The 144179-nt window shown below is 38.0% G+C and overlaps 3 protein-coding genes and 1 long non-coding RNA gene across 9 annotated transcripts in view; 2 read left to right on the top strand and 2 right to left on the bottom strand.

The window, feature by feature from the left end:
- Positions 1–37837: 37837 nt before the first annotated feature.
- On the bottom strand, positions 37838–89827 carry SEC22C (SEC22 homolog C, vesicle trafficking protein). Its single transcript, XM_074283190.1, has 7 exons — positions 89236–89827; positions 67193–67402; positions 60644–60807; positions 57938–58117; positions 55840–55958; positions 49081–49146; positions 37838–43355 (listed from the first exon to the last, which is right to left on the bottom strand). Exons 2-7 carry the CDS (start codon positions 67372–67374, stop codon positions 43155–43157), a joined length of 912 nt encoding a protein of 303 aa, XP_074139291.1. The 5' UTR covers positions 67375–67402; positions 89236–89827; the 3' UTR covers positions 37838–43154.
- A 69-nt stretch (positions 89828–89896) lies between these two features.
- On the top strand, positions 89897–93432 carry SS18L2 (SS18 like 2). Its single transcript, XM_074283192.1, has 3 exons — positions 89897–90049; positions 92239–92315; positions 92927–93432. Exons 1-3 carry the CDS (start codon positions 89927–89929, stop codon positions 93012–93014), a joined length of 288 nt encoding a protein of 95 aa, XP_074139293.1. The 5' UTR covers positions 89897–89926; the 3' UTR covers positions 93015–93432.
- A 37032-nt stretch (positions 93433–130464) lies between these two features.
- Positions 130465–135061, bottom strand: LOC141551487 (uncharacterized). Its single transcript, XR_012484879.1, has 2 exons — positions 133710–135061; positions 130465–131045 (listed from the first exon to the last, which is right to left on the bottom strand). It is a non-coding gene; the product is annotated as an uncharacterized LOC141551487 (long non-coding RNA).
- A 6091-nt stretch (positions 135062–141152) lies between these two features.
- Positions 141153–144179, top strand: part of NKTR (natural killer cell triggering receptor) — a 58608-nt gene continuing 55581 nt past the window's right edge. For 4 of the 6 annotated variants that reach the window (XM_074283186.1, XM_074283185.1, XM_074283184.1 and 1 more), the window contains exons 1-2: positions 141153–141357; positions 141610–141699. In XM_074283186.1, the coding sequence (XP_074139287.1) occupies positions 141642–141699 (58 nt within the window). In that variant the 5' untranslated portion in view covers positions 141153–141357; positions 141610–141641. The remainder of the gene's footprint in view (positions 141358–141609; positions 141700–144179) is intronic. The other 2 variants (XM_074283187.1, XM_074283188.1) reach the window with 1 other exon arrangement.

The raw sequence follows: 144179 nt of genomic DNA, 5'->3' as shown, positions 1-144179 counted from the left end.
GTGCTTTCTCTAACTCCCTCAGTAATTCCTCAATCCCTGCTGACTCCTGCCTGGGTCATGGTCAGTAAGTCAGGGTTTGTAACTACCTGGAGGGGGGGGGGGAAGAAAAGCCTACATGGGATGAAGGGCAGGGAGGGAGGTGATTACAGGACTTGACACTCTGGCCCAGGTAAGGTTCTGGACCATGACATCAATTGAACCAGATCAAGCAAAGTGAAGACACTTGAAACCACAAAGAATCTATCTTCCAGAAGACATCAGAATAACTTGGGGATATGTTTGCTTATGTTACCAATGTTGTCAACCATTTTCTCTTTTTTTCTGAGGCAATTGGGGTTAAGTGACTTGCCTAGGGTCACACAGCTAGGAAGTGTTAAGAGTCCGAGGTCAAATTTGAACTCAAGTCCTCCTGACTGGTGGCTGGTGCTCTATCAACTGTGCCATCAAGCTGCCCCATGCCAACCATTTTCTCAAGGCAAAATTTGTAATGGCAATAGCTTTTAGAAGAGGTCAAGTCTTTAGCTGGCCACATTTAACCAATGATTGGACAAAATTCCTTCTCCTAGCTCAATCTGTAAATTGAGGGAGCTTGACTAATGATATTTAAGAAATCTCCTTGCTTTAAATTCCAAAGAATTTCCTAAACATACACTCTTCAAAGGCAAGTATCCTTTTGGATTAAGGCAAAGTTCCAAGTTTCAGAGCTCCCTCCCAGGTGCTACACTGAAGAATAATATTAGCATTTCAAAAATCTCCCTTCTTCCTTGGAGAAAGAGTGAACTTCAATCCAATTCACATGCATGTCATAGCATCACCTCTCTGATGTCATAGTCCTCTTCAAGAACAAAGGCCAAAACAACAACAAAAATGACACATCAAAAGAGTAATTTAATAAAGTATTTTAGGTACTAACTTTAAATAAAGCCAGAATTTGGTGCCAAGATTCACTGCTTATAAATAAGGAACTGATATTGAGAATCCAGGCTAAACCTAAGGAATTCAAGCCAGGGACCAATTAATAAGAATTTTTAAGCATCTACTATGTACTATTTTCCTATTCTATGTGCTGCAGATACAGATAATAAAACAGTTCCTGCCCTCTAGGAGCTAGCTTGCATCTACTGGGAGAAACAAACATCAGCAAATTTAGGAATGTTCAAAAAAGGTGATGGAAGAGAGAAGAATCACTAGCAGCTCAGGGAGGGTACAGGAAAGGTTTCATGTAGAATACAGACTCAGGACTGGATATTTGGGAAATGGGCATGCAGAAAGAAAGGAGAATAAGGTGGGAAATAAAGAACCTTAGCTAAAAGTACAATCTGAGCCCAGTCTCCAAACAGGAGACATCAGGGATCAGTAGGAGTACAGGATGTGAGTGATTAGGCAGGGTCAAATAGTAAGTCCTAGGGTGCCAGACATTCAGAGATTAGGGATGAGGCAAAAAAAAATCTGGATCTAAAGCCTTGCTCTTATGGAGATCACAGTCTGAAAATATTACACAAGCACAAATAGGCAAAACATAATATTACATGTTAGAGAAATGCAGCAGGACTCTCCAATGAGGAAATTCATTACCATTCAAGGGATTGGGGAAGGCTTCCTGGAAAGAAAGGTGGTATTTAAATTTAATTGTAAAGGGTATGGAAAACAAAACTCAGAAAAGGTGAAGAAGAGCAGGTATGATACTCCAGGCATAAAAATAAATGTGCAAAGTCCTATAAGTATGAAAATATAGGGTGTGTATCAGAGGGTGTACATCCAAGTCTGGCTAGAGCACACAGTTCTGGGCAGAGGGAGGGAAAGTAATAGGAAATAAAGCCGGAAAGGCAGGCTGGCCCGACGCAGAAGAGTCTCTTAGATGGGCAATGGGAAATTACTGGAGACTTCTGAAGAAAGAAGTGATATGGGCAAATATGTTTATAAGGGAGAGTAACCTGTGAGAAACAAAGTTACTTAACAATTCAGCACCATGGCTAGAGCAGCTATAATACCAGAAGGGACCTGGGTTCAGTGAAGCTGGGGACAAGGGGGAATGGGAATATACAAATTTCAGATCAAGAGAAGAACTAATTCCATAATAGAGCTATCCAACAAGAAAAGCATTAACTCTGGGGATTATGTGCTTCACCACACTGGAGATATTTTAGCTCTAGCAGAATGACCACATGACAACATATGGCAGATGCTGTAGAGGAAATCCCAGAATACTCAAAAAGCAATAATGGAAGTTTGTGATCTGGAGAAAATGGCAATTCTGACTGTGGGCAAGGTAACCTGAGCCAAGTTTCTTTCAACTTCGAGCTTCTAAGTCTGTGGGATATCACAGTGCATACAGGACTGGACTTAGAGTCAGGAAAATCTGGGTTCAAATCCAAGATAAAATGAATTAATATCTGTAAAGTGTTTTAGCAAAACTTAAAAAGCCTCTATTTAAAAACTAGCTACTTTTATTTTTCCTTCTTGGACCCTGATGTTCATCTTTTTCATCTGGATCACTAGACTAAAAGGAACAACTGGAGAATGCAATGGCTCCCCAAAGACTTCTGGAAGGATAGTTCAGGAGGACTTGTCCCATGCCCAAACCAACCAATCCCTAGGGCTGGAAATGTCCAACAAATCAAATTTTATTGAATATTGGTCTATGCTGGGGTGAGGGGAGAGAGGATGAAGAACAAAGGTCTTACTCTCAGAGAAATCAGTCAACAAGCACTTATTACGAACTTACTTTATGTCAAATCTTCTTCCAATTCCTAGTGGGGATAAAAAACAAACAAACAAACAAACAAACAAACCAAACAAACCACAAAACAGACCCTCTGGGAGCTGACATTCTAATGGAGTAGAAAATGTGTAAATAATTAGGCATATACAAGATCTTTACACGATGAATACTTATCTGAAAGGAAAAACATAAACATATTAAGGAACCAATAAAGGTCAAAATGGAAAAAATGGACAGGCACAAAGACAGGAGGATAAGATTCGTGTTTGAAGAACTGCAAATACTTGTGGAATCATTCAATCACAAATGAAATAAAGTATAAGGAGACTGAAAGGTGGGAAGGCAGAAGATTTAGATCTAAAATGAAAAAGCAGAGAACAGAGAAAATATTAGAGCTGAGAGGGGACTTTAGAACAGAGAATGAATGTCAGAGCCGGGATGGACTTAAGAACAGAGAACATGGAAAATGTCAGAATTGGGAGAGACCTTAAAATATAGAATGTCAGAGCTCAAACAAACTTAAGATCATCAAATACAACTCCCTTGTTTTATAGATAATAAGGCCCAGAAATGAAAAGAGTTATGCTGGGATTACCCATTTAGTAAGTAGCAGAGCCAAGCCTTTTCCATTCTATGGAACTGCAAGTAGAAAAGCAAGCCCTCCTGCCCAGCATTGGCTTACCCCCTCTGGTGACTTCTATCTCTGAGAAGTAAGACAGGCAGACATAGATAAATAGGTCAAGGAAATAAGGGGTGAATTCTATTTCCATAGAAAATAACCACTCCATAAGGGAGGGGGGAGGAAAGAGGGATGCATTGTCCTTGAGAATAGCATGCATTTGTAGGAAGAACAACAAAACGATTATAAAATGCTCTCATTTCCTCAAAGGACTAAGCCCTGAGACAGGGTTGGCTGACTATAGACTGCATAGTATGTATGCATAGTCTAGTTTTGTGGGACCCAACTTCTTCCCTTATTTAAAAATGTCTTCTCCCTAAATACCAGTTGTAATTTCTCCATCAGCTAGAATCATAAGACCATAGAAGTCATCCACTCCATCAGTTTCAGTTTATAGATGAGGAAACTGAGGGCAAAGAGATTTTAAGGAACTTGTCAAACAACTCACAGCTAGAAAGTAGCAAAGCTGGGATTCCAACCTAAAGAGAGGGGATGTTATGATCACTAATTTTAGAAGTGAAAGAGACCTTAGGAAAGAGAAGATCAAAGTGGGGATGGATTTTTAGTGATTATCTTATCAAAACTCCTCATTTTGAGGATGGAAAAATAGAGACCAGAGAGATGAATTGATTTGGCTGAGTTCACAAGCTAATAAACATCAAAGGCAGATTTGAATAAAAATAACAGGGCTCTTTCCACTGCTCAGCATGTTTTCTGAAAGCAGATTTGGAGATGGAACAGGGGAAATGAGAACCTGGACTATTTATATCAAGGAATGAAGCACCATTGAGAGGGAACAATATTGCTGAAGATTTTTCTTCATTGGCATTGCTGCTTACACCTAATCTAGAATGCTATTATCAAAATTTATTTGTTTTAATGCTTCAATATCCATGTTTGCATCATTAACAAAAATCCCAGCCCTTCCATGTCTTTGTATATTTTTTCCTGAAGTCCAGTTCTGTGAGAAGGGAGAAGGTTCTGCCTTCTACTTTTCAATAGTTGGTATGGAAAATGTCACAGTAATTAAGCATTTCAAAGGGCAACTAGTTTAAACCACATCTGATCAAGAACCTACTCTAAAATTGATCATTCACTGTCCAAATAAACATCTTCATCATTCTTTCTTAAAGCTGCCCATCCCATCCTGATAACTCTCATCATTAGCCAATTCTTTTACATCATGTTGGAATATGCTTCCTTGGAACTTCTACTTCTCTAGTTCTGACCACTGGGACTAAACTAAACAAGCTTAATCTCTCTTCATGTGACAGTTCTTCAAATACTTGAAGATACTTTTCATGTATCATCCATCCTAGTCTTGTTTTTTTCTTACTAAAGAAACCTTTCAACCAATTCTTGATAGTGTAGCTTCCAGTCCCTTCCCTGTACTAATTACTGTGGACTTACCTCTTTTGTCAGTATTTTTTTCAAACACCTCTAAGGATAAAATCAGCCCCAGGAAGTAGTGGATTGTCCTTTATTAGAAATCTTCAAGCAAAGTCTGGTTGAGTACTCTGTTAGGATGTTGCAAAGGGTACTTATTCTTAGTCAGGGATGGTTTTTGATTTCAAAGGTTTCTTAATTCTGAGATAATATGACTCTTATCACAACTTGCCTTTCAAAATGGTCACAAACCACTTATCCAACCGTTCTGGAGAGCAATTTGGAATTATGCCCCAAGGGCAGCCTAACTGTGCTTATCCAGGAATTACTAGGTTTGTATTCCAAAAAGATCATAGAAAAGGGAAAAGGACCTACATGTACAAAAATATTTGTAACAGCTCTTTTGTGGCTTCAAAGAATTGGAAACTGAGGGGATTCCCATCATTTAGGGAATGGCTGAACAAAATGTGGTATATTATTGTAATGGAACATTGTTGTGCTATGAAATGATGAGCAGGCAGATTTCAGAAAAGTCTAGAAAGATCTAAATGAATTGATACAAAGTGAAGTGAGCAGAACCAGGAATACATTGTACATAATAACAATAATATTGTATCATGATTAACTCAAATTTACTCTTCTTAGCAATACAATGATCCAAGTAAATTCCAAAAAAAAACTAATGAAGGAAAATGCTAACCATAACCAGAGAAAGAATTGGTGAAATCTGAATGAAAATGAAAGTATACTACTTTCACTTTCTTTATTTTTTCCTTTTGCAATACTTTATAATATATTTTTGCAAACTGTTTTCTCTTTCACAATATAACAAATATAGAAATGTTTTATATAACTGTACATATATAACCTATATCAGATTGCTTATCATTTTAGGGAAGGGGAGAGAAGGGATGGAGGAAAAAAATTTGGTACTAAAACTTTATAAAAAATAAATGTTAAAAGTTGCTTTTACATATAAATAGGAAAAATACTATAAAAATGTTCACAAGCAATTTCTTTCATAATAAGTTCTAATAAAAATGTGCTTAAACTTTGATTCAGTAGTGCCACTATTGAGTTTGTATCCCAAAGAAACCATAGAAGAAGGAAAAGGACCCACATGTACAAAATTGTTTGTAGCAGTTCTTTTTGTAGTGGCAAGAAATTGGAAAATGGATAGATGTCCATCAATTGGAGAATGGCTGAATAAGTTTTGGTATATGAAAGTAATGGAATATTATTGTTCTATAAAAAAATGATAAATAGATTCATTTTACAAAGGGCTGAAAATATTTACATGAACTGATAATAAATGAAGCAAGCAAAACCAGGACAACAAACAGCAATCGCAGGATTGTGTGGTGATCAACTATGATAGATTTGGTTCTTCTCAGTGGTTTAGTGATCCTAGGCAATCCCAATAAACTTTGGGTGAAAAATACCATTCACATACAGAGAAAGAAATATGGAGACTGAATGAAAATTAACACATACTATTTTCACCTTTTTTTCTTGTTTTTTTTTGTTTGTTTGTTGTTGTTCCTTTTGTTTCTCTCCCAACATGATCCATAGGGAAATATGTTAAAAAATGAATGTACATGTATAACAAAAAAAAAACTGGTTTTTTACATGTAACTAGGGAAAATTTAAAAAGGAAAAAAAAATAAGTTCTAGATAATATAAAAGGAAATCTCACTCAAAAGTACAAAATACACAAAATATTTGGGAGTCCACCTAACAAACGCACAATCAAAACTTGTATAAATAGAATAACAAAACCCACTTTAAAGAAACAAAGAAGGATTTAAATAATTGGAAACAAATTCAGTGCTTATGGCTGGTTTACCTCAATATGATAAAAATGATGATATATTATTAATTAACAGAATTAGTGTTATGTCAATCAACTACCAAAGGGATTTCTTGTAGAGTTAAGCAATTTATTTGGAGGGAAAAACCCTAGAATACCAAAGAGAATAATGAGGAGAGGGGAAGGGAGGAATAAAGAAAGAATATCCCTTTTAGGTCTCAAATTCTACCATAAATCATTATTCATCGAGACTAGTACAGGTTAAAAAATAGATCAGTGGAACAGAATAGAAAATAAGAATCAGAATAATGGAACTCAATAGCCCAGAATCCAATAAATTCCAAAACATGTTAGGCCCCCATTTAACAAAAACTGCTGAGAAAAACTTGAATGCTGTCTAGAAGAAATTAGATTTATAACATTTCAGACTATATACCACAAAAATTTCAAAATGCACACATGACTTGAATATTAAAAATCAGCCATAAATATGGAAAAGAAAGATTATGTGCCTTTTAGTATTATTACTAAGTGTGAATTATTAAGCTAACAAGTTATAGAATTGATTACATGAAATTAAAAAACTTTTTGCTTTTCAAAGCAATGTTAATGAAACTAGGATAAGACAAACATTCATATGGAGAGAAAAAAATATTGTGTCAAACATCTCTGATTATAGTCTGATTTCCAATATACACACAGATAATTAAAAGAAATATATAAATCCAAAAGCCATTAAAGAATTGGTCAAAGGATAAAAACAAACAGTTGTTAAAAGAATTGCAAATTATTAATGATCATATAACAAACATATCACACAATCAGAAAACTCCAAACAAAAATGCAAAGCAAAATAATTTAAGGTTTTATATCATACTCAGAAAATAGGTTAAGATGACAAAAATAAAAACAGTAAATATTGGAAGAGTTTTGGCAAGACTAAAACACTACTATGCTGCTGGTGATGAACTGGTTTGTATTTATTTCTGTCTTTTTTTAAAATTTTCCAACTTACTTGGGAAAATAAAAGCCACAGTCCATGATATGAAAAAAAAACCATAAAAAGTAAAATAAAAAATTTTGACTACATAAAACTAAAAAAAAATTTGCACAAACAAAATCAAAATAGTAACCACAAGGGTTAATTGTTTAATTAACTGTGAAAACATCTTTTCAACAACTTTCTCTGAAAAAGTTTAATAACCAAGATATAACTGATTCAAATATATATAAGTGAGAGCCATTTATTTCTAGTAGGTAATGTTAGATGGTAAGTCCCATCCCCTTTCTTTCCTAATGTATTAATTTCCTCTCCCTTTCTTTCTTTTCTTCCCTTTAGCTCATCAAAAGACCATCTCTCTCTCTCTCTCTCTCTCTCTCTCTCTCTCTCTCTCTCTCTCTCTCTCTCTCTCTCTCTCTCTCTCTCTGTTTCTCTCTCTCTCTCTCCTACCTTTATGATACCCCTTGAAGTCATTATGGCTTTGAAGGGATATTTGTTTCCTTTTTCCCTTTTAGAATTAAATAATACATCATTGTACATAATTCCTTCTAAGTGTTCAGATACATTTCCGTTTCTGTATTTTTCTTGAATCGTGTATTTGCATTTTAAAGTTTTTTGTTAGATCTGGCTACAGGTAGGTAGAACAGTAGATAGAATACTGGGCCTGGAGTAGGAAGACTCTTCTTGAATTAAAATCTCACTTCAGATATGTACTAGTTGTGTGACCCTGGGCAAGTCACTTTACCCTATTTGCTTCAGTTTCCTTATCTGTAAAATGAACTGGAGAAGAAAATAGCAAACAATTCCAGTATCTTTGCTAAGGAAACCCTAAAGAGGTCACAAAGATTCAGACATAACTCAAAAAAGACAAAACAATCACAAACTCTGATACAGACTTTACATCAGGAATGCTTATTTCCCTAATGGTCCCTCTGTAGAATAATACTCTTTTTTTATGGATAAGATATTCTTTGTTGTAAGCTTTTATCTTTTGCAAGCTTTACTTTCTTTTAAAATGTTAGTTGCCAAGTCTCATGTAATCCTATATCATTTTTTCTTTGACTTGGATTTCTTCCAGATGATCAATGTATCCTTTCCTTTTTTACTTTGTCCTCTAGTTTTAATAAGTCTTGGTAGTTTTTATTCCTAATTTTTTGAAATATGATATCCAGAACTCTTTCCCCATTTTCTCTGGTTTGCAAATAGTCCAGTGATTCTTAGATTATCTTTCCTTCATCTATTTTCCAGGTCAATTATTTCTAATTAGATATACCTTATATTTTCTTCTATTTTTTCAGTTTTTAAAACTTTGTTCTATAATTTCTATTAGATATTGATTATTTCTCAGAGGTATTGATTTCTATTTGGTTCATTCTAACTTATGGAGTCTATTGCTTACATAAGTTTTTGCATTTTTGGTACTGTTTTTATTCTTCCTCCAATTCTTTCCTCTAGACCTCTCATTTATTTAGAATATAATTTTTTAAACTGTTGCTTCATTTCTTCTAGCTATGCTTTTGTTTGAGGTTTTGCTTATAGATATTGTGGTATTATTCTCCTCTTCTAGATTTGTATCTTTAATGGTTCTGGATCCTTAATATTTCTTTATTGTTGGTATCTTCTTTTGTTTACTCTTTTTTTCCATTTGATTTGCTGAATTGGAATTGTACATGAGGGCCAGTCTATGCACTTGTAGAAGGAATTATGGAGTTTTATTTGGCCTTGATCTGTATTTTTTGAGGTCTTGTCATACTTTCTCTAGATGGTGAGCAATGTGTGCTTCATGAATCTCAGAGACAAGTTAAGCTAACCAGCTATATATTTTCAGATCAGATAAGTCTAATTGTTGCCCTCCCAGTCTGAACTTCTTGGGTTCTTGTCCCTCCTCCAGTCAGAAAGCTATTGCTGCAGACTCCAGGTGCTCCAGATTTGCCCCTGGACCACACTCAACCTCAGGGAACACTAACAGCAGGCTCCAGATTTTTTGGTTTACCTCAATCCAATACTGGTTAAGCTTTTCTGGCTGGACCTTTCTTCTAGTACTCTCAGACTTCTGGCTGCCTTTTTGTACATTATAGATCTGGGTTGGAAAAAAGCCCACTATCCTTTCTTCTTGAATTTCTTCAGTATTATTCAGTCTAATGCTATATTTTTCTTTTTTCTGGAATAATTGTATGAGAGCTCAGCTGTTCTTCTGTCATTCACTCCACCATTTTGAGCCATCCTTTCTCCTTTTTTTTTCTCTTGCTATATCTCCCTTAGTGATTTCATTTGTTCTCATGAGTTAAATTATCTTTTCTACACAAATGGCTCATGTGAATCATTTGGGTAGGATATATGTATATACATACATTCATATACACATATATGTGTGTATACATACACACATATACATTCATTTCTAATTCCTCTCTTACCTTGGATCCTACATCTTCAACTAACTACTGGACATGTCTACCTGATTGTCCTGCTAGTAAAGGAGTGGGATAACAACACTCTTATATAACCCTTGACAAGGACATTTGATCTTAAAAGAAAATGCTGATCAGAAGTCGATCTTCTGTCTTTGGTATTTATTTCTATGTGCTAAAACTCAGCCTAATGTTCCCCTGGAACACTTTTCCATCTCCTCCCCCAACCAAACCACATTTTACACCCAGACAAGAAGAATAAGATGCCTATGTCACCTCTGAAAGTTTACTAATTCTTGTTCTAGGTCCATTTAATTCACATTAGAAAATTAAGGTGTATCTCAGCAAGCTGCCCCATACGTGAGTCAAATTCTTTAGCAGGTATGGTGCTTAAATAATTTACACTGATTGAAAATTCATTTGAGCCAATTTGATAGGTGAAAGTTTTTGATATATTGTTGAGAGACATCGGTCTCTCATTCTAGAAACAGTCTCTGCTCTCAAACATGAGTTTCTTGAACAAATATTCCAATAGTTAGCATCTAATCCAGGAATGAGGAAGTGTATTTGCAAATGTCTGTTCATTTTTCTATCTGTTCAGGGATTGGGGGGGGGAATGAAATACAACAACACAGAAGTTTTTGGGAGTCAGGTACAGAAAGTTAGACAGCTTACACCTGGTTAGCCCAGACTCCAATCAAGACTGAACCCTAGTCCTAAATATAGACTGGCATGTCACCCAGTCAACAAATGGAGTCCTAACCCCACCAGCCATTTCATAAACATAAGCCATTAGTTATAAGGGAAATGAAAGAGAGGCTGTGGCTCAGTGCTGCCCATACCCACTCCCAAAATAAAAAATTTAGGTAAATCACATTACATGGTATTGTCGAAGGGGGGGGGGAGAGAGAGAGTTAAGTCTGGAGTGAGAAAACATAGCCACTACAATGATGATAATTAATAATAATAGCAGATATTTATATACCACTTTAAAAGTTTGTAAAAGATTATCATTTAATCATCACAATTACCCTGGGAAGTAGTGCTATTGTTCCAGTATGCAGATGAGGAAACTGAGGTTAAGAATGAATAAATCAAAGTTTAAATTAACTGCCTACTGTGTACCAAGCACTGAAGATGTAAGAGCCAAAAAGGTAGACAACTTCCTACTCTCAAAGAGCTCAGTAAAGAGACACAACACATAGAAAAGTTCTGCTGCAGGAGAGAGGGAAAGTTCTGAAGTCCTAAGTGGACAACAGTAGGTAGATGACCCAAGGGTCTTTAGGTTAAACTAGCAAATAACAGTACTTAGAGGTGTGCATGGCATAAAGTTGTCCAAGTTTCCAATTCACTGGAAAGTTTATAGTTGGTGACTTTTAGCTCATCCAAATTGTGTGAACAGCTATATTGTTCTTCCCTTGGATGAACTATGGAAAACCCTTGGTATTTTCAGGAGAAGGAGAAGTGGAATTCAAGTAGAAAGGGTACCTCAGTTGTCCAGCTATCAGTCCTCAGGCAGTTTTTACAGCCAGGCAGCCCAACGTCCTTGGAGGTGAAGCCTGTCTTAGATATATGTGCTGATAGGACATCTCAATGGGACAAAATGCATTTCTCAACCATTTGACTTTTTCTATGTGAAGTATTAGGCCAAAGTCCTAAGTAATTGTGAATCTCATTTAGGAGGCTCCACAGTGTTTCCAAGATCGATATTCCAGTTTGTGGACTATGTCATTTTGAGTATATCTGGAGAATTCCAGCATTTATATGGAATCCCTTTTCTGTTTGGGCTCTACAACGGATATGGCTTGGCCAGTATCATCTACCTTGTCAGTGTTTGAGATAGGACTCAGACTAAGGTCCTCCTGTGCACAGGTCCAGCAGTCCATATATAGTGATGACATCAGTGAACTTCTTTTTGCTTTGGGCTAATATAGGCCAGGAAAGGTGAGCCAGTGCATGTCAGTGCCTTCTTTAGAAAAACATTTATGGGGAAAGAGGAGCTAACAGGAAGGTGGAGTAAACACCAGCAAATCCATTCCCACCCTTGTTACTATAAACAGCTCTGGGGCCCTATTTAAAGAGAGATTAACCAGGACCTGGGAAAATGAACATGCTCTTATCTCCTGGGGGAGCTGTAGGCAGCTGGTGGTCATTAACTGTTCCCTAGTCTGTCCAGTTATTAATAGAGAAGAGTCAATGGCCCTGGAGACACCAAGTCACACAGGAAAATGAGGCTAAGCTCAGAGATTGTGGAGGGTGTGTGTGTGTGTGTGTGTGTGTGTGTGTGTGTGTGTGTGTGTGTGCCAAGCCTAGGAAGGGAGCCTCGTTTTATCCATCCCTTTGCCTCAGAGAGTTTAACTGTGAAAGCACATAGGTGTAGAACTACCTCCTCATTTTAGAGATGAGGAAATGGAGAGCCAGGATTGCTAAGTGATGCACTCACATTAGCCAGCGAGGGAGGTGGAATCGCTCATTGGAGGTGGCATTCAAATCCAGGTATTCCAACTCCAAAGTCAATGTTATTTCCATAATCACAAACCGGGGATTGTCCCTCATCTTTGACCTTCTTATCCTGGTGAATGATCAAGACCAAAGAGCAATAAGCGATTTCAGCATTCTGCACCATTTTTTCTGTAGTTGACAATAACCATCTGTTTATTTTCATTAAGATGCTTAGGATCATAGGATTTAGACGGGGGAGGGGGGGTTAGAGAGAGAGAGGGGGGAGAGGGCTTAGAGTGAATCAAATCCAATGGTTTCATTTCACAAACGAAGTGATTGAGCCCGTGAAAGCAAAGGATTTGCCCAGGATCTCACAGGCTTTCCATGAGTTTATGAATAAATCTTGACTGAACTCCCTGGAAAGTCCTGGGCCAGGCTGAGGGAAGTGTCAGGGAGAGACATGTAGAAGGAAGAGAGCCCTTCTGTGCCCTGGTGAGCTCACGGTCCATCCAGGGACCACAGGACCACATGGAGCAATTAGAGAATACTAACAGATGGTATTGATCTAAGAGCTAAAAGTTTATTTCCAACCCCTTTGCTTCATAGATGAGAAAACTGAGGCAATTATTGGTTGGTTATTTGCTTCTGAAGTTTCTAAGATTCTGTATCCTTAAGCTTGGTAGCTAAGGGAAGAAAGCTTGCTGTAGGCAGATCAGGTAGTTCGAGGAAGCTTCCTGCAGGAGGTGGGATGAAAGAAGGGAAGAAGTGATGATAATAATAAAGAACAATTACAAAATATTTATTTCAAAGAACAAAAAGAGTAAAATAAAGAGAAGGTAACAACAATGTTCTTTTAAGAATGACTTTGAATGTTTAACTATTATAAATCTCTGAATTAACTATAAGGAACATATGAAGACCTTATCTGCATCCTGAAAAAGAACTGATAAATAGAAGTATATATACAGAATAATGTTACATAAACATGTATGTGTATGTATAACCCCCATCCCAAACACACTTATTTGTGTCTAATGGTAGCCATCTCTAGGATAAAGGGGAAGGAAAAAAAGGGAGGAAAAGAAAGTTATGATAACTTTGTTGCATGTTTGTGGAACATTTTTAAACAAAGAAACAAGCAGTCAGGATGCTCCAAAGGGAGAGTAGTAACAGAGGAGGTAAATCCCAGTCAAGGTTACAGAGCCATTGTGAGGCTTGTAACCCTGTGCCACATGTTATGTGGCAGAAAGTATATGGCGTATGGTAGAAGGCATGTGAAAAAAAAAACACATGTACCTGAAGCCAGAGAAAAGAGCTTTGGATTTAAAAGTTAGAAGACTTGGGTTCAAGTCACATCTGCATGACTTTGGGTAGATCATTTAAGTCTTCTTTCTTCATCTGTAAATTAAGGCCTCAATTTTCTTATTTATAAAACAAATGGCTTCTAAAATCCCTTCTAGCCCCAACTTCATGATCCTATGACTTGGTCCTGTTACTTGATATCTGTATGACTTTGGGCAAATTGGTCTCCTCTCTTACCAGGAAAATGAGGGATGGAGGACAATAAAACCATTCCCATTTTCCACTCCAAGTCTCACAGGTTTTCCTCATGACTGCCAGGCAGGGAATGCAAATTTTTAATAGCTTTTTATTTTTCCAAATACATGCAAAGATCGTTTTCAATATTCACCTTTGCAAAACCTTGCGGTCCAAATTTTTCTCACTTCCTCTCTCTCAGCCCCTCTCATAGGCAGCAAGCAATTCTATATAGGTTAAATATGTGCAATTCCTCTAAAGATATTTCCATATTCATTATACTGCACAAGAAAATTAGATCAAAAGGTGAAAGAAAAAAAATACATGAAAACAAACAACAAAAAGTGGAATATGCTATGTTTTGATCCATACTCATTCCCCATAGTCTTCTCTCTGGATGCAGCTAGCTCTCTCCATCACCAGCTTATTGGAATTGGCCTGAATCACCTCAATGTTGAAAAGAGCCAAGTCTATAACCATTGATCACACAATCTTGTTGTTGCCACATATAGTGATCTCTTGGTTCTACTCAGTTCACTTAGCATCAGTTCATGTAAGTCTCTCCAGGCCTCTCTAATATCATCCTGCTGGTCGTTTCTTACAGAAAAATAATATTCCATAACATTCATATACCACAACTTATTCAGCCATTCCCACACTGATGAGGAATTTCCAGTTTCTTGCCACTACAAAAAGTGCTGCTAATTTTTAATTTACATTTTTAATACACATGGGTCCTTTTCCCTTTTTTATGATCTCTTTGGGATACAAGCCTAGTAGAGACAGTGCTGGATCAAAGATGCACAGTTTTATAGCCCTTTGGGCATGATTCCAAATTACTCTCTAGAATGGTTGGATCAATTCACAATTCCACCAACAATGCATAAGTGTCCAATTTTCACACACCCCCTCCAATATTTATCATTATCTTTTCCTGCTATTTTAGCCAATCTGAGAAGTGTGAAATGGTACCTCAGAGTTGTCTTATTTGACATTTTCTAATCAGTAGTGATTTAGAGCATTTTTTCATATGACTAGAGGGAATGCAAATATTATTCCCATTTTACAGTTGAGGAAACTGAGGCTCAGAATGTTTCTGTGGGTTCTGTGGGATTTAAATTGTGACTAGATGATTTCTAAGGTCCCTCCTCTTCTAAATAGGCAATGTGGTGCCAAAGTAGATAAAAGACTGAGCCTCTAGTCAGAAAGACCTGTGTTCAAATCCCATCTCAAGTTACTAGCTCTGTGATCCTGGAGAGTTCACTTAATCTCTTGTTTTCCTAGGCTTTTTTATCTAAAATGGGGATGATAATAATAGCACATTATTTTATTGAGCAATGCACATAACTGAATATGGGGATTGGAAAATTATTTTATATGCCTATATTCTTGGGATCACATAAAAATTTCTCTGACAAAAAGAGGAGGCAAGTAGAAAAAGTTTAAGCTCTTATAAAGTAGCTATGAGAATTAATGTACGTAAAATGCTTTGCAAACCTTTGAGTACTGTGGAAATGCTAGCTAGCTATTATTATTATTCCAGTCCCAGTCCAGAGCTCCACTTCTGCCAGTCTCATCCTCTTGGGGTTCTCAGGGCTCCTCACCTGCAAGGTCTTTAATGCTGCTCAGACAGATGACCAACAGGCTCCAGTTCACACCTTGTACCTTTTCTGCCCCAAACCCTAAACTCAGCTGCCACTTTCCAGGCAAAGACTGGACTTTGCCCCTAGACAGAGATAAAAATAACCGTGTGTTTAAAGAAAGAGGATCCGAGCTTACAATTTGGGCGTCACTGACTTCAGGCCAGCTTCCTTGGGTATTAACTCCTCCCTTGGAATTAAGCCAAATGCCCTTTGCTTTCCTTTCCCCCCCTTTCTTAACGAAACTTGCCAGATCCCAGAAACTCTCAGCACACCAAGTTCATGTTGCCTAGATTCAGTCTGCCAAACCTGAGCCTTCCCCACCTTCCTGCTTCTCCTGGCACTCACTGTCCCTCACTTGGACCCCCCTCCTCTCCCTAAGATCTTCCCCGCTGAATAGGGCCATGGAGCGCATTCTCTAGGGCTTCTTTGCAAGTAGAAACAAAATATACACATTCAGAAATCAGCCACCAGGACTAGGTCACTAGATGGGTGGAAGAATGGGAAGAGGGTTGGCCATGGTTCTCAGGGACACCTGGGTCCAAATTCCAGCTCTGCCTCTTCCTCACCCTGTGACCTTGGCAAGTGGTTTCTGCTCTTCCATAAAATAGGGAAGGGGAGAGGGACTGGGCTCTTCTTTCTGAGGAACCCTCCTATCCCTCCACTGCCTATGAGTACACAAACCAGGCCTGGGAGCCAATTTTATATTTATAATATAATATAATATAATATAATATAATATAATATAATATAATATAATATAATATAATATAATATAATATAATATAATATAATATAATATAATATAATATAATATAATATAATATAATATAATATAATATAATATAATATAATATAATATAATATAATATAATAATAATATAATATAATATAATATAATAATATAATAATTATAATATAATAACTTACGTTATTAAACTTTATGTTTGCATCATTTCTATGCCTCTAGATGGGAGGCTTATGCTATATTTTCTCCTAGTCTATAAGACCCCTAGGTGCCATCACATTTATCCCATCATCATCAAGCATTTCTAAAGTGCTTTAAGATTCGCAAGATATTTTATAAATATTTTCTCATTTGATCCTCACAACAGCCATGAGAGGTAGAGGCTTTTATTGTCATTCCCATTTTACAAGTAGGGAAACTGAGGCTCAGCAATTTGACATGATTTGTAGAATTTCAGGGCTTGAAAGAAACCCAGAAGGCATTTGATCCCCTCTATCCCTGAGAGAGAATCCTCCCAAACAAGTTGTCTTCAGTTTTTCCTTGAAGAGTTCTCCCTTCTTCCAGTGATGGGAAATTCACCCCCTCACAGAAACAGCCGCATCCACTTTTGTACAGATCTGATTGTTAGAAAGGTGATCAAAGTCACTGGGCTAAGCATTAGAGAGGAGGCCTGACTTCTCTCTTTCTCTTACACCAGCTGCTATTAGTGCTGTTAGACACCTGAATTAGTGTGAAGGAGGACAAATGGGAAGAGTTATTGGGAAGATTTTCTGGACGAAACAGATTAGCTCAGAAGGAGGAGGATTTGTAGGAAAGCTCCCTGGTGAGCGTAACTCTAAGACTGCCCTTGTAGTGATACCTATACCCTTTTTCAAGGGAAAAAAGGAGTGAAAAAGGACTGCAGCAATCATATGTTACAGGTGAAAAAACAAATCCAGAGAGGTTAGGTTCTTCACTTTTCAACAACTTGCTTAGGATCACATGGATAATTAAATAGTAAAGTTAGGATTTGAACTCAGGCCTTCTCCAAATTTAGTGTTCTCCTATACCAAGATGTTTCTAAGTCCTCTCTGGGCTCTGAGAACACAAAGATTAGTGAGAAAACCATTCCTCTACTCAGGTACTTTATAGAGGAGGTAGATGGTAGGGAAACACTGCCATGCTCCTAGAGGAATGGAAAGGTTTGTAAGGTGGAATGTGCCCAGCCGGGACAGTGGAAGCTCAGACGGTAGAGAGATTCTTGTGAGTAACAGCGGTCAGGGAAAGCTTATGGGAAAATCATGAAGAAGAAGAGAAGGAGGAAGGGAAGAGAACAAGCAGCCTTAGACTGCTACCCATGTGCTAAGAGCTCTAGAATATAGATCTTGAAGCCTTTTCCTTCAGAATATCCAAACAAAGTTCATAGAGCAACCCACTAATGGGTATGGTAACAATCCAAGAGAAGTGCTGGACTTTTTCAGAAAGGGCAGGGACCTTAGCTTGGAATTTACAACATTTTTCCAGTCCTTATCTTTTGGATGGACTCCAAGGAGTTTCCATCTTGCAGGGAAAAGATGGGAGGATAGAGAAAGGTAAAGTCATTCTTCCACCAGACTCTGAGGTTTATTCTTAAACTTACTTTATTGGCCCAAAGCTAGCTCATAGTGATTAACCAAATCTGATTTCTTCCAACTATGGGCAATCAAGTGATGTACATTTGTCCAATAATCTTAGAACATTTCTGGACTTTAGAATTTCCCAAATATCAACTCCAAAGATCTCTTATATGTTACAAGTTATATGTGTCTTGGTTCAACCCCCTTAAATTTTTCAAAACCAGAAAAAGTCACCCCTTATTTTATGTATAGGTACATACAAAAGAGATACTAGATCATCTGAGGTTCCAGGGAGGGAAGATTTAATAAGTACCAGTCATTGGAAGTCACCAAACAGAGATTGGGCAATCACTTGTTGGAATGGGATTCAGCTGCAGTCAGGGTTTGGACATACTTGCCTCCTAGGCCCTTTACAACTTTACAATTCTGTGATTCATTAGGTGTTTAGTAAATACTGCTTAATTGAATTTCATATTTCTGCTGAGACCAATATCAAAGAAGACATTTAATAATGATATATGTAAAGCCCCATGCTCAAGTTCAAGTACTCAATTATATAAGCACAAAATAGATAACTATCCTATTAATAGCCTGTGGTTAGGTAGCAGGAAGTTCGTGTGAAAAGGGTTTTAGTGGACTGAAAGATCAATATGAATCATCACAGTGAGATGGTGGTTAAAAAAAAAACAAAAACCAAAACCAAAACTAAAACTAAGGCTATGTCAAGTAACATTAATATGCAGTTCACTAAACAGCTCAAATGGAAGCTGAGTATCCAAAATGAATCAAAAAATCATTGAATTAGAGCTTGAAGAAACCTTAGAGACCTTCTAAATCAATCCTTTTATTTTATAGATGAGATAGATGAGGAAACTAAGACCCAACAAAGTTAAATGCCTTTATCAATCCTCCCGTGATATGGTTTTAAGTCCCTTTAATAGTCTTCATTATCTTCCTGTAAATTTGAGTCCCAGTTCTGCTCTTTACCTGCCTATGCAATCTCCATGAATTCATAAGATCACAGATTCATAGTTTAGATAGTCATAGACGAAGAGTTGGCCAGTTCTTCTGATTACAAAGGTAGCATCCTTTCCTCTGAACCATAATTGCAGAGCTCTTTGACTTCTTTTAGAAGGAAAATGGAAAAAAACTGGAAACATGATCATTAAAGGAAATTGAACCATGTCACATGAGGATTTGTGAAAGAATTTGGAAGTATTACCTAATAAAAATAAAACTTGGGAAGACATAAAGATGTTTGGGTAAAGTGCTTAACCATTCAAGGACTAGTTTCTTCCACTATAAAAAGAAGAGGTTAGACTAACTGAGATAGATTAGGTGATCTTTATGACTCCTTACATTTCTGAATCTTATGATCTTGCCATCTTCAAATATTTGAAAGGTTCTTATGAGGAAGAAGAATTAGACTTTTTCTGCCTTGCAGCAATGGGTAGAAGCTACAGGAAGACCAATTTCAGCTTAATATAAGAAAAAAAATTTCCTAATAACTAGAGTTATCCCAAAGTGGAATGAATTGCTTGGAGAAGTAATGAGCTTCCCATCATAGGAAATTTTTTCTTCAAGAGGAGACAGGATAGCCAGTAGTCAAGAATGTTCTAGAGGGGAAACATGTTCAGATAAAGATAGTCTCTATGTACAAAAATATTTATAGCAGCCCCTTATTTTGGTACCAACAATTGGAAACCTAGAGATATCTTCCTATTGGGAAACAAAATCTGGCATGTGAATAATGGAATATTATTGTGCCATAAGAAATGATAAAACAGTTTCAGAGGAGATTGGGAAGGCCTTTGTGAACTGATACAGAATAAAATAAACAGAACTAGGAAAACAATTTGTGAACTGATATAGAATGAAGCACACAGAATCAGGAAAACAAACTAGAGAGAGACAAACTTAAAAGACCTTAGAACTCTCATCAGCTCAAGAATAAACTATGACTCCAAAAGAATGAAGATGAAACATGCTATTTATTTCTGGACAGAAGGCAATGAACTTATATTGCAGAAATAGGCTTTTGGAGACAATATGGGAATTTATCCTGTTAACTATGTAGTGATGTGTCGAGGGATTTTTTTTTTCAATTTGTTCAAGAGGGGACAGGTTAATTAGAAATGTTTGTTAATTTAAAAAAAAATAAAAATAATTATTTAAAAATAGTTCATCCTCAGCAGGTCTGTGCTGCTAAATGTTTAAAAATCTGCTCTTGGGACACATAACACATTACACTATTGACACTTTCTCCATAACCATGACATATGGGTAATCTTGGGTGCTTAAGGACATATTAGAAGGCTTTGAGTATGGTCCTGGAAACATTTTAAGCTTAATTTTTTAGCATTGGACCAGTTAAGTGTAGACAGAGTCCTCTCCAATGGGCTATTTGGCATTGAATTATTTGATTTTGGTAACCTATGAAAAAAAAAAAGAAAAAAAATTGTACTATTCCCAAAGGACTATGAAACTGATTCAGCAGTACCACAACTGGATCTGTATCCCAAGGAAATCATAAAAGAGAGGAAAATGTTTGTAGCAGTTTTTTTGTGGTAGCAAAGAATTGAAAAATGAGTAGATGCCCATCAGTTGGGGAACGGCTGAATATGAAGATATGGAAATATTATTGTCCTATTAAAAAATGATGAACAACCTGATTTTAAAAGGACTGGAAAGATTTACATGAACTGGTGCTGAGCGAAACAACCAGAAGCAGGAATACATTGTACACAGTAACAGCAAGAACATGCGATGATTAATTATGAAAGACCTGTTTTTTTGCATTGGTTCAGTGATCCAAAATAATCCCAATAAACTTTGGATAGAAAACGCTATCTGCATCCAGAAAAAATCTATGGAGATTGAATGTAAATCAACACATGCTATATTCACTTATTTTTTCTGTTTTTTCTCTCTTTTGTAATTTTTCCTTTTTGTTTTGACTTTTCTCTCACATCATTCATAAAGAAATGTGTATTAATAAACTTTTAAACCTTTAAAAAATTCTGGGTGGGGATAAAGGAGAAAACCTAGAACTCAAAAATTTTAAAAGCAAATGTAAAAAAGGAATTTTGTTTTAAATGTAACTGGAGGAAAACATTAAATAATTTTCTTTTAAAAAAAGGAAAAAAAAACATTATCATATGTGCACCCTTCCCCTTCTATAGCAATAGTAGCCGAGTGGTGGAAGAGAGAGAATAAGGGGGATTCTAAGAACCATACCATCTATAAGCATTAACATAACTATTGGTACTTTGAATGTAAAATCCTTGTCCAATGACAAATGAGTGAATATAACACTGGATTATAATCTTTTTTATATCATAATAGCTTTTTATTTTTCAAAATTCATGCAAAGATAGTTTTCAACATTCACCCCTGCAAATCCTTGTGTTCTAAATTTTTCTCCCTCCCTTCCCTCTCCCCTTTCCCCTAGACAGAAAAATCCAACATAGGTTAAACATGCGCAAGTTGAGTATAATCTTGACTTAATTGCTATAAGTGAAGCCAAAATGTGAAGTAACCTAAAAGAAAAGGAAGGTCAGTCATATATCTACACTAAGAGACCATCAGGAGAGAGCCTATATACTTCCTCAGATTCTGAACAATGTCAAGAGAACAAGAGGCTAGCCTCCAGCACTTTAGGTAGATCCCCTGTAAAGGATTTTGGGAAGACAAGGCCAGGAGCCACCAAGGTAGGGAGGGCATGGGTAGCTCTGAATATTCTTTGTTGGAATAAGTTAATCCCATGGATGAGGTCCAATTTAGTAAACAAGTGGATGTGGGGCAGAGAAACAAGGAGGAGAAGGTTGAGAGAGGAGGCAAATTTAGGTAGAGTTTAAAGCTGGAAGGAATCTTGGGGATCATTTAGTCCAGGGATCTTTAACCCCTTTATTTCCCTCAAGTAGCCTGAGGATAGATTTCAAGGGCTCTGTGAATGTGCATGGGAAAAAAATACATCTTTATTTTCATTAACCTTTGCTTTCCTTTGTAATCCTGCATTTTATGTATTTAAAAACATTCTGAGAAGGGATCCCTACAGTCACACACACACACACACACACACACACACACACACACACACACACACAGAGTTAAGAATCCCGGATCTAGTCCAACTGAGGCAGAAAGAAGACATGTGAATTACCAAAGTTGCACAATTAATATTTCGAAGAGCTGGTTCCGATTTTAAATCTAGAACACTTTTCACTACCCCATGGCTGACTTCAAGGTTTCAAGCCAAACTTATAAGAAGGATAGCCACACCATCAACAAAAAAGAAATTGGAAGGAAGAAGTCATTTGATTGAAATGATGAGTTTTTCATGGAACATCTTGATTTCAAGGAGCCAGTTGGTCATCCAGGACATCACCCCTTGAACTCCCCACCCCAGTCCTCCCACACAAACCCCTTTTCCAGTCTTCAGGAAGCCCCTGGGTAATTAAAAAGAAATGCAGCCACATGCTCTTCCTTTGTTTATGTTTTCCACCAGCCCCTGGGGTCTGGTCCTGGCCAGCTGGCTTCCCTGGCTAGGGTGGAAAGAGAGGAAGGGCTGAAAAAAAGAGGGACAGCAGGAGGAGGAATGCCCGCCTGGGCCTTCTGCTGGGGCTTGACCATGGGGACTGAGTGATTCCATTTTCTCAAAGACAAGAAACAACATGAAGCCCAGTGCAGGAAGTCAGGATTCCTGAGTTCTAATCTCAACTTCTAGTCTCAATATTCTCTGAGACTAGGCTCTGGGACTCAAGTTCTCTATCTGTAAAATGAAATTGTTGGACAGTATGAGCTCTTTGTCAATCTGCAGCGCTGCCTTTCTACAAATGAATCGCAGAATTCACAGAGCTGGAAACTCTGAGCCCAAATTCCAGATCTATAAAATGAGAACATAAAGTCTGCTGCGGGGTTGTGGCATTTAAAGCCTCTAATATTTAATTTAGTGTGAAAATGGCCATCTATATCAGGTATTTTTGGCCTATAAGTCCTAACTTGCTCAAAGTTGCACAGCAAATTTATGATGTTGCTCAAAAATTTATTTGGTTGTTTTTTTTTTACCCTATTCCCGTCCACAGATTTGCATTTTGCCAGGAAATAAAAAGCTGAAAAGATGGAAGTGACAGAGGGTTAGGGTACCATGACAAGCCAAGGGGTCCTTCTCCATGGCTGGTGTGACACATCCAATAAGTAGTCATTCCACCTAAGGGAATGGCCATATCACTGCCTGAAGATCCTTCCCCACCCCCACAGTGCTTTTCCCTGGCTGTGACCAGCCTGTCTGACAGGCTGACCAGGAGCTGGCACAAACCAGGTCTCCACCCTTTTCAGACATAGAGAACAGAGGATTTTGGAAAGACAAATATTGACTATGTTCAGGAGCTAAAATAGCCAGTTCCCAACTTCTTGACCTCTCTCTGCCCTGCCAACCTTAGCCCAGATAAAAGAACAGCCACTGAAGGGAGGCAGAGGTGGCAGGAAGCCAGCTACCCCTGGCCAGGGCAGGAGTGGGGGTGGGGTAGTATGTCCTTTTCCAGCAACAGGTGTCAAAGTTCCCATTACAGGTGCTCTACTCCTGAGGAAAAGAAAGAAGTTGGGGTGGCTTTCCAGCTACAGCCACATGACTACAGCCCTTTGAAAGAGGAGGGTCCTAGTAGTGCATTGTATCCTTGATCTTGCCATGACCCACAGATGCTCTATTTTCATATTCATAAATGCTGAAGTTCTTTTATTTGACTATAATCTATTATCATTCCACCTCTTCTTCTACCTTGTAACTCCAAACCTTGCTCTTCATCTACATCATGACCTCCAATCCCTCAACCCCTTGATTCTCTTCTAGACCATCATTCATACACTAGGTACATTCTCCTCCTTGATTCATTTTGACCCTTTGGCGAACCAATTCAACTCTACGCCAACTTCTTCCTAAGTCTTCTGCTCCTTTACCTTATCCCCAATCTGGCCCTGACAAACCTCAGTCTTGGATCATTCCCATAGTCTACTGCATTTTCTCCTACTCACACTGCTGAACAAAGCTGGAGAAAATCACAAAACTAATGACTGGGCAAACAACAGATTTATGTTACTTAAATTTAATTGGGCCCTCACTGCTGAAAAGCAATCTTTCTCCACTTCCCTAATTAACTATCCCACTCATCACAGTGACTCTTCAAATCTTTTCATCCTTTCTCAAACCATCCTCAACTTTGTCTCCCTTCATTCTATTAGTTGACAACCTCCCTCATGTTATTTGCTATGAGTTTCCTCTTCTCTCGTCCTCCTCATGTCATATCACTCAGATGCCTTCTGCCATTATCTCCTTCAGCCTTCTCACATGATGAGGTGACCCTACTCCTTACCAAGGCAAAGCCCTTTACATGCATAAGTGATATGATCCCATGGTATTTTCTCCAGCAGATTGCTTCCTCCATCAACCCTAACATCTCCCCTTGCCTGTCTGCCTGCGTTCTCCTGCTATAACTCTCTTCCCTTTCATGACTGAACTCCTTGAGAAGGCCACTACAATGCATGTCTCTGCTTCCTTTCCTTTCCTTAACTCCTACAATCTGGTTCCACCCTCCTCATTCACCTGCAACTTCTTTCTTCACCTTGTACTCTATAAGCCCATAACACTGGCCTCCTTTCTGTTCCTCGAACAAGATGTTCTACCTCCTAACTCACAGGTTTTTTTTAACTTACAGTTTTTTACTGGCTATCCGCCCTGTCTAGAATGCTCTCCATCCTTCCCTCTGCCTCCTGATTTGCTTGGTTTCCTTCCAGTCCTAGCTAAAATCCCACCTTCTACAAGAAGCCTTTCCTGATACCCTTTCTTGCCCCTATACTACTATAATAGGACCTCAATTACCTTACATGAAGGCACCCCTAAGGGTATGGCTAGCTCTTCCAAGACAGAGGCACTCATTGTGCTCTTCCACATGTGTGGATATGACTTTGATTGGTTCCCATATCTGGAACAGATGTATTTAAAACTGGCATGACTGAGATAGTCATTTTCTCTTGCACTATTCCCATTCTTTTCTTTTAAAATTTTTTTATTAATTTTATAATTATAACATTTTTTGACAGTACATATGCATAGGTAATTTTTTTACAACATTATCCCTTGTACTGCCTTCTGTTCTGAATTTTCCCCTCCTTCCCTCCACCCCCTCCCCTAGATGGCAGGCATTCCCATACATATTAAATAAGTTATAGTATATCCTAGGTACAATATATATGTGCAGAACCGAATTTTGTTGTTGTTGTTGTTGTTGTTGCAAAGGAAGAATTGGATTTGGAAGGTAAAAATAACTTGTTCCCATTCTTTTCTAAACCTTCCTTTCTGCCAAAGTCCAGTACAGACCCCATGAATAGAACTAAGAAGGACAAGTAAAAAGAAAAGAATATCTTTTTTGTGACTCACTCTCTCTTCTATCTCAGTTCAGAGAAATGGGAAGAGGAGAGCTTATTCCTGTCCTGTGTCATTGATCCTCAGTTTCAGATACTGTACTGGTGATCTTCAACAGTTCAAAGTCATAGCAAATTGGAGAGAGAATTCCAGGCAGGAGGGATATCTAGCCAGGCCAGCAGAGAAGTCTGGAGAAACCTAGGATATGAACCCAACATAGATTTTGGACTTTGAACTGAGACTATACTCTATAGGAACTGAGTTAAATTGCTAGTTGAATCTTCTCCCTTCCTCAGAAATTGATGGAAGAGGAAGGAGGGGTTATGTTTCCCACAGTGTTATGGGATAAGTTTCTATATTTGATTACACATTTTGAAGTAAATATTCTTTTGCAAAAGCTAATTTTACGAACTGGGATAGGGATCACTCCTGGGCCTTTGTGGGTGGAACATCATCAGTTGTCACTGGAGTTATTGTAAAAAGCCTTCATATCCCCAATCCCTCTTAAAATTAATGAAGAATCCTGGGGAAACTGGAAACTGAGTGGATGCCCATCAGTTGGAGAATGGCTGAATAAATTGTGGTGTATGAATGTTGTGGAATATTATTGTTCTATAAGAAATGACCAGCAGGTTGATTTCAGAGAGGCCTGGAGATACTAATGTACTAATGTAGAGTAAAACCAAGAGAATGTTGTACATAGCAACAAGAAAATTATACGATGATCAATCTTAAAGTATGTGGCTCTTTTCAACAATGAAGTGATTCAGGTTAGTTCCAAGGACTGTGCGATGAAGAATCTCAGAAAGGGAACTATGGAGAATTGAGTGTGGATCACAACATAGTATTTTCACTTTTGCTGTTGTTGTTTGCTTGTTTGTTTTTTTCTCCTTTTTTCCCTTTTTGATCTGGTTTTTCTTTTTTTTTTATTATATATATTTTTATAATATTATCCCTTGTATTCATTTTTCCAAATTATCTCCCCCTCCCTCTACTCCCTCCCCCCCAATGACAGGCAATCCCATACATTTTATATGTGTTACAATATAACCTAGATACAATACATGTGTGTAAATACCATTTTTTGGTTGCACAATAAGCATTAGATTCCAAAGGTACATGTAATCTGGGCAGACAGATATTAGTGCTAACAATTTACATTCACTTCCCAGTGTTCCTTCTCTGGGTGTAGCTACCTCTGTCCATCATTGATCAACTGGAAGTGAGTTGGATCTTATTTATGTTGAAGATTTCCACTTCCATCAGAATACATCCTCATACAGCATTGAAGTGTACAGCGATCTTCTGGTTCTGCTCATTTCACTCAGCATCAGTTGATTTAAGTCTCTCCAGGCCTCTCTGTATTCCTCTGCTGGTCATTTCTTACAATAATATTCCATAACCTTCATATACCACAATTTACCCAACCATTCTCCAACTGATGGACATCCATTCATCTTCCAGTTTCTAGCTACAACAAAAAAAGCTGCCACAAACATTTTGGCACATACAGGTCCCTTTCTGCTCTTTAGTATTTCTTTGGGATATAAGCTGGGTAGTATTACTGCTGGGTCAAAGGGTATGCACAGTTTGATAACTTTTTGGGCATAGTTCCAAATTGCTCTCCAGAATGGCTGGATTCTTTCACAACTCCACCAGCAATGTATTAGTGTCCCAGTTTCCCCACATCCCCTCCAACATTCATCATTATTTGTTCCTGTCATCTTAGCCATTCTGACAGGTGTGTAGTGGTATCTCAGAGTTGTCTTAATTTGCATTTCTCTGATCAGTAGTGATTTGGAACACTCTTTCATGTGAGTGGATATAGTTTCAATTTCATCATCTGAGAATTGTCTGTTCATATCCTTTGACCATTTATCAATTGGAGAATGGTTTCATTTCTTATAAATTAGGGTCAGTTCTCTATATATTTTGGAAATGAGACCTTTGTCAGAACCTTTCCTTTTAAAAATATTTTCCCAATTTGTTACTTCCCTTCTAATCTTGTTTGCATTAGTATTGTTTGTATAGAAACTTTTTAGTTTGATGTAATCAAAATCTTCTATTTTGTGATCAATAATGATCTCTAGTTCTCCTCTGGTCATAAATTCCTTCCTCCTCCACAGGTCTGAGAGGTAGACTATCCTCTGTTCCTCTAATCTATTTATTATCTCCCTCTTTATGCCTAAATCATGGACCCATTTTGATCTTATCTTGGTATATGGTGTTAAGTGTGGATCCATATCTAATTTCTGCCATACTAATTTCCAGTTTTCCCAACAGTTTTTTCCAAATAATGAATTTTTATCCCTAATGTTGGTATCTTTGGGTTTGTCAAAGATTAGATTGCTATAGATGTACCATTTTTTGTCCTTTGCATCTAATCTGTTCCACTGATCTACCATTCTATTTCTTAGCCAGTACCAAATGGTTTTGGTGACTGCTGCTATATAATATAGCTTTAGATCAGGTACACTTAGACCACCTTCCTCTGAGTTTTTTTTCATTAGTTCCCTTGCAATTCTCGACCTTTTATTCTTCCATATGAATTTTGTTGTTATTTTTTCTAGGTCATTAAAATAATTTCTGGGGAGTCTGATTGGTATAGCACTAAATAAATAGATTAGTTTGGGGAGTATTGTCATCTTTATTATATTCGCTCGGCCTATCCAAGAGCACTGAATGTCTTTCCAATTATTTAAATCTGACTTTATTTTTGTGGCAAGTGTTTTGTAATTTTTCTCATATAATTCCTGACTATTCTTTGGTAGATGGATTCCCAAATACTTTATACTCTCAACATTTGTTTGGAATGGAATTTCTCTTTGTATCTCTTGCTGTTGCATTTTGTTGGTGATATATAAGAATGCTGAGGATTTATGTGGATTTATTTTGTATCCTGCCACTTTGCTAAAATTTTGAATTATTTCTAATAGATTTTTAGCAGAGTCTTTGGGGTTCTCTAAGTATACCATCATGTCATCTGCAAAGAGTGATATTTTGGTTTCCTCATTTCCTACTCTAATTCCTTGAATCTCTTTCTCGGCTCTTATTGCCGAGGCTAGCATTTCTAGTACTATATTGAATAGTAATGGTGATAGTGGGCAACCTTGTTTCACTCCTGATCTTACTGGGAAAGGTTGCAGTTTATTTCTATTGCATATTATGCTTACTGACGGTCTTAAATATATGCTCCTGATTATTCTAAGGAATAGTCCATTTATTCCTGTACTCTCAAGCGTTTTTAGTAGGAATGGATGTTGTATTTTATCAAATGCTTTTTCTGCATCTATTAAGATGATCATATGGTTTTTATTAATTTGATTATTAATATGGTCAATTATATTAATAGTTTTCCTAATATTAAACCATCCCTGCATTCCTGGAATAAATCCTACTTGATCATAGTGTATTATCCTGGAGATGATTTTCTGAAGTCTTTTTGCTAATATCTTATTTAAGATTTTAGCATCAATATTCATTAAGGAAATTGGTCTATAATTTTCTTTCTCAGTTTTCGATCGACCTGGTTTAGGTATCAGTACCATGTCTGTGTCATAAAAGGAGTTTGGTAGGACTCCTTCATCCCCTTTTTTTCAAATAATTTATATAACATTGGGGCTAATTGTTCTTTAAATGTTTGGTAGAATTCACATGTGAATCCATCTGGTCCTGGGGATTTTTTCCTGGGGAGTTGATTAATAGCTTGTTCTATTTCTTTTTCTGAAATGGGACTATTTAAGCAATTTATCTCCTCCTCTGTTAATCTAGGGAGACTATATTTTTGGAGGAAGTCATCCATTTCACTTAATTATCAAATTTATTGGCATAAAGTTGGGCAAAGTAACTCCTTATTATTTCTCTAATTTCCTCTTCATTGGTGGAAAGATCCCCCTTTTCATTTGTAAGACTAACAATTTGATTTTCCTCTTTCTTTTTTCTGATCAGATTTACCAAAGGTTTATCTATTTTATTGGCTTTTTCATAAAACCAACTCTTGGTTTTATTTATTAATTCAATAGTTTTTTTACTTTCAATATTATTGATTTCTCCTTTTAATTTTTGTATTTCAAGTTTAATTTTTGGTTGGGGGTTGATCTGGTTTTTCTTGTGCAGCATGATAATTACAGAAATATGCTTAGAAGAATTGCACATTTTTAACATATATTGGATTACTAGCTGTCTGGGAGAGGGGTGAAGGGAAGGGAGGATAAAAATTTGGAACACAAAGATCTGCAAGGGGGAATGTTGAAAACTATCTATGAATGTGTTTTGAAATAAAAAAAATTAAATAAAATTAACCCCCTCCCCCAAAAAAATCCTGGGGAGGGGAAAGGATTGAGCATCTCTGGTTTTCATGTAGTGGAGGCCTAGAGAGTTTGTGTCATTCTAAGTCTTCCCTCTGTCTCTCCAGCCACCCCATGTGGATTCTCTTTGTACACAATTGTTTACATATTGTCTTCCTCATTAGACTTGGCAATCATGGTTGAGTGACTTGTTCAGGGTCACAGCTAGATATTATTAGCTATGATATCTGAGATATCTAAAGCCATATTTGAACTCAGATCCTCCTGAATCCAGGGTTGGTGGTCTATCCACTGCACCACCTAGCTGCCCCTATCTTTTTTCTTTAAATTCTCAGTACTTAGCACATTGACTGCTACACAGTAGGTATTTAATAAATGCTTGTTGACTGACCTCTCTTTTTGCCCTCACTATTTACAGAAAGCATTTTGCAAATTTTAAAGCACTTTAACATGTCAGACATATTTGTTACAGAGGTTTTGTTTTTTTTTTTTTTGCTTTTCAAGGGAAAGGGATAGATGATGAGATTTTCATTAACTAAAAGACTAAAAGAAATCAATTTATCACTCAAATAAAATCAAATTTATTTATCATCAATTGTGATGGACGTGACTCTTTTTAACAATGAGATGATCCAATAGACTTGTGATAATGCTGTCCACATTCAAAGAGAGAACTATGGAGACTAAATGTGGATCAAAGCCTAGTATTTTTCACTTTTTTTGTGATGGTGTTGTTTGCTTGTTTTTTTCCCTTTCTTATGCTTTTTTTCCTTTTGATTTGACTTTTTTTTTTTTGCTCAGCATGATAAATATGGAAATTTGTTTAGAAGAATAGAACAGTTTAACCTGTGTCAGATTCCTTGCTGTCTTGAGGGGGAAGAAGAAAAGGAGAAAAATTTGGAACACAAAGTTTTGCTAATGTGAATGTTGAAAACTATCTTTGCACATATTTGGAAAAATAAAATATCATTAAAATAAAAATAAAAATCTCAAAAATTTTATCATTACCATTATTATTTATACATTTGTCACTATCAGAACATTTGCAAACTCTTCTTAATTCTATGTTCTATGTCCAAAACATCTCTAGCATCACTACCCATGCTTCTTTTCCTATTAATATCACACTAGTTCAGCCTCATCATCACCCCAATATCACCAATTCCTTATATGGGCTATTATAATAACCCCCTAACTGCACTCCCTGCTTTTAGTTGCTCCCCCTCCAATACATCCTGCACACACAAACAATCAGGTTAAGTTTTCAGCTAGATAGCACAAGAGCTAGAGCACAAGACTTGGGAGTCAGGAAAACCTGAGTTTTAATCCTGCCTCAGACATTTATTACCCATATTATCCTGAGCAAATCACTTAATAACCCTGTGCCTCAGTTTACATCTGTAAAATGGGGAAAAATGCCTACTTCACAGAGTTGACTTGAGGATCAAACAAATTAACATGAAAATCACTTTTCTTAAAGCTCAATATAAACGCTAGCTGTTGTTATTCCTAAAACATTGCTTTTGTGCCTTTTGCTCAGAAATCTTTTCAAAATATATCATTCCAAGCCCTTTTATCATCTGGACTGATCCGGCCTGTCCAGGTACTTCTCCCCCTCTTCTCTCATCCCTACCCTCCACTCACCTCTTCCTTCTACCCACAACCTGCCAGACTCATTCTCACCTTTGCATCTTGGCTCTAGCAGTTCCCTCTTCCTCCCCATCCACATCCTCCCCATGCTCACTGACGTTAAATCTCTTTTAGAAAGCTTTCACAGATCATCCCAACCCTAGGATTCTACCTTTTCCTTAGCCTGTAGTTCTTAGAATTCTGACCCCATAGTCCATCCCAGAAGCACATATTGTCCTGGCTGGTTCTGTGACTACTTTATCTTCCCAAATAGAATGGGAGGCCTGTGAGAACAGACTTATTTTTTCTTTCTATCTCTTCTACAAGTATCACCCAGGAAAGATCCAAGACTCCCAAAAGACTCATGATGGAAAATGCTATCCACATCCAGAGAAAGAACTCTGGAGTCTGACTGCAGATTGAAGCATACATACTATTTTTACTTTTTTGGATATTTTTCTTTCTTGTGGGTTTCCCTTTTCTTCTAATTCTTCTTTCAAAACATGACTAATGTGGAAATATGTTTAACACGATTGTACATATATATCAGATTGCTTACTGCCTCAGGGAAGGAATAGGGAAGAAAGAGGAGAAAAATTTGGAACTCAAAATGTTACAAAAAAATGAATGTTGAAAATTATCGTTACATGTAATTGAAAAAAATATTGAGTGAAAAAAGAAAGATCTGCTGAAATCCTTTGCTTTCATAAGAAATTTCCATTCTTAGATTTTCTGAGCCCCTGGGGATGGTTTTGCCAGCCTCCTCAATGCCAATCAAATGATACTGACAATTATATGTGACTTGAGGGAAAGTCAGTTCCCCATGGGATTCTAATTTTTTTGTACCACACTTGTGATTTCATTAGTAGAGGGAATCCCTATTGAAATTCTGGATCTGTTTTGTAAATTATCATCTTAATGAGTTGTCTGGGGCACTTCATAATTAAGTCAGAAAGTGTCAGAGGCAAAAACTGAATCCAGAATTTCCCAATTCGGAGATATTTTCTCTTTCTCTCTCTCTGTCTCTTTCTCTCTCTCTCTCTCTCTCTCTCTCTCTCTCTCTCTCTCTCTCTCTCTCTCTCTCTCTCTTCTTTCTCTCTCTCTCTGTCTCTCTCTCCTTTCTCTCTCTTTCTCTCTCTCTCTCTCTGTCTCTCTCTCTCTGTCTCTCTGTCTCTCTGTCTCTCACTCTCTCAGTCTCTTTCTCTCTCTCTCTGTCTCTCTGTCTGTCTGTCTCTGTCTGTCTGTCTCTCTGCCTCTGTCTGTCTGTCTCTGTCTGTCTCTCTGTCTCTGTCTGTCTGTCTCTCTCTCTCTGTCTGTCTCTCTCTCTCTGTCTCTCTCTCTATCTCTCTCTCCACACACACACACACACACACACACACACACACACACACACACACACACATATATATATATACATATATATCTCCCTTACATATTTGTAGTGGTATTACTTATAAATATCACTTCTACAATAATTGCCCTATAATGTCATCAAACAGAAAATGATGCTTGAGAAAGCACTTCTAAGGTCTTCTAAAGAGAAATAAAAAAGCATTATTAAAGGAGGATGAGGATGGAAAAGCAGCTTTAGATTTGGTATGGAATCAGAGAAACCTTCTCACCTTGACTTGAGGGAGAGCTGAGATTTCACACTGACTATCTTCAGTTTAAAGGACAACAGAATGGGGTAATGTGTGTGTGGGGGGGGGGACAAACACATTACTGGGAAACAGGAGGTCTAGGTCATTAGTCCTAGCTCTGCCACTAAGTGTCTGACTTTGGGCAGGTCATTATATCACCCTGAGCCTCAGTCTCTTGGTCTATAAAATTAGGGAGTACCGATTTCCTAAGTTTTAGGATTCTTCTTAGCTCTGGCATTCCATGTTCTCTACTACTTCCTGAAGCTACCATCCTGTTCTTCTCCCAAGGTTTATTCTTCTCTAAAAATAAAGGAACATGAGCTCTAAGATCTCTTACAGAACCTAAAATCCCACGAATCCTTTCTGAGCTATTCTGCTTAAAGTCTTTTGTCTTTTTCTGAAATTTTCCTAGGTGAGATATATATTGTTTGGATAACTTTTGAGTATGGAATTTGGAAAATGTGTTAGTATGTCTATGAGACCATGAGAAGTGTTTCTGAAGATACTGGGACATTTCTTTAGGTTTAGGAATTTCATTTTTCAAGAATAAGCATTATGAATTCAAACATGACTCTTGGACATTGTCCCTGTCCCGGCTGTAGCTGGACACTAATGTGGTTGACGCACTGCTGCCTTCTAGTGGCCACAAAGAAGGGCAACAATTAATACAAAGAATTACAAAGGAAACTATATTTTGAAAGATACCAATGATTTAAAAAAAAAGTTCATGACAGAAGGCTTTGCAAGAGTCAATGCTGAAAAATTACCCATGAATATGTTTTGTAAATAAAAAGCTTTAATAAAAAAAGTCCTTGAAATGAGTGGATGCCCACCAATTGGGGAATGGCTGTATAAGTTATAGCATATAAAAATAATGGAATATTATTGTTTTATATAAAATGATGAGGCTGATTTTAGAAAAGATTTGCATGAACTGATGCTGAGTGAAGCAAGAACAACCAGGGAAACATTATACAGACCAACAACAAGATTGTGTGATGATCAACTGTGATAGACTTGGTTCTTCTCTGCAATTCAGTGATGCAAGGCAATTCCAAAAAACTTTGGTTGGAAAGTGCCATCTGCATCCAGTGAGAACTAAGGAGACTGAATGTAGATCAGCATATACTAATTTCATCTTTTTTCTTCTGTTTTTCTTGTGATTTTTTTTTCCTTTTGTTCTGATTTTTCTCTTCCAACATGATTCATAGGGAAATATGTAAAAAAATAAATGTGTATAACCTAAAAAAAAGTTAAATTAAATAAATAAGTTAATGAACAGCAGATTGAGAACCCTCAGATTCTAATCTAACCCTCTAGCCTCTGAGGACCTACAAAGACCAGCATTCAAGACCACCAGTACACAGTTCTCATTGTTAAGCTCTTCCTTATTCTCAGCTGAAATCTATCTCCCTGCAACTTTTCTCCATCTTTGCCTTCCAAATGAAGATATAGTTCTAAAGTCCCTGCCATTTCTTTTGTCTGTGATTATTTCACAAGAGTATGCAGAGAAAAGGAATGAAGCTAACAGGGATGATGGAAGCTGAGAAGAGTCAAGAACTAGAAGATCCCAGTATTTGAAGGGACCCATCAGCCAGTAATCATATATTAAGTGCCTAATATGTAGCAGGCACTTTGCTAAATGTTTATTATTCAAAAAAAGGCCAAAAAAGGGCTCTGTCTTCATTAAGCTCACATTCTATGCAAACAGCAGGGACACTCAAAACATATACAGAAGGCACTAGCATCAAAGGGGACGTGGGAAAGACTCTTCAAGAAAGTAGGATTTTAGCTAAAACCTGAAGTCAGGGAAACCAGGAAGTGGAGATCATAGAAGACTGAACCAGGTGTTGGAGAGGAGGGGACAAATCTGCTCCCTCAGACCCATGACAACCCCAAGGAAATGGTTCTGGTCCTGCAGCAGTCTCCCAGGTCAGTCCTAGGTTTCTAAGTTCATTTTACCAGGAAAAGCTCTCTAATGCTCACTCTCGTTTCTCTTGTCTCTGTTTCTGTCTGTCTCTGTTTTTCTCTCTCACCTTCCCTTTCTCTCTCTCATCTTATCTTTCTCTGCACACACACACATATACACATATTATATATACACATGTCATATATGTCACATGTCATATATATATACATATGTACACATGCACAATAGGTGATAAGTGATTCCTTGGAAGCTCCCCTCTACCCTTAAATAGAAACAAGCAAAGGAAAGCAGGCACCAATTCAGTTCAATGAACATTTGTTAAGCAATGGTTTGGTTTGGGGATGGGGTGAGAAAGTGTGCTGTTTGGGGGAATAAAAAGATGAGTAATAGTTCTTGCCCTCAGGGAGCTTACCATCTTCTTAGTAGTTGGTGGTTGTCCTTTGTTCTCAAAGAGGAACAAAAGGATATCCTTCAGGTAGAGGCAAGTGACCTTAACATTCAGTGTAAACTTCAAGGACCTGGAATGGGACGACCTAGGATAGGGTCTGGTTCAGGTAACAGTTGGACATTTCCCCAGCTATCAGAAATGTTACTGCCTTTCATCCCAAAAATTAGAGTTAACTAGGACCTTATGATCCAATTCGCTGCTGTGACTTTACCGATGAGAAAAGTGATTCTTCAAGGTTATCTGTATTCCCCAAAGCCACAAGGTATATAGCAGAGCAGGGATTCCAACAAGTTCTCTAACATTGACTTAAAAGTTAGGATCTTGAATAGGAGGACCTGAGTTTCAGTTCCCTGTGGCTATTATTTATATGGCCTTGGGCAAATCATTAACTCTCCATTTCATCATGTGTAAATAAGAAGCGGGCTGGACTGGAGAAGAAAATTTTGGGTCTGACTAGCCTTCTCATACGGTCCATGGAGTTTTCTTGGCAAAGATGCTGAGGTGGTTTGCCATTTCCTCCTTCTCTAAGGAATCCTTGGATCCTTTAGTCAGGCAACCAGGTAGTCACAAGCTACCTGTGATAAGATACTGTGGCTAATAGAGAGCTGGTCTCCAAACTTTGTTCACTGACTGACTTTGTGATCCTAAGTAATTCAATCTCTCAGTGCTCTAAAAGCTCTAAGACTAATGTTGGCAGAGATTTTCCCCATCTAGAAGTCCCCCAGCCTGTGACCTAATCTATCTCTGAGGGCCTTTGAGTTCTAAAATGTTGAGATGCTGTGATTCCTCTTGGAATCTTGGGTCTTGGAGGTTACACAATCTGAAGCACTTTACAGATGATCTATAGTCAAGCAAGGATGGGGAATTCTATTGTCACCAATCAGTCAAGGATCTTGATTTCTATCTTTATTCCCCTTTTCCAGACACCCTCAACCCTGATTACAGGCTGAACCCTTCCTAAACCTAGCCTTTTTTTTTTTTTTACAGATTATCCCCTTAACCCATGAAGCATTTCCTAAAGCAATCTTACTTTGGATCTAGATTGTTTCTTGTGCATTAATAGTAGCTATATATTGTGCATTGTTTTATTCTCTCTCCCCCACTCCATACTTTGAATTCAATCTCAATTTACCCTAATTTTCAAACATAATATTATTTCCAAGGTCTCCTCCAACATCTGGAATTCTGTGAAGTACAGGTAAAGCACGGGTAACCAAACAGGAAAACAAATACATCTCCAAAGATCTAGGACCAAACTATACCCAGCTTTCCTTCCAGAACACGTATTTTAAGATAAATGGTCATTTCCCTTCACATTTCCTATCATACCTACTTCAGCAGTTAGTTCCTCCTCACTGATGAAAATATATGGTCCAGAGCAGCAGCTCCCCTCATTGGACTTTCCATTTCTTGAGGAAAAAATTACAATGGCTAAAATTTAGCCTTTAATTCTAAAACAGACATTCATACCATAGTGGCAGTGCTGTGATACAAGGATGCACTCAGGCAATGGACAGTGAGCTGTAGAAGCTGTTTGCCTCAACCTGCCAGGCAATGATGCTTTGCTTTCAGTCAGCCTCTCAGTCTTTCCAACTCCTCTTTTGCTGATAGTATGGCAGTGATTACATTCTCATAAGAATGACCTTTAAAGTCAGAAAAGCAGAACAAAATGCCTGACAGGGAAAGAAAACCCCTACTTCTGCTTTCCACAAGCTGCTCGAGTTCCACTGAAAGGTTCCCTAGCAATAAGAGCTTTCCAAAAGAATGGCAATGGATGGTATGATTTGGTATTTTGTAGAGGGGATTCCTACTAGGATTTAAAGATCCCTTATGGCTCTGAAATCCCATGATATTTTTGAATAAGGACACTCAGTTTCTAAATCCAGCTTTGCCATTAACTTGTTATATTAGGTTGCTTTGATTTCTTCATCCATAAAATGAAGATCAAATAAATTGTTTGAGGAAACAATTAAGGTGACCGTCTTTAGAAATTCTCCATAATTTGTTATAGGCTAGGGACAACACTGAATCTGAGAACGACCAAGATGCAACTCAGTTGCTGTGGAATCTGTCCCTTCCCCTCCCTAAATCTAACTTTCCTTACTTGTAAAAGATGTGGATTGGACTAGACAATCTCTAAGTTCCCTTTCAGCTCAGAGTTTAATGATTTTATATATGCCATACAACTATGTTTGTTTAAACTGTGTATTTATTAAGAGAAAGTGATGTTCTGGGGAAAGCCAAGCAATAGAAATTCTGGGCATCAAGAAAGCCAGTCAGTAGGACAACAATTTTGGCTGTCTCAGAGTCTTTTCCAGTTTGCAAATGTTTTGGGGTGATAAGGCTGCTGCTATCTAAGCTTTGGATCTGTGAAAAAGTTAGTACATTTAAGCTCATCTAACTGCTTAGAAAAAAGAAGTGGATCCAGTGATGTCCTTGGATGACCATAGTTTTAATATTTAAGTTCCTCACTGATAATAGAGTCTACAAACAGTAGTTTACAAAATACTTATTTATTCTTTTCCCAAACTTTAATCATCTCCATTTGTTCTATGTATGCAAATAAAGCCAAAGGAAACACTTTACAATTGATAGACAAGTTCAATGACCACAGTTCAAGTATATCATTTCAAATGCACTCATCATTTCTGAAAAAAGAAAATCTTTGGCGTTAAAAGAAACAGAAAAATCCAAGCATTTACAGATCCTAGCACTAAACATGAAATAAAACAAATGCAATGATTTTTAGTCAAATTGGGTTTATATCCTGGGTATTAGAAAAAATCAAATATATAAAACATCATTCCAGAATGACAGATTGTTTCCTTCAAAAACTATTTCAAAAAAGGGTTAAAAAAAAAAAGGCTGCTACAAAAGCAACCAAGATTCAAAGAAACACAGGTCAGACATATTAAGTCACAAGTTTATGCTGAATCTAATGCATTCTGTACCTGAAATAAAAAAGGGCAGAAAAATACTCTCTTTAAACAAACCAACCTGTATTCTTAGATAAACTTCCTGGTGCTGATCATTTTCAGATTTTACTGACAAACCTTTTTAGATTAATTTGCTGCTGGACACCATCTCCCTGGCTAGAGATTTTTTTCATATATATATATATATTTCTGAATGTATGTTTATATTTTTAAAAAAATCATCAAAATATTCAACTTTTGTCAAACAATAGTGGAAGATTCAGTTCTATAAGCTTTTGGGAAAAAGAAAGAAAGGAAATAATTTTCCCTGTAAGAGGCTTAATAAATTAAATCACAATTTTTAAAAAAAGTCTCTTTTTCTGCAATATGCAGTGATTATAGAAATATAAATTGACAAAGATATTTAAAATGTTTTCTTGAAAAATGTCTAACTGTAAGATCCTGGCTCTGCTACATAATGGTAATCATTTAACCCTGGAAAATTCACTTAACACTCTAATCATCAATTTCTTTTATCTGTAACTAGATTAAAAAAAATCCAAAAGCCTTTCTAGCACAAAATCCTAAGAAAATCTGGGGATGCTAAAAAGTAGAACTTTATGAAATATAAATGGCACAAGTTCAACAAAAAAAAAAAAGGAAAAAAACCACTCAACTTGGTAGTTAGATGACCTGGACTCAAGTCCAGACTCAATACCTACTAGTCATGTTACCTTGAACAAAGGCCTTTCAGCCCTTTTGAGTTTTTTCAATTGAAAATGGAGAATCATACTTCCATTGTCTATACTTCACAAAGTTGTTTCAAGGGAAACACTTTGTAAACCTTAAAATGGAATAAAAATGTGGACTACCATTATTATGAAAAATCTAAGGGAACAGAAAGTAGCCACTAGGGCACGGTCTTCAAACTTTTCTCTTTAGCTTGGTTCATTCTCTTTTTTTCAGGGCATTTGGCCTTATGAGAAAACTAGGGACAATATGTCCAAATGTCCATCTAAGTTTACTTGATGCTTAAGGAATGGAAACACAATTCTGTTTTAATCTTTATTGAAAAATCTTACTAAAATCTAAGTCCATTCTCCTTGGTGCCACACCTCTACATAGGATTTACTCTAAGAAGCTCTATGACATTTTATATATTTTGCAAAACACTTTCACATATATGATAACCCTATACAAGTATCATCATCTCTAGTTCCTAAACAAGAGACTCAGTTTCTTCATTTGTCAAATGAGGACATTGACCTAGATATTTTTAAGGCCCTTTCCAGTCTCAAAGACATCCTATGATTTAAGAGTGTCTTCCAGGAATGAATTTTGAAACTAGGTCCTCTGCTCCAAATCTAGCACTGTACACTAATCCTTCCTTCCTCTGTTCTCTCTCTTTTTTTTTTTGGGGGGGGAAGGTAGAGAGAAGTTTTAAAGTAAGAGCACCCTGCATCAAGCTCTTTAAAATTCTGAGGCACAGAAAACAGTTCAGTTAATTAAGAGCACCAATTATTTCATATGGTTCTGCCCAGGGTACTAATAGAATCCACTCCCAGAATTTAAAGACTAAGTAAAATAAAATGAACAAAACAGAAAAACCATCAGACAAGAAAACAAGCTTCTTTTCCATCATATTCATAAAAATAGGTGAATCTCATAGCATTTTTTAGGCTGATTTTAAATATGCATTTTGAATATCAACCATCTTCATGAGAATCAGTTTTATATTTTTAAAAAATAACTTTTTACTAAATAAAATTGTGCTAATTTAACTCACCTAAAATATAGTTATGGATCATTTGCTGTTGTATTTCAGTTGGCAGCTAAGGGATATAGCACTGAACCTAGAGTCAGGAAGAATCATTTTTTTGAATTCAAATTGGGCATCAGACATTCTAGCTATGTGACCTCACTTCACCCTGCACAAGTTATTTGACTCTGTTTGTCTCAGTTTCCTCATCTGTAAAATGAGCTGGAGAAGGAAATGGCAATCACTCCAGTATCTTTGTCCAAAAAAACACACACACACACACAAAAACAAGTGGAGTTAGGAAGAATCAGACATGATTGAAAAACAACTAAAACAACATTTCAGCTGTGTAATTTGTTCTTAGCTCCCAATAGCAGTTAGCTAACATGTTTGGACACTGCTTGCCAATGTATTGTCTTTCCACTTAAGAAAGTTTTGTGATCACTACTAGTATAGCATCCAGATTTTCCAGGAAAAAGTCCAAATATGAATTCAAGGCTCTCAAGTGACACTCCATTCCACAGCCTTTTAAACTTCTAAAAAGTCACTCACAACAGACAGGAAGGTTACTCCAAAAGGGGGTTTTGACTCTTGCTGGTCTCCTACCTTCTCATGCTAATAATTAAAAGTTAGCTTACCACATACTTAAAAAACATTCAGATGACTGACAAATTGGAATTTTTTGAATGCACACCAATCCCTACAAATATATTTGAGAAAACAGAATCAGAAACAACAATTTTGTTTACCAAATGATAGTGAGTACCCAACTTACAGAAGTCTGCTAATATATTGAGGTTCACTGTATAACTAAGCATATGTGAGAAACTCAACTACCCTACACATTTTCATTTCCCTCTCAATCAAATCATTTTTATATGACATTGTATATTTCTATAAAAATTCATTTTGCTTGATAACTGCTTGATAATAGTGAACATACTACTATTATTTTTAATTCAGCATCAGAAAATACATATAAAACATCGAGAAATTTCCATTTGAGAAAACATGAGTTAAACAGTAGAATAAACACAAAATGGATAAATTTATTTGCCACCCACTAAACTAACTTATACAGATGGTATTTGTTGATGAGGTTAATAAGATCCCTCAAATTACCTTAGTGAGACACCTATTTGAAGGATAAATAAGGAAAAATAAATTAGGACCTAGTCAAACTCATTGTAATATTCAGGACAATGATGTCAGAAGAGAAAGGCAAGATCTACACAGAATCTAGTAAAGAGGAAAACCAAAAAGTTCTCTCAGTTCTGAGCCAGAATTTTCCAGGGGAGAAGGTATCCTACCAACCAGCAAAAACATCCAGTAGATGCAGTAGAACCCTACAAAAAGAATGTTTCCAGCTATTAGCATTTGAAGACAATATGCCCTTTAACAGTTTCTAATGTCTCTTGGTTCTGGCTCTAACTACGCAAGTTCTGTTATTAACTTGGTTTTCTTAGTAGATGCTACTAATCACGTCAATCACCTAACCTAGTAGCTTCCTATGGTAAAATAACAAATTTATATTCTGGTTAATGATTCAATCATCTCTTTTGAGTTTGGTTAATAGGAGTTATTGCCTGATCAAGTTGGATGAGTGGAGGAAACAGGGGAAATGACAATGCAAAGAGATGATAAGTTCCCAAGCCTGTAGTGCTCAACAGTGGATTACGGAGCCAATGGTGAGAATGCTGTCCCACTGGTATAACTATAATATATTGGCTCCAAATGGAGCTTCATTCCAACCACTTTGATTTGTTGTGACAAGTAGATTTCAGACACATAAAGTTTTATTAACTGAACTATGCCCATGTGATTTTAATTTATCTCTCTTCATTTTTTTCTATTGCATCTCTTCTCAATTAACATTATACTATGCTCCTGAGTCAAAATAATCTAATTCAGTTACTGGCCAACTAGAGATCATGTCCAACCCTTGTGCTTAGAACAGTGCCTGATATGTTAATAAGTGCTTAATAAATTCTTTTCCAATTATTCAAACCTATCCATCTCAAAGTGCTTAAAATGAGTAGGTGACAGTTAGCCTTGTATATTAGTAGAAATAGATGCAAATAAATATTAGCTTACCCAAAATTTCTTAACTAATTTTCTCACCATCATTTAATCAAGATGTTAAAAAAATTTTAAATCAATAGCCCTAAACACTAGGAAAACTCATATTTTCCCTCATGTCAGATGATTATTAAAAGTAAATTTGGGATAGACCATTACTAATTAGCACTGCAAACTTTAAATTTATATTTCCAGAAATCTAATTAGCTTATGTTTTTTGGACTGTAATTAGAACTCAATTTCATAATTTATTCTGGTGATTATTAGAAAGGAAATACTTTTAAGAACTATCTACAGGCCATTTTAAAAATGTCAACCATCATATTTTGGCTAATTCAAGAGAATTAAGAAATTAATATGAATAAATAACAAATAAGTAGTTCTTTTGAGGCAAACACCCAATCTCCAAAAGTAATATCTCTACCTCTACTAAATAATTGCATAGCACAGCAACAACAAGAAAACATTCTTTCAGTTCTTGATTTGATTATTCCAGTGCAAAACAGCCCCATTTTTGTTACTGGACAGTATTTTACAAATAGGTTTCTGCTGAAGAGGCAAGGTTTAGAGTCTGAAGGCCTTGGTTCAGAAACAGGGTCCAACATTTCCAAGCTGTGTGACTATACAAATCACTTCACCTCCAAGTCATAGTTTACTTCTCTGTAAAATGAAGAAGTTGGATATGATAACACTCCATTTCCATCTAAAATCCTATGATTTGTAAATCAGGATAACAATTCTTGCACTACTCCCTCACCTGGGTAACTGAAAGGGCTTTGTAAACTTTGAAGCTCTATAGAAAATGTAAGTCATTGTTATTTTTTAAAAAGTAGGACAGGGAATGGGAGAGCTCCGCGTCCACCTGGGTGGGCTGTGTGGGACACACGGGCGCTCTCTGCTTCCCTTCTGCTCCATGGGTGAGGAGGAAGGCTGGACCTTCAGTTCTTTTGTCCACAAAACTCAAGCTGCCAGAGGGGAGGCCAAACCAGCCAGGTGCCCTCGCCCTCGCCCAGGATGGCTGGAGGAGCTCCAGGGCCTCTCAGCCTTAGGGTCCCGGGATCTCAGACACCGTCCTCCTGTGCCTTGTCTCGCAGCTGTCTTGTCAGGATTTGATGGGAAGACAGAAAAGCCACTCCTATGTGGAAGAGGATTTGCCAGATGTTCCTTAGTCCATGCAGGTAAATGTTGCACAGACAGATGAAGACCAGGATGATGGCCACCTTCAGCAGCCTTGTGGAACTGTAGACCAGGTACAGGTAACACTGCAACAACAGAAACAAAGAAGTCCTATGAGCAAAAATGCAATGGTCAAAGGAAGAGATAAAGCTCAATGCTCACAGATTCCCTTTTGGAAAAAAAAAAAAAAAGCTTAGGTTGAAATACTACAGGGTGGCTAAGAGTCAGGAGGATTTGAGTTCAAGTCAGCACCCAGATACATACTGACTGAGTGACACTGGGCAAGTCACTTGACCCGGTTTGCCTCCATTTCATCATCTGTCAAATGAGCTGGAGGAGATGGCAAACCCTCCAATACTTTTGCCAAGAAAACCCTGAAAGGGAGATCCAGATACAGCTGAAACAGCTCCACAACACAGCAACATCCTGATATGGCATTTTACAAACTACACAAAGGAATAAAACTCATTTAAGAAAATGAATTCTCCTAAAAGCTGAGAAAATTACAAATTCATGCACATGCACGCACACAGGATGGGTCTCCAGTGGTAAACATGACGACTATAGATCAAACACCTGGACATCCCCCTTCTCCAATGTGCTCCTGTCACACATTCTGGCCAAAAGAAACCTGCCCTAACAGCTAGCACACGTGAACTGGTTTATCCAGAGGGCTTACACCTGTGCCAGACATCATAACCATAACAACAACATGACTATCAATTCAACAAGAAGGGGATCACCTCCTAGGTACCAAGCAGCAGAAGGCTGAGCCTCTGACTTCTGGCCCTATGACCTGGGATGGACAGGACACCAGGAATCACACCAACTGACTTGAGATAATTAGAAACTTTAATTGAAACTAAATGTCTTTAATTATAAAGGACTGGACTAGATGGGTCCTAAGATGCCTTCTAGATCTACATCTATCATCCTATGATCCTAATAACAATTTTATTCCTGTGTCCTACACACATGACTTGTTGATTAGATAGCCCATTACTGGAAACCATGGATCCATCCTGTTATAAGACAAGAGCACTACCTTCGGTGATCTGCAAAGCTGTCAGCAAGGAAAAGACACAAGATGGTAGGCTGTAATTCAACATAAAAAGAACATGAGGATAGGATCTGCTTTGAGCTTTGTTTTTATATTCCTAGCATCTACCACAATGCATTATGAAAGAGGCACTTACTGGCTTTCTGAGTTGCACTGACACTGGGCTGGTGGGTGAACTCTCCATCACTGGAAGTGTCCAGCAGAGATGCTGCTCACTTCTCATGGGATGATGATCACAGGGGATGGACTCATGTCTGCATCTGAACTACTTTAAGATTTACTAAGTATCTTCCACACAATAACCCTATGTTGACTAGTGTGGGAGGTTAGAGGACAAGCTCTTAAAAAATCCTTTCCAACTTGGATTCCAGAAATTTTTACTGCCACATCAGAGATTTTCATGATCTACTTTTGTAAATAATTAAGAAGCTTCTGATTTCTTGAAAGTTGTATCCTGAGTTTATGTTTACTATAACTCTAAAACCAAGCCTCTCACAATTGTGGTATCCTTGAGCCTATTTTTTTTTAATGTTGAGAAAGAGAATATGTTTCTGAGTCTCCCATTTTTATAAATAAGGAGTGATCCTGCCTGGCATCAATTGACATTATCTATGATAGATAAGATTGTTTGAAATGGGAATAGACCAGTACTTCTTTCTCTCAAAAGACAGTACACAGAAGAAGCAAAGAAAATTTAAGCTTAATTTCCTTCCATGCTGAAGACTTAGCTTGTTATCAGACAGACATGGCTACAGACACCTCTATTTTTTTTTTAAGAGACTTACATGAATTGATGCTGAGTGAATCTTATGATTCGAGATGTAGAAAAGTGATCCAAAGGAAACTTAGGTTATCAAAGTTATATGGAATCTCAAAAATCATATAAACAAAAATTCTCCAAATTATAATAGAAGAAAACTTAGGCTCAGAAAGAGGAAGAAACTCCTTTAAGTTTACACAGAGCTAGCTGGTGGTAGAGCTGAGACCCAAACCTAAGTCTCTTGGGTTTTCCAGTCTAGTACTCTACTCTCCATCCCTATCCCCACTAATACATACATATACACACAATTTTCATTTGGATGATTATTTAAGCAAGGATTTTTTTAATGGAGGGAGAATTTGGATAATATACCAAAATGAATAGTGGAATAAACAGAAGCCCCAATTCCATATGCTTTATCAGTGAAATACTAAAAATTAATTAGCTATACAATTCAAAGTCAGCCATAATCAATTAAATTCTCTTAAGAAAGAAGCCACAGCCAATTGATAAATGGTCAAAGGATATGAACAATTTTCATATGATGAAATTGAAACTATTTCTACATATGTGAAAAGGTGTTCCAAATCATTATTGATCAGAGAAATGCAAATTAAGACAACTATGAGATACCACTATACCACACCTCTCAAATTGGCTAGGATGACAGGAAAAGATAATGACGAATGTTGGAGGGGAGGGGATGTGGGGAAACTGAGACACTGATGCATTGTTGGTGTAGTTGTGAACAGATCCAACCATTCTGGAGAGCAATTTGGAATTATGTCCAAAAAAAGTTATCAAACTGTGCATACCCCTTGATCCAGCAGTGTTACTACTGGGCTTATATCCCAAAGAGATATTAAAGAAGGGAAAGAGGCCTGTATGTGCAAGAATGTTTATGGCAGCCCTTTTTGTAGTGGTTAGAAACTAGAAACTGAGTGCATGCCCATCAGGTAGAGAATGGCTGAATAAATTATGATACATGAGTGTCATGGAATGTTATTGTTCTGTAAGAAATGACCAGCAAGATGAATACAGAGAGACTTACATGAACTGATGCTGAGTGAAATGAGCAGAATCATTATACATTTCAACAATACTATATGAGGATCAATTTTGATGGACATGGCTATCTTTGGCAATGAGAGGACCCAATTCAGTTCCAATTGATCAGTGATGAACAGAACTAGCTACACTCAGAGAAAGAACACTGGGAAATGAATGTGGCCTGCTTGTATTTTTGTTTTTCTTTCCAGGTGAACGAGATGAGGTGAGATCTTTCAAGACAGTTGTGAAAATCGAGTAAGGCTTCACCTACTTCAGTGTTTGAGTAGGCCTGAAGGACTCTGAACATCAAGTCAAGGGCATAATTTCATTGCCCTCTCATGATATCATCTCCTCCCTATTTCAGCCAAATATGGGCAACTATGTACTTATTGGTCAAGTTCAATTTCATGGGCAGATCTCTCGTTTAGAATGTAAGACTCTCAGCCAATGAGGATGAGGGTCAGTGGTGGGAGGGGGCGTTTTGCGTTAGGGATTAAAAGGGCTGTCCTGCCCACAGGAGGCGCTTCCTCTCTTGTCTGCTCAAGGAGTGGGACGCCCTTCTCCAGAGAATGTACAATAAACTTTGCTTTTCTCTAGAGCTCTCTCCAGCTTTTTTTTAAATGGTGACCCCTCACCATTTCCGTGCCATACACAGGTTATTTTTACCTTTCTAAATCCAATTTTTCTTGTGCAACAAGAGAACTGTATAAATATGTATACATATATTGTATTTAAGATATACTTTAACATATTTAACATGTATGGAACTACCTGCCATCTTGGGGAAGGAATGGAGGGAAGCATGGGAAAAGTTGGAACACAAGTGTTTGCAAGGGTCAATGTTTTAAAATTACCCATGCATACGTTCTGTCAATAAAAAGCTATTAAAAGAAAGAAAGAAAGAAAGAAGCCACAGGTAACTGCTTGCCTCAATCCATAGCTATAGAATTCATTAAAAGTAGGACAGTATCCCAGCATTGCTCTATGTAAACAAATTCTGAAGGAGAAATAGCATTGTAAATACAGGATGTTGAATCAGTAAGTTTACTGCAAACATCTGTATAGCTAAAGTAATGAGCTGATTTTAAATTACATAAGAAAATCAGTATTACTACCTTGTTGATCCAAAATAGGCCCCCCCCTTCCCAAAACCAATTACCACCCTCCAAGTGAGATAACTTTGAAATTATATAAACATATACATGTATACCCTGAAAAATAATTATACAGTTAATATGTATATATGTATAATTTTGTTGTAAAAAGATTTTTAATGCCAATAAATATGTTGTATTAATTTTTTTTTCATTAATGTTTTCATCTTCTTGCTTACTTGGTCATATTCTTACTATGGCAAGATAATACATTTTGTACAAATCAGATTTTTTTTTGGGGGGGTAAACAATGGGGGAAAAGGAAGAAATATGTAGTTCATATTTCAAAAGAAAAAGATTATTAGTCATATCATATATAATATATAATAATCTGAATGAGTTTTTAATATTATTAAAAATTATATCTCTAGTCCATATATACCAAAGTAAAATGGCTATTTTATCTATATTCAGCAAGAGAAATTCTAATTAAGAAATTAGCCAGACACATCTTGGTAAAAATGTTAAACTAAACCTTTTTGGCTATTTGGTCCCAAAAAGCTAGGTAAACCCTTGACAAGCATTGGAATTTGCATAAATCCACTTGCAGTTTCCCTCTTTATTTTACTTTAATTCATACATGGAATAAATTCACAGGACTCAAGAGGACTTAGTTTCCTTATTGAATTTGTAGGAGTAAAATGAGATGATTTTTACAACCTCTTGCAACTCTAAATATATGGTCCTGTGCTCTCATAGCTATCACAGACTGTTGGAGACTCATACATTTAGAGGTAAACTTGAAAGCCATCTGATCCATTCTATCATTATACTGATAAAGAAACTAAGGCTCAAAGAAATATGCCTTATTCCAAATCATTACTTCAATGTAATTCCAGCAAAGCTGGAACCTGAAAGCTGCTCAAATCTAGTCCTCAATTTCAAGGTGAGAAGGGCTCTGGTAAGTCATCTAAGAAAACCTTTCAGGCCGTTAGCAGTTAAGTGATTTACTTAAAGCCACTCAGCTACTCAGTGACAAAATCATTAAAAATGACCCACTTTTTTTTTACATGTGCAGAAAATGGTCACCAGGTGTCAAAAGCACTTTAAAGTAATAATACTTACTTTAAATTTAAATTTAAAGCTAATAGTATTAGCTTTAAAATGTCCTATAACAAATAAACCTTCACTATTGGGGAGAAAGGATCAGTAGAAATTTTATTATAACTTGGTTCATTCCATAGAGACTTAAGACCCCTACTGGTTGTAAGTAGTTGGCTTATCTGAAGGACGAATTAAAAGAACTCAAAGTTCCTGCCACGTTTCTGTATATTTGTTTCATTATCTAAAAAGAGTCAAAATTTACCTAAAATTAAACAGCAATTTCTATGGTTAATTTCCCTACCAATTTACCTAAATTCAGTATCATGGTTTCTAAATAGTATGACAAAATTTTTATTTTCTGAGACTCAAATTAAATATAATTATGGATCCAAACAATGATAAAGCAAAATATCACACAGGATAGGCCAGGTAAGAATGTTTCCTCACCTCTAAGATTCCTGCCTGATTAATAATTATCTAGCTTCGGCTCTGCTTGCTAACTGTCCGTCCCATTTAGGGCAAGTGGCAACCTCTCTAGGATGGGACTACTTCCTCATGTGTAAAATAATGGGACTAGGATAGATGATATTTAAGATTCCTTCTGGCTCTGATATTCTGTGGTTTAAAATCCTAGTGAAAATATTATGACATAAAACAAGTACCTAATAGTTTGTTGAACTTTCAAACAAAACCAACAAAATATACAAGTTTAAGCTGCCAATCAAAGTTGAACAAGAACCCACCTGAAAAATGCAGGCTACAAAAGGGATAAGAAACGCCATTATGTTCCCAATAGTCTCAGGATCATCCTGAATAAGATATAACAGAAAGTTAAAAAAAAAAATGAGACACAAAGAAAAAGAGAACTTAAGTAAAAAACACATAAGACTGGTCTCCTGATTAGGCTGGATATGGCTCAAAAATGTGGACCAGCTGCCATCAACCACCCAACTTTCATTTCCTTCCCAGCAAGCTCCCTGGGCCACTGTCAGTAGCCTGGGCCTTCTCAAGTCTCCCTCTGAACTCTCTCCTCCTGGCATCAGCAGCATTCCTCTGTATTATAAGTGCAGTACTTTAATTTCTTCCACTCCAATGTTTATAAAGATCAAATGGGACTCAGATGAAGAGAGATGAGAAGACATCCCCAAACTATGCCTTTGTGGAAGTGGGAGGTCCACAGGTTTCACACGTTAACATGTTATTTTTTTGACTTTTTCAAAATATTATTCAATTGTGCAGATTTTTTTTTTCTAAAAATATTGTTTGTTCTATGGAATGGCTCTCTGGGACATGTAGCAAGAGAGATATGTGAGATAATGTGACAATGTAAAAAGTGGAAAATATCTATAAAAACTTATTTTAAAAAACAACTAGAAGCAAATATCCATAGTTAAAAGCAACAGAGCATTATACTTAGCTGAATACAATAGTGTGTTGTTTAAGTTCTAACTTGTATGCCGAAATAGGCTTTGTAATCACCTCTCATGTACAGAGCTTACTTAAAATCATTATTTTTACTTTTGATTTTTTTGTGTATTGTTCCTTCCCTTTGGGTGTGTAGTTGTAGTTAGTGGAGGCAGTTAGATAGTTTGGGCCTGGAGTCAGGAAGACCTGAGTTCCAATCTGACCTCAGACACTTAGTAGCTAAGTGACCATGGGCAAGTCACTTTATCTCTGTTTTGCCTTAATCCCCTAGAGAAAGAAATGACAATCTTCTCCGGAAACTTGACCAAGAAAACCCCACAACCAGAGTGGTCCACAGAGTCATGAGGAGTCCGACATGTTTTCTTGGTTCTGCTCGTTTTGATCTGCCCTGGATCTCCCCGTGTTTCTCTGCATTCATCATAAATACCATTTTTTACAGCACAGTAATATTCCACTACATCTATGTACCACAATTTGTTCAGCCATTCCCCAATTAACGGATATATGCTTTTGTTTCCAATTCTTTGCTATCATAAAAGAAGTTGTTGTAAGTATTTTGGAGGACATGGAAACTTTCTTTTTATAGATGGCTTCTTTGGGGTATAAGCCCAGTAATGAAGTCTCTAGTTCAAAAAATATGAACATTTTTTTGCTACTTTATTTGCATAATTCCAAATTACTTTCCAAAATGAATCTTTATTTCATAGCTCCACCAACAATGCATTAATGTGCCTATTATTCCACATCCCTTCCAACATTGACTAATTTTTTTTGTTTTCACTTTTTGGCAAGGCAACTGGGATTAAGTGATTTGTCTAGGGTCTCACAGCCAATAAGCCTCAAGTAACTAAGGTCACTTTTGAACTAAGAACCTCCTAATTGCAGGGCCAGTGCTCTATCCAACTCAGTCAGTTAGTGTCCCTCCAACATTGACTAATGCCATTTTAAATCATTTGTGCCAATTTGCAGGATGTGTGGTGAAGTCTCCAAGTTGGTTTGATTTGCATTTCTCTTATTATTAGTGTTTTGAAGCATTCTTTCATATGGTTGTGGATACTCCACAATTATTCTTTTGAGAACTGTTTGTTTATGTTTTTTGAACATTTATCTAGTGGGGAATGATTATATAAAATTTATTTATAAATCATGGAAACCAAACCCTTATCAGAGATATTTGATACAATATTTTTGCCATTCAAACTCCTTTCCTTCATATCTTAGGTGCATTAATTTTTGTCTCAGTAGAAGCTTTTCAGTTTTAAGTAGTCAAAGGTTATCTATTATATCTTTTGTAATTGTCTCTTTCTCTTACTTAAGAATACTTTTACCCCACAGCTGTGAGGAGGATAGAGTTTCTCTTCTAATTTCTTTATAGTATGATCTTTAAAATTAAGGTCACATATCTATTTAGAATGTATTATGGATTATGTGGTAAGGTGTTTATCTAAGCCTAATTTCTACCAAACTGCTTTCCAATTTTTCCCAGTTTTCTTTTTACATCATCAAATGAGGTTTTTTCCCTAACTAATTTGTGGTTTTAAGCTATTGAGTTCTTTTGTCTTTGATGATCCTTTATCTAGTCTGTTTCACTGAGCTATCTATTTTTTAACCAATATTATCTGGTTTTGATGACTGCTATATATAATGTAGTTTGAGATCCAGAAGTACTATTACCCCTTCATTTTTGTTTCTTTTCCTTGGTAGGAAGTTCAGACATCTGGGCCAACTGGTAACTAGGGATGTAGGACAGCATGGATCCAGGGAGAAGATTTTGTGACAAATAGAAAAAAAAGATAACTGGGGAGGTTATAGCTCAATGGTGGGCCAGATAATCAGGATCATAGTGGGGTAAAGATCCCACCATGAGATAGTGTCCTTCTTGACATCTGAAATACTTGATATTGTTCTGAGAATGAGATATAATATAAAATGGTATATATTTGCTGATGATATGGTAGTTTAGTTGGAAAGTTATAGAGCTGATGTTTTAGGGTACTAATTGATAACATCTTGTGTAAAATTTCAGCTATAAAACAGATCCTCTAGGCAAGATACTGCTAGATTCTGTTTATAATACCCCATATTTGCCTTCTTCACTGTTCCTTCCACCAGATTTTCACCTAACATCCCTGTCTCCTTGTGTCTATTTAGAAAGATATTTTTTAAATTATTTTTTTATTTAGAATTTTTTCCCACAGTATATATGCATGAGTAATTTTTTTTATAATATTATCCCTTGTATTCATTTTTCCAAATTATCCCCCCCTCCCTCCACTCCCTCCCCCTAATGACAGGCAATCCCATACATTTTACATGTGTTACAATATAACCTAGATACAATATATGTGTGTAAATACCATTTTCTTGTTGCACATTAAGTATTAGCTTCCGAAGGTATAAGTAACCTGGGTAGATAGACAGTAGTGCTAACAATTTACATTCACTTCCCAGTGTTCCTTCTCTGGATGTAGTTATTTCAGAAAGATATTTCTTATTGGTCTCTCTGTTGTCACTATGATGGTGGTGTCCTCAGAGGCTGCATTCATTGGCTCCTTCTGCATTTATGTTGTTTGGAGTGTACAAGAAGCAAATAATCTTTTCAGTTCTGTTTTTCCCCCTCAAAAAATTTTTAATTGTTTAATATTGAGCATTCATCTTTTTTTCCATGAATGGTTATTGCAGAATGAGTCACTCTGGAGATCCAATGCTTTTCAGAACATATATATTCTATTCTCTTTTACATATTCTGGTGGATACAATATATTCCTACATTATTAAAATTTCCTTTCCTTTGTAATGGAAGGTTTTTCTCTTGATCAATTACAGAACTTATTTCTAAACCAAATTGTCAAATTTAACCCCTACGTGTCTAAAGATTACAGCCTTGGATTTTTTTTCCCCTTGGAAGTGATCTATGAATGTTTTTCTGTGTTCTGAAGTTCTGGGAATTTATCTTCTATTATTTCCTGCCCCATGGTGTAATGCGTTTTTGTTCTTTTATGTTCTTTTGGGAGATCTATAATATTTAGGTTGTTTCTACATGTCTTATTTTCAAAATCAATATGCTTTGTTTGCATAGTGACCATATCTTTTTAATGTAATTGTTTTACTTATCTTTTGTCCATTATTTTTGCTGTTTGCTCTAATCCCATAATTCTATTTCTTTTTTAAACCATTAAGGAATAGCATATTGCTCTCCTCACATGTCACAGAATTCTCTGTTTCATTAAGTATTGAAACATTTTCCTTTATTTTGCAATATTTACTCACTGATGCCTGAGTTTGTTTACTAGATCTGGAGGCCATATGTCCTTCTGATGGCATTTTCCCTGTTAATTTATCTGCCTATGATCAAGATCTTTGAATTTTCTTCTTCCTGATCCTTGACACTTTCAGTCTTTTTTCCTTCCTTCTTTCCTTTCTTCCCCACCTCCCCCTAACCACCCACTCCCCCCACCCAAAAACCCACTCCGTGACTTCCTTCTAACAATGGTTTCCTTTAGTGGCCGGATCTCAAAGCATCTCAGCCTCCTTCCGTGATGGGTAATTCAAGTTCCCCTGCCTCAATTTCTGATCTGAGTGTATTCAAAGGTTAGAACTAGTCCTATATGGATGCCATGTATATTCCCTCAAGCTTAATAGAGTGCTATGTGCCCATCCCTCCTTGCCTTCCATCTCAACATGGACATGGTATTCTGTCCTGACATGCTGCCTCATTCCCTCAGTTCTCTGGCCCAGCCCTGGCAGGTCTGGTCTGTGAAGACTGGTGCTGTAGGCTAGAAAGGCTGAATAGTAAAGCCCAGGAAAACTTCTGCAACCTGAAGCTGGGATGTCCATGGTACTAGAAAGGGGGAAAGGGAATCAAAGTGTGGGGAGGTGGTGTAGGGAACTGTTGCAAACCTGTGTCAGGTCTAGTGCAGCCTTGCAGCCATTAGCATGGCAGTACAAGAGGGTTGCTCTGAATGAGCTCAGGATCAGGAAGCATAAATTCATGGTTCTTCGATTTGTTTAGTTTTTTTTAACCTTTTGTATTTTGGGTGAGCAAGACCATAGCGACAGATGAAATCGCTTTATCTTTGGTGCATAATTTCTATTTCAATGAGGTATGAGAAGTTATGGAAATTGGGAAACATGTTTAGTCTATCATATTGTTGTTCAAATGACTTAGAAGTCTCTAGCTATGTTTTCAAATATAGTTAATACTTCATTAAACTGGTATCACCATGGAAGTTTTGTGGGATTTTAAAAAACCCAAACAGTAGAAATCTATAATGTAATATGAACACTTTTAAAACAGAGGATATGAAACATAATGTAACTTAGTATGGCAGAAAGAGCAGTGGGTCTAGGATCCCCAAATTTGTTTTTTTTAAACATTTTGTTAACTATATTTCAGTATAATTATTTTTCCTTGTAATGCTATATATTTTACTTACTAATATTATTGAGAAAGGGTACAAGTAATTTTCAGATAAAGAGATCAAAGCTATGTATAGCCACATGAAAAAAACGCTCTAAATCACTATTGATTAGAGAAATACAAATTAAAAACAACTCTGAAGTACCACTTTACGCTCATCTGATTGGTTAATATGACAAAAAAGGAAAAAAAATGATAAATGTCAAAGAAGATATACAAAAATTGGGACTCTAATGCACTGGTGGTGAAGTTGTGAACTGATCCAACTATTCTGGAGAGCAATTTAGAATTATGCTCAAAGCAATTTAAACTATGCATAACCTTTGATCCAGCAATATCACTATATAGTATGTATATATATATATATATATATGTATATGTATACACACATATCCCAAAGAAATCATAAAAAAGGGAAAAGAATACATATATACAAAAATATTAAGAGTACCTATTTTAGTAATGTCAAAGAATTGGAAATTGAGAGGATATTCCTCAATTGGGGAATGAATGAGCAAATTGTGGTATATGAATGTTAATAGTATATTATTTTTCTGCGAGAAGTGATCAGCAGGCAGATTTCAGGAAAGCCTGAAAAGACTTACATGAACTAATGCTGAGTGAAGTGAGCAGAACCAAGAGAACACTTTACACAATAACAGCAGCACTGTATGATGATCAATTATGACTGACTTAGCTCTTCTTAGCAATACAATAAAATGATCAAAAACAATTCCAAAAGACCCATGATAGAAAATGCTATTCACATCCAGAAAAAGAACAGATCGAGTCTGAATGTAGATCAAAGCTATTTTCATTTTCTTTTTAGTCAGTTGACAAGAATTTATTAAAAATTCCCTATCTCCAATGAAGGCCCAAAACAGGTTAACACCTACATTAAGTAAAAAGGTGATGATGCAAGAGATGTTAGCAGAAGTGACAAGTCTTAGAAGTTGTGTGAATATAAGGAAAGAAGCAAATCAAAAATTGAGAATGACTCTGGAGTTGAGAATCCAGGTAGCTGGAAAGAGAAAGGTACCTCAACAGAAGTACAAAGGTGGAGTGGGGGAAGAGGGTAGAATAGTAAAAGAGCAAATTCCATTTGGCACTCCCAACCCTGACAACCCAAGGATCCAAAAGTCACAGAAAGGATTGCCAAATCTGTTCCATGCAGCAAGGAAACCAATAAGAAGGAGAGAATCTAAGAGATGGAAGGGACCTTTGGAAACAGTCCAATACTTATTCTATAACAAACCTGATAACTGGATATTTAGCTTTATTATGAAGAGTTCCAATGAGGGGGATCTACTAATTCTGGAGGTAGCTTATTCCATGCTAATTTTTTAGAAAATTCTTGCTTAGTCAAATATAAGCACAACTTTTTGCATTTTCTATTGATTATTCCTAGTTCTGCCCTCAGCCATCAACTCAAAAAATCTCCTTAGGATCTCAACAAATTGTCCAAAATTACTTTCATTTCTCTAAGCTATACCAAGTTATTAAAATAAAAACTACTCCTTTTGAGAGTTTTCATTTTAAAAATCTTCATAAATGTTATAGTCCACAGCTATATATAGCCAAATAAATAGACCACATCCTGATGAATTTCTTCTATTGCTGACTATCTTATCATCCCAAATATGAAGGGAAAAGTTACCTGAAAGGAATGCTCTGCTAGATGAATTCCTCGAATAAGATTCAAAGCAGCACACATGATGTTAAGAATAAGAGAGAGAATCCCCAAAGCTGTCACTGGCTTCATCCGGTAATTTGGAGCTTCATAATTTAAAATAACAATATTAAGTTCCTAATGAAAAGCATTTCTGGTTATACGGTGTCTACATAAAGAAAAAGCTAAATAAACTTGCAGACATAATTTAAATTACTTTGCAGATACAATTTAAATTATGTTGCAGGAATAATTACAGGTGTATTAATAAAAAATGAAGCAATGGTTAGGAAGCAAAAAAAAAAAAAGTAGAAAATGAGGATAGAAAGGATCTAGGCCTCAGGGAGCATTCCTTCTAGCCTTTATTGCAACATTGGATATCCCCACCTCACCCATACCTCACGTTGGAGTTATTTTCCCAGGTTTCTGCTGAAAGCAACTCCTTGTGATAATAAAAAGTGCTACAGTTTTATTTTTATATTGGTTGTGGAGTCATACAAGCAATTTAGTTATATAATTTAACATTCAACTCATAAAACATTGTAATTTTCTTCTTTATCTGCTGGGTGGCCTTTCTATTTCAATTTTTTCTTGCCCTCCCCCCAATTAAGGATCTTTTTATTTTCAATATGTTTAGGGATTGTTTTTTGTTGTTGTTGTTTTGCAAAAGAAAACATTTAGTGTATAAGCTGTTCCTAGAATGGTTAGAACAAACGATTGCTTTATTTTGCTGTTTTAAAAACTCTACCATAATATGGTATGATAGCATACCTTTTTTATTTCCTTTTCTTATTATCCTTTCTTGTCCTCACATATACCACAAAATAAAAATCAAATTCATCACTATTAGTATGTTAGAGTTCCCACTGAGCAATTCAAGGCTTCCCCCATTAGAATTGAACACGCTACCTTTTTAGGATTCTAGCCTTGAGACACAAGAGGCTGAGCCAAAGCACAGTAAAATGTCCTAAAAAGAAGGGCTAAGTTTAAACTTTCTGGAATTTGATTGTAATTGTGTTTCACACAAAGTCATAACTACCAGAGCATCCTTTTCTTAAATACCTATTTTTCACAGTGTGAGAACATGGTTTGAGGATCAGATTTTTGATTGCTCCATAAACTCAAGTGGCTGCATTTGTGACTTCAAGTAGCAAAAGAGCTCTGTCAATAAAGGGATCAGGCATAATGACTCATCCAAGAGTTTAAAAGAAATATGGATTTTACACGAATAAGATTCAAAGCAGCACACATGATGTTAAGAATAAGAGAGAGAATCCCCAAAGCTGTCACTGGCTTCATCCGGTAATTTGGAGCTTCATAATTTAAATCTAAGATAAATCTAAGATAACCTAAGATTTTTTGATGAAAAATGAAAAAACCTGAACCATAAATTTAGAGTAAGAAAATTAAAATAGTAGAAAAAGGTAACTGTCATACACCTTATCAAGATAGAGAAACCAAAATTCTCAGAAGCTGAATATTTTCTTATAAAAACAGGAAATTATGAAATTACAAATAATTATGTACTGGGCAAATAATAAGGAAATGTTTCATAAATGGCTATGGACAAATAATTCGTTAGCCAGAAGCCAACCTACTAATAAGGATTTTGATCATCTTGGCTGGTCATTGGACAACAGACAATCTAGCATTAGAAAAATACTTGAAGTTTTCCAGTTTAAAAGAATCTATCAGAGCTTCACTTCTACTGTATAAGAAGGTCTTGGAGAAACCACAGTTACAGATTAGCTTGTTAGTGCCAGCTGTGGGACTTGAATCTTGGTCTCCTGATTTAAAATCCAATGTTTTCTACAGTACTTAATGCTTCCTGTCTTTAATTCTCTTTAATTCCATTCCTAACACCTAGGCACATTAACTGTTCACATTTTCCCAGGGATCAGTGATCTCTACTCACACAATTTGTTCACATGAAAATTTAAATGGCAATATAATTATTTTTCAATTACATTCTAGGGACAAGATCTATTTTACACATAAATAAAACCATTTGAGGAAAAAGCAATGCACAAAAGTATCATTCCTCTATTATCACCCCATCATAAAGTACAATATTCAGTTCATTTACCATATTCAACCTGCATCGGTGAGTGATTATTGCTCAGTCCATTCATCATTTCTGTATCCTCTAGTCTCAGGACCAGTGGAGGCTGAAGCATCAGCTCTTCCTGAATCTTTTCCAAGTGGTTCTTCAGCTGAGAAGAGCTTGCATAGTTAAAATGCCATTTCACTTTCTGAATGACATTATCTGTAAAAAACAAACAAGCAAACAAAAACCCAATCAACTTTAGCAGAATATGGAATAGAATTTTATACAGATTTAGAATTTTTTATTAGAATTTACAAAGTGAGGCTCACATTTCCAAAGAAGCTAACAACCCATATTCTGAATACATACTGTATAACAGAATCAAAGAATTTGCATTTAATAATGACAAATACTACTTTATTAATATATGAATACCAAACTCATGGACAAAGTGCCAGAACATTATGTCCATTATGTGAATTTAGTAAGTTTAGTAAGTAATTATGTAAATTTAGTAAGAACAACATATTTATCACTGGCAAAGCAGTCTTGTTATCATTCAACCTTCTTGGTCATATCAACCAAGGCAATGATATTAAGGTACATCGTTTTAAGGAAGAAAGAAGGAAAGAAAAGTAATTTAAGGTCTCACAGGAAAGACCTTACTAAGAAAACTATAAATTCCTTAATACCAGCAGAATGTCCCAAATCTCCTTTAACTTTCTTACTACATAAAAAAAAATATTTCGGATATTCCACATACAGATCTATAGCAAGGGATATAACATCCTTATTGTACTCTTCATTAATCAGACAACATCTAGAGAGCATTGAGTTCAATTCTGCACCCCATATTTTGGTTTTTATTTATTTGATAGTTTTCCCCAGTTACATTCAAAACAATTTTTTTAACATTTGTTTTTAAGATTTTTGAGTTCTAGGTTGTCTCACACCCACAATTAAGAAATCACATGTGAACTTATGCAAAACATTTCCATAAGAGTCAATCTATGAAATAAAAAATAGATCTCCCATTCTAATGGAAATAAAAACCCTCAAAAAAAAAAGTTTAAAAAAAAGAGAGAAAATAGAGAATGTTTCAATCTGTATTTATACACAATCAATTTCTTCTCTGGGTATGAATAGGATTTTTCATTATTAAGTCCTTCAGGGTAGTTGAAGATAATTGTAATAATGAGAATAACAAAATCATTTATAGCTGGTCACCCCAGAACATTGCTATTGCTTTTTAGACAGTACATTCCACTTTGTTCATGGAGGACTTTCCAGGTTATTTTTTTTTCCTGAGAGCATCCTGCTTATCATTTCCAGAGAACAATCATATTTCATCACAAACACATACCACAGTTTATTAAGCCATTCCCCAAATTGATGGGTACCCCCTCAATTTCTAACTTTTTTTGTACTGAGAAGAGAGCTGCTATGAATATTTTTGTACATATAGATCATTTCCCTTTTTTTTTTTTTCTATTCTTCCCTTTTTTATCTCTTTTGGTATTTATGTCTTGTAGTGATACTGTTAGGATATGCATGAAGTTACAGCCCTTTAAGCACAGATCATCTCGTTTGATCATTTATCAATTGGGACATGGCTCGAATTTAAAAAAAAAAAAAAATTGATTCAGTTCCCTCTATGTTTGAGCAATGAGACCTCATCAGAGAAAGGTGCTTCAAAAAATTTTTACAATTACTATTGCTAATTGTATTTCCCCCCATTTATTGTCTCAATCCTTTCACTCTGTCCCTCCTCAAAAGTGTCCTGTCTCTACTCAAAAGTGTTTTGCTACTGAGCACTCCCTCTCTTAATATGCCCTCTCTTTTTATCACCCTCCTCCCTTTCCCATATCCCATTTCCCTTCTATTTTTCTGCAAGGTAAATGTATCCCATATTTTAGAAAAGATATTGACAAGTTAAGTTTAGATGTATAAAGGCTAGGGTATTAAATATAACTAAGGGAGAGAACAACAATGTGATTTAGGTAATACATAAAGGATAATTCTCCATCTCTTGCCTCCTAAACTGGGGTACTCCCCAAAATTTGCCCTGGGCTCCCTTCTCCAGTCCCATTGATTCAGTTATCATTTCTCTATAGATGATCCAAAATTAAAGAATCACAGAGTTCTCAGGATTCCCAAGGTCATCTGGTCTAGCCCATACTTGGACAGTCCTTCACAAAAAGTGTTCTTCAAGATTTTCTTGAAAACTTCTAGTCTGAAGGAACCCATTTCACTTTGGAATAGCTCAACTTTTCCCAAAGATTTTTTTCACCTCAATCTCCAATCTGTCTCTCTAAACTTTTGCCCATTAGCTCCTAGTTCTATCCTCTACAGCTAAGCAGTACATGTGTAATTGCTTTCTCCTTGAGAGACCTTTGAATACTTGAATTTACCTCTTATTCTCCCTAAAACTTGTATTCTCCAAACTAAACATGGCCAGTTCCATCAACTGTCTCACATAGCCTCACCACTCTCTCTACCCTCCTCCTCCAAATTGTACATGTATTTCTCAAATACATCCCCTTTTCACTTTCACAAAGTTACTATTCTAGCTCATTATCTGCATGTCTATCTCTCAATTAGATTAAAAGCATTTTGAGGTAAGGACCTATTTCATATCTCTAGCTTTACATTTATTAAATGTAGAATGGGTTTAACAAAAGATGGAACTTGTGAAACATAAATATAAAGTAGCCCTTATAATAAATAAATAAGGAAGTTACAAACCAAATTTGAGAAAGGCATATGGTCTGGAAGCCAAGCCTATGCTGGTGTTGTCATAGGAAGCTGTGAACTCCCACCGAAGAGCCTCCAGAAAGCTGAAGGCCATTGCCACAGGATAACTGCGGGAGCAGATCCCCATGCAAGCTATGACTCCAGAAGAATCAAAACTGAAACAAGAACACCAAAAGTGAATTACATGAAAGACATACAGATAAGCTCCTACTTATCTTACTGACAATCAGCATACAACAATAGTGACTTTACTATGAATCCTATGTCTCTCCTCCAACAGATGCATTTTCTTTGTCTTGAATCATTCTACAGTGATATCATGTCTAACCAATTCAAAGATATATTAAGTCCCTACTATTTGCAAGATCCTGTGAACAACACTGGGAATAAAAAAGAAAAATGATACAGTCCCTGACTTCAAGGAGCTTGTAATCTAATAAAGAACAATGGCATTGTCACAATTAAGTAAGAAACAAAACAGACTATGATCGGGGCAAAAGAAAGATCCAAAATACTCTAGGAAAACTGGAGGAAGGAGAGTTGGAGAATTTAGGAAAATATTTGTGTGTAAACAAAAAGGCACCATCTGTGCAGAGCCTGGAAGAGACAGAGAGTCAGCACCTCCAGGTTATGAAGAAGTTGGCAAACTGGCTGTGAGTATCTTATGGGCAAAGGCCCAAGTTTTCACTTTCCCAACAATGTTCAGATAATTATAACATAATACACAAACAGTACAATACCGACAATTAATTAATAAATGTTGTTTGGATAAATCCAAAGAGGCTTACTAAAACAAGATCTTAAGAGAATTTGTTATTTCAGGCTTATTTCTTAGAATAAGTTTTTAATTACAACTACTAAATTTAAAAATTTTAATATTGACCATTTTTAATGACTACTAATCATAACTAAAAATCTTATCTGGATATATCTTTGCCCAAATTTCTTCACTAAAAAAAGAAAATTAATATTCCTTCTCTTTCTTCTTCAGAACAATTCCCGACTCTTCCTGGCTTCTTAGTGTGTATATGTGTACATAAGGGTGTGTGTGTGTGATTGTTTGGGTTCTGATTGACTCAGAGAGAATGTAAATACCAATCATTTCTGATTTGGGTCAAAAACTCTGTGAGTTTTACCCTCCCAGCTTTATTTATTTAGATTTTTTTTCACTAGGTAAAAGAGGCCATTCTTTGCTATCTACCTTTAATCACTGAATGGGTACAGTCTCAGTCAAACTGAGAACTGTTAAAGACTTTAATTTAAAAAGGCCAAGGTACATCCAGAGCTATCTCCAGTCATCCTGATCTCTATCTGGCCAGTGGACCCAGATGGCTATGGACAGGAAAGTGAGCCAGGTAACCTTGCACAGCCCTCCCTCACTTAAATCCAATTCACTTGCTTGTTATGAAATAAGAACACCATGTCATGGTGTCACCTCCCTGATATCATATCTCCTTCAAGAAGTAAGAACAAATAACATCAACAACAACCACACAGAGAAAATTGGAGTTAACTTCTTCCTCTTAGTAAACAGCTGCTTAGTCACCAGACTCTTCTTTTTAAATGTTTTTGCACTGTTTTTATTTTGTTTGCATTAAAATTAACATAAAACCTAAGGTGCAGCTGACTTAATTAGTTGCAGTACAAGTTAAAAAAAATTCAAATGTTCTTAAGATAAAAACCATAATGATGTTATACACCAAAACAAGAATATCTCCTAAAACAAATAATTTGAAATTCAGCTTCTAAGAAACCAAAGAATCTATTACTCTCCACAAGGGATTAGGGGATTCCTACTCCATTTAGAAGAACAGGAGAAGAAAGAAGCACAGAAATTAACTACAACCTCAACCAGAGAAAGTGTTGAAAATTGTTGACACAATTTTGACCTAAGTCAAAGCTTCCATGATAGAGAAGCTTTTACTCTTAAGGCAAGCATGGCAAGGTGGTATGACCTTTTTGCCCTATTTGTGAGATGACAAACATGGCTTTAAAAATCTTTCAAAAAAATATACTAAACTTTCACAAGATGGAGGTATTACTTCATGAGAAAGAACCTTTCTTTTGGTCCATAAAATAAGATATAGTACTTCTGACAACAAATCTGAAAATTAGGATAATTTTTCTGTAAAAATGAGGAAATGGATTTAATTTTAAAAACAGATAAGAGCGTGTGTGCTTATTTGTGCATATGTATTTTTAACTAAAATATCTTGTGTTTTTTAATTTGTTAATCCTCAATTGAAGCATGGCAACTTCCAGTATCCTTTGGCACGCCAAAAAACATAGTAAGATAAGTCATTACAGACCTGGAAAAGTAAAACTAAGCTCTTCTTCTCTTATACTAAAAAGTTCACTTTACAAGAAACACAAAGCTTCTCAGAAGACAGACAGTAATTACTGCAGTCAGGAGGAAGATGTGGGTTAATTTCCTGCCCAGGCCGAACCTGGTCAGCTCTTAACCATCTCATCTCTCAAAGCTCTGGGTAACTCTTAAGATGTGGAGCCTGTACACAAGTGCTTTGGTGGAGGAAGCATTCTCACATCAGTGAAATCACAGGTCAAGTCCCTCGTACAAGTTTCTCTGGTTCTGCAGTTAGTAGGTTTAAAAAATAATATGATATCAGATATCAGAGTCTCCAATCTGTGCTTACTGAGTATTCTGAAACTTGGTTTCCCTAAAAGGAAATGTCACATAACCAAATTAACTTTCAGCAGACTAAATTATGTTGAAAACTTCAGTCAGAGTGAAAAGAACTTGTCTGAAATATTGAAGCACAGAGAGTTCCAATAATTATGAAAACGAAAACAAAATATTATTTAAATATAGCCTGAAAAGCAGTGGCTGCAGTCTTGCCCTTGTTCCCTTATCGTTGTCTGCTTGCCAGGCATTTGGTAGGCACTTTAGAAATGACTGACTAATGCTTACTTCCTATGCAGTTAGGGAAAGAGGCTGCAGCTAGAATCACCTCCATTCAGAAACAAATCAGAAGGATCCTTCAGGGAAGATGTTCTAAACAAAATTCCTTACAAGTCTAGAGACTCTTCTGTTTACAAATTAAATATCTGCTAAAAAACACTTCTCTTTGACTACACCCTTGCTTAAAGGCAACAATAATTTGAGGACTCAAGTGGCAGAGCTTAGAAGTAACAGCTAGAGGAACTTTAGTTGTGTATGGAAATAGAATGGGAATATTGACTGATTAGCAATTAATAGTCATTATTAGACTATGAGAAAAAGCTTCAAATGAATGTAACAATGAAACATATTGCTATAATACATCATTTACTTGGCATCCATGAGGGATGATGCAATGCTAATAAGAGAACTTTCTCTACAATTTAGGAGCTAAAGTTTATTTTTTTATCTATGGTTTTCTTTTTTTTTTTTTTTTTTAACTTTTTCTTTTTTCCAAGTTACATAGAAAAACAACATTTTTTTGTAATATATTTCACATTCATTTTTCCCATATTTTCTTAGGGGTCATGTTGGGAGAGAAAAATTAGGGCAAAAGAGAAAAACTAAAAGAGAAAAAAAAAACAGAAGAAAAAGAATAGAAAAAGTAAATATAACGTGTTGATTTACATTGTTTCCACAGTTCTCTCTGGATGCAGACAGCACCAAAATTTTTCTTAAGTCATCTTTTATGGAACTATAAAACAGATCATCAATTATCTTTGCAAACAAAAGATGTTGAACATGTTTTAAAATTTCCCAGATAACCCTGGGCAACATTCTGAATATCCTTGATTGTATGAAGGTATAATAATTAATCAGTTAATAAAGTTCTTAGGGTTGATGAGGTTTGTTAAGTTGTCCACCAAATGACACCAGACTGCTGTGCTTTTCTAGGCTAAGATTTTTCTCTCACACAAATCATCAATATTTCTATATATTACTGAGAAAGCCCATCAATAAAAGATAGAAAGAGAAATTCAATTTAAAATTACTACAAACAAAATAAAATACTTGGGGGTCTAGTGCCAAGACAAACCCAAATACTATATGAAGATTATTACAAAACATTTCTCACACAAATAAAGTCATATTTAAACAATTGGAAAAATATCAATTGCACATGAGTAATATAATTGAGGTAATATAGTAAAAGTGACAATTCAGTCTAAATTGATCTACCTTTTCAGTGTCATACTAATAAAACTGCCAAGAATTACTTTCTAGAATTAGAAAAAATTAATAACAAAATTCACCTGGAAGAATAAAAAGCCAAAAATATCAAGAGAATTAATGAAAAAAAAATACAAAGGATGATGGCTTACCAGTACCAAACTTAAAACTATTATAAAGCAGTAGTCATCAAAACCATTTGGTACAGGTTAAGAAATAGGGTGATGGATCAATGGAATAGGTTAGATACTCATGACACAATAATTAAGACCTATCATCATCTAGTATTTGATAAACCCCCAAACTCCAGCTTCTAGAATAAGAACTCATCATTTGACAAAAATTGCCGGGAAAACTGGAAAATAATGTCAAATTTGGCATAAACCTACTTCTCACATTCCATTCCAAAATAAGGTCAAAATGGGTAAATGATTTTGGGCATAAAGGATGATACTATAAACAAATTAGGACAGGAGAGCAAAGGATAGCTTACCTATCAGACCTTCGGAGAAGGGAGGAATTTATGACCAAAGAAGAACTAGAGAATATTATGAAAGGCAAAATGGGCAACTTTGATTACATTAAATTAAAAAGGTTTTGCACAAACAAAACCAACAGAAACAAAATTAAAGGGGAAGTACAAAGCTGGGAAAAAAATCTTTAAACCACCAGTGTTTCTGATAAAGGTCTCATTTCTAAAATATATAAAGAACTCAGTCAAATTTATAATACAAGCCATTCCCCAATTGTCAAATGGTCAGAGGATGTGAACAGACAATTTTCAGATGATTAAATTAAAGCCATCTATAATTATATGAAAAAATACTCTAAATCACTCTTGATTAGAGAAATGCAAATTAAAACAACTCTGAGGTACTACTTCACACTTCTCAGATTGGCTAAAATGACAGGAAAAGATAATAATAAATGTTGGAGGAGATGTGGGAACACTCGGACATTAATGCATTATTGGTGGAATTGTGAAATAATCCAACCATTCAAGAGAGCAATGTAGAACTATACCCAAAGGACTATAAAACTGTGCATACCCTTTGATCCAACAATGCCATTACTGGGTATATATTACAAGAAAAAGGTCCCACATTTGCAAAAATGTTTGTAGCAGCTCTTTTTGTGGTAGCAAAGAATTGGAAAAGCCATCAATTGGGGAATGGTTGAACAAGCTGTGGTATATGAATGTTATAGAATATTATTGTTCTATAAAAAATGCTGAACAAGATGATTTTAGAAAGGCCTAGAAAGATTTACATGAATTGATGCTGAGCAAAACAAGTAGAACCAAGTTGTACACAGTAACAGCAAGAATGAAGGATTTGGTTCTTCTCGGTGATTCAGTGATCCAAACCAATGTAATAGTCTTTGGACAGGAAATGCCGTCAGCATCCAGGAAAAAAACTAAGGAGACCGAATGTAAATCAATATATGCTATGTGTACTTCTTTTTTCTGGTTTGTTTTGTTTTGTTTTGTTTTGTTTTTTAATCTCTCCCATGGTTTTTCTCTTTTGCTCTGATTTTTATCTCTCAACATAATTCATAAAATAATGTGTATTAAAAACAAATAAATTTACTAGAAAAAAATTTATTTCTTTTTACATTCTGCAAGCTGTTACTAGGTTCTGCTTCAAGAATAACCCCTTCTGTACAATATATTACCTTACAATATATGTCTTAAGCTAGGCAGAAGTGAAAGTTTAAGGTAAAAGAGGAAACACCAATAAGCAAGCTTGTTAAATGAATAACTTGAATTTCACAGAAAGTACTCTCAATCAAAGAGTTTTGTTTGATTAAGGCACTGAGATGATTCCATAAATCTGGAGTCAAAAAATCTGGCTTAATCCTAGGTGTGCTCCTTACTAACTGTATGACCTTAGACAAATCATTTTCTCTCTGAGTCTTAATAAGAAAAAGGTTATAATATGGCAATTTCCACTTCACAAGAGTGCTATGGGGAGGAATTTATAAAACTTAAAATGCTACAGATAAAAATGGCCTATTATTATTATTTTAGGGAGCACAGAGATCAGGACTCAGGGTTTGGAGTCAGAAAAACTAAGTCCTGCCTCAGACATTTGTAGTTATGTGACCTGGTCAAACCACTTAAACTTTCTATTCCTCAGTTTCTAAAATGAGGATAATACCACCAACATCACAGGGTTGTTGTTGAGGATCAAACAAGCTGATATAAAGAGCTTTGCAAATATTAAAAATTATGTAAATGCCAGCTACTATTATTATCAAATCAGTATTAAAATTCCAAGTCAACACTTTTGACATGACTTGATTAAGATGTGGTAGCTTAAAATGTTTAATTAATATGAATATGGCTAAAAGCAAGTTAAGTTTTAATGTGACATAATGACTATAACAGAAAAAGAATAGTATTAACTTACTGTATACTGAGGTCATGTCCTTCTGCAGTACCTCGACCTGGAAACTGTGTCAAAATTAAGGACAACATTTTTAGCCGCTTTCTGCATTCCAAAAAGTCCTGATTATGATGAAAATCGGTGGAGGCAGAGAGGGGCAACCCATCTCTCACCCGTACCACACAGGCAAAAAGGATCATGGACATGGCCCAAAAAGGAATTCATGAGTACTCCCTGGAAAAAAAAAAAATACATCTTATTGACAAAAATTTTAGAAATGCTATGAACTTCTACTTCCCTTCAAGATGCTTGTAATTTTAATTGTTTGTGGCAATGATTACTTATGAAACTCATATTGGATGTATAAACTTTAAATATAGATTAACTTTTTCAATTATGGAAAGAAAAATAAAATTTGAAGATTGTGGTGTAACACACCCTCTGAACTCACTTCCCCAACTTCCCCAGGAAAGCTGGCTCCTCAGAAGATTAACTACTTGTTTCTTCAGGGATCTTCAATTTTTAGGGATAGGAGTTGATTTCTAATACACTACCCTCATGAGCTCCCACAATGTGCTCTCCACAGATCATCAATTAGCCAGTGAAAATAATCTTTTAGCAACAGGTATTTACTAAGATAGCAGGAAAAAGCAGAATATCTTCTTTTGGAGGGCAAAGGAACTAGGATTACAACCAAGAATTACCTACCCAGCAAAACAACATAATGCTTCAGAAGAAAAAATGGGCATTCGATGAAATAGAGGACTTTCAAGCATTCTTGATGAAATTTTGACTTTCAAATACAAGACTCTACAGAAGCATAAAAAGGTAAGAAAGAAAGGGAAATCATAAGGGGCTTAATGGAGCTGGACTGTTTTGCATTCCTACATGGGAAAATGATGCTTGTAACTCCTAAGAACTTTCTCATTATTAAGGCAGTTAAGAGATTGCATATACAGACAGAGGGCACAGGACAGTAGAGATATTCCTGGAAAAGGTATAAGACCTTTTTGTCTTTAGAGAAATCTGCTCATTAAGTCTGGTTCAGCTTCTCCATCCCCCCCTGAAGATGGCAGGTCTTCTAAGAAGTCAGGAGACATATCTAACCTTGCTGATTACAAATACCAAGAATCTTTGAAGGAAGGCATGTTTACTGACTTCTAAGAAACATGTCTGGAGAGCATCTGCCAGACATACATACTATTATATGTTATCTGATATAATGACTATTGTTAGAATACAGATGGAGCTGTAATCTAACTGAAGATTTAGGTATTTGTAAATGATTATGTAAATCTTAGGTATATTAACCCTGGGGTAATCCTGAATAAATCCTGTTTCACCACCCTCCTGAGTCCCACCTCTTCACTTCTTGTCCATGAATCAGGGCACAGGGCTGGCCCCCATTGCTCTCTGAAGAGCAAATCCAGACACACAGGTGTTAAAGGACAATATCTAAAAAGATAAAATTTAAGAGAAAGGACTGTACTGGGAAAAGGGAAAAGGGAAAAGGGAAAGATATAATGGGGTAAATTATCACACATAAAAGAGGTAAAAAAAATTTTATAGTGGAGGGGGAAAGAGAGAAGATGAGGGAGAGTGAGTGAACTTTACATTCATCAGAACTAGTCCAAAAAGGAAATAACATACACACTCAATTAGGTACAGAAATCTCTCTTACCCAAGGAGAAAGTAGCAGGGGAAGGGTTTAAAAGAAAAGTGTGTGTGTTATGTATATGTGTGTGTTTGTATGTATGTGTATGTGATAGAAGAGAGGTCTTATTAGGGAGAAGGTAGTCAGAAGCAAAACATTTTTGAGGGGCAAGGTGAAAGATGATAGAATGAAATAAATGGAAGGGAAATGCAATTAGCAAAAATAATTGCAAAATAAAAATTTGAAGCAAGTTTATTTGAGAAAGGTCTCATTTCTCAAACATAGAGAACTGAGTAAAATTTATAAAAATAAGAGCCATTCCCCAATTGATAAATGAGCAAAAGATATGAACAGTTTTCAGATGAAGTAATTATAGCTATCTATGACCAAATGTGGAAAAAAAATGCTCTAATTGGAAAAAATGCAAATTAAAACAATTCTTAAGTACTATTATATACCTAGAGATTGGACAGAAATAGGAAAGAAAAGGAAAATGACAAATGTTGCAGAAAATGAGACATTAATCCACTGATAGTAGAGTTGTAAACTGATTCAATTCAATTATCCTGTAGAGTAATTTGGCACTATGTCCAAGAGGAGATAAATGAATGCCCTTTGGCCTAGCAATATAACTACTAGGTCTATATCCCCAAAGAGAGAAAAACCAATAAGGAAAAGGACCTATATGCACACACACAAAAAAAAAAATATTTACAGTAACTCTTTTCTAGGAGCAAAGAATTGGCAAGCGAAAGGATGCCCATTAGTTAGGGATTGGCTAAATAAACTGTGCTTTGTGATTATTATGAGATACTATTGTGCTATAAGACATGATGACCAGTATGCTCTCAGAAGAACCTGGAAAGACGTCCATGAGCCGATATAAAATGAAATGTACTGTGTACAAAGTAACAGCAATATTGGAAAATGATCAGCTATTCTTAGTAATACAATAATCCAAGATAACTTTGAGGGACTTATGATGAAAAATGCTACACATATTCAGAGAAAGAACTGATGGTTATCTGAATACAGAATGAAGTGTTGTTGTTTTTCCTTTAGGGAATTTTCTTTGGTCTACATTTTCTTTTACAACATGATTATTATGGAAATGTTTTGCATGAGTACATATTTATAACCTATATCAAATTGCTTGAATTCTCAATGGGGAGGGAAGAGGGGACAGACTCTAAAATTCAAAGTTTTAAAAACAAATATTTAAAAAATGTTTTTACATATAAGTAGGGGGAAATAAAATACTAAAATAAAAAATAATAACAGGCAAAACAAAATATTACTCCATTAGTCTGGGATACATTTTTCACTTGTATACAAACACACACACACACACACACACACACACACACACACACACACACACACACACAGTCCCTGGAGACAGTTGGTTCAAACTTAAGAGAGTTCATATGGCTAAAGTAAACTTCCTAGTTCCTTAGAAATTCTTCTCTCCCTTTATGAAATCCTCATGAAATTTTTCCTTGCTGTATGTAATTCTCTACTGGACCCCAACTTTTGGGCCAAAAGGTAGGGCTGGGGGTATAGATGACCTTGTAGAAAGATCCTTTAGGCTGCTTTTCCTTCAGGTTTCTAATTTGTTCTTAGCTCCCCATGCTACTATGAACCAATGGGAAGTTCAAATGATCCAACCTAAGTTCAAATGGTTATCTTCTAGCTTGTACTTCTTAAACTGTGGTTCATGATCCTATATGGGGTCTCATTAATTGAATGTGGGGATTGTGAAATTATATATCTGGGGTGATGTAAAAATTTCTCAAGCAAAAGGGGGTCATAAGTAGAAAAAGTTCTAAAAAGTCCTGTGGAAGAAGATATGGTAAGGAAAGTGAAGAGAGAGAGAAGACAGATTCCCTCTTTCAGGTTTGTTGGGAGATACTCTACCATTAGCCTGGACTGTGAACTGGCTTTCTCTTTTATCCAAGTCCACAGGGTATGACTTATCCTCTTCAAGCACCCACAAGATATTTTGGGTACAGAATCATCTGCTTTCATTATATATCTAGTTTATATCTTTGATTCAATAGTCTCTAGGAACTATTAACTAGGAAACTAATTAACATGTTTAATGAATATCATAACTCAAAGAAGCATTTATACCTGATAAAGATATCAAGGTATATAGATATAGATATAAATATTCACATTGTCACTGAAAACACAAGACATCCTCTTACAATAATTTAACTGCTTAACCAATTAATGCTGCAAAGAATTACATTTAGTGAAGAGGTATAAAACAAATTTGGTTAACTCCCCTTAAAATATAATTTCATGTGGAATTCAAAAATATAGACATTTATTTAGTAAAAATACTACTAAAGGCATCAACAGAAATAAGAAAAAAATTAAATTAAAATATTATAAACCTATATAAGTAAACCTCATTCTATTACCAAAAAAAAAAAAAAAGCAAACACCCATCTTGGGCATACGTTGGGTTGGGCCAAAAGAAGTTTTTAAAGTACCAACACAGCTTATGGAATCAACATCCTGGAATAACAAAACTTAAAGAATCATTTTCAAGTCTATCCTCAAAGAAGAATTCCGCTAACTGTCTCCCCAACAAGTGGTTAGCTATCTTAATGAACTCTAATATTGGTGGATTCTATACCTTGAGAGGCAGCCCCTCCCATTTTCTGCATTGCTCTAATTGTTAGGAAGTTTATTCTATCAACCTGACATGTACCTGCCTGTAACTTCTATCCAAAGTCCCTCTCAACTCCAACATGCCGTGGTTTTCTGATTCTACTCAGTAGATGGCTAGCCATTTTACTCTATTTCTCCCCTTAATGCTACTTCCTTCATCTTTGATTTCTAGTACCTTATCAGAGGACAAGCTGGAAAAAGCACTCACTTTTTACTATGCTTTTGGGCCCTAAGAGTTAGTATAAGGTAAGTGAACCAAGAACTAAGATGTGATTACTGCTGTAATACATTCTGTTTATTATCCGTATTAATCCCAATCCTCCACAAAAGTCCTTGACCATATGTCTTCACAACTTCAGTGAGTTCAGAACTGCTCCTTTGGAGGCTGATGAATTTTAGGGGCCACAGCAACTTTAAAGACAAGACCAAAGATTCATAAAGTATTGACATAACCTCAATCACCTTGAAAATAAAAGCTAACTATACATAGAGATATAATATCTACATTCCCTTTAAAAAAAAACTCGAGGCATGTCAATCTTTTTGTAAATCAAATCCTCTATTAAACATATTAAGAGAATTCACTAGTTATGAATCTTATTATAAATCATTCGATGATATAGCAAAACCTTTTGTGAAGTAAATAATAAACTCGATAATTTAAAATTAAGGCTAGACATCTAAGGTCCAAATAAGAGTCTAAATATATCTCTTTAGAGGTTTAAATTTTCATATATATTATATATTAGGTTTGCTCAAAATAGGGTTGAGTACTTTGTATGAACACTACTATTGCAAACATATATGTGGGGGGGGGGAGAGAGAGAGAGAGAGAGAGAGAGAGAGAGAGAGAGAGAGAGAGAGAGAGAGAGAGAGAGAAGAGAGACAGAGAGGGGGGGAGGGAGACACAGAGACAGAGAGACACAGAGAGAGAGGAGAGAGAGAGAGAGAGGAGAGACAGAGAGATACAGAGAGAGAGGAGACAGAGACAGAGAGACAGAGAGATACAGAGAGAAGAGAGACAGAGACAGAGATACAGAGAGAAGAGAGACAGAGAGAGAGAGAGAGAGAGAGAGAGAGAGAGAGAGAGAGAGAGAGGAGACAGAGAGAGAGAGACAGAGAGAGAGAGAGAGAGAGAGAGAGAGAGAGAGAGAGAGAGAGAGAGAGAGAGAGAGGAGAGACAGAGATACAGAGAGAGACAGAGAGAGACAGAGAGAGAGAGACAGAGACAAGAGAGAGAGAGAGAGAGAGAGAATGAGAGAGAGAGAGAGAGGAGAGACAGAGATACAGAGAGAGACAGAGAGAGACAGAGAGAGAGAGAGACAGAGACAAGAGAGACAGAGAGAGAGAGAGAGAGAGAGAGAGAGAGAGAGAGAGAGAGAGAGAGAGAGAGAGAGGAGAGACAGAGATACAGAGGAGAGAGTAAACAGAGACAGAGAGACAGAGACAGAGACAGAGACAAGAGAGTCATAGAGAGAGAGAGAAAGAGAGAAGAGAAGGGGAGGGAGGGAAAGACAGAGACAGACGGGGGAGGGGGAGGGGGGCAGGCTGAGAAGCAGTTCCTAAAGTCAAATTCCATTCCTCCAGTGTCCAGGGCAGGTTGGCGCTGACGGAAGACCTGCCCCACGGGAGTAGAGGCTGGTGCGCTACTCTAGCTGGGTAACTACCAGGACGCTCCCTTCCCTGCCCTCCAGAAGACACCGACGATAGAGGCCCGGACGAAGACTCCCCTTCCCGAGTTCGGATCTGCTCTCGGACACTTCCTGGCTGAGTGACTCCGAGCAACTCGTTTCCCCTGGTTTGCCTCAACTTCCCCATGTGTAAAATGAGCTGGACAAGGAAATGGCCGCTGTCTGTGCTAAGACTCGGGCACGGCTGAAGCGGTCTGTAGCTAGCAGAATTAACTGTTCCGGACGTCCCTCAGACCCAGCTCTCTGCCCACCCAGGCCAGGCCTCGGGCCCGGGAGGCGCCCTTCCAGGCTCAGCCTCCCCGGTCACAGACACACGCCCGGGGGCAGAGGCTCTTTCCATAGGTCCTGTCACTCTCTACTCTATCAGTGTGCTCGGCATTTCTCCTTCCCCCAGAGAGAATGCTTGAATTTTTTAAGAGAAAGAACAGAGGAACGCTCTCGGAGAGTTAAATGAAGTCTCTCTCCTTGCCCCCCCTCAGTCTCACTCTGTTTCTGGGGTGCCTTTTACTCCCAAGCACTCCCAACACTTGAACACCCTCCCGCGCATGCGCGGACGCAAACGCGCGCCACTGCCTCCCAGGGCGGGCCCAGGTGGGTTCTCTCCTCCCAAGCCCCGCCTCATCAAAACACGCCCGCACGCGGAGACCTCGCCCTCCCGCAACCGCCCCTTCTGCGCAGGCGCCCTGCTCCCGCCAGCCCCTCCCTGCCGAGCGGTGGGACCCGCCTGACACTCGGAGCCTGGGGTTCCATGCCTCCCGACGACCCCTCGTCTTACTTCGTCTCTGAACTCCCGCCGTAACCGCCTCAGTGTCACCGAGATCCCTAATGAATCCGTCCCTCTGAAGCCCTGGCTTTCTTGCCCTCCCCTACCGGCCTGCTTGGTGTCTGGTAGCGCCTGAGCCTGCGGGGGAGGGGAGGAGAGGGAAGATAAGGGGGCGGGGCATGCTTAGCCGCCTACATCTCGAAGGCCGGTAACTCGTGTGCGCGTGCGTAATCTGGCCTAGCCGCTATTTGCCCCGCCCACACACAAACCCTAGCGTCGGCGAGAGCCTAGGGAGGGGATTACCCCAACCCTTGGGGCTCAAGCACGCCTCCCAGGCGGGGCAGAAGGCGAGGCTGGCGGGGCAGAAGGCGAGGCGGGAAGCGAGGCGGGAAGCGAGGCGGGAAGCGAGGCGGGAAGCGAGGCGGGAAGCGAGGCGGGAAGCGAGGCGGGAAGCGAGGCGGGAAGCGAGGCGGGAAGCGAGGAGTTCTCCGAGAGGCAGTAATTTTTAAATGTAGAGCCTCAAGAAGTGCTGGCAAAGGCAGTAAGTAATGTCAGAAAGGATGGGGAACCTACGGAACTATCTCCCTGCGAAGCAAAGAAAGATTTTAGTTGTCCGTCCACAAGTAGATATAAAGCACCTACACTGTGCCAAGTCTGATATTCAAGAACTAATGGACACGGAGAAGCCCCTTTACCTCCTCGGTCCTCAGTTTCCCAAATCACAAAATACGGGGCCCGAACATGATTTCCAAGGACCCTTCTCTGGCAATCTCTGGCCAAGAGACTCACTTCCCGTCTCTGTCTTCTACCTGCTGAATAGAAAGTGTGGCAAGGCTCCCTCCAGCTCCTTCCCGCAGCAGCAGTCCCCAAGGAGGTGGGGAGCAGCTGGGCTCAGAGCTTGTCATGGCAACGCTCGCACGAGGCTGTAACCCCCCAGAGGGTCGGAGAGGCTGGGGCAGGAGGCAGCCTGCTTCCGGTGGAAATGCTCTGTTCCCCAAACACCCACACCCCGATTCCTAGTTGTCCACTACTTTCCTGTTTAAAGTGGGCTTAAAATCTGAAGAAGATATTCTTCTAGGGAAAAACCCTGTAAGACTTGTAGGCTCAAGGAATGCCAGAGGCCTGGGGGACCCTTAGGACATAGAACACAGAAAGGCCACAGAGCTCGAGATCTGTGTCCTACTTTGTCAGACGGGACCATAGAATGAACTAGAAATGATAGGGGACTTAGAATACAGGCCACAGGATGAGAAAACCGTTAGAGCGGGAAAGGACTCTAGAACATAAGGTTGTAAAAGCTGGAAGGACGCTTAGGAGATAGAATACCAGAGCTGGGAAAGAGCTTAAAATATGTCACAGCAGGTAACTAAGAACCTGGACACAAAACGTCATTTGGGAAGGATGTTGGGACACAGAATCTCATGGAAGGGCCTTAGAATGCATTTTTTACTCAAACCAAAAGGGATTACTTAAGGTTCTATGGAGTTGACTTACAGTCAGGAAGATCTGGGTTCAAACCCTGCTTCAGATAAAGACTGGCCTTATACACTTGTCGAGTTAGTTAATGTCCTCAGTTTCCTCATCTGTAAAATTAAGGACTTGAAGTTGATGACCTCTCAGGTCCCTCCCCAACATAAACAAAATTATGTTTCTGTGATCTTTCCCCAAAACACACCCTTCCGTATGGACTACAGATTTAATATGTCAATAGTTTAATTTGGCATCCAAGAAACCCAGTGCAATCTTTTGCAGTAGAAGAAATATAGGGTCCGGGACCAGAGAAGTGGCAATTCTGCTCTACTTTTCCCTGATCAAATTATGTACAGAGCATTGTGTTTGGTTCAGAGTTCTATGTTTTTGGAGAAACTTCAAAAAATTAAACTGTTCAAATGTAGGCAAATTAGATAGTACAGAGCCTTAAATTTAAGCCATATCAAAATCGCTTAAATGAACAAGGAATGTTCAGACTGAAGAAGAGGAAATCCTCTTTTAAAGCACTCAGAAGACGATCATGGAAGAGGATTTAGATTTGTTTTCTTTGGAGAAATAGGGCAGAACTAGAAAAAAATGGATAGCAATGGTAGAGGCATATTTTATATGCCTTAATGTAAGACTATAAGGAAAATAAGTATGAAGGAAAACATCTTGATATAAGAAAACTCTAACGACTGAAGCTAACCAGAAGTAACCGCCTCCTTCTGAAGGTGGTGGGTTTATCATTTAAAAAAAGACACTGAAATCAAATCCTACATCCAAATAAAAATGGCCTTTATAGTATTCCTGAAAAGTGGTCATCTAACTCCGGTTTGAGGACCTCCAGGGAAGTCAGCCGTTTTCAATTCTGAATAGCTCAGACTATTAGATAGTTTTTCTTTCTACTGAAACAAAATCTCTTTCCTTCCTTTCCTCCCTCCCTCCTTTTTTTCCCTATTGCTGACCCCCAAAGGCAAAGCATAATAACTCTAATCTTTCATCTTTCTAACCCTTGAAGACAACTATCAAGTGTCCTTAAATTGTCTTCCCCCAAGCTAAACCCTTTCAGTTCTTTCTACATGATTATATGTTAAGATCTCTGAGAGTCCTATATCATCTTGACAATGGCCTTCCTAATTGTGGTACCCAAAACTAAATACAAGGCTCCAAACTAGTCTGCCCAAGGCAAAAGAAAGCAGAATCATGACCTTCCTATGCATTCTAGACACAATGCTCTTATTTAATCCCTTCTGAGATCACATTAGCTTTTTCGACTGATATCACAATTTTTAGTATGTTGCTATAAAAAGAGTGCTTAGAACATATGCTTCACTCAAACCAAATTCAAGGCGCTATAGAGTTGATTTACAGTCAGGAAGAAGTCAGAAGAGGTCTGGATTCAAATCTCACCTTTGATAATAGCTATGGTCATGAATAAATAATTTCTTTGAATATCAGATTCCTCATCCATATTGTGTCAATGTACATACCAGTAATGTCTACTTCACCAGATGGAATGGAGCAGTTGACTCATTAAACTATTAAAGAGAAACCTATTAATGATTTTAGCTTAAAAAGGCCAAGGTCTCCCATTGTATCCAGGGCCAACTCCAGTCACCCTGATCTGTATTTGGCCACTGGACCAAGATGGCTCTGGAGGAGAAAGTAGGGCTAGTGACTTTGCACAGCCTTCCTTCATTTAAATCCAATTCACTTGCATGTCGTAGGATCACCTTCCTGATGTCATTGTCATCTTGGAGCACAAAGGACAAACAACAACAATAATTTCATCAAGTTTTCATAAGGATCAAATGAGATCATGTATACAAAGCACAATATAAATGTCAGCTACTATTGATTCATATTTAGCTTTGCCTTCCACTAAAATCCCCAGAACTCTTTTCACATAAATTTGTTTAGCCAAGCATCACCCATTCTGTGCTCATACAGCTTTTTTTTTTTTCATCTAAGCATAGGACTTTGTAACGTGCTCTCCTGGCAGTTACAATTACTAGTCTGTCCTAGACCCACCAGAGTACCTTTGACCACTGTCCTTTGCAGTGTGAGCTCTACCCGGCTCGCCTCCTCTGAGGCCTTCTAAGGTCTCTGGCCACAATCTCTTGAATCTATAGCTTAGTAACCGGTAGCGCACTCAAGAACAGCCACATGTAATCTTAAAAGCCTTTATTATACCTACTCCCATAATGCCCTAACTGATGCCCTGACTTGTTGGTTCCCGAGTGAACACCTGGTCAGAAGACCCACGTGTTCACTACCAAAACCCTTACCTCTTTCGGCTATCCATCTTGGCTTGGCCACCCAGGCTGGTGAGCCAGGGTGAACAGCAGGAGGTTAAAGAGAGGGCGGTTGCTGCCTGCAGTGGGCTTATATAGGGCCTGTGAGGTCACACACACAGCCAATCAGCGAGAGAGTCACCCATTACGAAACTATCTCAATATGGCCAGGATCCCGCCCAAGGGCAGTCCTAATATCCACAGAAATTACTTCTGGGCCTCAATCCCGATGCACTGTGTCCGCCCATTTAAAGGGCCCTTACAATTCCCCTTCTCTTGTTTTGCGGGAACCGCACATCTCACCAAGCTAAACTTTTAGCACCAGCTATAGTTCACTTGGTCCATGAGATGACAGTGTTATGCCCAAGGAGGTACAAAGCAGCAGATCAGTAAACAGAAGTATGACAATGAGAACCAGGCTCAACAGTGGCCCAAATGTTCAACCCATTCATCAAAGTCATACTCGAGATAATAAGCCAAAGAGGTTGGATGCCAATGAGGTAGGATGTCAACACTGAGGTGGGAAGTCAACAAGGTAAAACATCACAATTCTAGTTAACAAATATCAGTAGGTAGGTTGTCACAATTCTAGTTACATTTATCACAGTTCTAGACCAATTCTAGTTTCTTACAATTTTCTGTTGCACTTTTCACACTCCTAGAACAATTCTAGCTTATCACAATTCTCAGGACTTCATATAAATTTCTCTTTTTCAGATCTAGCCTGTCAAGATCCTTTTGATTACTTATTCTATTATCCAAAGATTTAGTTATCCCTCCCAGCTTTGAAGCATTGCAAATTTTATAACCACATCTCCTATGGCTTAATCCAAATACAACTAAAATGTTGAACATCAGAAAGCCAAGGAAAGATCCTTGGACCAATTCATTAAAGATCTCTGACCCAATCAAACATGAATCTATAAATAACTACCCTTTAGTACTTTCATTCAATTCCCTAGTTTTACAATGAAGAATCTAGACCCCATAAAAGTGAAGTGACTTATAAAAGGTCACATAGCTAGTAAGTAGAATAAGGATTAGAATATAGGTCTTTTGATTCTAAAGTCAGTGATTTTCCCCCTATGCTACACCTACCTTGTGGAGTGGTTGTGAAGAAAGTGCTTTGCTGACCTTAAAGCACTTTGTAAGCCTTCAACTGGCGTAGGTATGTACCAGTTCAGATAATCAGAGTAAAGTGCTCCAAACAAGACTGTTGTCCTCACAGAATCAAAACCCAAACTGAGACCATGCTCTATGGCATGGTAACCAAAATTTGTTAGGTTGAGAAAAAAAGTATACATCCAATTTCTTGTCCATAGAATGGAGAGTTGGTTGTACTTTGGCACTTTCCCCTGAGTTGGCAGGTGAATGACAAAGCCTCAGGGCTCCTGGAAAACACTGGCTCAGTGCCATAAGTGACGTTGCTGATCTTGGAAGAGTACATGTAGTTCAAACAGGTATTGTAGTTCAGCACCTCTGGCTCCTGAATTCATCAGACCTAACAGTTCTTTCTTTTATCCTCCCTACTTTCCATTCCTTCTATGCAGAGAAATGGACTAACTTTCAAATAATATCTGGTTTAGTTTCCTTTTAACTTCTAAGCATTTTCTACCCAAGTTCCACCAAGTCAATCCAAAACCTTTCTCGTAGCAACCTGGCCCAGAGAAGTTTTCGATATATTGAAATTGAAAACAAAACAAAACAAAACAGAGCCTCCTAACTGGTTTTTCTGCCAAATGCTATATAGAAGTCAAATGAGTTGAGGACTTAGACCTTGTGATTTGATGATAATGGAGATCAATAAATGCTTGGTACTGAAGTTACTAAATGGTGAGTAAGTGGGAATAGTGAACCTGGTGAGTCACAATAAGATTAAAAGGAATAATCCTTCCTATCCTCTTCCTTCCCACCTACCACTATAACATCAAAAAAATCTTTGGGAGCAGACTATGATAAACCATAATAATACAGTGGACAGAATATTCGAACATAAATTAATTCAGAAATCAAGTGTTATTTGAAGAAGACTACAAATAGAATTTTTATGAAATTACAAAATTCATTTGGAGCAGGGGTTCTCAAACTACGGCCCTCGGGCCAAATGCGGCTCGCAAATGACGTTTATGTGGCCATCGGGGGTTATGGCAAGTGGGCTGAGGGGCGGAGACAGTGTGAGTTTTTTTTTTTCTATAATCCGGCCCTCCCACAGTCTGAAGAACAGTGAACTGGCCCCTATTTAAAAAGTTTGAGGACCACTGATTTGGAGGAACAAAAGAATCTCAAGGGAAATATTCTTTTTTAAAAATAAGAAAGAAAACCTTACAAGTAAGAAATTATTATGAAGCAAGAATCTTCAAAAAATATTTGGTGCTAGATTAAAGAAAAGAGAAAAATAGAACAATAGAATAAACTAAACAAGAAGCAACTGAATATAGCAAAATAGTGTGCAATAAACCATGAACACAAGTGATGAGAAAAAACTTTGATAATTGTTGAGAAAACTGAAAAGCAGTTTGGCAGAAAATAAGTTTAGACCAGAATATTATTTTATGTGCTATAATAAGCTCCAAATAGTCATATGACTTATATGTGAAAGATTACATCATTCAAAAGAGAATGGAAGAAAATACCTTTCAGATATAAGTCTGAGGTGGGGAGGAGTTATCTTATCCTATCTCTTTTATGATTTGTCATTTCTACTTACTCATCATAAACTAAGCAAAAAAGAGGTAAAGCATATCATAAATGATAAAACAGATTATTTTGGTTACATAAAATTATGGGAATTAAATCAATGCAGTTTTAAAAAGAATAAGAAACTTCTAAGTAGGAAAGAATTCTGAGTAGATAAAAGTCTACTATATAAGATAATATATTGAAATTGATACACATAACATCATCAAGAGCCTTTCTTCAATATTCAAGTGATCAGGGAATATTAACAGATTGTTTTCAAAAGATAAAATGTAAAATATCAGCAAACATAAAAATTTTGCTTCAAATTATTTGTATATAAGAGATAGATATGTTTAACTAACTCGTAATTTTTTTTTTATCCTCATCAAATTGGCAGAGATGAGGGAAATAGAAATAGCCAATTTTTTATTATAGCCTTTTATTTTCAAAGTATGTGCATGGGCAATTTTTCAGCATTGACAATTGCAAAACCTTTTGTTCCAACTTTTCCCCTCCTTCCCCCCACCCCTTCCCCCAGATGGTAAGTTGGCCAATACATATTAAATATGTTAAAGTATAAATTAAATACAATATATGTATACATGTCCAAACAGTTATTTTGCTATACAAAAAGAATCAGACTTTGAAATCCTGTACAATTAGCCTATGAAGGAAATCAAAAATGCAGGCAGACAGAAATAGAGGGATTGGGAATTCTATGTAGTGGTTCATAATCATCTCCCAGAGTTCTTTCGCTGGGTGTAGCTGGTTCAGTTCATTACTGCTCTATTGGAACTGATTTGGTTCATCTCATTGTTGAAGAGAGCCTCATCCCTCAGAATTGAAATTTCCTTTTCTGGGACTAGTGTTGCCCACTTTTTCACATGAACAGAGAAATGAATTACTCTTATAGGCAGTAGATGGCACTAGTGAGCAGGGAAGATAGAGCAGTCAGTAATGCAAAATAAATGTGATGATGAAACTCCCTCATCCCTTCATGAATGGAACTTTATTTATGCATTTGTTTGTTTGTTTTTTATTTGGGGGCTCAGATCTATGATTTCACTGGGGACAGGGAGACTCAAGGGAGGAACTTCCAGTACCAAAGCTGATGGTAGATTGTCAATTGCCCAGGACCACACAGTTACTATATGTAAGAAGCTGGACTTGAACACACTCTTTCTGACTTTCCTATCCATTTTATGAGGTCTTGCTTAGTATCCATGAACGCCTAAGGAGTCTATGTATAGTTTTTTTTTTTTTTTTTTTTTTTTTGCAAGGCAACCAGGATTAAGTTACTTGCTCAGGATCACACAGCTGTCAAGTGTCAAGTGTCTGAGGCTGAATTTCAACTCAGGTCCTTCTGATTCTAGAGCTAGTGCTCTATCCACTGCTCTATCTAGCTGCTGCCTCCAAGAGACAGTTTTCAAGGATTCTGTGAACTTGGAGGGGAGATTAAATTTTATTTTCATTAATCTTTGGGAGGGGGGGTTTATTTTGTTTAGGGCTATATATTTAATTTTGTCTTTTATTCTCATTCTGAGAAGGGGTCCATAGGCTTTATTAGACTGTCTAAAAAAATCTATGACTCACACACACAAAATAAGAAAGCCCTTTTTAAAAACCCCTGGGTACCAAAGATGGGGGCCTCCAAAAGTTTAAAAGTAAAAATACAATGGCAGATATTTTACCTATTCTCAATCTAGGATGCACTTTTTTTATTAAAGCTTTTTATTTTCAAAACATATGCATAATTTACACTCTTTCTGTAATTGCTTGCATTTTTGTTTTTCTTCTCAAGTTATTTTTACCTTCTTACTAAATCCAATTTTTCTTGTGCAACAAGATAACTATATAAATATGTATACATAGATTGTATTTATCATATACTTGAACATATTTAACATGTATGGGACTACCTACCATCTAAAGGAGGAGGTGGAAGGAAGGAGAAAAGTTGGAACAAAAGTTTTTGCAAGGGTCAATGTTGAAAAATTACCCATGCATATGTTTTGTCAATAAAAAGCTATAATAAAAAATGCATAGGTAATTTTCAACAATCACCCTTGCAAAATCCTATGTTCCAAATTTTTCCCTCCTTTCCCTCCACTCCTCTCCCAAAAGGCAAGTAATCCAATATATGTTAAACATGTGCAATTCTTTTATACATATTTCTATAATTATCATGCTACACAAGAAAAATCAGGTTAAAAATGGAAAAAATGAGAAAGAAAACAAAATGCAAGCTAACAATAACAAAAAGGGTGAAAATACTATGTTGTGAACTACACTCAGTTCCCAAAGTCTTCTTTCTGGGTCTCTCTTCATCACAAGATCAGTGGAACTGGTTTGAATCATCTCATTGTTGAAGAGAACCACATCCATCAGAATTGATTCATCCCATAATCTTGTTGCTGTGTACAATGATCTGGTTCTGCTCATTTCACTTAGCATCAATTCAAGTAAGTCTCTCCAGGCCTCTCTGAAATCATCCTGCTGGTCGTTTCTTCTAGAACAGCAATATTTCATAACATTCATATACCATAACTTATTAAACTGTTCTCTGACTGATGGGCATCCACTCAGTTTCCAGTTTTTTGCCACCACAAAAAGGACTGCCATAATCATTTTTGCACATGTGGGTCCCTTCTCTCTCCTTTATGATCTCTTTAGGATAGTAGAGATACTGCTGGATTAAAGGGTAAACACAGTTTGATAGTAAGATTCACTTTTTAGAAGGAATCTGTGCACAAACACTTCCTCTAATGCACTGTAATTTCATTTAATATGTAGCTTGAGCTTCCAGTCAGTTTGCACTGGCAAAATCCAAATGGATTTTATGAACTCCCAATTCTTTAAATTTAGTTCCCTTCCCAATTAAGTTTGTTGTTTCTGATCTTAGCACTAGCATTGACATAAGAAGAACTGGCATAGATTTGGTCAATATCCAAGCCTTTTCAAAAGGTTGAGCTTCAAAATATGAGATACACTGTAGGTTAAAAATGGGGGCCTGCTCCATGTTCTGAACTCATATACCCAGATCTATTATTTTTGATATCCTAAAAGAGCCACACATTTAGTTTCCAATAAAACAACAGCAAGAATTTTGATAAATTCATATACCTTATCATGATAGAAAAATATTAAACCAGGAATCAGTAAATGTAAGTTCCAGTACAGCTTGATATAAGAAAAAACTGCTTAATAATTAAAGGTATCCCAAAGTAGAAAAGGATGCCTCTTTCATGAACTATTTAAGGGAAGATTTGACCTCTTGTCTTCTATGTTGGAGCTCCTTACAGTTTCTCCTCTTGAGATTCATTTTCATTTAAGAAATTTTTTCTTGACTCTGGGTATATAGAAATATAAAATAGTTATACAATCATTTTTTCATGTCCCCCACATTCAGTTAAGTAACCCTTTATGTACTCACAACCCACAGTTTAAGAAGTTTTGTTCTATGTCATAAAGAAAATCGTATTCAAATAAAACATGTCTTCTATTAAACTTTGTAAGTGATATTAAAATAATGCAAGAAGGAATAAAGACTAATTCGGGTGAGCAGTAGAGTGGATTAATCACTCTAGTAATTCGTTCTTAGGTTATTAATCAAGCTTCTGTGTGATAGTATACTATTTTACCTGTGCTTGCTGACTATGTATATGTAGTCCAATTATTTCTATGATATATGTTGTCAACATATTAATGTAATATTTTTGGTTTTAAATTTTATCTTTTCAATTACATGCAAAAACAATTTTTAACATTCACTTTTAGAATTTTTGAATTCTAAATCTTCTTCCTTCCTTCCCTCTCTACTCCTTGAAAAGGCAAGCAATTTGATATAGATTATATGTGCAGTCATGAAAAACAAATTTCCATATTAGTCATGTTGCAAAAAAAAAATGCAGGTCCCTTTTTGGGGGGAAAAACAGTTTAAAAAAAGTATACTTCAATTTGCATTCAGATTCTATCAGTTCTTTCTCTAAAGGGGAAAAGCATTTTTGGTTTTTTAACATAAATCCTTCATAATTGTCTTGGATCCTTCTATTGCTGAGGAATGTAATGCATTTTTTTTTTGGCTGAGGTAATTGGGGTTAAGTGACTTGCCCAGAGTCACACAGTCAGGAAGTGTTAAGTGTCTGAGGCCAAATTTGAACTCAGATCTTCTGGACTTCAGAACTAGTGCTCTATCCACTACACTAATTAACTGCCCCTATGATGCATTATTGAATGACATATTGGTGTACCTTCTAAATCTCAATGTCCTGGGACAAAACTCTGATCACTGCTCCCTAGGTTTGGCTCAGCAAAGGAGAATTTCATATGTATGTCATGTGGATAACTTGAATTAATGCTTAAAGATTGGTGAGAGCAAGGTAGGACAAGGCTGGAGAGCAAATGAGTAGTATCTTAGCATTCCAAAATCCTGACCTTGCCTTTGAGCAATGATCCCAGCATTAACTTTTCTTGGGTATGGCTTTTGAACCATTTAGTTAACATATCTATTCGTGGCTTTGTTATTGGGTTTTCATAACATTTGTTTCATGATCATATCTTATCAATTTTTTCTTCAGCATCTTCAATTGTAACAATGATTTGATTTTATACTTCTAGTTATATTCTTAGGCCTTCTTTTGCTTTTTATGCTCTAATTGGGATAGCATAGATTTTAAAGACAGAATTATGGAATTGGAAAAAACTGAAAAGGGCATGTAGGCTATTGAGGCAGGCCTGACTTAGGTCAGTATTCTGATAGTTCAGGTTCAATATAGAAATGAAATGAGGTACTCATAGTTCACTCAACAGTTAGCAAAAGGAAGCTCATTTTAGCTATATCATAGAAAGGATATTCAAAGGGGATATTCTAACACTTGACCTGGGTAGACATGGCCCCTCTATTTGGAGTGGAGTGACTCCCAAAGTATTGGGAGTGTCCTTCAAGTTAAAAGGACCCCACATGTATGTGATTGATTCTTTTTGTGCATTTCAGTAAATAAGAAGTCACTTGGATATAACTAGAAGCTTCCAGGAAGCTGGGTCACAGGAGAGGCTGCAAGGAGCATTTAGGTCCTGGACTTATCAAATCCACAAAACAACTCTATCCTCTATCAGGGGGAAAACTAATTTAAGTTGAATGAGCTCCTACTACATAGAATAAAGTGTACCCGACAAGGAATCCCCTCTATAACATTCAGTTAAAGATTTCCAGTGATGAGTACTTCAGTACTTCTTGAGAAAGCAAAAAAATCCTAGGTTCAAATCCTGATCCCACAATTGACTACTTTTACCATACCAACATTTATATTATAGAACTAATAATCCCTGTTCAACCTCATGTTAAATTTCTGAAGCAGTTATTAATTGCTTGGGGAAGAGAGATAGTTTACATACATCTTTCATTCTTACAACTGGTTTGGCAAACAACTCAATCACATGCTTATCCTTGATTCATAACTGCATTAATATATGTCACAGCAGAATTATCCTAGCCAGACCATCTATTTGATCAACCTACGGATTAAATACCTACTGTTTTCAAGTGTTTGGGGTTCAGAAAGGACTAGCTTCTCTGATGTGATATCCCTCTTCAGGACTACTCATTCACTTTTGATGTCCACTTTCACCAAACTCTCACTTATGGCTCCAAGAAGTTATGGCATGTTCAGTGACCATACTTCAGTAAAAAAGCAGAGAGGCTAAATTAGGTTGAAGGCATCCACCATGTGAGATAGGTCGATGTTTACCCCAAACATGGGAAGATTCCTTCTGTGGAGTGGATAAATGAGAACAATTTGTTCCAACAGCCAAGAAGGTAGTTTAAACATGCACGGAGGACCACTTAGCGCTTGGTTAGAAGTCAAAAACACTGAGAACATCCACTGTATCTTAGATCTTATAAAATCTTTCTGACTTTTTTCAAGCTACTTAACTTTGATGACTGAAAGAGATTGAGACTGACAATTTTCTGCAAGTCTTCCTCATTTAAATCCAACTCACACCCAAGTAAAAACATCACTGTGAAAACAAACAAAAGAAAGAAAACCATCACTGTGAGATCATTGGTCCTCTTTGAAAATTGAAGGATGAGCAAACAACTGCTTTTACAGCACTAGGCTGAACGTTGGAAAAATTGCATAGTTTAGATTAGATGTGGTTTATGATGTCATGAAACTCGCAGCCTTATTGAATGGTGGGAAGGTGGGGTGCATGAGACAGATATAGATAAATATAATGCCCAATATTACAAGATAAATACATAACGAAGGCATAATCAAGGCAATGTCAGAGTGAAGATTATTGGTTGAGATTTGAAGAAAAGTAAGGAGGAAAAGAACATCAGGCGAGACAACAGCCAGCAAAAAGGCACAGTGTCTTGTGGGAGAGAGCAGTGTCACAGGATCTTAGAAAGCATGAAAGGGAATAAAGTATAATAAATGTACCCAGAAGTTAGGAAGGGGCCATATTATGAAGGGCTTTAAAATCTAAATAGAGGATTTTACATTGGATCCTGAAGGAATGAGGAGCCCTCTGGATTTATCAAATAGGACCGACCTGTTCTTAGGAAGACCACTGTCAGCTAAATAAAGGAGATGCTTGAGGCAGGGAGATCAGCCATCAGTGTATTGCAGTAGTCAGGGATAAGGTGATGAGGGCTTGCTCAGGATGGTGGAAGTGTCAGAGTTGAGAAGATAGCATTTATGAAAAGGTAGAAATGACAAAACTGAAGAGCAGTCTTGAGTGGTGTGTTGAACAGAGAGAAACTAAAGGCAAGGAGAAAGCACTGATAGAGATCAATCTCCATAGTCTCCCTCTCTGAGGAGATTGTCCAGTTTGAAATACAAGTAATATCAAACTCCTGACAGCTACCCTCTGTAGGGGTCTGGAGAAGTCTCACCTTGCCATGCCCTGCCAGAAATCCCAGTCATGTCCCTGAGACTAACACTCTGGGGGTGCCTTTCTTTTTACCCCCTCCCTTATGCCACATGGTATCTACTACTTCCACTATACCTTTCAACTCCACTTCTTATAACTCTTTTGGGGTGTTGAGTCTCTTTCAAGATTTAGTCTGCCACACCTGTCAGATTGGCTTGGCTAAGATGGCAGGAAAAGATAATTGCAAATGTTGGAGGGGATGTGGGAAAACTGGGACACTGATGCATTGTTGGTGGAGTTGTGAAAGAATCCGGCCATTCTGGAGAGCAATTTGGAACTATGCCCAAAAAGTTATCAAACTGTGCATCCCCTTTGACCCAGCAGTGTTACTACTGAGCTTATATCCCTAAGAGATATTAAAGGAGGGAAATGGACCCACTTGTGCAAAAATGTTTGTGACATCCCTCTTTGTAGTGGCCAGAAACTGGAAACTGAGTGGATGCCCATCACTTGGAGAATGATTGGGTAAATTATGGTATATGAATGTTATGGAATATTATTGTTCTGTAAGAAATGACCAACAGGATGATTTCAGAAAGGCCTGGAGAGACTTACAGGAACTGATGCTCAATGAAATGAGCAGAGCCAGACTACTGGGCTTATATCCCAAAAAAATACTAAAGAAAGGAAAGGGACCTGTATGTGAAGAATGTTTGTGGCAGCCCTTTTTGTAGTGGCCAGAAACTGGAAGATGAATGGATGCCCATCAATTGGAGAATGGTTGGGTAAATTATGGTATATGAAGGTTATGGAATATTATTGCTTTGTAAGAAATGACCAGCAGGAACAAGAAATATGGTTTTACACACATATATTGCATCTAGGGTATACTGTAACACATTTAACATGTATGGGACTGCCTGCCATCTAGGGGAGGGGGTGGACAGAGTGAGGGGAAAATTCAGAAAAGTGAGTACAAGGGATAATGCTGTAAAAAAAAAATTACCCATCCACATGTACTGTCAAAAATCTGCAAAAAATAAATAAATAAATAAATAAATTTTTAAAAAAAGAAAAGAAAAAGAAATGAGCAGAGCCAGGAGATCATTATACAGAGCAACAACAATACCATATGATGCTCAATTCTGTTAGACATGGCCTTCTTCAACAATGAGAGGATTCAAACCAATTCCACTTGCTCAGTGATAGAGAGAGCCATCTGCACCCAGAGAGGGGACTGTGGGAATTGAGTATGGACCACAATGTAGCATTCTCACTCTCTCTGTTATTTGCTTGCATTTTGTTTTCTTTCTCAGTTTTTTCTTCCTTCTTGATCTGATTTTTCTTGTACAGAAAGATAACTATAAATATGTGTACATATATTGGATTTAACATATATTTTAACATGCTTAACATGTATGGGACTACTTGCCATCTAGGGAAGGGGATGGGGAGGAGGGGAAAATTTCGAACATAAGGTTTTGCAAGGGTCCATGCCGAAAAATTACGCATGCATCTGTTTTGTAAATAAAAAGCTTTAACTAAATTTTTTTTAAATATTTGGTTTCCCCTGTCAAGGAGAAAGACACCCCCACAAGATTAGGATCCCGGGGTCAGTGTCTTGGCTTTGGCAAAATAATTTGCATCCTCACTTTGTCTCCGAGTTAAAGAGCAATGATTTATTATGCTGCTTGACATCGGGCTAATTCCCGGGGAATTTAGCAAAGAGTCAGAAGCGAGGAGATAATGTTATGGAAAGAGAAGCAAAGATCAGGTTAATACGTTAATGTGATGGCTCCGAGGTACAATGAGAAGGGATGGGGGTGGGCCAGTTCCCCACAAGGAGTCCGGCCGACATGTTTACGGTATCTTGTTTCTGTGCTTTCACAGCTCCGTTCCAGGTTTCCATTCCTTCCTTTTGTCTGTAACCTACTCCTCTAAAAGTTCCCTTTTACCTGAGAGAGGGGCCATGGCGAGTGTTTCGCCTCGAGGGGCGCCGCTTCTAGGGGGTGCAGCGATAAGGCCCCGGGCCCAGGGGGCTGCGTGGCACGAGCACCGCGGGCTGTCTCCGGGAGAACAGTTTCTGAGACAACAATGACGTGCGCACCAGACCCCTCCCAAATCTGTGTCCAAGCCGTTAAATTAGCGGATCAGTGACAGGGAGCACTGAGTCTCTCTTTCCCCTAAAATTTGTCTCCTTGCTCCTAGTTCTTTGCTCATTCTTTCAGAACCTGGCCCGCTTTATTTAAATGGATGCATGTGGCCACAAATTATTAGGGACGCACCCAATCAAGAGCTCTAGACAGGGATGAGGTAAAGGAAATTCGGGACTTTTAGCTGGAAGAGGAAAAGGAGAGGGAGCTGGGAAGGGGACTCCGGGGGTTCTCGGCAGAGGAGCGCGACAGCTCCCCACCAGAGGAGGGCGCACGCGCCCCTCCGCAACCATCCCAGCTCAAGCTTCGGCCTCTCAACTCCTCCCGTCTCACTCCGGAACTCAGAGACCAATCAGCGCTCTAGTGGCGCCGTGCGCGTCGGAGGCGCCCAGCTCTCCCTCGCCCGTAAGCAGCGGTTGATTGGAGCCGAGTTTGACGTAGCCCTATGGGTGGGCGGGGAAGGGGGATCCGCGTGCCCGTCCTGTTTACGTGCATGCGTGCGCGCGCGTGCGCGACAGTTCCTGAGGACCGCCGCTGGGATACCGGGATGTCGGTGGCGTTTGTGCCAGAGCGGCTGAGGGGGAAGGCGGAAGTTAACCAGGAGACGATCCAGCGGGTAAGGCCTGCGCATGCGCCTGCCGGAGTGGCCGAGCGTTGGCCCCGCTCCTTCCCTGTCTCTTGGCGCGCCCCTCCTCCCCCCTCCCCCCCCAGCTGGAGCTCGGGGCCTGGGATCTGGGTCGGGCCGCTGGGCGTGCAGTCCCCTGGCCGGTCTCCCCCTCCCGCTCTCTGCCGCCCCAGCTACCATAATTACCTTTCTTCCTTTCTGGAAGCGTCGGGGCCCCGTAGGCTTTGGAGACCCAGCCTGGGCCCCGACGCGGCCTTTATTTAGCACTTGCTGTAAAGTGCGCCTGGCAAAAAGGCCCAAAATAAGTAAATCCGCGCCTCTGCCCGCGGGGGGCCTCCTGTCGTGCGGGGGGCGCGTCCCGAAGGTCTCGGTGCGGTGTTGGGCTTTGAAAGCCCGGACGGCTCGGTAAAGGAGGGCAGTTTTAGGGGAAACTCCCAGAGTCTCGGGAGCTGGAGCCGAGCCTCGAAAGAAACGAGGGGCTCCAGGGCGGGGGTGGGGCGTGATTGGAGTCCGGGCGCAGGGGCCCTGGGAACAGGCGCCCTCCAGCCGATAGCTTATGGTATAAGAGGCAAGATCTGCTTGTGACCAGAGGGCCCGGCTCCAGCCCGTCCCAGCATCCGGGGCTCCGACTGGGCCCTCGGGCTGCAGACGGCCGCAGGTGAACCCCGGGGCTGTGGGGTTCTCCTGCCCCTGGCCTTGGCCCCCGGGGCTCCTCATGCCACTGTTCCAGAAAGCTCTCCTCGATCCTCCCTTTCCTCTCCCAAAGTTTCCCCAGAACTCCTAGCCCCCTTTAACTCCTTCCGTGCTTTGTTCCTGTGGTGCTGGGCGGCCCACTTATGTCCGTGCCTGGGTCTCATTTCCCGTTAGGTTCTGAGCCCATGAGAGCTGCCAGGTTAGCCGGTTGGGAGGGGCAGCACTACAGTGGGCCCCCTATCCACCTGTTAGGATGTGTTTGGTTCATTTGCCATGAGTCTGAATCGTGGGCCCCAGGGGGGTCCTTCCCTCTGCACTCTGGGGGAAAGGAGGCTCGTGCTGGCCGGGGTGATGCAGCGCTCTCGATACTGGGGGCAACTGGGGGGATGCTGAAGGCCCCTGCACCCCCGAACAGCTGTCCAGTGACAGGCCCGGGAACCGGTTGAGTAGCTCTGTCAGTTTCCACATCCGTAGACTGGAGCTTCCTAGGAGAGGGCCATTAGGGGATTCCCAAGGCCGCTGGGAGTAGGTATTTGGGACTTCAGCTCTCATTCCTACCACCCTCTCCACCTTTGGGAAATTCAGTATCCTCATCTTTACTGAGAAGGGCTGGACTTCATGGCCTGGGAAGGCCTTTGGGCCCTAAATCTATGATTGTAGGAAGGGACATCTAGCTCATAGACATTCACTGACTTCCGAGAATCAGAACTTCCATAAGCTGAATGAAGAGCCTTGGGGGAGAGCAGCCTGGATACCCCTGCTGGAGTCAAGCCCTAACTAGATGGGAAATGAGCCCCTCTGGCCGAGTGACCCAGAGCAATCCCACCAAGCCAACCCTAAATGGCTGCAAAGAGGCTTGCTGGAGTCCGAGGGTGGAAGTTCTGGGTTTTTGAGACCATAGAAAACTGCTTTCTTAGAGGCTGTCAAGTCAGTGTCCTGATTTAGCTTGACTGTGAGACTTAGAATAAGGCCCTGGGCCTCCGCATGCAGATATCACCCCCAGAACCAGCAGTTTTGGGAAATGAGCCTGCAGGAACTCTTTTCTTTGCTAAATTCAATCCATATAACTTATCTTTTAGAGGGTCATAGAATTTAGAGTGGAGGGGAGCGGGGAGATAGCCAGTCCAGCTTCACGTTAGATAGTTGGAAACGGTCAGGCAAGTGCCCAAGATCTTAGAGGTCTTAAGGAGCAGGCCTAGAATATGAACTTAGATTCTCCAAATTCAATTCATGCACTCCTTATGCTATTCTGTGCTTCTTTCTCCAACCACTCTTTTGACCTCTCTTGGGCATTTAATCATTTTGTAACTTATATTAGTTATCTGTATCTAGACCAGCAAACTTCTCATAAACATGTTTATATGTCAGTTCTCATATATAAATTTTTTTTTTTTATCTCTCAGTACCTATACACAGTAAGTAATTAAACACTGTTGAGGGAAATCAAGCTTTTCCTAGATAAATTCAGTGATTCTGATGTTTTTCAGTTGCTGGAGGAAAATGACCAGCTGATCCGGTGCATTGTGGAGTACCAGAACAAGGGACGGGCTGCAGAGTGCACACAGTAAGTTGCCTTTAAATCTCATTAGCCACACCCAGGAAGTCAGGGAAGTGACCTATGAGATCTATGGCTCATAGATTCATAGATTCAAAATCTCCTTTTGCAGTTGAGGAAACTGAGGCTATGGAACATCATCACATGCCCAGCATCATCCAGGATTCTATTTCCTCCAATTCTAAATTCATTGTCCCTTCAGTGAATAAATTATTAGTGTGCTAGCCAACCACCTCAGTGGGTCCAGCCTAGTTTGTGTAAGTGACTTAAATGAAATGTCTTTACCAGTTGCAAAATTGGTAGACAAAAACTTGAACTCAGAACATGCTCCAGGCAGAGACATTCAGCAACTTAGAAGCTGTGTGATATTGACTCAGTCACCTCCCCTCTGTGGGTTTCTTTGCTTTGTAAAATGAGAAACTTGAACTTAATGATTTCTAAGACTCCCTCCACTCCTTCCTATACCTTCCCTTTAAAGATCATAATTCCTCCTAAGCTCCTCTATTTATTGGGTTAGCTCCAATGTGCCTTTTCTTTGGTCTTAGGAACTGTGTTTTTTATATTGTGATGTATCAGTACTTTCTGTCTGTTGATGTGGTCTATGGATTTTTCTCTTGTAGGTACCAACATGTATTGCACAGAAATCTCATTTATTTGGCTACCATTGCAGATGCCAGCCCAGCAAATGCTCCCAAGACAGTGGATTGATTGATTAGTTCTTGCTTTTTGCCATATTGTGAGTATTTATCCCCTTCAAATAAATGGAGCCATGACCTTTGCCAGTACCATTGTTGAAGTTGCACCTGGGAAACAGTACTTCAGGCCCATTTTCAAGGACGAAAGGTTCGAGCAAAATATTAAGAGCAACTGGATATTAATGTCACTTCATTACTCAGCGCATCTCTCTAAATAGTTTGTCATCCAACACATCGTTTTTGTGAATCACCAACTTTAAGGGGGAAAACCCACCAGAATACCTTTTCAGAACTTACTTGTTGGGCTGTTAGCATAAAGGAGGCTGAGTGGGAACAGCAGGCATGACACTTCTGGCAGTACCCTGTTATGTATATACATACAAATGTAATTGTTCCCAGCAATTGTTTATTAAAGTTATGGTTCTCTGAAAGTGTCTTTGTCTTCTTAAAATCTCAGTGAAATAGCATGTCTAAGATTGAAGGCTGTTGGGAAGTGTGGAACCTTTTAATAAGTATTTCATTCAGCTACTTAAAACATTATGTATATCTAGCTTATGAAGGGTGAAAAATATATTTCTCCCAACCTGGGATGAAACGAGTATGATCATTATCTCTTTCACCCCACCTCCCACACTGAAATGAGGCGGTATTGCTTCAAGAGGTTGAGTCTTAGCTGTATTACAAAAATGAGTGTTGGCAGTCATATCTATTTTATTGCCATAGACATTGATAAGTCCCCAGACATCCATTTAGGTACTTGTACTTAGGTAGGCTAGGTACTTGTGGTCACAGGAAAATCTAAGTGAAGTAGGTTGGAAGAGTCCAATCTGAGTGTCTGAATGATTGGGTTTGTTGTAAGGAAATGAAGTTTTCTTATTTTCAAACACTAAACAAGATGTCCCAAAAACTTTAGGGCAGTTTTAAGCTCTAATAGCTATATATCCTGAATATGGTTTATGTTCATTGAAGTCTTCTAATTTCTTCTCTTGAAGAAAAGGGAACCCTGCCTTCTCAAAGGCTCAGTAAGAAGAATCCAAGCTCCAGCTTATTCCACCAGTTGTAATGTCTTAACTATGTGGTTCAGGGATCAACCTGGATTTGGAGAAATGTCACCCCCCAAGGATGAAGGGGTGGTAGGATTTTTTAATAATAGCTGCTCAGGGGCAGCTAGGTGGTGCAGTGGATACAGCACCAGCCCTGAATTCAGGAGGACCTGAGTTCAAATCTGGTCTCAAACACTTCCTAGCTGTGTGACCCTGGGCAAGTCACTTATCCCCAGCCTCGGGGGGTGGGGGGGGGGAATAACAGCTGCTTAGAAAGCCCTCTTCTAAATAAAGCAGAGGAAATTGTCTTCAGCAGCAAAAAGGGCTTATGCTGATGAAATCATAATTTTTTGACATAAGTATAATGTCAAAAAAGTGGAAGTAACAGTGAAAGCATTCTAGCACCCAAGAGGCCATTACTGCATTAAAACAGGGTAAACTTTAGGCTTTCTGGAGCAGAAGAACCACCTGGGTAGCTTCAGGATTCTCTGATTGCTTAAGAGAATGAATTTTCAAGAGCTGATTTTCTATTGCAAACCATATTAGAACAGAGGTTCCAAGGTCAGTTTGAGGACATCAGTGGATTAATTTTTTAATAAAAGAACAGAGGTTCCAAGGTCAGTTCGAGGACATCAGTGGATTAATTTTTTAATAAAAGCTTTTAAGCATTTTCAAGAATGATTTTATATTTACCAGTAGGCTACTTAAAGATTTCTTTTTTTAAAAAGCCTTTCCTTTTTCCCCCTGACATTTCCCCCATCTCACTCTCATTCAAACCCTTTCCAGGCCTTAAATTTTATATTCCCATCTTCTACCCTGGAAAAAAAAATAAAAATATAGTAAATAAAATGATTTCTTTGTCACATGAATGGATTGTTCTATGATTTTATAATCTAAAGAGAGACTCTTACAGGCATCTAGTAGTGAAAGAAATGCTAGAGATCACTTACATTAACACCCTTATCTTGCAGATGACATGTCATAATATGACCTAGTGGAAAGAAGGCTGGATAGTAACCAAAGAGCTTTGCAGAGGAGAGAACAGAAGCCCAGAGATAATTGTCTGAGGCTTCATGACCAACCAATGGCAGAACTAGGATCAGGACTCATGTCCCTTGGTTCCTGGTCTAGTATTTTTATGTTACACTCTAATTTTATGACCTAAGTGTATAAGAAAGATCCCCCTGACTCCTTCCCAACTGCCATGACCCTCTCCATGTTCTAAGCTCTTTGCATTTCCTAAAGCTGAGAACCATTGTCTGAGCTCCTATAGATTATTCCTTTCTGGTGCACAACACATATTTCCAAACTGTCTGAGGCACTAAATGTGGATGGAAAGCTGCCTGGCTTTTCTGTGGGCATGAACTAAATGCTATCATTAAAATGCTTTGAACTACTCTGGGAAGGTGATTTGTGTTCATAAATCTAAGGTACTATGGTAGTAAAACCTTTGGTCAGTAACCTTCTTATAGGGCAAAAATAAAGGAATGAAAGAAAACCAAGCAAAGGCAACAATAAATTGGCCAAACAGGCTTTGTAGCAGAACAAACATTACAAAGACTGAACTATAGGAAGCTAGCCATTCATTCATGCATTCAACAAACAGGTGCCAAATGTACACATAGTACTATGTTTAGTACTAAGTTAGCTAAAACACCATTTTTTCCCAGACTTTATTTCCCCCTTAAGGGTATGAAACACCAGTGCATGACTACAAAATGCAATAATACATGATATGAAAGTGCAGAACAATGGAAAAAATGTTAAATGTAAAGGCAGAACCTGGGCTCAAAGTCTGGCTGTGACTCTCCCTACCTTTGTAATCTTCATGTCACCACCTCTGGAACCCTCAGTCTCCTCAGCTATCCAATAAGCAAACTTAAACTTTTTTCTATTCACTAAGTCTTATTCCCAGAGCAATTTTTTACCTGACCTTGGGCATATAGATTTATAAAATAGGTACACAAAGCCAACATTTACTGATAATCATAATTTCATAACCCCCACATTCAGTTATGGTTCCCCATATGAGTCTTGAATCACAGTTTAAGAAGCTGGGGACTAGATATCTAAGATCACTCCAATTATAAACTGTTCTTGTGACCTTTTTAGAAAGGAAAATCTGAGGGAGACAAATATATAGTATCAGGGAACTGCAATAGAGAAATTTACATTTGAACGAAGTTTTCAAAGATTAGTAGGAAATCTACAAATAAAGAAAGGGGAGATATTGGAAGATTGGGGAACAATCAGAAAACAGGTGAGAGCACACTTCCAATGTGTCTAGAGCAGAGTGTGTAGGGGGGAGGTATTGTGAATAAAAGCTGTGAGTAACTGGATGTTAGAAGGCTTTGAAAGTCAGGCAAAGGAGTTTAGAGGAGGAAGGGGTCCTAGAGATAATTTAATCTCATATTCTGGAGGAAAAGTTAAAAAGAAATAGAGTGGAACACTAATGTAACCAGTGACTTGAGTTAACCTGCACACTCCCCGTAACACTAAAAGGGCTATTGGAGCCATGATTAGAAAAGCCTGAGGTAATTTCAGCTTTGCCCATAGATGGATTAGTGAGGCAGTGAGTTCAAATTAGGGTTTAAAAATTAGTTGTGTGATTCTGGGCAAGTCACTTAACCCTGTTTGCTTTAACCCACTGGAGACAGAAATGGCAAGCCACTCCAATGCATAAAACCCCCAAAAAACCAACATAGTATTGGTCCATAGTTTCAAGAAGAATTGAACATAACACAAGTAGATTGATCTGGGATCCAGCTGTACGTCCTTTGGACAGTGAACATTAAATGCCAGCTCTTAAGACTCTGGAGGGGAGGGGGCAGCTAGGTGGTGCAGTGGATAGAGTACCAGCCCTGAAGTCAGGAGGACCTGAGTTCAAATTGGCCTCACACTCTTAACACTTCCTAGCTGTGTGACCCTGGGCAAGTCACTTAACCCCATTGCCTCAGTTTAAAAAAAAAAAAAAAAAAAAAAAGACTCTGGAGGGGAATTCCTAAGAACCCAGAGAACTTCCTTAGGAATTATTACATATCCACAGAGACAGAGAGAGAAGAGGGAGAGCATTACAGAGAAACAGACAGGGGAGAGAGAGAGAGAGAGAGAGAGAGAGAGAGAGAGAGAGAGAGAGAGAGAGAGAGAGAGAGAGAGAGAGAGAGAGAGAGAGAGAGAGAGAGAGAGAGAGAGAGAGAGAGAGAGGAGAGAGAGAGAGAGAGAGAGAGAGAGAGGAGAGAGAGAGAGAGAGAGAGAGAGAGAGAGACAGAGAGAGAGAGAGAGAGAGAGAGAGAGAGAGAGAGAGAGAGAGAGAGAGAGAGAGAGACTGAGGAGAGAAACAGAATTGGATAGCCGTCAGATATCTATATCTAATTAATCTAATATGTGATGGTGACTGCTTTTTGATTTTATGGATTGCTTTAGCCTGGTAGTATTGAATATTTTTTTTGGTTTGGTTTGGACTTTTTTGAGAATGGCTCCTAGGCTGGAAGTTCAGGGGCTATTCACAGGCCAGATTCCTCTGCCAATTCCAACCTCATCTCTGATTCATCCCGACTTAGGCAATCTTCCACTTCCATCCCTCACCCATATTAATGTCAAATTTTATCCCTATTGCAACTCAGAACTTTGAGCTCAAGTGATCCACTAACCTAGCCTCCCTACTATTAGACATTACAAGGTTATTTGTTGAATATGTTTTGATTACAGATATTGCATATCAACCCTCAGGCTTCCATGATTGGGGAAAAAAGACACTCAGGTTATTCAGACTTGATCTTTCTGTCACTCGGGCATCATAAAGGAGCCATTGATGTTTTTGAGCAAGAGGAGGGACATTCCTGCATAAGAAGATTAGTTTGGCACAGAGTGGAGAGGGTAGGGAGAGAGATTATAGATAACCATCTGGGCTTCAACTTCCTTCCCAGAGGATCAGGCTAGATTAAATCAAAGATCCCTTCCTACTCTAAATGTGTGATCCTATAATCCAGTCCTATTTATACTACCTTTGTGTGTCTGTTATAAACAGCATTTTCCAAATCATAATATTGCTTTTTATTTTTTTTTAAGTCTGGGTTTGGAGCTACTAATTAGCCTGAACCTATTATTGATCAGCACAAAAGTTTTGTCCTGCTCTATATCTTACCTGAGCTAGTTTTTCCCTTCCTGAGTAACTGGATACTCCCCTCATCCTGGGGATGGGGGGTGTAGGGAACCATTATTGATGCTGAAAGTAAGAACACTGCTTCACCCCCTTCACATTCCTTCTGAGTTCTTTACTATGACAAAAAGTGCTGTTGTAAATCTTTTTATATATAGGGGACCTTTCCCTCTGTCTTTGTCTTGCTTGAGGTTAATAGTTTCATTGAGTCAAAAGGTATAGGCAAGTGTATGATTTTTTCCAAATTGATTTCCAGAATTGCACCAGTTAGCACCAATAATATCCTAGTCTTAGTGATATCTTTTTCTTTATGCTTAAAGTGTAAAATGTGAAACTTGGAAAAATCATGGAAAAATTATGAGTATTTTTAGTGCCACAGTTGGGGCCCTTTGCCATAGCAGTAAGGATATGTCTAAACCCTACAGCTCTCCTCCCCCTCAGGTTCTTGCTCTGTAGTCGTGATGGTAGTGAAGAACACAGTGAATCAGTAGTTAGGAAGCTGATAGTCAAATCCTGCTCCTGCAATAAGCTAACTTTAATTGAATAAATGAACAAACTTCTCAGTGTTTATTTCCTTAGTTGTAATTATTGTAATGATTAGCCTTGAAATCCCTTTGAGAACTTCAGATAACGCCTGAAGAATGAAATTAATAAAGCCAGAACAATTTATCCAATAGCATTATAAGATCATTGAAAGACTTAAAAATTATAAGCAATGTAACCATAATTCAAGAGGGCTCATGATGAAATACGTTGCTCACCTCCTGACAGGTGATGGACTTTGAGTGCAGAATAATATGCAGGCAATCATTTTTTGGAACTGGTTAACATACGAATTTGTTGACTATTGTTGCTGTTGTTTGTCCTTCCTTCTCGAAGAGGAGCATGACATCAGGGAGATGCATGACATGCAAGTGAATTGAATTTAAGTGAGAGAGAGTTATGCAAAACCAGCATCCTCATTTTTCCTCCAGAGCCATTTGGGTCCAGTGGCAAGATATAGATCAAAATGACTGCAGATGACCCTCTGATTGATTGACTATCTTTGCTACAAAAGTTTTCTTTTTCTATGTGAAAGTGAGAAGAGAGAAAATAGTTTGTTTTAATTAAAATATAATTTAAAAATAAAATGCCTTTAAAGGATCTCTCACAAGGTTATAAAGCAATTATTTCTGTGCCTATTATGTGCTAGGCACTGTGAAAAGCACCTTACAAATATCAGCTCATCTCATCCTCACCATAACCCTGGGAGTTACATGTTATTATTATCTCCATGTTACAGTTGAGAAAAATGAGGCAAACAGGATTGCCTAGGGTGGCAAATAGTTGTGTCTGAAGCCAGATTTAAACCTGGATTTTCCTCACTCCAGTACTAGCTCTATCCACTGATCAACATAGATGCCTCTATTAGTTAATTACTTTCAGCAATAATCCCCTTTTGTTCCTCCTCACATCTCTCTCCTTCGTTCTTCATCTTTACATCCATAAAAGCAGATCAGATCAGCTGCTAGCTTTTCAGTGCTGTTTTACTGTTGTATCCACTCAATTCACTGTTCCTACATTTCTTTTAATCCCTGGCCATGGTGCTAACATTGTCCTTCCCTACTCACAGGGGTATCATGAGGACAAAATGGATGTAAATGAGCTTTGAAAACAAGCACAGAGGGCTACTAGTTGGTGTATGGTTCCGGCCCTGAAGTCAGGAGGACCTAAATTCAAATGGGATCTCTATACTTAACATCTTCTTAGCTGTGTGAGCCTGGCACAACCCCAGTTGACTCAGCAAAAAAGAACTTTCATTTTACATTATTTTCTTCCACTAATGTTCTCCTCTAATTCCTCTCTGTGATATTGACTCCCAAAGTGTATTTAAGTAGAGTGCCAAATCTAGAATCTTTTACCAAATTAGAAAAGGATTTGACTGGACTCTGCCAGTGTTTGACAACCAGACTACCCAAACCTGAAGAACTCATCACCATGTAGTCGGCCATAACTGCTTTGACTAGAGCAATTTAAAAAAAAATATCTGTTCAGGCTTGAGGAGACAATAATTCATGTCTGTGGAAAAAGTATTAATGTCAGTGATCCTTGAATAACTGAAATCAATATTCTTCTTTTTAAAACTTTCTTTTTTATTATAAACTTGAACATCTTCATATTCAAAGAATGAAAAAAATCAAGTAACTATAAATTTCTATGAAGTTCCCTACTAGGGATACCCTTGTAAACTTGCTTCAATTTTTGCCTGCATATTTTTAATGTTTTGTTGATGTTCTTTTCTTTCTTTTTGAAGTATTTTAAAATATATTATAAACTTATCTTTAAACAGCAGTAGAGGCAGACAAGCATACATTTACATGCTACATTTTAAATTAAATTTTGATTCTGCAACTTGGAAGCATTTATTTTCTTTTCCCTTTCCCTTCCCTGCCCCCTAATGAAGAAAAAGAAAGAAAAACAAAGCCTTGTAGAGTCAGCAAAACAGATTCCTACAGTGGTTATATCCAAAGATGTGTGTCTCATGCTGTGTATTGTTCTATCACCTTTTTATGAGGAGATGAGGAACATTATCATCAACCATCTGAAAAAATGATAATTACTTACATTTGGAAAAAGGAATTTCATCATACAAAAAGCCCAACCAACTTATCTACAATTCCCTCTGAGGGAGACTGCTAGGGTTTTCCCTGTTTGTCCATACATTCATACACTGTCTCTTTTGTATTATTGTTGGCAGCATGTTGATAGATTACTTTGTTTCTGCTTTCTTTACTTCACTTTATTTCATGTAGACCTTTCCATATTTATTTTTATTCTTCAAATTAAACATTCTAACTGCTTTGAATATAATTCCATTGCACAGATGTACCTACCACAGTTTATTCAATTATTCCTGTGTTCTTGAGCATCTGGGTTGTTTCCAATTTTTGCGGTAATAAATAATGCTGTTATAATTATCTTTGTACAGATGGCTACCCCTTTTTTTAAAATGCCACTCAAGGTATTTATACTATAGATGCCTGATGCTACCAGCATGCTGGCTCCCTCCATTTGTCCCTGGTGCAATCCTTTCATATTTTCTCAAACTGTATAATTCTCATCCATGCCTTTTCACAAATCCTTCTTGGGGGCCTACCCAATACCATAAGAGTTTTCCTTTGATTCTTTAAACATATCATAGAGACTATATATCACAGATGCTCAGGCTGTCAAGCTATTCTACTTAACCCTCACTAAATGACCAATCCACCTCCATGGTCTGATCAGCAATGGGATAGTAGAAAAAGAAATAGATTTGGAGCCAAAAGCTTAAGGTCAGCCCCATGTATCACTAACTATATATATAACCTTAGCTTCCCTGAGTCTCAGTTTCCTTACATGGCATAGTAGATTGAATGCTGAACTTGGAAGGAAGAAAACCTGACTTGAAATCCCATTTCTTTCACTTGCTAGTCACTTGATCAAAGACTTAAACTGACTTTTTTTTTTGGCAAGGCAATGAGGGTTAAGTAACTTGTCCAGGATCACACAGCTAGGGAGTGTTAAATGTCTGAGGTCACATTTGAACTCAGGTCCTCCTGACTCCAAGGCTGGTGCTTCATCCACTGTGCTAAACTGTCCTGATTTAACCTTACTTTAATCTACTTTAACTGAGAGTCTCAGTCTCCTCATCTATAAAATTGAGGATAATACATTCAGTAACTACTTCACAGAGTAGCTGTGAGGATTAATGAGATAAAAATCATGAAGTATCATATTAATGCCTGCTATTATTACTACTAAGATAGCTAGGTGGTATGTGGACTGGAGTCAGGAGGACTTATCTTCCAGAGGTCAAATCTAGCCTCAGATACTATTAGCTGTGTGACTCTGAGCATGTCACTTAACCCTGTCTGCCTCAGTTTCCTCATCTGTAAAATAAGTTTGAAAAGGAAATGGCAGTCCACTCTAGTGTCCTGACAAGAAAATCCAAATGGTGTCACACAGAATTGAACACAACTGAAAAGCAATGCAATGACAACAAAATTATTACTAGACTTCTTTCAAGCTCAAACCCTCATCATTCTATATAGATATAATTTTTTGGTAACAGTAAAAATATTGTCTTTTAAAAAATTTTAATAGTGTCTTTCCCTTTGTCATGCCTTCCTCCAGCATGTTATGTACCTTCACCTTTGATTTTCCCCATGTTGCTATGATGATGGCTTGTGGGGAGCCCAGCTGGTCAGTGTTTGATGTCTGAACCATTAGTTCCCAGACTCTTTGCTCAGGCTTTTTGAGAGACTCTGCCAGGTTCACCTGCCAGCATTTCATCATTGCTCTTTGATTCGCAGTGTTGATCTGGTTATCCTGGGAAGTTTCTTTAAATATATGACTGGTTTTTACAGGGAGGAGAGATCAGACTTGTTCTGCTTGGTCACAGAAGAACCAAGATTTCCCAGAGGAAAGCAAAGCTTCCTCATGATGAGAACTATCAAAAATAGAATGGATAACCTCATAAATAATGAGTTTCCCATAATTTACATCCTCCACTTTCTAAGTGAGCAGCTTGGCGGTACCATAGTGCATAAAGTACTGGACCTGAAGTCGAAATTCATTGAGTTCAAATATGACCTCAAACACCTAAGCTGTGTTCCTAGGTAAGTCACTTAACTCTGTTTGCTTCAATTAAATTAAATCATCTTTCAAGTGTGCTGGAGAAGGAAATGTCAAACCACTCCAGTACCTGTGCTAAGAAAAACCCCAAGTGGGATCACAAAGAGCTGGATACTATAAAGACGGAACAAGAATTTTCAAGCAAAAGCTGAATGGCTACCTGTCAGAAATGAGGAATTCCTGCTCATATACAGGTTGAACCAAGATACCCTCCTATTTCCCTTCCAGCTCCGAAATTTTGTGATTCCATGATATGCCAGCCATTCTCAAATCAAGCCCTAGCAGTGGAAGCATCTGTTGGAAGCTCTAGGGCCAAGGCTGTGCCAAGCCAGCCATCTGGTGCCCCAAATGGGCCACCCTTTACCTGACAGAGGTTATCCCACAAAGTGCTTAGAAGGGAGGGCGTTGCAGGGACAGTACTTGTGCAAAAGCAGAAAAGTAAGAGAGTGAAGACTAAAACAGAGTAACAGTCTTAGTTCCACCTCCCAGGATTGTTGTGAGGATCAAATAAAATCAGGCAAACCTTTTCTTTAAAAAAAAAAATCTTTTCAGTTCCAAATTCTTTCCCCTCTCTCCAACAAATTTTCTTTTCAATATTTTATTGTTTCCCCTTTTTTTCCTTATCATTATTACTTCCCAATGAGTCTTCCTTTCCCTTTCCCCTATCTTTACCAAGTAGAATCATCTCTTAAAACCAGTTACCTACTTTTTTTTTTTTTTTTTTTTTTTAGGAATAAAATAATATCTGAATAGCCGAATAGGTTATGGTACATGAATGTAAAGGAATGTTATTGTTCTATAAGAAATGATGAGAAGGCTAGTTTCAGAAAAACCTGTTAAGACTTAAATGAACTGACACTGAATGAAGTGAACAGAACCAAGAGAACATACAGTACTGTAACAGCAACATTGTACAATGATCAACTCTGACAGACTTAGCTCTTCTCAGCAATATAGTGAACTAAGACAATTCCAAAACATTCATGATAGAAAATGCTGCCCCCATCCAGAGAAAGAATTATGGAGTTTGAATGTCGATTAAAGCATACTATTTTCACTTTATTTTTCTTTCTTGTGGTTTTTCCTTTTTGTTCTGATTCTTCTTTCACAATGTTAACTGATGTGGAAATATGTTTCATATTATTGTACATGTATAACCTATAGCAGACTGTTGTCTTTCGGAGGAAGGAAGGAAGGAAAAAAATGAATATAAAAATCTTATAGAAGTAAATGTTGAAAACTATTTTTACATGTAATTGGAAAAAAAAGTAACTTCACCTGTGGTTTCTTAATTGTGGTGGGGATAAGGGAGAGAACCCAAAACTTAAAAATCTTAAAAACAAATGTAAAAAAATTGTTTTGAATGCAACTGGGGAAAAATATTAAATAAATAAATGAATTTTTAAAAAAATAAAGAAAGATTAAAATACTATTAAGTGGGGGAGAGGAAGAAATTGCCTTTTTACAAAAATTTACCTTTTACATCTCTTTGTAGAAGTAGAGAACTATGGGTGTGCAATATTGCATATATCATTATATATTATTGATGTATTGATTGATTTATTTGATTGAACTTTTTTTCCTCACTTTAAAAAAAATCTCATCTTTTAAAAAATTTAAACATTTTAATTTTAAAAATTGTTTTAAGGGATAACTCATTGGAGAAGTATGGGGAAGAGACATTCAGAAAAGAAGTGATGTAAAAAGAAAAGCTACCAATAAAAATAAGATTAAAAAAAAACAAAAAACAAATTTAACATCTCACCAACACTGCTTTATTCCAGCTCCTAGACAGCTTTTCTTACTTGCATGCATCTGTATTTCTCAGTGAATATCTCAGTTCCAGAAGTAGGAAAAGTTGGACCCATATGCCTGAACAGATTGGTTTCATGATTTAAATCAAAGCCAGGAAGGACTGGCACAAAGCCCAAGCCATTTTGAATATGATACCTTAATTTGGCAAGAAAGAACTACTGGTCCAAAAGTTTTCTCTAACAGAATACAGTGAAAGTACATCTTTTTCAAGGTTAACTACTAAAGCTTCTCTAATGAATGATACTTTCATTTCTTTTCGTATCAAGTGTTCCTATATAATAGTGAAATTTAGTTCTTTGGATGTTTTTATCCTATGTATAAACCACCGAGGAAGTAAAGTCACTCTGGCCTAATCTAAAAAAAAGAATCTAGATTGTTTTTTAATTTTTTTTCCAAAAATATTTTTGTTGACATCATTTGTTTTTATGTTGCAAAAATTTCTCTTGGTTTCTACAATGAGAGCCATTCATTAAAACAAAGATTTTTTTTTTTTGCTTTTTTAAATAGCATTTGTTTTTTTCCAATTATATATAAAGCCACAGCTTAATTTTTATTAATTTTAAGCTCCAAATTTTCTCCTTCCCTCTCCTACTTCTTTCCTCCCTAAGACAGTAAATTTGATAGATTACATATTTGCAATCATGTAAAACACAAAAAAAATTTTAAGAGAGGGAGGAGAAAAAAATTAGTAAAAGTGATCAATACATTGAAAATATATGTTATATGCTACACTTGTGAAGCTCCCCACCTCTTCAAAGGAATGAGATTCTTCTTTGGAACCATGCTTATAATTTTCAAGATTCATTTTTGATTGTTTTGTGCTTATTGTTTTTTCTCTTTCCATTATTTTAGTCACTGAGTGTATTGTTTTCTTGGCTCAGCTTACTTCATTCAACCCCAGTTCTTGTAAACTTTCATCATATCCATAGTTTCTTACAGCAATAGTCCCTTATGTTCATGTAACACAACTTGCATAATCTTCCCCAGTCAATGGACATCAACTTTGTTTCCAGTATAACATAGAATGTAAAGTGAAGGCAGGGACCTTAGAAGCAGGAGCAGAGATTTAGTACTTAGAAGGAAACCTGGAACACAGGACATATAACGGCAAAGATGAGAACTCCTTTAGGTATCCAGTCCACTTCTTTTCCCCTCATCTCCACACCCCAGCCACTCTCACCTTTACTAGGGAGTCTAGAGAGCTTCCAATAGTAAAACACAGACTTCCTGGCTTCTAGGCGAACACTCCTATGGTTAGTGCTTCCTCTCAGCACCAGCTATAAAGCTGGGGACAGTCTAGCACCTAGAATCTGCCTACCACGTAGTTGGTTATCAAGCCCTTGGAGGTAGAATTATACAGCATGAATGATGCTTTGGAAGAGCTGAGATCATGTCCAGACTCTGCCACTTAACATATGATATCAGGTATGGAAAAACACCTTGCAGAGTGTGCTAGTCTGGTCTGGTTTCGTTCTTGAAGGGGGGGACCAAAGTGAAATCATCATGTTAGAATCAAGTTACAGTGTGTCCAACTGTGGTTGATCAAACCAGTACGAGCTCGGGATGCTCTGCCATAGTTTGGGCACAAATAATCTCCACGAACATTTAGAGTGGACTCTCTAACTTTGTGCATCTCAAGTTTCTTCTGAGCTAATTCCATTCTGCTTTGCTCAAAGAGCACTGCACTTTCTCTGATGAAAGCACTCCATGCTGGGTGGTCCTGTGCCAGTGTCTCCCATGTCCTACAATCAATACTAAGTCTGTAAGAGAGACGCTGAGAGTGTCCTTGTATTGCTCTTTTCTGAGCACCTTGTGAGCACTTGCCCTGTGTGAGTTCTCCATAAAGTAGTCTTTTTGGCAAGCATACATTTGGCATTTGAATAATGTGGCCAGACCAACAGAGTTGTGTTCTCTGCAGTAAAGTTGGAGTGCTTGGCAGTTTAGATCAAGAAAGGATCTCAGTGTCTAATAAAGGGGTTCTCAAACTACGGTCTGTGGGCTGAGGATGTTTATCCATACTGCCGGGTTATGGCCAATGAATGGGCTGAGGGGCGGAGACAGAATGTGAGTTTTTGTTTTTACTATAATCCGGCCCTCCAACAGTCTGAGGGACAGTGAACTGGCCCCTATTTAAAAAGTTTCAGGACCACTTGGCTAGTATCTCGTCCTGCCATATGATCTTCAGAATCTTCCTAAGACAATTCAAATGGAAATAAGCTTACTGACAAATTGCTGGTATAATGTCCAGCTTTCAGAAACATACAATAAACCCTGTAGACCTTCAGTTTGGTAGTCAGTCTAATACCTCTTCTCTCACACACCTCGTTGCCAAACCTCCCAAACACTGAGTTAGCCCTGGCAATGTATGTGTCAACCTCATTTTCAGTGCGAACATTCCTGGAAAGTTTACTGCCAAGGTAAGTGAATTCATCCACAACATTCAAAACTTCTCCATTAACCGTGGTTCCACATAGGGATGATAGTATGCTGGCTGATGGAATACCTGTGCTTTCTTGGTATTGATTGTTAAGCCAAAATTAGCACAAGCAGCAGAGAATCAATCCATACTTTGTTGCATCTCAGCTTCAGAGGCTGTATTGAATGCACAACCATCTTCAGACAAAAAAAGTCATGCATCAATACTCCCTCCACTTTAGTTTTTGCTTGTCTTTTCAAGTTGAAGAATTTACCATCAGTGTGGTAGCTGACCTTGATGCTATATCCTTGTCCTCATTGAAAGCATTTGACCACATTGCTTAAAATGTCATGCTAAAAAGCAAGCAACAGTCTTGTCTCATTCCATTGATGATTAGGAAAGCTGGAAAACATTGTCCATTGTCCAGAACCCAGGAGGGCTGCTTGGTGGTGCAATAGGTACTAGCCCTGGAGTCAGGATGACCTGAATTCAAATGTGACCTCAGGTACTTATTAGCTGTATGACCTTGGATAAGTCCTTTAACTCCTATTGACTCCTCTACCTCCAAAAAGTGCTGTGCAAACTTTAAAGCACCATGTGAAAGTGACTCATCATTTTATAAAATTACATTTTGCTTTGTTTTTATTGTTAGTACCCAAATCTCTCCAAGAATCCCATTGTAAGTCATTATTAGGAAGTGACTCTGACATTTTTGGAGCCTCAACTTCTTTATCTAAAAGGGAAAGTGATACTTCCTTTGCCCATCCCTCCTAACTTTTGTAAGAAAAACCCTTTATAACACTAAAAGTCTAGAGTCTATCTTGTGGAATCAATGTTGAATTTTTAAACTGATCATCATGTGAACACAAATCTGACCCACAATAAATCCTCTAGCTCTGGGAATTAATTGCTTTTAATTGCTGTCTACTGTCACACTGACTACACTATATTTCAACTTCCCCAGATATACTGGCATGGAAATTCTCCTAAACATATGCAACACCCACAGAAACACACTTTGGCATATGCTTATATGTATATTCTCTAATCTGATAGAAAATCACGTATCCATAACTTAATCACACTAGTGGTCATTTAAGCACTTTAGATCTTCCACAATTCTCTCATTTCACTGATGAAGCTCTCACCAATGGAGCAGATTACAACCTATTCATGATTTTTCTTCCTATCTGATTGTTGTTGCATCTTTCTATAAATTCTTCCTTATATTGGGGTGCACATAGTATGCTGCAGAACCTCTTTTAAAATATACCTATGAAAAATATAGCCATAGATAAAAAAATTCACATTTCTATAATCCATGAAACATAATACACTATAACAAATAATAAAAATATATAATAGTTCTGTTTGAGAGGATCAATGCAGTTGCACAATCCAGAAAAATAAGAAAGTGATTCTGACACTGTGTAAGATTAGTCTAAGTTTGGAATTTATATTCAACAGGCACAGAATTAAAGGAGGTGGATATAAGCTTATTACTGCTCAGAACTTTGATTCAAACAAGACATAAAGGAAGAGGAAACTTATAGCATAAAAATAATACACAATTAACAAATACAGTGATCACTGTAACAACACAGACAACATAACAAACAAACATATAACATACATCATCACCACACCGAGGAAGCACCAACAATTGAATGTCCTAGCTGGGGAATCTTGGTCAAGCTTTCAAAGTACACAGGTAGAAGAGCCTCAGGCAAAGTGTCCTTTCCTTGGAAAGATTCTGAAGCCACCTTTCCACTAAGAATCTTTTATAGGTTGAGAACAAAGAAGACATTACACTAGTATTCTCATTTGATATGTGACTCAAGACAAACAGTCTCCCAGGTGCAGGATGCTCCAACTTAAGAGGCTCATCAAGAAGAATATCTGTTTATTCCTTTAGTATGATTGTGTTTAATCTGGGAACTAGCCAGATTTCCAAAGCAAACATAGGTCAGCAATAAAGGAAAGTTACTAATCAATGCACTGGGAGGAAGGCTTTCTCTTCCAATATTTCCTGGCATTCCATCAGATAACTTCAAGCACATACTCATATTCTCAGCAAAAAGTTACACAAAAGAAACGGGCCAAGTCTTACTAAGATTCTTTAGTCATTAGGATTCCTTATACACTGATAGGGAGGGGTCAGTTTGATTGATGTTTACCTCAGAATTTGCTGAGCACTTCACATGCATTATTTTATTTGAATCACCTATCAACACTGTGAGTAAATTATACAAGTAGTACTGTACTCATTTTGCAAATGAGGAAACTGAGATTCATCTCCTGTACCACTTTACTGATTGCTACTTCCCCAGCTTTTTCATCTGATATGAGAAAGCAATCAAACATCCCCACATATTAATCATAGGACACAGAAACTTCTAGTATGAATCATTCCAAAAAAACAGAAGATTCCAGAAAGGATTCCAAAGAGTAGGATAAGATGTTGAGTGCTAGGTATCAAAAGGAAGGACATATCTACAGCAAAGGCAGCCTAATCACCCTTGAATTTTATGTATGTCAAAAGCCTCCCCACAAAACCTGAGAATTTTTGGATTCCAGTATTATCCTGTTCCTCTATGGTCGTCTTTCGAAGAGTGATCTCATCCTTCTTTTCTCTTCCACTATCCAGCATCACGCTCTGTACAAAGAAGGCATTTAATAAAGGGTTGTTGAATTTAAAACAGCAGTGAAGAGCCACAAAAAAACAACCCCTGAGCTCTCTGAGACATCTACAGAAATAACACAGCGAGCAATACTGGATTGGAATGGAAACTGGGCTGATAATCCTCTCAGTTGTGATGCTAAAACTGGTAAACACCATAAGGCGGGGATGGAGAAGTGCCAAGCAACCAGAAGGAAAGATGAAATAAAATAAGGAGAAACAAGAGCCACTTCTTCCAAAAACTTTGAATCTGTTTGCTTATCCCTCCACTGAAAACTCTTGACTGACATATTGTAGGAATAGATCAATTAAGCAATCAGCCTGTATCAAGTTCCTAGAATATAACAGGCATTCACTGTTAAGACAAACACATAAGTGAAACAGTCCTTGTCCTCAAGGAGTTTACATTCTACCTGGGGAGAAGACAAGTGCCTATATTTCGTCACTTGGTCACTTTTTCTTTTTCTTTTTTTTAATTTTTATTAAGGCTTTTTATTTTCAAAATATATGCATAGATAATTTTTAACATTTACCCTTGCAAAACCTTGTGTTCCCTCCCTTTTCAAAATTCCCTCCCTGAGATGGCAAGGAATCCAATAGAAGTTAAACATGTATAATTCTGTACAAATTTCCACAATTATCATGCTGCAAGAAAGAGCAGATCAAAAAGGAAAAAAAATGAGAAAGAAAACAAAATGCAAGCTAACAACAATAAAAAGAGTGAAAATGCTATGTTGTGATCCACACTCAGTCCCCACAGTCCCTCTCTGCATACAAATGGCTTTCTCCATCACAAGACCATTGGAACTGGCCTGAATCATCTCACTGTTGAAAAGAGCCACATCTATCAGAATTGATTATCTTATAATCTTGCCTTTGTGAGAAATGCAAATTAAGACAACTCTGAAATACCACTACACACCTGTCAGATTGGCTAGAATGAAAGGGAAAGATAATGCAGAATGTTGGAGAGGATGTGGGAAAACTGGGACACTGATGCATTATTGGTAGAATTGCGAATACGTCCAGCCATTCTGGAGAGCAATTTGGCACTATGCTCAAAAAGTTATCAAACTGTGCATACCCCTTAACCTAGCAGTGTTTCTACTGGGCTTATATCCCAAAGAGATTTTAAAGAGGGGAAAAGGATCTGTATGTGCAAGAATGTTTGTGGCAGCCCTCTTTGTAGTGTCCAGAAACTGTGAGAATGGCTGAATAAATTGTGGTATATGAATATTATGGAATATTATTGTTCTGTAAGAAATGCCCATCAGGATGTTTCAGAAAGGCCTGGAGAGACTTACATGAACTGATGCTGAGGGAAATGAGCAGAATCAGGAGATCATTATATACTTCAACAACAATACTATGTGATGATCAATTCTGATGGACGTGGGTCTCTTCAACAATGAGATGAACCAACTCAGTTCCAATAGAGCAGTAATGAACTGAACCAGCTACACCCAGGGAAAGAACTCTGGGAGATGAACCATTACATAGAATTCCCAATCCCTCTATTTTTGTCCGCCTGCATTTTTTATTTCCTTCACAGGCTAATTGTACACTATTTCAAACTCCAATTCTTTTTGTACAGCAAAATAATTGTTTGGACATGTATACATATATTGTATTTAACTTATACTTTAACATATTTAACATGTATTGGTCAACCTGCCATCTGGGGGAAGGGGTGGGGGTAAGGAGGGGAAAAGTTGAAACAAAAGGTTTTGCAATTGCCAATGCTGAAAAATTACCTATTCATATATCTTGTAAATAAAAAGCTATAATAATAAAAAAGAATATTACAGGGGATTCATACACTAAAAAATAATAATCTTGCTGTTGCCAAGATCTCCTGTGCTCACTTCATTTAGCATGAGTTCATCTAAGAATTTCTAGGCTTTTCTGAAACTAGCTTTCTCATCATTTCTTATAGAACAATAATAATCCATTGCATTCATATACCAAAATTTATTCAATCATTCCCCAATTGATGTGCAATTTCCTTTTTTCTTTTGCATTTTTATTTATTTATTAAAGCTTTTTATTTTCTTTTTTTATTATATTATATTATATTTTTATTTACAAAATATATGCATGAGTAAATTTTCATCATTGACCCTTGCAAAACCTTCTGTTCCAATTTTTCCTCTCCTTACCCCCACCTCCCCCCTCAGATGGCAGGTAGACCAATACATGTTAAGTATGTTAAAGTATATGTTAAATACAATATATGTATACATATTCATATAGTTTGCTGCACAAGAAAAATCAGACTTAGAAATAAGGTAAAAATGCAAGTGTTCAAAAACAGAGGGATTGGAAATGCTATGTAGGTTCACACTCATTTCCATAGTTCTTTCACTGGGTGTAGCTGGTTCTCTTCATTAATGAACAAATGGAACTGATTTGGTTCATCTCAGTGTTGAAGAGAGCCACATCCATCAGAATTGATCATCATATAGTATTGTTGTTGAAGTATATCATGATCTCCTGGTCCTGCTCATTTCACTCAGCATCAGTTCATGTAAGTCTCTCCAGACCTTTCTGAAATTATCCTGCTGGTCATTTCTTACAGAACAATAATATTCCATAACATTCATATACCATAACTTATTCAGCCATTCTCCAATTGGTGGGCATCCATTCAATTTCCAGTTTCTAGCCACTACAAAAAGGGCTAAAGCTTTTTATTTTCAAAACATATGCAAGGATAATTTTTAATACTGACCCTATAAAATCTTGTGTTCCAAATTTTCACCTCCTTCCCCCACTCCCTCCCCTAGAAAGTAAATAATCCAATATGTTAAACATGTTAAAATATATGTTAAATCCAATATATATGCATATTTATATAATTATCTTGCTGCACAAGAAAAATCAGATCAAAAAGGGAAAAAGTGAGAAAAAAAATAAAATGCAGCCAACAACCACAAAAAGGGTGAAAATGCTATGTTTTGATCCTCACTTAGGTCCCACAGTTCTCCCTCTGGGTATAGATGCCTCTCTTCAGCACAAGATCATTGGAACTGAACTCAATCATCTCATTGTTGGAAAGAGACATATCCATCAGAATTCATCATCATATAATCTTGTTTTCACCATATATAAAGATCTCCTGGTTCTGCTCATTTCCATTAACATCAGTTCATGTAAATCTCTCCAAGCTCTCTAAAATCATCCTGCTAATCATTTCTTATAGAACAATAATATTCCATAGCATTCATATACCATAACTTATTCAGCCATCCTACAACTGATGAGCATCCACTCAGTTTCAAATTTCTTGCCACTACAAAAAGGGCTGCCACAAACATTTTTGCACATGTGGGTCTCTGTCCCTTCTTTAAGATCTCTTTGGGACATAAGCCCAGTATAAACACTACTGGATCAAAGGACATGGACAGTTTGATAACTTTTTTTTTTAACTGAGGCAATTGGGATTAAGTGGCCTGCCCAGGGTCACACAGCTAGGAAGTCTTAAGTGTCTGAAATCAGATTTGAACTCAGGTTCTCCTGACTTCAGGGCTGGTACTCTATTCACTGCGCCACCTAGCTGCCCCTAGTTTGATAATTTTTTGAGCATAGTTCTGATGTGCTCTCCAGAATGACTGGATCTGTTCACAATTCCACCAACAATGTATTAGTATCTGACGGGCAATTTCCAGTTCCTTACTACTACAAAAGGGCAGCTACAAACCATTTTATATATGTGCGTCCTTTTCCCTTTTATATGATCTCTTTGGAATACAGATCCAATAGAGACACTGCTGGATCATAGGGTATGCACAGTTTGATAGCCCTTTGGTTCTAAATTGCTCTTCAGAATGCTTGAATCAATTCACAACTCCACCAACAATGCATCAGTGTCCCAGTTTTTCCACATCCCCTCCAACATTCATCATTATCTTTTCCTTTCATTTAGCCAATCTGAGGGTGTGTAGTGGTACCTCAGAGTTGCCTTAATTTGCTTTTGCATTTCTCTGATCAATAGTGATTTAGAGCATCTTTTCATATGATTAGAAATGATGTCAATTTTTTCATCTGAAAATTGTCTGTTCATATCCTTTGACCATTTATCAATTGGAGAATGGCTTGAATTCTTATAAATTTGAGTCAATTCTCTATATATTTTAGAAATGAGGCCTTTATCAGAATTTTTGAACATAAAAATTTTTCCCAGTTTATTGCTTCCCTTCTAATCTTGTCTGCATTGGTTTTGTTTGTACAAAAACTTTTTAACTTAATATAATCAAAATTATCCATTTTACATTCCATAATATACTCTAGTTCTTCTTTGACCACAAATTCCTTTCTTCTCCACAGATTTGAGAGACAGACTATCCTTTGTTCTTCTAATTTGCTTATAGTATCGATCCATATGTCTAAAAATGATGAACCTGTTTCAATCTTATCTTGATGTAGAGTGTTAGGTATGGGTCAATGCTTAATTTCTTCCATAATAATTTCTAATTTTCCTGGCAATTTTTGTCATAAAGTGAGTTCTTATTCCCCAAAATGGGGTCTTTAGGTTTATCAAACACTAGATTATTATAGTCATTGACTACTGTATCTTGTGAACCTAACTTATTCCACTGATCAACTACTTTACTTCTTAGCCAGTTCCAAATGGTTTTGATAACCACTGCTTTATAATATAGTTTTAGGTCTGGTACAGCTAGGCCACCTTCATTTGCTTTTTTTTTTTTTTTTCATTGATTCCCTTGAAATTCTTGACTTTTTGTTCTTCCAGATGAATTTTGTTGTTATTTTTTTCTAATTCAGTAAAATAATTTCTTAGAAGTTTGGTATGGCACTGAATAAGTAGATTAATTTAGGTAGTGCTGTCATTTTTATTATATTAGTTTGGCCTACCCACGAGCACTTGATATTTTTCCACTTGATTAGATCTGACTTTATATGTGTGGAAAGTGCTTTGTAATGGTCACTTGTTTCTTATTCTTCATGACCCCATTTGGGGTTTTCTTGGCAAAGATACTGGAGTGGTTTGGTCATTTCCTTTTCCAGATTATTTTACAGATGAGGATACTGAGGTAAACAGAGTTAAATGCTTCCACAGCTAATTAGTGTCTGAAGCCAGATTTGAACCCAGATTCTCCTGACTCACCAGGCCCAGAGCTCTTTCTACTACACCACTTAACTGTCCTAAATATAAAGAAAATGAAATTTAATCTGGGTTAGGAGAGGCATTCATGGCTGGTGGGTTTAGGAAAGACTTCATGGGAAGAGGTGTTTGAAATAATCTTGGAAGGCAACTAGAGATTCTAAGAGGCAGAAGTACTTCATTCTAAACATTGGGTCCAGTTTGTACAAAGGCTTAAAGATGAGAATCCATATAATAATGGAGCACCAGTGTGGAGGTCAGATCTCAAGTTCTCCCTATCTTTCACTAGAAGCCCAAATAGGGAAGGAGGATAGTGAATCATAGGAATAAAAGGCCAGGAGGTCTACTGAAAGGGGAAAAGGGCTTTCCTAAGTCCATAAATTAGGCTGCTAGTCCTCTGTCCTTTCACTGTGCAAATAAAAACCTTTTTTTTAAAATCTTGTAAATCTAAGTTCTTAACAGAGGAGCTGGAGCAACCCTTGGGGAAATGGTAGGAACTACAATCCCCAAATTCTATGTTGGGGAATTCAGATTAGTGAGAGGACTCCCAGAAGTGTATCTGGGTCCTTTACCAGGAGGAAGACTTTGATACAAGAGTTAATGATAATTATAATAACTAGCATTTATATAGTACTTTCTCTATATTATCTAATTCAATCATCACAATAAAGCTGTTGGATTGGTGTTATTATTATCCAATTTTACAGATTTAAAAAAAAACTTGGGCTGAGGACTTATCAAGGCGTTAACCTAGGATCACAGAGCTAGTAAATGTCTAGGTAAGATTTGAATTTAGGTCTTCCTGACTCCAACCCCAGAACACTAGCTACTTTTCAGCCTAACTGTATTACATGAGCAGTACACAATTACGTCCCAAGCTCTGTGTCTTTAAGGAACTCACATTCTAAAGAATAATCTGAACAGATGTCAAGAAATAAATGTGTTAGGTGCGCTAGCTTCTCATTCCATTCAATTAGGGGTCCCAAAGAAATGTTAGAGAGATTATATTGGCCCAGTGCCAAAGTCATTCACTGACCCACACTAAATGCTTCATTAATGCTTGTTGACTCCTTGACTGGTATTACCAGTTATCCAAACCGGATCTTCACCATGGCTAGGATAGGAGGAGGTATGATCTATCAAGAACAATCAGTTCTCTGTATGTGATGTTAGACTTGTCATTCTCTGGGTCAGAAGCACCATGATCTAAAATGAATTTAAGGAAGTCAAGGAATAAATCTATTTGTAAAGTGACCAAACCTTCTAAATTCTTACTTAAGGATCTATCAAGTCCTAACTAGCTGTAAAAGCCTGACATCTGATTCTGTCATTGAAACATGGCCAATCTTCTGCAAAACTGAAGAGTAGGCAAGGTTTGTCACTGACCCTCTCTCACTTCACTTTCTGCAGCCCTCTTCCACCTTCTGGCACTCTCTACCCCTTCTCCACAAGAGAGTCCTTGAGCTGCCTTCTGGCTACCTTGGAAGGTACCTTGTACCATCTTGGAAGGTCTCTAGACCTCCCTATTTGCTAGTGCCCTGTGCTCCCAAACTATCCCTTTCTTTCCCTTTCTTTTTCTCCCTCTCTACTTCATCAAAGCTCCCATTCCTTTGGCTCATCTTTGTTAGGAAAAAAGAGAATCTGAGTCTATATTCACTTTCATGTAGGAATGACTGGTAGTCCTGTTAACCTTTTCCTTGAAGTGTTGACATTAAAAAAAAAAAAAAAAAAAAAAAGGATCCTTGTTAACCCAAATAAATTTCTCTTCTTCAGGACTTCAAAAGTTCTTCCTGCCCTAGTCTCTCCGTGACATTCCTGTTTCCCTTTCCTGTCCTTGTGGCCTTTCTTGAAAGGCACTGCCTGTACTGCCCTCATTTTGGGGTGCCATCACAGGATCCATCCATGGTTCACCCAAATTCTTCCTCTGCTCCAAACACTTCATGTCTCCAGTTATAAAGTCTGGTTTTCCCTGCCCAATAAAAGGGACCATTGGCTGGATTTCTGATTCTTCAAGATCCTTTTTAAGTCTTGCAGAGGACAAGCTCATGCTTTATGAATAAGGAATACTTATGTTTCTGTTCATGTAAGAGCTCTACCTTTAAAGAAGGGACTGCATTTTCTGACACTCAGAATTTACAAGGAAAAGTAAAATCTGGGTCACACATTTGCATGTTCCTACGTAAGTGTCATTTTTTAATTCCAGTTTTATCAACAGGCAATGTGTTTCTTTCAGAAAGAGAAACATGGCATCTTAGCAAATTGTGTGGACAATTTCATGAGCTTTTCATTTAAAAAATCAGTGAGATTCAATTATCTGAGTGCCTTTCCCAGAGAATCCAAACAGAGGAAAGCTCAGAGGCTTCTTAGCCAAAAGCTGTTTGCTCAGCTTGAAGCCAGTCCTCAACATGGCCACAGTTCTAGCATTCTGGGCAGCTCAGACCACTTCTAGAGATCCCTCCTGCTTCTTGATGATTAATAATGATCAGTGGGGACACCAAATGGAGGAATCCTGGTCTTTAGACATGGCAGGATTCCCTGGGTCAATCCCTAATGGGTGGATCTTGACACATCCCTGTAAATAAAATCACAAAATCTTAGAGGTGGGACTTCAGGAGCTATCTAGTTCACCTGTACCTCACCAAGGATATCCTTTACAATATCCTTAGAAACAGTCTCTGGACTCTGAAGATAGCTAGTAACAAAGAGTCAAACACTTCCGGAGGCAGTTCATTCCACTTAGGGATAACTTAAATTAAGTATTAAGTAATATGCTTAAGTAAAAGCTTTCCTTTATGTCAAGCTATAATTTGCTTTTTTTTTTTTTAACTTCAAACTATTGTTTGCTCCTTGATTCCGCTTTCTGGGACCCCCCCCCAAAAAATTGAATTCCTAGATTCCCTAGTACAAGATAACAGGGACTTTATCTCAGGGTATCAAAATCAAAGGGGTCTCTCTCCCCTTTCTAATCTATTCTTATGCTGACTCTGAACCATGGGATGCAACATCTCATGTCCTCATCAGTTCCAGGCCCCTCACTCTCACCCTCTAATATTAATAAGTATTTAATCAGGACCAATTTTTTTCAGAAATCTGTAGGTTGTCAGTACATTGAATTTAAAGATATTGTTGATGAATGAGATTGTCCAAATCCTGACTGGGGGGGCCCCCACCCCCCCACCCAACTAGTGAACCTTACAAAGAATTTAAGTTGAACTGCAGTCCATGACGTTCTATTCAGACTTTGGTGGGAGTACATCCTTTTTCTAATTGCCCAGGCAATAATAATCTAACACTCAGTCATATCCCCTGGCCCTCATTAGAATAAGTCCACCTCTCATTATAATATTCATTTCTCTCTTTGTTAACCTATCAGAGTTGATTGCCGTCCTCTGGGAATCCTGTCTTTCCCCTAAAGGTTTACCTTCTCCCTCTATCTCTTCCCCTGGGGGTTGAAAATTCAGAGGTCATCTATCTTATAGTTCCTTGTCCCGCAGGGTACAGCTAGACCTAAAGAAGGTAAATTCTCCACCATCCACCCATACACCCATACATTCTGCACATCTGAATGTGCCTCAAGCAAATCCAAGAACCAACTCCCAGTCAGCCTCTGTACTGGTCGTCCGGCATTGCTGACTTTTATTAAGTTTTACAATCCACTAATCACCCTTCCTCCCAGATCTATTTTCATACATGGTAGTGTTTAGCCCTCTTTCCCCTATGCTCCCAATTCGTTTGAAAAAAGTTTCATATTTTCTACTTAGAATTCATAGAATCATTTTATTTTAGAGCTGAAAGTCACCTCAGAGATAATCTAATTACTTCCAGGCATTGCTAACCAGAGTATACACCTACGCGAATTATTTCTCTGAACTGAGAGAAATAATTCTTTTTCTCATATTAATAATTAATTATTGAATTAGGACCAGAATTTTTTCAGAAACATGTAGGTTTTTCATTATATTGAACTGAAAGATACTGTTGATACATATGAGCTTACCCAAATCCTGAGTGGGATACTCCCCTCTCCTCCCCTTACAAAGAATTTAAGTTGAATTTTAGCACATTGCGTTTGGTAGGAGTAGATTCTTTGTCTCACTGCTCAGGTGATAATAATCTAACACAATCAGTCACATTCCCATGTTCTCATTAGAATAGGTTCACCTATTATAATATTCATTCTCTCATTGTTAGCCAATCAGAATTGATTGCCACTCTCGGGGTGCATCGATCTTTCAAGGGCATATAATTATTGGGATCCAAAAGGGGTCTTTGGCATTTGAGAGTGATTTTTTAAAAATTAATTATCTGCTGGTGTGACTTATAAAATGATTTAATTTCCCAGAAATTACATCTCTCAAACTTTTAATGTGTCACAGAATGCTCATTTCCCCCCAATATTAATTACATATATTATACTTGCACAGAAAGGGATAATTGACTAGACATATTACTTAATAATTAATTAAAATTTATAATATTCCTGGCAGTTAGTTGGTGCAGTGAATAGAGCACCAGCCCTAAAGTCAGGAGGACCTGAATTCAAATGTGACCTCAGACACTTAACACTTCCTGGCTGTGTGACCCTGGGCAAGTCACTTAACCCCAGCCTCAGGGGGAAAAAAAAAGATGTTTAATATTATTAAATACTTATACATGTTTATAATGTAAATATTTCCTTAAACAATTACAAGGCAAATAACAAAGCTGCAAGCATTCTTAGCACTGTTTCTCAAAATGACCATGTTCTCCCTCATGTGTCCTGGGAACCCTGACTGATTCCCAAATAAACTTTAGTTTTTTGCAACTGACTTGGAGGAGAAAACATCTGTTTCACTCATACTCTGGTCTGTTAAAGAGACTAATCTGTGTTTACAGTTCTGAGGACCCCCTCTTTTTATCATTCAAGCAGGTTGGTCCAGAGTACTGCTTCCCACAGACCAGATGCACTAAAGTCCCTACTTCTCGGTCATCTCTCTCTAGTCTCTCAGAATGGCACTATAGGAGCAGGTAGGTAGGACAAAAGGGAGTGAAAACCAACAAAATAGACAAACTCTTGGTTAATTTGATTAGAAAAAAGGAAGAAAACCAAATTACCAGTATCAAAAATGATTGGCAATTCTACCTAAATTAATCTATTTATTCAGTGCCATACCAATCCAGCTGCCAAAAAATTACTTTATAGTGCTAGAAAAAAATAATAACAAAATTCATCTGGAAAAACAAAAGGTCAAGAATATCAAGGGAATTAATGAAAAACAAATGCAAAGGAAGTTGGCATAACCATACAGACCTAAAACTAGATTATATAGTGTTAGTCATCTGGCTAAGAAATCGAGTAGTACAAACAAAACTAATGCAAACAAGATTAGAAGGGAAGTAACAAATTGGGAAAATATTTTTAAAGTTAAAGGTTCTGATAAAGGCCTCATTTCCAAAATATATAGAGAACTGACCCTGATTTATAGGAAATCAAACCATTCTCCAATTGATAAATGGTCAAAGGATATGAACAGACAATTCTCAGATGATGAAATTAAAACTACTTCCACTCATATGAAAGAGTGTTCCAAATCACTACTGATCAGAGAAATGCAAATTAAGACAACTCTGAGATACCACTACACACCTGTCAGATTGGCTAAGATGACAGGAACAAATAATGATAAATGTTGGAGGGGATGTGGGGAAATTGGGACACTGATGCATTGTTGGTGGAGTTGTGAAAGAATCCAACCATTCTGGAGAGCAATCTGGAATTATGCCCAAAAAGTTATCAAAATGTGCATACCCTTTGACCCAGCCATACTACTACTGGGCTTATATCCCAAGGTAATACTAAAGAAGGGAAAGGGACCTGTATGTGCCAAAATGTTTGTGGCAGCCCTTTTTGTTGTAGCTAGAAACTGGAAATTGAATGGATGTCCATCAATTGGATAATGGTTGGGTAAATTATGGTACATGAATGTTATGGAATATTATTGTTCTGTAAGAAATGACCAGCAGGAGAAATACAGAGAGGCTTGGAGAGACTTAAATCAACTGATGCTGAGTGAAATGAGCAGAACCAGAAGATCGCTGTACACTTCAATGTTGTATGAAGATGTATTCTGATGGAAGTGGAAATCTTCAACATAAAGAAGATCCAACTCACTTCCAGTTGATCAATGATGGACAGAAACAACTACACCCAGAGAAGGAACACTGGGAAGTGAATGTACACTGTTAGCACTACTGTTTATCTACCCAGGTTACTTATACCTTCGGAATCCAATTCTTAATGTGCAACAAGAAAATGGTATTTACACGCATATATTATATCTAGGTTATATTGTAACACATTTAATATGTATAGGCTTGCCTGTCACCTAAGGGAGGGAGTAGAAGGAGGGAGGGGAAAATTTGGAAAAATGAATACAAGGGATAATGTTATAAAAAAATTACTCATGCATATATACTGTCAAAAATTTTTTATAATTATAAAATTAAAAAAAAAAAGAAATAGTAGATTGGTAGAATAGGTTAGGTACATAAGACACAATAGTCAGTGACTATATCTTGTTTTTGATAAACCCCAAAACTCCAGCTTCTGGGATAAGAACTATTGACAAAAATTGCGATTAAAACTGGAAAATAGTATGGCAGAAACTAGGCATAAATCAACAATTCACATCATATACCAAGATAAGTTTGAAATGGGTTCATAATTTAGATATAAAGGATGATATTATAAACAAATTAGAGCAAAGGACATTCTATCTGTCAGACTTTTGGAGAAAGGAGGAATTTATGGCCAAAGAACTAGAGAACATTATGACATGTAAAATGGATAATTTTTATTACATTAAATTAAAAGGGTTTTGTACAAACAAAAGCAATATAGTCAATATTGGAAGGGAACAGAAAACTGGAAAACAATTTTTATAGCCAGTGTTTTTGATAGGGCCTCATTTCTAAAATATATAGAAAACTGAGCCAAATTTATAACAATACAAATCATTCCCCAATTGATAGTCAAAGAATATGAACAGACAATTTTCAGATGAAGAAATGAAAGCCATTTATAGTCGCCTGAAAAATGCTTTAAATCACTATTAATTACAGAAATATAAATTAAGACCACTCTGAGGAACCACTTCTCATCTATCCGATTGGCTAAAATGACAGAAAAAGATAATGATAAATGTTGAAGGGCATGTGTGAAAACTGGGACACTAAACATTGTTGGTGGAAATGTAAAATGATCCAACCATTCTAGAGAATAATTTAGAATTATGCCCATAAAACTATAAAACTGTGCATACCCTTTGATCCAGCAGTGCTACTACTGGGTCTATATCCCAAGGAAATTATAAAAGAGGGGAGAGGATTCACATGTGCATGAGGTGATTCAAGGCAGTGCAATAGACTGTGATGGAGTCTTCTGCACTCAGAGAACTATGAAAACTGAATATGGATCACAGCATAGTATATTCATCTTTTTTTTCCTTATTTTTGCTTGCTTGTTTTTTTTTTTTCTTCTCATGGTTTTTTTTCTTTTTTGATCTGATTTTTCTTGTGCAGCATGACAAATATGAAAATATGTTTAGAAGAACTGCACATTTTAACCTAGGGGAGGGGAATGGGGGAAGGAAAGAGAAAAATTTGGAATACAAGGTTTTGCAAAGGTGAATGTTGAAAACTATCTTTGCATGTATTTGGAAAAATAAAATACTATTTTTAAAAGTTTTTCTTAACCTGATGTTGAGTGAAGTGAGCAGAAACAAGAGGACATTGTGAGTATGAGTGTGGTCTAACTCTGGAAGAGCAGATGATCTGTATTCCTCAGGCCATATCATTGACATCTTCATTGAGATACAGACACAATCATAACTCTAGGTCCCACTTCCATTCCTCCTTCCCATCTCTAGTTTTCAGCTTCTTCAATGTTCTCTTAAAAAACCTTCCTCCTAAGAGACGTTCCATGTGCACAGTTTCTTCTGACACCACATTCTCAATGAATGAATCTCTCTTTTCCCCAAAGCATTATGGGGCAATGTGGTTTCTGATGTGAGGATATCATCCCCAGTCAGGTACTTTCGTACCTTGGTAACTTCAGGGAATTGGTACTCCATCACACACTTTTTAATATGCCTTTATTATGACTTTATAAAGATCTCCTCTCTGATGAAATAGATCACAATCCATTCATTCTGTTTCATTTTATATGATCCTCATAAATCTATTCCAGGGACCCTCCTACAAAAATTCTGGAGCTTTTCCTCATGTTCTCTTGATATTGAGTGAAAAAAAAAATACAAAAGCTGGACATTATTTTTGATTATTCTTGCTAACTTTTATTTTTCAATCATACCTTTTTCTGAGGATTGCCCTCACTTCTGGATCACTTCCTTGTTTATAAAGTGTTATAATCTACTTGTGCTACCATGCATTCTTGCTTATCTTTTGAGCATACTCAACTTCCGTTTTTTTTTTTTTTTGGACACTGATTTTCTAGGACTTGTGACTATTTAACATCATTGGAAAATTTTGCTGTTCAGTTGTTTCAATCGTGTCTGACTCTCTGTGACCCCATTTGGAGTTTTCTTGGCAAAGATACTTGGTTTGCCATTTCCTTCTCCAGCTCATTTTGCATATTAGGAAATTGAGGCAAACAGAGTGAAGTGACTTGCCCAGGGTCACACAACTAGTAAGTGAAGTCAAAATTGAACTTGGTTCTTCCTGACTCCAAGCCTGGCACTACATTTACTCTGTGTCTCCTAGCTGCACTGGAAGAATATTGGTGTTAAAAACAGAGGCTTTTGTTTCAGGGAGATGCCTAGATCTGTTAAAGGGCTGGTGCAGTTTTTCAAAGAAGAAAATCCAGTTTACTTTCCTCCCTTTATTCAATTCTAGGCCCAATCCAGAATTCATTTGTAGCATGTATCCAAGATAGAAGAAAGAGCATTAAACTCCTCCCAAAGCCTTCCTTTATAGAGTTTGCAACTTTCCAGGAAACTCCATTTTCCATCAGCAGTTTTACTTGGAACACTATACCCTATATCCACTAGTGGCTCTATTATACCATGCCTCCCATCTCCCTTTAAACTTCCTTTTGCTTGTTGTCTTCTTCCATTAGATTTCAAGCTCCTCGAGGGCAAGGATTGACTCTCATTTGGATCTTCAACACTTAGCACAGTTCCTGGTACATAATAGGCATGTATAAATGTGTGTAGAATTGAATTGAATCAAAATATTTTAAGATAAAGCAAGTTCATGGAAGATTAGGACTTGGTGAGAAAGGAATGTATGGAATTTCTGGCCTCAGCCTTAAAGCCCTGGGGTAGAACAGACTGAGAAGCAGCATTTTATATTGAGAAGATAAAAACACTAAGATCCCTCAAGGTTATTGCTGGAGAGGGTTTGGTCAAGCTGGGGAGCGAATTCACTATGGCATTACTGCCTGGGTTAAAAAAAAAAAAGTGGGAAGAGGGTAGCTTCTTGTTCTGACCTGATATTCTCATTAAGCACTAAGTTTTGTGGGTTCTTCAATATTTGTTTCCTATGGCAAAGGTTCAGGTTCCCTGCCCTAGTTAATCTCTGGAACCTTTCAAAACCTCTCTCATTACATTAGATTGAGATATTCCTCAAAGCCTAACAGAGAAAAATTAAGAACAAGTTTAAAAAAGATCTTATTTTGCACAATAAATAAGAAATTTATGGAATTTGAAGGAGCATACACTGAAGGTGCAGATAATTGGCACTTTTTTTTTTTTTTAATTAAAGCTTCAGACCTCACTTAGCATTTTATTTTGTGATTCTCTTGGATATACTTACCATGTAGTCTTGTTAATTAGAGTAAGCCCCATTGGGGCAGTGACCTTGTGTTTCTGGAACCTTTTGTCTCTTCTGCAACCAAACTCAAAAACCTGCCCAGATTTTGTGATTGATAAATATTTGTTGTGCTTAGATTTGTATTTATAAAACAAGCCTTAATAACCTCTATCAAAGACATAAAATTAGTTTGTTTTGACCATGGGTCATACTCATTGTGACCAGATCTGGTTTACTGAAGATCTGACAAGAACATTTAAGGACCCTGCTGGCTCCAAATTAAAAAAAAAAATGTTTACTTATCTTTTTAATTGTTCTTTATAAGACTGGGGAGGGGAAATTTTCTTCTGTTTTGTTTCTGTATCCACCCCACTATCATTAGTAAGTTTGTGCCTAAGTGGACTTTACAATATAGGATCAACTTATAGGTACCTACACTTACTCAGTTTTGAACAAGTGACTTTTTTCTCTTTGGTCTTCAGTTTTTTCATCTATAAAATGAGGGGTTGAGGCACATGAACTTTAAGGATGATTCTATGTGTGACATTTTGTGCCTATGAAAACTATAAGCATGTCTCCCTTTCCTCCTTATGTTCCACCATAAAAGCAACATCTACCCAACAGGTTAGGTTAGTTTTCCTTAAAAAGAAATGAAATCGTCATTGATGCCTGGGGCATGTCCCTTATGCCAAGCAAAAATTTTACTTCCATCTAGTATAGTCAGGGAATTGTGTCCAATTTAAGGGATGCTGTGTCCTTGCATCTCATTTCCATAAGTCCAAAATTGAGCTCATTATCTTTCTTCTCAAGCCCAATTTTCCTATTATTACCAAGGGCATTACCATCCTCTCTAAATCTCACCCAAGCTCTAAATCTCACTGACATCCTAACCAGCACCCATCTCACCTATCCAATCCGTTGTAAAATGTTATATCTGTATTCACAATGCTCTGGCAGAAGTCTTTTTCTCTCTATTCATAAAGCATCAGGATAGGACTATTCAATTGCCTTTTTATCACGTTTCCCAGTCTGCCACTACAATCCATCAGACAAAGAAATCTTCCTAAAATATATGAATATTCATTCATTGACAAATCTACATACCTCATATGGACCCATGAATCTTGTTTCATATATATATAGACAGCCATCCTGCAATAGATAGTGAAGATAACATGGAATTTTGAATGTGAGTGACTGGAAAGGGATTCATGTCTTCAACAGTGACAAGGAAATTTGAAAGGGAATTGGGTTTGGGGAGAAATAAGCAATACAGTTTTACTTTGGACACCTTGAATTTGAGAATCCAAACATCCCTTTTGAAATGTCCAACACGTATCTATTTATCATAAATCTGGCAATTAACTTTTGCATAGAAATGAACATTGAATCCATGGTATCTGATGGTATTACCAAATGAGATATCATTGAGAGAAGTTGCAAGGAAGGAGCCTAACCCATAGTTAGGGAGCATGACATGGATGAAGATCCAACAATGTAGACTAATGAGAGTAAGATACAAAGGAAAGAGGGCAAAATATATAGAAGAAAATGGCAAATAGCATAACACTGCAGAGAGTTCTGTAAGGATGAAAACTTGACAAGAAGTCATTTGATTTAAGGCAATGAAGGCAAATGGGTTTTAAAAGAGTTTTTATCTGAGAAGCAGAGGAGGGATACAGGATGATAGCTAGAAGAAATAATAAAATCTGTTGAGAGTTTTTTAAGGATAGAAGAGACATGATGGTTTTATTGGCATCAGGGAAGGAACTGATAGATAAGGAGAAAATGGTTATGGAACGGGAATGATAATGGGGACTATCACCTAGAAAGATAGAAGGAAAGAAATCAAGAGTATATTAAAGAGATTACATATGGCAATAGAACAATTTTGGACAACCAAGTTGTTCTATTATAAGTTTCCAAATTAACCTCAAAGATCCTTTGAAGGAAAAATGCCGTCTGAATCCACAGAGGAATATTGGAAACGATGAGCTCATTGATCTAGAAAAACATGGAAAGACTTGCACTTATGGTGAAAGGGGGGGGGGGAATAAAGTAAAAAGTGCAAAGCAGAAAACTAATAAGAAAGCAAAGAAAAGCAGGGCAGCTTTGAAAACAATGTGTAATATTTATTATATAGATTTTGAAATGGAAACGTATTGTTTTATATTGAATCTTCTATGGTCTATTGTATATATGACTTTTTCCTTTTCTAATTTTGTATTAAGTGTAAAATTTTTAAAAATTACTGCCCCTCAAAAGAAAATATATAAGAAAGGTTGGTAAAAGAGAAGGGTAACCCCTTCATAAGAGACCAAAGTGATAGAAGAGACAATGGTGTCAGAAAGATATGAGGGAAAGAGAAGAAAAGAAGAAAGCACTCAGCAAATGACTTCCATTTTTTCAGTGAGGCCTTTAGCTGAAAGAGTGAGGGAGAGAGATGGAATGATGGCAAAAGACTGAGAAGAAGAGAAGCTTGGAAGAACCACTGTGGTAAGTGGAATATAGGAGCAGTTCCGGAGGAATTCCCATGCTGCAATGAGGACCCAGTTGAATTAGATGACATAAATTTGTAGCAGACTCATTCAATATGGTTACTTGCTTTTTCCATCTCTATTCAGCAGCCAGTGAGGAGAAAAAAGGGAAATAGACAGTGGGTGTAATCCAGAACTGGTGTTTAGCAAGGTGGGATTAGAGAAATAACAAGGGAACAAAGGATTTGAGAGTGAAAAATAATGTACAGTAGACCTGATTCACCAGTGGGTGGAGATTGGGATGTCATAACAGAGGTGAACTCCTGGGAGAGTACAGTAGGGTAGAAAGATTGTAAATTATGAAGATTAAGTTAAAGAAGATTAATAGGGTTAGGAAGAGTAAAGACATGAAAATACATGGAATGATTAAAAAAAATTACAATTAACAAGGGAAGGGAAGATAAATGTAATGCTGGAGAAACTGAGCAAAATAGAGATTAGAGAGTATTTAATAATTTATTTAATGGGAGAGATTTACTGGGATCAAACTGGATTCATGGTGTGGTCCCAGGGCTGAATGAGACTATGGTCTCTAAGAATCCAGCAAACAATCAGAGTTCTCAATAACATATATTCACGTGGCTCAGAGGCAGAGGGTAGACTGAGGCAGGGGCAGAGTCAGAGTACTGAGAGGGGTAATGGGATTCTGAGAGTGTGGGGCGAGCCTCTGCAGAGAGGATGACAATCAAGGGAGGCAGCCTGGACATAGGGAGAGGTATCTGACATTCCGATAGCTTGGGATGGGGAGAAGCATTCTAATGTTCTAAAACATAAGAACTTTTATCCTTATCAAGTATTCTGATAAAGAGGGAGGGGAAGCAAGGAAACCGAGGCAGGACTGAGTCAGGATAATTAGGGAAACTGAGTCAGGACAATAAAAGAGAACTGTGGCATAACAAATAAGCTTTTATGTAACACCTACTATATAACAAGCACTGTGCTAAGTTTTTTTGTTTGTTTGTTTTACAAATATTAGCTCATCATAGGAATATTGGAGTCTTTGAATTTGGAAGTAGAACATTTGTGTATAGGCTCATCCTTAGGGTATGATTGAGGGCCCTAGAAAAATATCTATTACAGGATGCCTGTCTATATAAATTAAAAAACAAAACAAAACAAAACAAAACAAAAAAACAAACAACAAGATTCATGGGTCCATATGAGGCATACAGGTTTATCAATGAAAATTTAGAATACTTTGCTTTCAACATTAACCTTTTCATAAGAAGTATTGCAATTTAAAACACTGAACTGTAAGAGTCAAGATGAAAGCCTAAATTTGGATTTATTATTGTGGTCCACAAGACCAGTTATTATAATTCTGTAGAGAACATACAGTTAAAGAATGAAGCCCCCCATCCATCTTTTAGGCTATCTGAAATGAAATTTGTCAGACATCCCAGGGAAATGGTTTACACTTTCCCATTCCATGAAATTTAAAAGTGAAAAAGAAAGAGCTGCTCAGGGAAGAAACATGACATTGGAAGTTGTTGTGTTAGAACTAAGATACTTTTGGCTCACGTGTTTTTCTCCCCCATGCAAAAGACTTTTCAGATTCCATGTTCTGACACAGGTGATGACTCAGCAACCATGGTGGACACCGAGAGTTCTGGGAACTGCAGGAAAAATGATGTGAAGGCAGCAAACTCACTGACTTCATCTCCAGCCTATGGGGCCCTCTGTCCAGAAGTTTTACCAAACCACCCTGAGGGACACAGGGATGACCTAAGTCCAGGAGTCCAGCCCAGTCCAAGGGATGGGGAAGCTCAGGGCTTTCTTTTCCCTCCCTCCTTGGACTGCTGTAGGAATTCTGTAGTTCTTCTATGAAGCCATGTTCTATCATCTTTGAACTCTATAATTCAGTCCAATTGGGCTCACTTAACTTAGATGTATTCAATGTTCCCATATCCCATGCAATATATTTCATACAAATAAGCTAACTTTCACTTGGTTGTATTCAAAAGAATTTTTAAATTTGTTTATCTTAATGTTTTATTTTAAGCAAGGCCTTCTAAGAGAAATTGATAGTCCTGGGGTCTGTTTACCTGGACTAAGTGTGGTACTGCTTATAGGTAATGGTAATAAAAGACATGGCCCTTTTCATAGCAGAGAAGGAATGGAGGAATAAATCATAGAAGTTTGGTAGACTGAAGAAAGAAAAAGAGTATTTGAGGAAATATCAATATACATGTTAGGGGTTAGGTTAAGTGCAATAGGCATATAGAGTATCAGATCTGGAGTTAGGAGAACTTATTTTCTTGAGTTCAAATCTGACCTCAGACACTTATTAGCAGTGAGTCTGGGCAAGTCACTTAACTCTATTTACTTAAAAAAAAAAAAAAGTGGCCATAGGGAGCATGAGATTTTCTAATTTTGCAAAGACTTAAAGATTATCTGATCCATTTTTCTCAGTTTATTCAAGGAATTGAGGCCCATAAAGGCCTACAGGTCAAAAATAGGGAGTCAATATTTAAACCCAGGCCTCCAAATGTAGTGTTTTATTACATCACGCTGCTTCTGAATTCAATTTACATCAACAAACACTTGTTCAATATTAAAATGAACAAGGTCCTTAGCTAAAGACATTAACATTTTCATAAGTATTGAAATTTAAAGTGCTGAACTTTAAGAGTCAAGATGAAAGCCCCGAGGTTGAGGTTGCGAAAAGTCAGGACACATAATAGCAATTGTAACTGAGTTAAAGACTCAGTTCTCAAACTCAGAAGACAGTCCAGATCTAGGGTATTGAATGGGAATCTTTCCATATTATATTCCAGAAATTTCTAGTTCATTCTTGGGTATATAAACAGATCCTCTCTATATCAATATTAATCAAACATTTATACAAATACAAATACACCCATTTAATCATTGACTGCTATATTAATGCAGGTATAACAAGATGTCCCCTGAAATTCCCCTGAGAACTCTGAAACTATATAGGTGATGCTTTGAATCTGCGAATTGTAAAGGGATAAAGATATGTCACCAGGAAGGGGGAACTGTATTAATTGCTTATGAATTACTGTGCAAATCCTTTATTTGTTTTCTGAATTTTCTGTGGGATGGAACAGAGGGAAAGAACTCTTTTTCGGGATAAAAGACTTCTGACTCCAAATGCAGTGTTTTATTACAGTAGGGAAAAAACCCCTGCTATATTTTCCTAAATTCAGCAGCTAGTATTTTGGGTAATCGATTATGCAAATCACATTCAAAACTCCCACGGGTGCAACATTCTCTATTCATAGACTAAGTGAGAGTCACAAATCCAAAAGAAAAGCATTTAATTAAATCATAAATAATGTAAATAACAAGGGAAAAGTAAATGGGAAAGGGAGCAGTTCTCGGTAGCCCATACACAAATTAGAATAATCTCCTACACTTCCAAAGTGAAAGATAGGGTGTGAAGCCCTCTAGGATAAATTTAAGCAGGAGTAGAAAACTCTCTCCAGTTTAAGGTTTGACCGAATGAGGAACTCTATCTCCTTTTAGCAAGCTTGCCATGCTTGGCTACTCCTTGGAGCTGGAATCACCTTGGGGCACTGGGTTGCCTCCTCCCTCTGTGTGAAGTGGATCCTTCCATTTAGGAAAATCCCAGTTTCTGAGTAGGACGAGACTTCAGAGCTCATCATTTGAATCAAGAATCCAACATCCTTTTTTTGGACCTCCAGCTTATTCACTCCAAACTGCTGGAACCGGAGCTTGTAGAAGTGACACATCCCACACAAAGAGAATTTGGAGCCACAGAGCAACTTTTAGGTCAATCCAACTTCTGTTTATGGCAGTGATGGAGAGTCCTGGTCCTGGAATGAAAAGGCCTTCAAGTGGGGATTCAGGTTCTGTCCCTTCCTGGCAGGGTAGCCCATGCCTAAGTAACTTTCTCCCTCTAAAGGGCAGGGTTTTTTTCCCCAAAAAAATATGGAGGGAAGGAGGAAAAGATGATTTTTAAGATTTCTTCTCATTTGAAATCCCATGATTTTATCATTCCTATTCTCATTTCAAATGATAAAATATTCCCTGTGTCATGGAGACATGGAGTCTCTTAAGAGTTATAATCTGTTTAAACGATTCTCTTCACCAAAAGCTGACTTTTCAGGTTTTAGGACTTTTTCTATCCTATTGATTTCAACTCCTTTAATATCTTACTATATGAGATTATTCATTCTTATGTAACTTGTGTTTGAAACAGTTTAGGTCCTCCCCTGCAATTTCTTGGAACTTTTAAGGGGCCAAAGACAGCAAATGGAAGGGGCTTGGAGTGAATTGCTTGAAATTCTTTATGTAAATAGGGTTGTCAAAAGGTGGTCTTATGTGGGACATTGAAAAACCAAGAGAGAAGCCTGCTTTATGGAAATCACAGTGGACATGCTTCAGAGGGAGACCCTAGGATACTGAGTCTGCCTTTAAACATGGGAGGGGTTAAGGTGCCATTCTGCTTGTAAATTAGGGCCTGGGACTTGAGAATCTTTATGGAGGAAGTGGACTGAAGCCATCCAGATACTAGAGAGCAGAGGGAATGGCTGGCTTCCTACCAGAGGCTTCTGGCCTTGAATCCTCTGATGACCAGCTTACCCAGACAGTAGGAGCTTGTTATTGGTGAGACAACTTCCTCCTTGTCTCCCCAACCCCCACCTCCCACTGACTTTAAAAATCAGCCAAAACCCAGAAGGAGAAGGGGAGGAATTTCACTGGAGCTATGAAGCAACCAGGAGTTTTAATATTGTATCTTTTAAATTCTGATCACAGTTCGGAAACTCTGATGATTTTAATAAACGTATGAAACACCAAATGACTATTTTTTAATATTTTCAGCCCTAAGTCATTCTGAGAAGAAATGGGGCAGGCAATGGGAGTTGGGAATGCTTCCTGGAATATGGCCAAAGATCCAGGCAGTCAGCTCTCATGCCCTCTGTAGCCAGCTCTAGTAACTTGAGCTTAGACAACTCTGGGGGAGCTTGGGTAGACGGAATGTTAGGTAGCATCCTATATCCCCCTGGGAGGAGAGGTGTGCTGGAGCCAGCTCAAACCAGCTGGACTGATCCTTAAATTTCTCTTTTGGGTGTTTACCTCTCTGAAATTGGGCCAACACTGCAAATAAGAGCTTGATTTGTTTTGTTGATTATATAGACTTAATAAGAAGATGAGGAAACAATAATACAGATTAAACTTCAAAGTGGGTCACACATCCATCTATTTTTGAGAGAGCTGGTTAAACATTTAGCCATATCTGGAAGGCACATGGAGATTACTGCCCACTCACCTGCCTTTCAATCTCCTACAACTATGTATTTTTTTGTGTAAAAGAAAACTACCTGTACCAGTCAGCACAGAGCCCTTTCATTTACAACTTACAAGTGAATCACTAGTATACTTTTAAAAAATTATATTTAATTTTTCTATAAAGCCCTCCAATGAATGCTTCATTGTGGGAGGAGAAATTCCTAGATTCCCTAAAGATTATATGTTAATAGAACACAAAATCTGATCAAAAAAAGAAAAAAAAATCTCTTCTATGGCAGATTGGCTTATGCGTATAACCCCAGCAATGAACTGTGAACCAGCCAACTCAAGTGCAGAAGAGCTCTTTGTGATTATTGTTCAGTGACGCCATATTGGGGTTTTCTTGACAAAGATGCTGTAGCAGGCTTGTCATTCCTCTTTCCAGCTCATTGGCTGATGAGGAAACTGAGGTAAATATGACTAAGTGAGTTGTACCTGATCACAGAGCTAGTGAGTACCTGAAGCCAGATTTGAATCCAGAAACATCAGGTGCAGGACCCTATCCACCGCACCACCTACCTACCTGCCCTAGAAGACCTCATTGCTATGGAGTTTACCATCAGGGGAAGCACAGAAAGGTCACGATGACTATTTACAGAGACAGAGAACTGTGATCTCAGTCAGTAGTGGGAATTCACATACAGTGACAAAATCATGAATCTCTGAAATTCTAAAGAGGGGATTTTCCATTTGTGTCTCACTTTGACAACAGCTGGAGGATAAAAACCCCAATTTACTTACCAAAGAGTTAGTAAAGTGGGGATTTTTTAAGTAAAAGTACTCACTGCAGGGAGAGTTTGTTTTTGTTTAAAATCATACTCTACTCACAAATAACACTTGCACCATCTACCTCATAGACAGGTTGGGAGGAAAATACTTAACCTTAAAGTGTTATTCAAATCTGATCTTAAACACTTACTAGCTATGGCACCCTGGGCAAATACATTCAACATGCTTTGCCTCAGTTTCCTCATCTGTAAAATAACCTTGAGAAGGGCAACATACTCCAAAATCTCCAAGAAAACACCAAATGGACTTAAAAAGAATGTGACACGACCAGAAAGATTAAAAAACAACACAAAAATAAGAAATATTTCATTACTATTACTACTAATAATAGTCATTTCTATGCAATTTAAAAAAAATACCTGTTATATAAAATGAAGTGCTGCTGCAATAAGTCTTACCTAGAAGAGCCAGAGAAAGGTATTAGAACAGCTCATGGCAGCCAGGTGACACAGTGGAAAGAGTGTTGGACCAAGAGTCAGGAAGACCCTATGTTTGAATACTACCTCAATCTCAGTTTCCTCATCTATTGGCTTCTTCCTTACTGCCTCCGAACAAGGCCATCGCTCCCTCAATCTCAAATATCTCATTTGATCCAACAACCCTTCCTGTTAGCTATCATCCTCTATATTTTCTCTTTTGAATATTGAAACTCTTTGAAGCTGTCTGTAAGGCTCTTTTTTTCTCACTCTCTTCTTCACTCTGCAGTCTGATTTCCAATTTTATTATTCAATTAAAACTCCCCTCTCCAAAGTTATCAGTGATCTCTCTTGACCTTTGATACTATTGATACTCTTTTCTGTCTAGGTTTTTAGAACTGCTCTCTCCTGGTTTTCTTCCTGCCTGGCTGATGGCTCCTTTTTAGTCTCCTCTGGATCTTCATCCAGATCACACCTGCTAATCATGAGGTCTCACAGGGTACATCTCCTTCTGTACTGTTTCACTTGATGATCTCATCGTTCCCATGGATCCAATGATCTCTGTTCAGACAATTCTCAGATCTATTTATCCAGCTCTAATCTCTCTAATCTCCAATTTCACATCTCCAACTGCTTTCCAGACTACTTGAACTAAATGTCCTGCAGATAGCTTAAACTCCACATTCCAAATCTGAACTCAATGTCTTTCTTTCCATACCTTCCCCATTTCCTAACTTCCCAAATACTGTGGCCAGTCACCAGGCTTACAACTAAGTATCATCCTTGATTCCTCACTTTCTCTAACCTTCTCATATTCAATCAATTGCCAAGTTTTGTTGTTCCTACCTTCTTAACCTATGCCCCCTTCTCTCCTACATTGTCACCATCCTCATGAAGGCCCTTTTCACCTCACACCTGAACTGTTGCAAGAACCTGCTGGTCAGTCTCCCTTCTCCCAGCCTTTCCCCACTACAATCCAGCTTCCATCCACTGTCAAAATGATCTTCCTAAAACCTAGGTCTGACCATGCCCCTCAATCTATTCAAGCAACTTCATTTGTTTCCCTTTGCCTCTAGAATCAAATATAAAATTATATTTGGCTTATAAAGCCCTCCATGACCTGACACCTTCTCCCTCCTTTCCTTCCATATATTCTGTAATCCAGTCATACTGGCCTCCCCTCTGTTTCTTGGACAAAACATTCCATCTCCCAACTGGAAGCATTTTCCATGGATTTTCCCCCATGCCTGGAACTCCTTCCTGCTTCTTTTTCTCTTCCTTCTCTAGCTTTCCTGGCTTCCTTCAAGATTCAGCTAAAGTTTTACCTTCTGCAAAAAAACCTTTACCAATCCCTCTTAATGCCAGTGACTTCTATTTGTTGATCATCTCCAATTTATCCAAACTGTCAAATCCTCATAATGACAGCTCTCAAGAGGACAAAGAAATGATTGTTTTGTTCTTTCTGGACTGCCCTGCTGGCAGATTCTCTGGGTGCCTTCCAAGGGGAGTGTGTATTCTTGAAGCTCCAGTAATTCTACTGTGGAGCTCTCCTTTGACGTGGCACTTGGATAATCCCTGCAGCCAGGATACATCTCCAAGGACCTCCTCAATCACATGGATTATTTTTTAGTTTGCTCCTTTCCATTTGTGGAAGCCTGTGGTTTACCCTTTGGTGTTATGGCTTGCTTATTGACATAGAAACTGTAGGCTCAGCCCTGTGCAATTGGAATGACTGATTACAGATGTTGTTCAGCAAGCTGAGACGTATTTCAAGAGGGAATTCAAGAAGTCCTTGGAACTAGAATTTGTCTAGAAGACAGAATCTGTGTATGTGTGTATAATGTATGTATATATGAATATAAATATATTTATGTAATATATATTGTATGTTACATATGTAATGTACATACATTATATATATATATATATATATATATATATATATATATATATATATATATATATATATATATATATATATATATATATGATATATATTTTTTGGGGAAGGCAATTGGGGTTAAGTGACTTATCCAGGCTCACACAACTAGTAAGTATACGAGAGTACATTTGAACTCAGGTTCTCTTGACTCCAAGGCCGGTGCTCTATCTACTGTACCACCTAGCTATCCCAAATCCATGTATTGATGTACATGAAAACTCAAGAGGTCAACAGCACCTGTACCTATTTCTTATGGGAACATAGACTTTAAAATTCAAAGTATCATTAGTCCACAGAGCACAAAATCCCAGGGCTGGAAAGGCCTCAAACTTTAAACCCCAAGGAACCTTGAAATATAGAATATCAGAACAACTGGGATCCTCAGAGACCATCTTGCCATCCCTCTTATTTTAAAAAAGAGGAAACTAGAATTCAAAAAGAGGATGGGATTCTAAGTGATTAGGTGATTTACATTAATTAATCAGGGAAAGAGCCAGGACAACAGCTTCAGTCTCCTGATTACCACATCAGTCCAAGATGGAGTCAGAACTAAATAATCATCATATTGATCATTCTTCTATAATAAGGAAAATGACACAGATATAATTGCAGGAATAGAGGCAAAAGACACCATTTTCAACTGCTAAATTAAGCTCCATAATGATCTGCATGATATAAGTTGAAAGGAATTGACTTGCCCCAATCCTAAATAATGACTGGACTTGGGGGAATACTGTTGGGGAATGGGGGAGGAGGGGAGAAGAGGCTTAGTGAGACTGTGAAAAAGAACAATTTTGGGGGGCAATTAGATGTTCTAGCAGATAGAGCACTGACCCTCTAATCAGGAGGACCTGAGTTCAAATTCACCCCAGATAGTTATTATCGGTGTAACCCTTGGCAAGTCACTCAACCCTCATCTGTAAAATGAGCTGGAGAAGGAAATGGCAATCCACTCCAGAATCTTTGCCAAGAAAACCCCAAATGGGGTCATGAAGAGTCGAACATAACTGAAACCAATGGAACAGCAAAAATAACAAACAGGCAGGGGTAAACTACTGATTTAGAAGTGACTTAATCATCCTCAAAATTTTGGATGAAATTCTCTAGAGAGAATGAGAGTAAAACTCTGCTTGATCTGAATGAGCCCTGTAAAATTATGTGAAATCACCAACAAAATGTCTCTTTTGATTTACAAACCCAAATTGTCTTGCATCCTTTCGGACAAGATAAGCTTTCTTAGAGGAAGTCACAACCCCGGCAAGATTTCACATCCACTGGAGACTTCCCTTAGACTCATGCATAAAATGGGTGTTCAGAAAATGACTCCTTGATCACTTCTTTCTTGAGAATGATATGCCCACCAAGAGAATCCCTCTTGGTGTTTCTTTAACAATAAAGCCTTTTTACCATAACCTTTGGGTTTAGCGAAATTCCTTTGCCAGAACCTATGCCTTGGAGAGCTGAACCTCACCCATTCCTGCCTAACCTCTTCTTCGGTACCCTCATCCCTCATCAAGAATATGCGCAAGAGTCACCAATGAGGAGAAGATGTCCTGGATTGTGCTTCTAGAGGTAGTGCCCATAGACTTAATTAGGTCTTCATGGATCTGTTGAAGTATTTGAGCATTCTTCTAGAGTCTCTAAGAGGATAAGGACTCTGTGGTTTTAGTGAAAAGAACTATCCTTCTGTAGGTTATATATAATACAGCACATCTGGAGCTTCTAAAAGCATCATGGATATTGAAGGGGTGGATATAGTAGCTCTAGTTTGTTCACAAACAAATAATATTGTTGAAATATCTTCTTTCTTTGAGGCAAAAATCCAGATATTTCGGAATGTTTACTGAATACTGGAGCTGCCTCCAAATAAAGGCCCAATATTTGTGACTCACCACTCTGGGATTACTCTTGAACCTTTACATGCTTAATTTGGAGAAGAGAGACTTATGTAGGAGTGGGCAGGAGGTATAGAGGAGGTGATAATGGTTGGCTTCAAGTATTTGAAAGGCTGCCATGGCCATGATTTCCTTTTCCTCTGTATCTTCCTGCCTCATCTTTAGGAGCAAGAGAAAGCCAGAAAAGATGAAGTTGAACTGTATTTATATGAAAGGGAGTCTGTATGTTTTATGAAAAAGATGCCACTAGAGAAACTCAAGAGGTTGCAAGCTACGGGTAATATATACTGGCAGCAAGATCCCTGAGGGTGCTTGCTTATTTTGGCTTCATTAGATCCTCCCCCACCCCCAACCCACTGGGAGCTCTTAGAAGATGCCAGATTCAGCACCTGAATCTGGAACTTAGCTCTATGACCCTGAACATTATCACCTTCATTACCATCAAAGGCCTCATGTTTCTCCTCTAGAAACAGGAATAATAATAGTACCTATTATTATCTAATAGTACATAGTACTATTATTTATTTCTATTACTAATTATGACTAATTTCAGGATTCTTGAGATCATCAAATGAATTAACATATGTAAAATGCTTTGCAAATCATAAAGCTACATTTATTAGTATTATCACCATCATTATCATCTATTATTGGAACCTGTAGTGGTCAACCTGCTAAAGCATTTGACCAAAGAACTTCCTTCTCTTTTATCAGCTAGATTCAGGACAGTAGTGAGATAATTTCTTCTTTCCCTATGAGACTTTGAAACTCTAAAGGTCTTCCAATTCCCAAGTGATGATTTTGTGATGGTACATTGGGATATCTTTTGTCTCAATTCTCACTTAGACTTTACTCACTAAATGGGCCTTGCCTCAGACAAACTGAGACCTGGGAAAAAACTAAATCAGAAAGGCCAAGGTCACCCTCTACATTTCAGGCCACAGTCAGCTGCCTTGACTTTTGCTTTGCTACTGGACTTCTATGACTGGAGGAGACAGTGAGGCGGATGATTGGCAGCTGGCCTTCCTTAAATGCAATTCATTCCCACATCAAGAAGGCCTTCTTGTGATGTCATTGGTTCTCTTTGAGAAGGAAAGACAAAGAAGAAGCATGTGATATATATATATCTTAACGGTACCTGCACAAAAATGAGAATTTGGACATTTGCCTGGTCATAGTTTGCTGACCAGGTAGAGAGTGCATAGGGCACTGAGAGGTTAAAGGACTAGCCTACAGTCACACAACTAGTTTGTATCAGCAGAAGGACCTAAACCCTGATTCTGATGTCAGTCCCCTCCCAATTAGGCTCTCCTTTCTACGACATCTCTGACTAAATATGGAAAGATTGTAGTAGGCTGTTGTGCCTTTTAGGGGATATGTGGCATGTGGGATTAGAATTGACTGAAAAGTAAAGCAAAGGCTTCAAGAACTACTCCCAAGAATAAAGAAGTAGATGGAATGTCTGAACAAAGAAAAATTGGAGATAAAAGTAAACTCTTCAAGAGTTCTTTGCTAAATCTTTGTAAGACAGAATTATTTTCTTCTTAGCTTGGTTTCCTGCTGCATTATTTTAGGAATATCATAATGCTGTAGCTATGGGGACTTTAGAATTCATTTTTAATTGCACAAAACTGTCAAGTGTGGCTTCTTCTCTATGCAACAATTTTGTTGACAAATTATTACTTTTAACAAGCATGGGCATTTCATCTTTTTATAAAGTACTATCTGAAATGTTAGCAAACTTTTTTTAAATAGACACTTCTCTTTCCTATGCATAGTTGTTGGTTTGAAGGTCTAGCTGCACAATTTGCAAATTCTGAGATACCATTTTAATTTCTCTTTTAAAATTAAACTAATTACATCGAGACAAAAAGAATCCTTTTTTTTTTCTTCCACTTTTGGAGAACTACAGTACAAAGAGTCAGGGATGATACAGAAGCGCTTTCTATTTGCATTTAGAGGACCTGGGTTTGGATAAATAATACACATGTGGCTTTGAGCAGCCGCTGTCCTTTTGTGGGCTCAGCCATTTGTAAAATGACTGTAAAATAAAGATAATCTCTAGAGTCAGTTGCAACGATCATGATCTGTAATGATATGATCTGTACAGGGAAGAGCTTACACGAAGGGATTTTGAAGGTCGTCTCTGGCTTTTTAAAACTGAAATAAGTAGAACTGAAATAAAGTGGCCGCATCTTTGTCATTTACAGCTCTAAATCTTAGTGTTATCTAACTAAGTGCAGAGTTTACTTGGGCTTTTTAGAATAGTCTTCATTTTCTGCTCTCAGTGACCATTATATTGTACACTCCTGCAGTAAATGCTAGCAGTGGAATTCATGTAGCCGCGGCCACAGAGTAATACCAAAAATAGCTGACACAGCACTTGAACGAAAAGGGGCGCTTTTCTGTACTTGAGACAGACCCTGTGGAAGGAATGTCAGCCTTCCGCGGCGGGCTCTTACCCCTTCCCACCCGGATTGCTGACAATAAGCCCCTCAGGGCCGCGTCTGCCTCGGGAACTCTCCCCTCCGATTCTTTTTCTGTTTAGACACTGAAGTGATGTTTTTAAACCGCAAGTCGGATCACGTTACTGCCCTTCTCTATAAACCCCAGTGACTCCCTATTGCCTCCCCACCACATGCCTTTCAAAATGCAGCCCCTTCCTACCTTCCCAGTCCCCTCCCCCCTCCCGTTTGATCCAGGACCCGCTTGTAGGGGACTGTCCAAACAGGACACTCCCCTCCGCATTCTCCGTGGCTCTCTGACCTCCCCACTAAAATCCCAACTTCCACAAGGAAGTCTTCCTTTTTCTTTTTTAATTAACAATTGTTAATTTCAGTGCTTTCCCTCTTAATTACTTCCTACTCTCCGGCACACGGCTGCTTTGTATTCGTCTGCATCTGGTTTCTCACCAGTCCGAGCTTCTGGAGGCCGGGGGCTGCATTTTGCCTGTTTGCAGCCCCAGTGTTTAGTGAAGTGCCTGGCACATAGTAGGTGCTTAAGTTATTGACTGATGGCGCGGACGCTGGCTGTCTGACACAGAACTCACGGGTGCCAGCGCTAGGCCCTCTGGCTGGAGCGTGCAAGACTGGATTTTACTCCCGCTCCTCCGAGCGTCCCTAGCGCTCTTCGGGGCGGTAAGGCTCTGATTCACATAACAAGAAGCGATCGACTTCAGAGAGCGTCTAGCCCAATCCCCTTGGCGGACTCGACATTAAGCACCTACTGTGGACTGGGAAGTGAGACGGAATTCCGGTAAAATACTATCACCGAATTAAAAACTTTGGGGGGGAAGTGCTTTTCTGCGCAGACTCCTCCCCCGACCGTGTATCTCCTAGAAAAGCGGCAGAAAAAGGGGGTGGGGTCCGAGAGCCAGAGGTGGGAGAAGCGAAAGGGAAGCGAGGACGGGAGCGTGCGCAGAACGCTTTGCTTCCATCACCGACTTTCCTTTTCCCTCCCTCATAGAGCTCAAGATCTTTAGGCCAGCTCCGAAGCAGGCCCTTTCCCCGCCCCCTTCTCCTTCTTTCCCCTCCCCCCGCGCTCTTCTCGTTCTTCCGTTATTCCTCCCTCGCTCTCGCGGGCTTTAGTAGGGATCTCGCGTTGTTTGGTGACGCCAAAAGGCAGGGGAGGGGGGAGTGACGGGGAGGGGGGCGGAAGGAGCTGAAGGGGAGGGGGCTGCTGAAGAGGGAGGCAGGACCTGAGTGGGAGGAGGGGGAAGCGCCGGTAGGTTAATGGTGTCGGGCTGCGGACTCGGAGGCCGCTCTTTCTTTTCCGCCACTTGAAGAGCCGCCAGGTGAGGACCGTCCCTTCTTGCCCTGGGTCCATCCCAATTCCTGCGGACAGGGGGGCGCTGGGCTCCGGTCGGGACCGCGGCCTGGCCGGTCGCGATCGACGGAGCTCGGAGACCGACCCCCCTCCCCACCCCCCCCACCCCCGGCCTCGCGCGCGTTCCCGGGAGCCCCGCCCTCCTCCCCCTCCCCTTCCCCAGCCGGTGCCCGGGCCCCACCGCCTTCTAACCGGCCTCCTCCTTCCTCTCCTGTCCCAGGGCCAGCTGTCGCTGTCGCCGCTTCTGTCGCGATGGGAGCGCAGGACCGGCCGCAGTGCCACTTTGACATCGAGATCAACCGTGAGCCGGGTGAGCGAGCTGGGAAGGAGGGGGGGTGGCCCGCGGGGTCCGGACCTGCTCTGCACACGCCCCCTTCCTCCCTTCTCCGCGTCTCCGTAGAAGAGATGCTGCCCGAGCCCCTCTTTGTTCGCCCCTCACCCCTGGGCCTCGGAAATGGGGCGGCGCCCGGTGCCCCTGCTCCCCGCGGCTCTTTCGGGCTGTTTACGAAGTCGCCCCTCGGAGGGGGAGGAGGTGCGGGCCGAGCGCTCGCGGTTTGACAGCTGAGGAGAGGGCAGTGACGTGCGCAGGGCCACTGGGTCCGAGCTGAGGTTGGAGGCCGGACCTGAGAGTTGTGGGTCAGTGCGAGCCCGCGTCCTTTCCGGCTTTAATCCCGAATGAGTGACCGTCCGTATTTCAAGTTCTCCTCGGTTAACAGGCAGGGCTCCATTAAACTGTCCGCCCTAGAACTGCTACCGCACAACTAACTGCACCAAGTGTCAGTTAAAGTGTCGGAGTGGGAGCTGGGAAAGCGCTGGGGATGGGCGAGCGGGCCCTGGGATTTTCGGCGACTGGAACCTGACTTTACTGTCCCGGGCTCCCTGTGCCTCGGGAGCTGAAGTTGTAGTTCTGTAAACATTTATTAAAGCTTTCCACCGAGGAGGTGTGAGGTGCAGGAGTGGTCAGTGGTTGATTAGTTACTCTGATGAAAAGCTTTTTATAGGCAGACTGCTATGGAAGTCTCACCATAAATAAGTGAGGTGCCCTATTGTGACCAAATCCTTCTAGGCTCCCTCGCTCACTTGTCTGTGTTGTCTATGGGTCTAGAATTAGGGTGCTACCCACCTGAGAGAGCGCAGCACTTTTGTGCTGAGAACAGGCTGCGGCCGCCCAGTGGGACTTCCAGGGCATCCTACCCCAGGCTCAGTGCTCCCTGCCCTCTTGCCGGACTGGCTGCTTCTGATCTGCCTACTTGTTCAGTTTAGCATCTTTGGTGGCCCCGCGGGGTTTGATCCCTCCCCTTCTAGAAGTTATCTCGCTCTCCAAATGCTCTTTCCCCTCTAACTTAGAAAATCGCGCAGCTGATCGACCCCCTTCCCAGTGCCAGGGAGTTACGGTCTCACATTTCTGCCAGTCTGGTTTTACACGGGAACGAATGTTTCCGATGTTACCTCGCTGAAGCACTGAATCAGCAGGTCAGACTGCATTTTCGAGAGTCCAGAGCCAGAATTTCTGCTACTTCTTAATAAAGCTGTGAAAATGAATTTACTAAATTTGTGCATAAAATTAGTCTGTTTTAACAGTTTTTTGCACGATAATCCCGGTAATTTGTATCATAATGCAACATATTTTAAATAAGTCATGCTACCAAATAGTTCGGATTGCCAAAGGCAAAATACTTACTTTAATGTGTAAATATTTTTAGAACATGTTCCTTTCCAAGCTGTTTTTGCAGGATTGTGTGCTATCTAGAAAAAAAAAATCCATCAGTGGCTCTGTTAAGTGACATCAACCAAAAGCTTATCATAGTCCTTGTAATTACTGCATTAGGTAGTTTGTTTCATCTCCCTTTAGCACCTATTGGAAGTTGTCAGAGTCTGACCTTTAGATCAGGTGGAAGATTTTCTGCATATTAAGTTTTAAGTAAACTGTAAAACCCTGTTCCTTGAAAATGCAAATAAAGTTCACTGCAGTTTTTCTTTTTGTAAACTAGAAATAATAATCGCACCTAAAAATAGCAATGTTGTTGTGAGGACAAATGAGATAATGTTTGTAGAGTGTTTTGCTAACTTTTAAGCCATATAAATGCTAGTTGCTATTGTTATTATATTATTATTACTGTGTTCATGATTTTGATTATATCATGTCTTCAGATAGCGATGCATGGTGTTGCTATGACGTAGTGGTTCAGTAAATATTTATTAAGTGCTTATCTTGGAAGTAATGTGGTACTTAATTGTTCTAACCAAACTCTATTTGATCCACTGTGGGATCACTTGTTGTTACTTGTTGATAATATAGTTTTTTCTTTCATAAACCTTACGTAATGTAGAGGTAACCCAGAGTTTTTAAAGGTTATACTATTGGAGCACAAACTCTGGCAGTTCCTACTGGGGTGGAAAGGCTTTCCTTATTCTTTGTGTGTATCTTTTCTAGAACCAGTCTAACTTTAATCCCAAAGGCCCATCACTGGGGACTTAGCCTTCAGATGATAAATTATTTCAATAATAGTGGAAAGGACTGTCCAAGGCAGAAAGGGGCTGATATATAGATATATTTATTTATTTTTGGCTTGTGGTAAAAGGCCATGCTAGTAAAATCAAGAGCCCTTGAAATATTTACTATAAAACAATAATAGTCCAGGCACATTTTATTAAAGGGAACAGGATTCATATGGAGAAGGGTGTGCTTACTATTACACAAAACATCCTGAATAAAAATTTTTTGTACTTATTTGCACATATTAATATTATACATTTAAAGTGATTACATTAAAATGTGTCATTGGCATT

This window comes from Sminthopsis crassicaudata, chromosome 1 (genome assembly GCF_048593235.1).
Source record: "Sminthopsis crassicaudata isolate SCR6 chromosome 1, ASM4859323v1, whole genome shotgun sequence".
In the NCBI taxonomy this organism is placed as follows: Eukaryota; Metazoa; Chordata; class Mammalia; order Dasyuromorphia; family Dasyuridae; genus Sminthopsis; species Sminthopsis crassicaudata.
This window is presented reverse-complemented; position numbering and strand designations above follow the sequence as displayed.

What these genes read in the sequence shown, in the direction of transcription:
- SEC22C (XM_074283190.1), bottom strand. Translation starts at nt 67,374, where the DNA reads ATGTCCATGATCCTTTTTGCCTGTGTGGTACGGGTGAGAGATGGGTTG. An exon ending in GGACATGACCTCAGTATACA is followed by an intron (nt 60,808 to 67,192) that starts GTAAGTTAATAC and finishes TTCTTGTTTCAG; the next exon opens with TTTTGATTCTTCTGGAGTCA. An exon ending in ATATGCCTTTCTCAAATTTG is followed by an intron (nt 58,118 to 60,643) that starts GTTTGTAACTTC and finishes TGTTTTTTACAG; the next exon opens with ATAATGTCATTCAGAAAGTG.
- SS18L2 (XM_074283192.1), top strand. Translation starts at nt 89,927, where the DNA reads ATGCGTGCGCGCGCGTGCGCGACAGTTCCTGAGGACCGCCGCTGGGAT. An exon ending in ACCAGGAGACGATCCAGCGG is followed by an intron (nt 90,050 to 92,238) that starts GTAAGGCCTGCG and finishes GATGTTTTTCAG; the next exon opens with TTGCTGGAGGAAAATGACCA. An exon ending in CGGGCTGCAGAGTGCACACA is followed by an intron (nt 92,316 to 92,926) that starts GTAAGTTGCCTT and finishes TTTCTCTTGTAG; the next exon opens with GTACCAACATGTATTGCACA.